A 127,242-nucleotide genomic window follows, 5' to 3' on the forward strand; every position below is an offset into this window, starting at 1 on the left:
GAGGGGTGGGGGCATGGGGCCTGGCTGTCCCTCAGGGCCCCCATGACAGCACGGACCCTGAGGACCTGGGGGCACGGGCACGACCCCCCTGACACACTGCCTGTGCTCCCAGCAGACACCTGCATCTACGCGGAGCTGAGCACTAGGACACGTGAGTGGGATCAGGAGCAGGAGCTCCCACAGGCCCTGCCTGGCTCTCCCTTGCCCTAGGGCTTGCATGGCCAGGGCCGCTGGGGGCACAGAGCCTGGCCTGAGCTTAGGGGAGGGGCTTTGCTGGGGGTGGACAAAGACTGTGCCCTGGTGAGGGGCTGGGTGTGGGCCCTTTCACCCTGCCAACATTGGCTGCTCTCCCTGCAGCTCCCAAGTCCCAAGTCTGGCTCCCTCCAACCCCCGAGGAAGGTAAGAGGCTGCTGGGGTGCACCTGGTGGGGGGCTTACAGCTGTGCCCAGGGCCCCAGATGCTGTGTGCGTTAGGGTGGGCACACAGCATGTGGGTGCGGGGGGACCCTGCCCGTGCACACCTCGCACGCCATATGGGTGGGGGGGGTCTGTGCACCATGGGGTGGGGGGCAGGTCTCTGCCACAGCTCCTGCTGGCTCCTAACCCTTGTCTGCCTCTCTGCAGAGGTCACCTACGCAGATCTGGCTCTTTAGGGACTGTAGCCAGCTGCGGGGAGGCGCCAGGCGGTGCTCCCTGCCGTCCCCAGCGAGAGCAGAGATCTGCCTGGGCGCACAGCGGGGCTGGGAGTGCCAACCGGACCCCGCCAGCCCATCGCTGCCTGCAGCTCCTCCTGGCTCAGCACCCAGCCTGGCCCAGGGCACTGGGACCCCAGCTGGACTGCAGGCGCCCTGCACACCCCACCCCTGCCCAACAGCACCGACAAGACAAGCCCCTCGTGTCCTGACCCATGTCTTGGGGAGCTCCCAGGGCTGTGGGAGGTGGCATGTGCTGCATCGTCTCCAAGGGGCACCAGGTGAAGCCAAGCCCCGGCCCTTCCTCCCGGCGAGCACAGGGGCCATCCCAGCACCGTCTCTGGTGCTGGTCACTCTAGGGCTTTCCTGCAACCTCCAGCAAGTACTCTCTGCCAGCTCTGGATGGGCACTTGTCTGCATTAAATAGCTGGAAGTGCACGAGCCAGCTCCGTGTCTGCTGCTGCAAGCCCAGCGGGGCTTGGGCCTGGCTGGGGTCCTGCCTCACGCTGGCACCTGAGTGTGCATCTTGTTTGGAGCTCCTGGGAGCCATTCCCCTGCCCAGCCCCCAGTTCCCCCCAGCAGGGACCCCCTCATTGCCCCTCCCTGCTGTGCCCAGCCCAGGCGTGCAGGTCAGGGCCAGGCCCAGATGCACACAGCTGGGGAGCAGCTGCCCAGCCCTGCCCCTGCCACCAGCCTCTGCCCAGGGAGTCCCACACACTGCACTGGCAGCAGGGAAATGCCTTGGTCCCCAGCCTGGCCCAGGATGGGTCCTGCTCCGGGGTGGTGGCAGTAGCATGGGTCTTGCCTTGCACCAGTCACAGCCGCTGTTCCCACAGACCCGCAGCAGCATGATACCAGCTCCAGCCTGGGCGGGCTGGGAGATGTGGGGGAGGGAGGCAGCAAGCTGGTTGCCTTGACTTGACTGAAGGCTGCCCATGCACACCGTGTTTACACACGTGTTTTGTGCTCATAGTTCTCTGCTCAGTTTCATCCCCACGTGTTTCACGTAGGCTCTGGGCACTGGCCAGGGCTGGTTTTCCTGGGGACTGGGCAGAGGTTGGTGGCTGGGCTCTGTGTCCGTGTGCATGGGCTTCCCCTCCCCGTCAGCCAAGGCTCCTTGCCTTGTCCTGCTGCTGGCACTTTGTGGCCCAGGGGGGCTGGAGGCTCGGCAAAGCCTAAATCTGGGGCCACACCAGGGCCTTCGGCTGAAGCTACATGGCTGCAGCCGAGCCTGAACCCATCCTGGAGCAAAAAACAGGGGTTTGGGTAGCGGCAGCCTGGATCCACCCTGTTCAGCTCCCCTTTGCTGCCCAGATGCACCTTCCAGCTTCAGTTAGTGGGGACACGCGATGGTGCCAGGACGACGCCAGCCAGCTCCAGGTGACTCCCTTCTTACCACAAAGCAAAATATCTGTTAAAAGCAGCCGCTCAGCCCTGGTCGGAGACAGAGCTGCTTGCCCCTGGCCTGGCCTGGCCTGACCGTGGCAAAGGCAGGCGGCTGTGTTGGGCACGGGAGTCTCGCGCCGTTACAGAGACCCACAAAAGCTCGTGCACACAGAAACAACGAGGATTCGCGGGACTAACAGCTGATGCTGGAAGGCAAGGGAGCCCCCGGGCTGCACAGGCTGGGCTGGGCCTGGTGGTGGCGGGGATGCGGGTGCATGGAGCTGCACGTCCTGGCTGCTCCTGCCGCAGCGTGGGTCACCGTTGTGGTGGGCCAGTAGGGGGCGCTCCTGCTTTAAGCCGCCCACCTCCCTGTGCTCGACTGCCGTCCAGGCCCCGAGTGCCTCCCTGGGGTGCCTCCCATCCAGCCGACCCCTTCCCTGGAGCACACCCGCTAGCCTGGGGTCCCGCTGCCACCATCCAAGGCTCTGGACTCACTTCTGGCTCTGCGCGCCTTGGAGAACGCAGGCCTGATCGTCCAATGGGTACTAGATCCAATACAAGCACTTGGGGCACTTCCCCAAGTCAGGGGCTATTTAGGAAGCCTCCCTTAGTCCACAGACCTAAGGGGCCTCCTTGGCATAATTTAGACCCACCCTCAATAAGTCTCCCACACCGGTCACAAGGAGAACTTTATTGAATCTCAGAAGAATCCCATAGAGCAAACTAGAATGGCTGCGGTAGCCCTTTTGATCTCACATCTGAGTTACTGAAACTAAATATCTAATCTGATCTCGAGTAGCTTACTCACTCTCATCGTCCAGAGGTGGTTGGAGTTTCCTCTGGAGGCAGGGCACTCTTGGAGCATGCGGTGATGAGGAGAGAGCCCGGTTCAGATTCACCTGGGTGACCGCATGGCTAATGGCTGCCTTCTTCCTGGCCTGGGCCCTTAAATAACCTCTCTGACCTCAGCAGCCCGGTCCAGTCGAAGCTGCCAATACTGGGCACAAGCCGACCAATCTCCCAAGCATCCCTGGCTACCTGGGCCCGCGCACAGGGCCGGGCCTTTCCCCCCTGCCCAGGTGACCAGAGCATTTGTCATGTAGACCAGAGAGGGAGATCCCCGCCCTGAAGGATTCAACCCCAGCCTCTCAGGCTGGCAGGGACAGATCTCTGGAGAGGGGCACCGACGGTGGCATTTCTGGCACAACCGTCTCGCCCAGGCCTTGCTGCAGCACCCCACACACCGCATACACACCTGCACGTGCTCACGCGTGTGCCTGGACATGGACACCCATGTGCTGTGCATGTCCGCCCAGGCTCCCCTAAGGGTTGGGGTCCTCACGCTCTGCCCCCCCCCCCCACAGGGGTTGTGGGGGGGCAGCACCTCGGGCCCCTTTAAGATACGGTGGCTCCTTCTCCGAGGAGCCAATGGGGCGCGGATCTCATTGCCTTCTGCTCTGCCGGGCCAATAGGGTCGGGCGGAGGCGGTGACATCATGGGGGGTGGGATTTTTGCATTAGGGTTGGGAGTCGCTCATGTGGGGGAGGGGGGAATGAGGCTGGTCTACCAAAGCTGTTCCCGGAGCGGGCTGCGAGTTTGCGACCGCCCGTCTTGCCCGTTCCCTGCCCCAGCCGCGGCACTGCAGCTCTTCTGCCTGCTCTCCTGGGCTTGAGGAGTCGCTGTCCTTTCCCTCCTTCACCCCTGGTATCCAGACACAGCGTGCCCCCTTCTCCCCAGCTGCATCCCAGACCCTTGGTGGTCTTCAGTGCCTGCCTCTTGGACCCTCCAGTTTCTCCGCCTGTTTTAACTGGAGACCTGCCTGCAGGTCTCCAGGCAAGGCCAGACCAGCTCCGGGCAGGCCGGGGCAGTGCTATCGCCTCCTTCCTTCCACCTCGTGCTCCTCATCGCCGCCTCCTCCCAGCCCAGGTGGCACCAGGGTTTTTCCCCCAACGATAGTGCACTGCTGGCTCATCGTGTCTGCCGTCCTTGTTGGCAGTGCAGATCACTTGAATGGTGGTGTCCCAAACAGCACAAGGGACGCACCCCCCTGCCCTGAGGGCACAGCCCTGGTGTGACCGGGTTAGGCGACCAGGGCACTGAGCTGCAGGGGAAGGGCAGCGGTGAATGGGAGCCAGGGGCATTGTGCGGCCGGGTTCTCCAGCGAATTAAGACCACACTGGCTTCTCACAACTAGTTCTTGGTCCGCGCTGCCTGTTCCGCATTGTCAGTTGTTTCCCCATCCTTCCTGCATGACTCATGCCTAAGTCCCTTCCTGTTGACTACACTTGCCCTTCCCCGCTGTCCCTCACTTCTCCAGGCTCTGGGAGGGCTGGCGGAGGAGCTGCAGGCCATGCCTCCACTGCTGGAGGAGCTTGTGGTTGCAGGGAACCTGGGAGCTCAGGACTGGAAGCTAGCACAGACACTTGGAGGTGAGCATCTCATGTCCATGGACATTCCTCGGGTGGAGACAGCAAGGGAACGGGCCAAGAGGAGGAACCCACCCGCCCTGCTGAGCCGGCCAAAGCGGCTGGTTGCTGGCAACAGAAGACTTGCAGCCATAGCCAGGCCTGCGCGGGGATCACTGAGGCTTTGAAAAATGTCTTTGCTGTTGGAGCAGGGGGCAGTGGACCAGATGCCCAGGGGAGAGGGGGACTCTCCAGCACTGGAGGCATCAAGGAGAGGTTGGGCAGACAGTGGGCCGGGAAGCTCTAGGTGCAGCGATGCCTCTGCTCTACTATGGAGATTGGCAGGCTTCTGGGCTGTGCTGGTTTCCCCCACACACGCTTTCTGCTCTATGTGTCAGGGGGTTTTCAAGCCTCCCCCAGAGGTGCTGGGTGCTGGCTGCAGCCCAGACTGGGGCTGGGGACTGGGCTGGGCCAATGCTCCTGCTCAACCAACCCCACAGGGTCCTAGCTGGAGGCTCTTGCTCCTGTGCTCAGGCTCAGATCAATACTGCATTTGGGGTTAGGAAGGTATTTTCCCCTCTGGTCAGATTGGTATGGATCGTGGGATTTTGCCTTCCTCCATACCAGGGCCATGGTCTCTACCCAGGACCTCCTGAGCATCTGCTGACAGCATTTCACAAAGCAGGATGTTGGCAGCGGTGATCCCTCTGCAGCAGGGTCGGGGACATGTCTGTGTTGTGCCAGGGCTGATGACCGTCTTACATAGAGTTTAGATGATCATAGAATCACAGAAGTTGGGTCGGAAGGGACCTTGTAGATCTTCAGGCCCGACCCCCTACCTGGGCAGGAGGAAAACTGGGCTCAAGTGACCCCAGCCAGGTAGGCATCGAGCCACTTCTTAAAGACCCCCAGGGTAGGAGCCAGCACCACTTCCCTTGGAAGTTGGTTCCAGATCCTAGCCGCCCTAACTGTGAAGTAGTTCCTACAGATGTCTAATCTAAACCTACTCTCCAACAACTTTTGGCCGTTACTCCTTGTTATTCCGGGGGGCGCTGGGGGAAACAAGGTCTCCCCCAAACCCTTCTGGTCCCCACTAGTGAGTTCATAGATGGTCACAAGGTCCCCCCTAAGCCTTCTCTTGTAAAGGCTGAATGGGTTCAGGTCCCATAGCCTCTCATTGTAGGGTCTGCCCTGCTGTCCCCGCATCATGCGGGTGGCCCTCCTCTGGACCCTCTCAATGTTGTCCACATCCCTCTGGAAGTGTGGTGCCCAGAACTGGACACAGTACTCCAGCTGTGGCCTGACCAGTGTCACATAGAGGGGGAGGATCACCTCCTTGGCCCACTTGAGATGCACCTGTGGATGCACGATAGAGTCGGTTAGCCCTGCCGACCGTGACCTCGCATTGTCGGCCCATGTTCATCTTGGAGTCAACAATGACTCCAAGATCCCTTTCTGGCTCCGTGCTCTCAAGAAGGGAGTTTCCCATCTTATAAGTGTGCTGCCGGTTACTACTGCCCAAGTGCAGCACCCTGCACTTGTCTGTATTGAACGCATCCTTTTTTGTTAACCCACCCTTGCAACCTATCCATGTCTTGCTGCAGTCTTTCCCTCCCTGCTAACGTGCCCACCTCACCCCAAATTTTGGTATCATCAGCAAATTTGAACAGGTTGCTTTTCACCCCGTCGTCCAAATCACTGATGAAGAAATTGAACAGTGCGGACCCAAGGACCGAGCCCTAGGGGACTCCGCTGCCCACTTCCCCCCAGGTCGAATATGACCTGTCCACCACCACCCTCTGAGTACGACCCTTCAGCCAATTAGCAATCCATCTGATTGTGTAGGCATCGATGCCACGGTTGCCTTCTTTTTTAATGAGGATGGGGTGGGAGACAGTGTCAAAGGCCTTCCTAAAGTCCAGAAAGACTACATCCACGGCGACACCTGCATCCAATGCTTTTGTGACCTGATCGTAAAAGGCAATCAGGCTGGTCTGACATGACCTGCCCCTAATGAAACCGTGCTGGTTGCCCTTGAGCATCATCCCCGATGCCGGCCCATCACAGATGTGCTCCTTGATGATCTTCTCCAAGAGTTTCCCCAGGATTGAGGTAAGACTGACAGGCCTATAGTTGCCCGGGTCCTCCTTCCTCCCTTTCTTAAAGATGGGGACCACATTGGCTATCTTCCAATCATCCAGCACCTGGCCCAAGCACCACGAGCGCTCGTAAAGCCGTGCCAAGGGCCCTGCAATAACCCCTGCTAGCTCCCTCAGTACCCTGGGGTGGAGAGCATCTGGACCTGCTGACTTGAACACGTCCAGCCCCTCCAGAAGCAGTCTAACCCGGTCCTCCTCAACCTTAGGCCTGGAGGTGTTCCCCTCGAATCCGTCTTGAATCACGGTGGGGGAGTCCCAGTCCCTGCACAAGAAAACGGGGCTGAAGAATTTGTTAAAGATGTCTGCCTTCTTCTTTGGCGCGACCACCAGCTTGCCCAGCGTATCTTGCAGGGGCCCCACATTTCCCGGTTCCTTCTTCATCCTCCCTATATATTTGAAAAAGGACTTTTTATTATCTTTGATCTTGGATGCTAGTCCTAGCTCTATGTCCGCCTTAGTTTTCCTAACAGCTCCCCTACAGACCCAAGCAGTGGAGGTGTACTCCTCTTTGGCGATCGCACTGCCCTTCCACCAGGTGTAAGCCACCTTTTTGGCAACCAGACATTCCTGGACATCCTTGGTGAGCCAGGGAGGCTTTCAGGCGCTCTTGCCCCCCTTGCTTCTTGTTGGGATCATCACCCCTTGGGCCCTGAGTATCGTGTCCTTAAGGAACAACCACTCATCTTGGGCACTGAGTTCCCCTGCCCTCGAACCCCAGCGCCTCTCCCACCAATCTTCTCAACTCGTTGAAGTTGGCCCTCTTGAAGTCTAGGGCTACCGCCTTGCTGCAGGCCCTTGACATGCTGCGCTGGATGGTGAATTCCAGCAAGCGATGATCGCTATCACCCAGGTGGCCATGGACCTGGAGCCCCCTCACCAGATCATGACGGTTTGTCAGTGCTGGTTTGGACTGGAAGTGGCCTCTGGAGCTCCCTTCCAGCTCTTTTCTATGAGTTTATGAAAGGCGGCTCCACGAGCCTGGGCTGGCTCCGTGCTGGGGCTCTTGTTCAGTCTGAGCATCGTGCTAGCTTGTTTCTGGGCATCGAGGCTCGGGGCCCTGAGCTTCATGGAGGAACAGAGCGCCCAGATGTTGGCACTGCCTGAATGGGTTCCCCGGAAGCCTTGTTGCTGGTGTCACTGGCAATGCCTTGATTTGAGGATGATCTCTACCACCGCTCATTGATGGGTCTGAGGTGGCTTAAGAGTCCAATCCTTGAGCCGTGGACCCATCTACAGAAGTCTCAGGTCCTTCCGCAGGGGATAGTTTGCCATAGGCCTGGATGCCTCTCCTTTTCCTTCCTCCATTCTCTCTTCTCTGCTTCGAGGGCAAGACGCTTTCCCTTGAAATGGGCAGGCTGTGGCACCCGGCTCTTGGCATCAGCATCCATGTTTTAGAGGTCTGCCTCCGACATCTTGTAGCACGTCCTCTGGCTGCCACAAGATCTCGGATCACAGCTCAGCTTGTTTTAGGGGCCCAAGAGTCAGGCATCCACACAATGCCTGGTCCAGCAACACTGGTGCATGAGGGTCCCTGACTCAGTGCTGGTAGCACTGCCTTCAGCAAGGATGCTGCCATTTGTGCAGCAATCTTCCCACTTGATGTGGAGGATTTTTTGGAAGCATCGATGATGATGCCTCTCCAGGCTTTTGAAGTGATGATGGTCAGGGGGATGACGAGTGCATTGCAGACCTGATCTTGGTGTGTTTCCAGAGATTGTGATGAATAAAGACACACCAAAACAATGTCCCAGAGAAGGCACTTGTGCACCAGACCCTGTGCTGGATCTCCTCCTCAAGATTCACTCGCTGAGAGGTGGCTGCCAAGGGAGGGGAGGTGCTTGACTACCTCCTGGGTGTTTCCTTCAACAGTTTTTTGGGGAGGGGGCTCACATTCATGGCCGGGTGCAGGCTGATAGAGCACTTCAGGCTTCTCAGTGCTGAGACACACCAAAGTTTGGTAACTTCTCCAAAGAGATCTAGTGCAGCCCGGAGGCTTTCCTCAGTGGGTTCAAGGCTGGCGCAGTTAGCATATTGAAGACCAAGAATGGTTAATTTTAATACTTTGGTCTTGAAGTGAAAACATCAGAGATGGAAGAGCCCTTCATCTGTTTAGTATGCAATAGGATTTAAGGCTGGGGATGGGGACTGAGCTGCACCAGTATTCCTGCTGGGACCGAAGCCGGAGGTTCCTGGCTAGCAGGTCGTGTCCCTCCGTTCAAGGTCAGACTGATCACCATATTTGGGGCCAGGAAATAATTTTACACCATGATCAGATTGCTTTGGACTGGGGAGTTTTGCTTTCCTCCATACCAAGGCTGTGGCCCTCTATCTAGGATCTCTTAAGCGTATATTGACATAATTTCATAGCAGCCATTCCCTTGCTTTCCCCCCGGCAGGCTCAGGTGTGAAGCGCGTGTTGTATCAGAGGTCTTACGCAGAGTTTAGACTGGTTTGCGCAGAGCTGATCCAGCCTCAGGCAGGGGTTGGACTGGATGTGACTTCTGGAGCTCCTTGCCAGCCCCACGTCTCAGTGGGGTCAGCTCTGGATGGAAGGTGTCCTTCCTGGGACCCCGGATGGCTGTCAACACAGTGGAGAACAGAGTGGGGTGATGCTTTGCTGTTTATCCCCCCTAGGCAGTGGAGCAATGTCCCGGTAGCCCCTGCCCACCCCCACCACTGTGCTGCTTCTCTTGCACACACAGTCTACGTCGCACGCTGGCAGCCCTGTCCACAGGCCCGCACCGTGCTGCACCCAGAGGTTCCCCTTGCTGAGTGCTTCTGGGGTTCCCAGGCGGTGCAGCTGTCTTGCAGCCTCTGGGCAGGGCTGGGGGCCCCCGTCCTGGCCTTTCCATCCAGTGCTCATGGCAGCGCGCTCCAGTACTCCTGCTAGAAGCACCTGATCTGCCTTCTCAAGCTATTGCTGTCTCTTCCTCACGGGTATGGGTGCAGCTCTGGAGCAGCAAATCCTGCCCGGGGAGGCAAGCCACTGCCTCATGACAGGATCTTAGTCCCCTTCATTGCCTGGCACCAGCTGATCTGTGTCCTTGGCACCATCACTTTTATTTGACATATAGAAAGTTGTTTCCATGGATGCATGTGAGATGAGGCTGACTGGGGCAGCGCCCGTGGCCGAGTTGGCGGCAATGCTTCTGCGTCTTCCCACGGCCCCATGCGGCGTGCTCGGGTTGCAGGGCTGGATTGGTTCCAGCTGCAGCAGGTCTGGCAGGCAGCGCATCCCTGTGGAAGGGCAGGTTTTCCTCTTCGGAGCCAGTCCTGGGTAAGACGGGCCTGGCTTTGCCAGGCAAAACCCTTTGGGAAAGGGCAGGTGACAGCTGTGGTGAAATCAGTGGTTGAAAGCACCAGCTTCTCTTGAAAGATTTGATTGCCAAGCCCCTTTGGGAATCTGCCTTTAATTCAGGCCCCCTCCCTCAAATAAAGGGGTGCTGTGTGCAATCACTTTCCCTGCTGTGAACGGCCCTCCCCAGGAAGGCTGGTTATTTCTACTCCACTTGTGAATGCTTTTATTACATAAAAAGCCATTTTTCAAGAACAGTTCCTCTCGTTTCTGTGCACGCAGGGAAATTCCTGTTTGTGTTGGAACAGGGCTGGTTTCATACCTGTTCGCACACAGTCTGAAGGAATCGCAGAATCACAGACAATGAGGGTGGCAGGGAGCTCAGGAGGTCACATCTAGTCCAGTCCCTGCTCCAAGCAGGACCAGCCCCAGCTACAGCGTCCCAGCCAAGGCTTTGTCTACCCGGGTCTTCAACACCTCCAAGGAGGGAGACTGCACCACCTCTGGGGAGCCTGTTCCAGCGCTTCACCATAGATCTCTTAAACACACCATGAGACAGTTTTTCCTCATATCCAACCTCAACTTCCCTTGCTGCAGCTTGAGCCCATTGCTCCTTCTGTCATCTGCCCCCACTGAGACCAGCCCAGCTCCATCCTCTTTGCAGCCCCCCGGCAGGGAGGTGAAGGCTGCTGTTCAATCCCCCTCGGTCGTCTCTTCTGCAGACTCAAACCTCTCCTCACCAGTCCTGTCCCCCAGCCCCCACCCATTTTCATTGCTCTCCACCGGACTCTCTCCAATGTGTCCACATCCTTTCTGTAGAGGGAAGCACAAAACTGGACAATCATGGGCTTCCTTCTGCAGCTGCGGCTGAAGGACCCACCCCCATATTTGGGGTCAGGAAGTAATTTCCCCTCTGGTCAGACTGGTCTGGACTGGGGGGGGGTCCTTTCTCTGCAGTTGGGGCGCATTCTCTGCCTCGGCTCTCTAGCATCTATTAACATCCTTTGCAGTAGCAGGACGTTGGTAGCCCGCGGCCCCCCTGCTTTCCCTGCAGCAGGGTCAGGGGTGACATCTGCGTAGTTTTACTGCAGCTTTTGGCATTGGGTTTGTCCAGGCTGGTTTGGACAGGGCTGACCCTGCCTCAGGCAGGGGGTGGACTAGATGTGACCCCGCAGGTCCCTTCCAGCCCCGCGGCTCTGGGACTGTAGGAAGATCAGTCCGCAGAGCAGGACCGCACACTGTGCTGGACCTAAGCGGGTGTTTTTATTACTCACAGACCACACAACTTTAACAAAGATGTTGGTACTATATTTTATTTTATTTTGAACCTATCAGTTTATTCTTTCCCCTGGCTTCACTAGGTGTGTAATATTCCCCTGGGAAATCACAGGCTTGTGTATTTGTTCTGAGACTCTCCAGGCTGTCCCTGGTTTATTTTCCTATGTGAGAACAAACAGCTTTTGGTGGCCATGGAGCAACTTGGATTGGAAAAGATCCAGAGGGGAGTTTTGTAACCCTTCTCTCTTCTGTCTGCATTTGCTCGTGGCGGTTTCTTGCGTGGCCCAGCCTTGTAAATCAGTGCCAGGGTAGGTTGAAATGCTTGTTCCTCCCTACAGTCATCTCCTTTTGTTTGGTTATGGAAGAACAAACACTTCCCCCCCCTGTTTCTTTGTCAGCTGGAAGTTTTGAAGCAACTCGGGACTTGAAACCAGTGGTTCCCAACCTGCTCAGACTCCAGGTGCCTTTCATTAGGCTCACGGCACCCCGTTTTTGGAAAATGCCGGATCTCTGTTTTTGGACCACAGGAGAATAATAGTGCTTTGCCTGTTGCAAAGAACTTGGGCAGCTCCCAGCAGGCCAGAAATGTTTTAACGCTACAGATTCTTGTATGAAATCTCTGGGTTTATCTTGTGAATCCTGGTTTTCCACCGACACCCTGATTAAGAACCACTGCTTTAAACACCGACAAAGCAGAAGGGGGAGAAGCAGCTGAGAGCAATGCTTCACTGTTGGCACTTGTTCTAAAATTGACTCCATCGCAGCCAGCCCTGCTTAGAGACGCTCTTTTACAGCTTCTGTGACTGCTGCTGCCCCTCTGCCTGAGGAGACAGAAGCACACGTGCACATTCAAAATGTCAAGTTCCTTCTTGAATTCAGGCAGTAGTTCCCTACTGGTTAGGTAGTAAGGGGGGGGGGGGGTGCTATAGCACCCCGTTCAGCAGTTATGCATGCAGAAGAGACACGTGGCATGCATAACTGAGTACATAACAGTAGTACTGAGCATGCACTGTATGACATGTCATATAGATGCATCTTGCAACCTGCATCATACATAAAACAAACTGCACTCCAAACCCTGTGGCACCAACCATTGTGCTTCCCTGTTCCAAGTGAAATATTTGTTTTACCCTTTTTGGAAAAAGGCCAAAAGCTAAAAATGACTTGAAAGCAATTCAGGCAAAGCTGGAACAAAGCCAGGCTTGCTTAAAACCTCCTTTGAATGGAAAAGTCTCTTCAACCCTTTTTCTATGTGTATTTCAACAGGGCTGAGAACTGCCACTCAGGTTAATGAAGTGCAAATTGCTTTTAGATGTAAATAAAAAAAACAAAGTGAGGCTTCAGGGTTAATAAAGAGTAATCATTTTCTATTAACTGCCACTGGCTAATTACCCCTCAGCCAGAAAACCCCCAAGCCTATATCAATAGCATTTAGGGAGTTATCACATCATTAATAAGCTCCCCCCCACTTCAATAGTTCAATTGCTGCTCAATCCTTTCAATCTCAGAGGTGGTGGGTTTAAGAAATCTTTATGTATAGGCAGCTGTGGGTTATTTTTTATCTTAGTCCATAACTTAGTTAAGCCTTCTGACTGCTGTTTAGTGTTTTTTCCTACTTTTTTATTCTTTATTAAGGTCACGGTTTTCCAGGCCACTTGCCCGGTAAGTAGAGCCGGGTGTGGAGCTGGGCTTTGCAGGGGTAATAGTCAGAAGCTGAAACACAAAGCCAGGGTCCGGAGCCAGGAATCAGAAGCCTGGTTACCAAGTCCAAAGGATAAAACACAGGGTGAAGTCCAGGCGAAGCCAAGCCAGGCTCAGGAGTCAGGAAACAGATCTGCAGGGAGAATCCTGGGGTCAAAATGCAGAAGCAAGCCGAAGGCAGGGTCAGGGAAGCCAGACGTGCAGTCAGGACAGGAGCTGCTCAGAGACGGGAGCTGGCCTGGATTAGTACTAACTGGGTCCACGCACCTCACAAGGGCTGCAGGGCAGGCGCCTGACGCTTCAAGCTGGATACTTTAGACTCATCTTCCTTTCCGTCCCTGGGCGCAGACCCTCCACATGTATGAAGGCACTGGTGCCGCTCGCTCCAGGCTGGGCTGCTGCGGGGAGTTACCCCAGGGTGCTGCAGACAGACGGTCAGTGCATCCCAGGGTAGCAGGCTCCAGGGTGCTCAGTCTGTGCCTCAGCACCCGGGGACGAGGGGACCCGTAACAGATCCCCAGCGTACCTGCTTGAGATGGGGGGGTGAGGTACACACCAGGTGGTCACTGCACTGCTCTCATGGACCATGGTAGCCAGTGAGATGATTTTTCCTTTTCTTTCTAATTCCATCTTTATTCTCCTCTTCCTAGATTCAGCCATACTCAGCTCAGATGAGAGCTGGTTTTTAGAGACCCCAAGGCTAAAAAAGGCAATTGGTTTGAGTCACATCATAGCTTTTTGTGCTGCATTAAGTCCAGACCTCACAGAAAGCCAAACTCAATAGAACCACAGACAGCGAGGGCTGGAAGGGACCTCAGGAGTCATCTAGTGCAGCCCCCCGGTCCGAGCAGGACCAGCCCCAACTAGATCACCCCAGCCAAGGCTTTGTCTAGCTGGGTCTTCAACACCTCCAAGGATGGAGACTGCACCACCTCTCTGGGTACCCCATTCCAGTGCTTCACTACCTTCCTCATGAGAGAGTTTTTCCTAATATCCAACCTCAACTTCCCTTGCTGCAGCTTGAGCCCATTGCTCCTTGTCCTGTCATCTGCCCCCGCTGAGACCAGCCCAGCCCCATCCTCTTTGCAGCCCCCCTGCAGGGAGGTGAAGGCTGTTATTCAATCCCCTCGGTCTTCTCTTCTACAGACTCAATCAGCCCATTTTCCTCCTCCTCTCCTCACCAGTCCTGTCCCCCAGCCCCACAACCATTTTCCTTCCCCTCTGCTGCACTCTCTCCAATGTGTCCACCTCCTTTCTGCAGTGGGGGGCCCACAGCTGGACACAGGAGTCCAGATGTGGCCACACCAGTGCTTTCTTTTTTGTAAGTGTATGATGATACAGTGATCACTAAACAAGGAAAAATTTTACATCCCAGTGTTGCAGCCAGCTGATGGTCTCTGGTGTGGTATTGTGCGGATCCAACAGAGTTGCATTACGTGCAGGGAGAGGCATTCAGCGGGGATGTGGTTCACAGTTTGAAAAGGTGCTGCAGTCGCAGTTGAGGGAGCTGGTCCAGCCCCATCGATGTAACAGAAATCCACATCTGCACCATCCTGTCCGGATCTGGTTTAGAGAAAACCAAAGATGTCTAGGGGAATCAAAGTCACCTGGTCTCATGGGGGATTTGTAGTAATAATTTCTGTACTGGAGGGTGAATTGCCCTCTTGCATCCAGGCATCTTGGATGTTAATTGAGTCTTTCTCAAGTTGAACTGCCGTTCTCCAAGGAGGATGTCTAGATTTTCATCTCGGACATGGTGTGTTTAAGAGATCTTTGTGCACAGGCAACTGCAGGTTATTTTTTACTTTGGTCCATATTTTATTTCAGGCATTTTTTTCTTCTAAATGGGGGTGGGTGTATGTTACTGAGAATAGGGAGCCATAGAAGAGGGGTGGATCGGTTTGTTCCTGTAATTATTTGCACTGCGCGGTTGAGTTGTATGTCAACATTATCAGTGTGATCACTGTTTAACCAGACCGGAGCGCTGTATGCCAGCAAGGAGTAGGTCACCGCTAAAGCTGTTCTTCTCAGTGCATCGGCATCCTCTCCCCAAGAAGTCCCAGTAAGTTTCTGCAGCAAATTATTATCGGTTTTTAACATAGCAGCTGTCATAGCTAAGTGATATAGGGCAGTGTCCTACCTAGGATGTTTCCTAAATTCTTAGGAGTACCATTATAATGCAGGAGCTGGTTTCTGAAACAAGGATGGGGTAGTAATTAGCTTGTTTATTGTACAAGTGAAATGTAGAAACTTCTGTTTTCCCAGGGTTTGGGCACAGATGCTATTGTTTAAAGTAGGTATCTAAAGTCTTCCGATCAGATGTGAGTATTGTAATGAGACGTATGGATCCCAGAGGCAAAACTGTCAGCAGCAGAAAGGAGGAACAGGACGTGAGGGGAAGGAGGCAGGGAAAACGAGAGAGTTAGAGAGGCTGCCGGAGAACAGCAGGCCTGTAACCGCTCTGCAAGGAACTGCTGTAATATATATAATAATATATTATAGTGTAATAAGACACTGCCTATATTAAGTAGGGAGCTGCTCCTTGATTACCCAGACAGGGTCACGTGAAACATGGTGGCAGCAGAAAGTCTGTGAGGACGCTCCAGACGAGAGAGACACCTGGGCCCGCCAGTGATTCAAGCAGGTTGTGAGAAGCATGGAGGGACTGAAGTCCCCGGGACAGCCGGATTTCAACACAAAGAGCCTGGCACGGGCACAGAAACAATGGAAGCAAGAATTCAGTCTGTATACAGAGCTAACCATGGCTGATAAAGAAGAGAAAATGAAGGTAAAGCTATTTTATGATCTAGTGGGTGGAAAAGGCCGTGAAGTAAGTGCGACGCTGATGCCAGGGAACCCAGACAGACCCGGACAGTTAATAGAAGCGTTTGATGCATCCTGTGACCCCAGGAAAAATGAGACTCTAGAGAGAGATCAGTTTTTCACCCAAATCAAGAGGAGGAGGAAGGAATAGAGGCCTATATCACAGCACTGAAAACTCTGGCATCCTCATGTAATTTGGGAGACATAAAAGACATAAAACCAGGGATAGGATTGTGTTTGGCACACGGGATTCTGCCCTGAGGGAGAGACTACTAAGAGAGGTAGATCTAACCCTGGAAAAGTGTCACCAAATTGCAAGGGCAGCAGAATTGTCTAAACAAAGGATGAAAACGATATCAACAGCCGCGTGCACAGAGCAGGGTCACAGGCTCAACCTAAAGGGCTCTGGACAGCAGGAACCCGACAGGCCAGCTGCAAACGCCGACCGTGCATGTACCTGTGAGAAGCTACCTGAAAGGCGGAAGGACAAATGCCCAGTTGATAGAAAAGTGTGCAAAAATGTGGAAAACACAATCATTTCAGGGGTCAGTGTTGTAGCCACCCAAATAGAAAAAAACAACAGTCCACGCAGTGATGAGAGATCAGAGGACTACAGGTGAGGAGGAAGCGTTCAGTGTAAATTTGACAGATTCACAGGATACGCACATTACAGAAAACAAGTGGGCAACAACTCAGCCATATTTGCACCAACGATGCTAGAGCAAAACCTACAAGAGTCCAGGTGGATTGTGGAGCCGTTTCTTTTGCAATGTCCTTCCTGTGAATCAAAATGCGGATTTCCCCTAGCCGTGCTGGAGCCACTGAAGAAAGGATTGACAAACCTGCAGAAAACAGGCAGCATCGCACCAGTTGAAAAAAGCACTAGTAGTAGTAAGGAAGCCATCAGGCAAACTCAGACTCTGCATTGATCCAAAACCACTTAGCAGGACACTCAGAAGAAGCCATTACCCACTGCCAACGATTGAGGATGTACTGCCTGACCTGTCTAGGGCAAAAGTGTTCACAGTTTGCAATGTCAAGAATGGATTTTGGCATGTGGAACTAGATGAATCATCCAGCCACCTGACAACCTTTAGTACGCCCTTTGGCCGGTATCGCTGGTTAAGGATGCCCATGGGGATCAGTCCAGCTCTGGACGTTTTCCAGTGGAAGCTGAACCAGGAGCTGGAAGGTCTTCCAGGTATCGAGATTGTGGCTGATGATATTCTGGTCATAGGACAAGGGGATGATAAGGAAGAGGCAATCCATGACCATGGTGCCAAATTGCAACGACTCCTGAACAGATGCCAGGAGAGGAACATTAAACTGAACGCCGACAAGATACAGCTGAGAAGAACAGAAGTACCCTAATTGGACATCTGCTGACTTTGGAGGGACTACAGCCAGACCCAGAGAAGGTGAGAGCCATTATGGAGATGCCCAGGCCACAGGAAGTCATAGATTCATAGATTCATAGATGTTAGGGTGGGAAGGGACCTCAATAGATCATTGAGTCTGACCCCCTGCATAAGCAGGAAAGAGTGCTGGGTCTAGATGACCCCAGCTAGATACTCATCTAACCTCCTCTTGAAGACCCCCAGGGTAGGGGAGAGAACCACCTCCCTTGGGAGCCCGTTCCAGACCTTGGCCACTCGAACTGTGAAGAAGTTCTTCCTAATGTCCAGTCTAAATCTGCTCTCTGCTAGCTTGTGGGCATTATTTCTTGTAACCCCTGGAGGCGCCTTGGTGAATAAATCCTCACCAATTCCCTTCTGTGCCCCCGTGATGAACTTATAGGCAGCCACAAGGTCGCCTCTCAACCTTCTCTTCCGGAGGCTGAAAAGGTCCAGGTTCTCTAGTCTCTCCTCGTAAGCCTTGGTCTGCAGGCCCTTGACCATACGAGTTGCCCTTCTCTGGACCCTCTCCAGGTTATCCGCATCCCTCTTGAAGTGTGGCGCCCAGAATTGCACGCAGTACTCCAACTGCGGTCTGACCAGCGCCCGATAGAGGGGAAGTATCACCTCCCTGGACCTATTCGTCATGCATCTGCTGATGCACGATAAAGTGCCATTGGCTTTTCTGATGGCTTCGTCACACTGCCGGCTCATGTTCATCTTGGAGTCCACTAGGACTCCAAGATCCCTTTCCACCTCTGTGCCACCCAGCAGGTCATTCCCTAGGCTGTAGGTGTGCTGGACATTTTTCCTCCCTAGGTGCAGCACTTTGCATTTCTCCTTGTTGAACTGCATCCTGTTGTTTTCTGCCCACTTGATTAACCTGTCCAGGTCTGCCTGCAGCTGTTCCCTGCCCTCCGGCGTGTCCACTTCTCTCCATAGCTTTGTGTCATCTGCAAACTTGGACAGAGTACACTTCACTCCCTCGTCCAAGTCGCTGATGAAGACATTGAAGAGTATCGGTCCAAGGACCAAGCCCTGCGGGACCCCACTGCCCACACCCTTCCAGGTTGAGACCGACCCATCCACCACGACTCTTTGGGTGCGACCCTCTAGCCAATTCGCCACCCACCGGACTGTGTAGTCATCCAAGTCACAGCCTCTTAATTTGTTCACCAGTATGGGGTGGGATACCGTATCGAAGGCCTTCCTGAAGTCTAAGTATATGACATCCACCCCTCCTCCTGTGTCCAGGCGTTTCGTAACCTGGTCATAGAAGGAGACTAGGTTGGTCAGGCACGATCTGCCTGCCACGAACCCGTGCTGGTTTCCCCTCAGCATAATTTGTCCTGCCGGGCTCTCGCAAATGTGAGCCTTGATAATTTTTTCAAAGACTTTGCCAAGGATGGAGGTGAGACTGACTGGCCTATAGTTGCCCGGGTCCTCCTTCCTCCCCTTCTTGAAAATGGGGACCACATTGGCCCTTTTCCAGTCCTCCGGGACTTGGCCCGTGCGCCACGAGCGCTCAAATATTCCCGCCAGTGGCTCTGCAATGACGTCGGCCAGTGCCTTCAGCACCCTCGGATGGAGCTCATCCGGGCCTGCCGACTTAAAGGCATCCAGTTCTTCCAAGTGACTCTACACCGCCTCAGGGTCTACGCAAGGAAGTCTGGCGCCTTGCTGCTGCCTCTCTACAACCCCAGTGAGAGACTTGTCGTGCCCCTCACTTAGGAGCACTGAAGCAAAGAACTCGTTGAGGAGTTCAGCCTTGTCCCCCCGTCCGTCACCAATTGTTTCTGCCCATTTAGCAGTGGTCCTATTCCTCCCTGGGCCTTCCTTTTACTCCCAATATATCTAAAAAACAATTTCTTGTTGTCTTTTACTTGGGTTGCCATCCTCAGCTCCATGGTAGCTTTGGCCTGCCTAACTGCCTCCCTACAAGCACGAGCAGAGGAGGTATACTCATCTTTAGTGATCTCACCCTGTTTCCACTTTTTATGTGCTTCCCTTTTGTCCCTTAGGCTGCCCTGGATTTCTCTGGTCAGCCAGGGAAGCCTCCTGGCCCCTTTCCCTCTTTTGCCTCGCTCGGGGATCGTCTTGCTTTGTGCCCAAAGGATCGTTTCCTTTAGGCACAGCCACCCTTCTTGGGCTTCCATCCCTTCAAAACTCCTACTCTGCAGTGCGTCCTTGACTAATCACCTGAGTGCATTGAGATCAGCTTTCCTAAAGTCTAGCACTTTCACCCTACTAGTTACCTTACCCACTCGACGTCTTATGGTGAATTCTATTATTAGGTGATCACTGTCTCCCAAATGGCAAACGAGTCCAGCACCTTATTAGGGTGGTTCACTATCTGTCCAAATTTTGTGCACACTTGTCTAACGCTTGTGAGCCACTCAGGTTGCTAACACCCAATGATGCAGCCTGGGAGTGGCCACAGACCCAAGAGGAGGCATTCAAAAGAATTAAAAAAACTCATCAGTGAGGCCCCAACCCTGAAGTACTGCAACACAACGGAGCAACTCGTACCACAGCAGGCTGCGTCAGAGGCGGTCTGGGAGCAGTACTGATGCAGAACCAGCAGCTGTAGCTTTTGCTAGTAGAGCAATGACTGAAACCAAAATGAGATACGCACAGGTGGAAACGGAGTTACTAGCGGTGTTGTTTGGACTGTAACAAGTCCATCAGTTCACCTTTGGACAGAGAGTAGATGTGCAATCAGATCACAAACCATTAGAGATCATAATGAAAAAACCCTTGCTTAGTGCTCCTAAGAGACTTCAACGCACGCTGCTGAGACTCCAGGCCTATGGTGTGAGTATAAAGTACTACCCAGGGAAGTCTCCGCAAGTGGCAGGCGTGCTACGTAGAGCACACCTTCCCAAGGGCAGCACAGACAGATGTGTAGAACAGGAGATAGAGTCCATTCATATGGTACGAGACTTGCCCATCTCCAAAAGCAGTCTCAAAGCAATACAACAGAGTAGGGAAGGGGATGGTGCCACAAGCAATTAAACGAACCATCCTAGAGGGTTGGCCACAGCACAAGGCACAAGCACCCCCAGAAGCTGCCGCATACTACCAATGGCGGGATGAAGGATGTACGCAGGATGGTATTCTGCTCAAGAGAGACGGGGCAGTGATCCCAGCAGCTCTGCAGTGAGACAGCATGAGCTGACACCATGCTTCACACGTGGGAATAGAGTCATGCTGAGGAGAGCACGGGAGCGCATCGACTGGCCAGGCACGAACACCCAATTGAGAGCATACACGGAGCAGCGTGAGGTGTGCAAGGAAGGTGGTGACAACGAGACATTGAACCCTCATGACGTCCCCTCTCGGCCCTGGGAGAAGGTAGGGACTGACTTGTTCGGCGTCAGTGACAGAAACTATATGGTTGCTGTAGGCTACTATTCCAGTTTTGGGAGGTGGATCACCTTGAGGACACGCAGGCAGGGACGGTGATCAGGAAGCTGAAGGCCCGTTGTACGTGGCATGGCACACCTGACACTCGGTTCTCAGACAAAGGCCCACAACACACCGCAGGAGAAGTCAAACCGCTCTGCACTAGATGGGACGTCCAGCACAAGACATCCTCCCCCGGGTACCCACAAAGCAGCGGGAAGGCTGAATTGGCGGTAAAGACCGCCAGGAGACTCTGATTGAAGGCAAACAAGACTGCACGGGATCCCTACCTGGCTCTATGGGACCATCGCAACACACCGTCCTCAGGTATGGACCGTAGCCCAGCCCGAGGATTAATGGGCCAGAGAACTGAGACCTGACTCCCCTTGACAGACTGATGCTGCAACCCCAGGGGGAAGGGGCGACAGGACGTGGATGCAGATAGAAAAGCAACAGTCTCAGCAAGTATCACGGTACAGCAAAGGAGCCAGGGACCTGAGACCACTGTGCAGAGGGGAAAGGTCTGGGTTCAGCCAGTACATCCACATGTGAAAGAACGGCAAAAGACCACTGTCGAGGGTGCAGTAGGAGATGGGTCCTGCGAAGTGGGCACAGTCACTGGACAGCGACTGAGACGCACCCGGAAGCAGCTGCGGAGAGCTGGCAGAGAGGAAATACAAGTGACCCCAGGATCGGGACCAAGGCAACTGTGACACCTAGTCAGTCATCAGTGAGCCTCAGGTAGGGGAGAAACACACCATGGACTCCACAAAGGAGAGGCACACAAGCGGAGTCCAGCCCGCACAGCGAGGACATGGACAGAGCAGAAGCAGGCGTCGCCCCCAGGGAAATCAACTGAGCAAGAAGCGGGCGGCTGGTACAGCGACCAGCACGCCTGGGCACTACGAGCCCTAAAGAGCACAGCAGGCCCGCGGTAAAGGCTCGCTCTCCACTGTGGGCTGTGTGCTAGCAACCTCTGCCCCAACCAGGGGAATAAGTTAATTGTCCGTTTTGAACGGTTGAAAGGAAAAATGTAAGGATAGGCATGGATCTCAGAGGCAAAACCTGCAGCAGCGAAAAGGAGGAGCAGGACATGAGGGAGAAGAGACAGGAAAAAGGAGAGAGTTAGGGAGGCTGAGGGAGAACAGCAGGCCCTGTAACCACTCTGTAAGAAACCGCTGTAATAAAGACACTCTTTATTAAGTAGGGAGCTGTTCCTTGATTACCCAGACAGGGTCACATGAAATATGCATTATTTCTGCTCTGGGGAAACAAAATTGTTGTTTATTCACCAATGCCGAATAGCGGGGAGGAATCACTGCCCTCGATCTGCTGGCATTGCTCCTCCCAATGCAGCCCAGGATGCCGGTTGCCTTCTTGGCACCAAGGGCACACTGCTGGCTCCTGTCCAGCTTCTTGTCCCCTGTCCCCCCAGGTCCTTTTCTGTAGAGCTGCTGCCCACCCAGTCACCCCCAGCCTGTACGGGTGCATGGGATCGCTCCCTCCTCAGTGCAGGACTTTGCTCTTGTCCTTGTTGAACCTCATGAGATTTCTTTTGTCCCAATCCTCCAATGTGTTGAGGTCCAACGCCTACCCTCCGATGTATCTACTACTCTCCCCAGCTTGGTGTCATCTGCAAACTTGGTGAGGGTGCATGCCACCTCATCTTCCAGGTTGGTGATGAAGACATTGAGCTATGTCCCACGTGCTGTACCTGGGAATTATTCAAATGAACATTTTGCCTTGGGCATATTTTGCCATCTAAGTTTAGTGTGTAGGCATCTTTGCCGTGGCTATTTTGGTGCATGTGATATCCCAGTTGCCTTTTTTGAGTCTGAGTGAGTTAAAAGGAGCCATGCTGGTGGCCAAAGACCTCAGGACATGCTGGTGTAGTGCCTCCTTCATGCTGGGTGAGAAGTTTTGTCCGGTTCTGGTTGCATCAGAGAACAGCAAATGGTCGATCAGGGAAATCCAGGAGCGGGAGCCAGCCAGGGCCAGGAGGTGTTTCTCCTTGGGCAGGACTACAGCCTCCAAATTCGGCCTCTCGGTGCCCTCCACCCTCTGTCCTACTACTGCTCTGCATAATGTGTCCTGTTTAATCCTGCTTTGGCCTCTTCTCTCTTGCTGCAGAGAGGAGGACGTGGACCAGTGGCTTGAAGTTACAGCAAAGCACATTTAGATTGGAGATCAGGAAAAACTTCTTCACTGTCAGAGCAGGGAGGCATTGGACCTAGGCACCAGGGAAGCCGGGGGCTCTCCACTTCTCCACGATGCTATGATTTCAGGCCCAGCCTCATGTATTTAATCCAGCTCCTTGGCTTTCCTAAACCAATAGCTGAAGGGCAGTGAATTCATTTATCCTTAAAAACCTTCTCAAGCAGAAGTGTCTGTGCACTGGGCCCTGGCCTGGGGCTGTCGGCTGCATGTCCACCCACGTTCACCCCAGCAGGAAGCAGCCGTGCTGTGTGTCTGCACCCTCAGTCCCTGCTCACACCTTAGCCTTTTGTCTCTTCTGCAAATTGCAGAGGTGCTGGGACTGTCAATGCCTTTCAGCCTCCAGCTCCCAGCGCCCGAGTCCCTTCCTGTCAGCTGGCAGCTCTGCATGTTTTCAGTCAGCTGTGCAATCATTTCCTTTGCCCTTTGCACGACCAACTCAGTCTGCCCACGATGCTGCTGTTTCCCCTGTGCCCGGCGCAGTGGCAGGCTTGGGAAGACGCTGCTGCCCGTGGCCCCTCTCCCCTGAGACTGACTGTGGTGCCCCGTGGCCCCCACCACCTCCCTGACCTTGCCGGGTTCCTTGGGAAGAGCTGCTCTGGCTGACCGTGTGCTGGGGCCGTGATCCCCCTTTCTGTGAGCTGGGAGTCTGTGGGGTTCCTGCCTGGGGTCTCCTGACTGCTGCTGCTGGGCAGGCCAGGCCAATAGACGCGGACACACACGACGGGAGCGGGTGTCCCTGGCCAGGGTAAGCCTATTGCTGAGTCCCCACCAAACCATGGGGGCAGCACAGACACATGCAGCTTGAGTGTCCCCCTGCCCCAGTTCGGGGTGGGGGGGGCAGCATGGCAGATCCAGGGGTGATAGGACAGGGTGATCCAACAACCCCTATTCACCCTGGAACCAGGAGTGGAGACAGCCCTGATGCCCTCCCCGCTGCTCCACGGCCTCAGCAGGGTCCCCCGCCTGGGCAGGGGCACCGGGAATGCTGCATTTCCCACCGTCTCTCCCCTGCAGGGCACGTCCACATGGCAGCACGCAGGGCGGGATGTTGGCTGAAAAGCAGACTCTGCCAGGCATGGCTCAAGGGGTCGTGGCAGCTCCCAGCCCCCCGCCGGTTCCACGCAGGTGAGAGCGGGCCGTGGCGTGCATCCTGGCGGGGAGCTGAGGCCACGCAGCTGGTCCAGGTCCCAGCAGGAGGTGAAGGGGGAGGTGACTGGCGCATGCAGGGACCTGCTCTGGGCAGCACGTGCAGCGCCTTGCACAGGGTCAGCCTGGGGGTGCGCGGCTCAGGGGCAGTGGGGCTGCAGTGTCCCCATTTGGCTGCTGTGCAATGGCCGGTGCTAGGTGCCCACAACCGCCCTGCCCTCTTGCCCGCAGGGGGCTGCAGCAGTCCCGTGGCGCCGGCAGAGACCCTGTTCACCACACGTGCGGACGGGGCGGTGCGGCTGCGCCTGGACCCCGAGGGTCCCGGGGCCTTGGCCCCCATCACCGTGCACCAGCTGTTCCAGGCGGCGGTGGAGCGCCACGGGGACCGGCCCGCCCTGGCCTACAAGCGGGGGCAGACGTGGGAGAGCCTCAGCTACCGGCAGTACCAGCAGCAGTGCCGGGCCGCCGCCAAGGGCTTCCTGAAGGTAAGTGGGCGCTGGGGGCTGTTACCCCAAAACCTTGGGTCAGGGAACCAGTGGGTTGAAAGAGAAAATACTTTAGACAGGAGTTTCCCCTCTACTCATGTAGGTTTATGCAGCCAACAGCCACGCTCTTCAAACTAAAACGTGCTAGTTTCCTTGTCAGTAAGTCTTGCTCCCTGTGAGTTGAGAAGACCCTCAGGGCATATCACCCTAGTTCAGCAGTCTGGCAACCCTTTCCTCCCAAACTATTTTATACTTTTTGTTTCCTGCATTTTCATTGTTTTTGCTACTGCTTGGACACGGCTGGCTATGTACACACTGTTTCTGTGCTCCATTTCTTACTCCTGGGCATTTTCCTGAAACCTTATCTGCATGCACATGCCCACACCTGCATGCCTCTTATCACCTGCCTTTCCTCTATCACACACCCTCCTCTGTGTGCACCCTCCTCCCCACTGCCATGGACCATGTGGATGCTTTAACATAATACGTAGCTGCTTGCTCTGCTTTCACCAGGCAATGACATCTGCATGTCTGCCGGCTGCGTGTCCGCCCCCGTTCACCCCAGCCTGGGTGTGCAGCAGGGTCCTGACACCGAGCGCAGCCTCCCCAACACCTCCAATGCACGGGGACCAGCAGCTCAGGCCTGTGTACAGAGGTTACCCCAAGAGGAGCAGGGTCCAGAGGCAGAGGATATAAGGCAGCAATCAAGTTTCAGAGCAGACACTGGAGCAAGCCAGCCGCTGTGCCCCCCCAGGCAGTCACATCCCTGTCTGCTCAGCAGTGCAGCCTACGGCATCCACTTCCTCCTTCCCTGGGGATCCCAGCAGGTGCTGGTCCCTTCCACTCTGTCGTCTGCCTTGTCCAGACGTGACTTGGACCCCTTCTCCTGTCTCACCTGCTCACGGAGGCTGTCGAACTCCTGCTCCTGTGCCCGCCCTGCTCCCTTCTGTCCTGAGTCTGAATGGGTCAGAGCAGAGCTCCCTGCTGTGGGCAGAGTCCAGTCCTGCCCAGTCCAGCTCTCCTGTAGCAGTGACTAGGCCTGGGCCCTTCCCTGAGGTGTTCAGCAGCCCCCGCCTTGATGAGGTCCCTCATTATGATGGACAGAAATGCTGCACCCAGCCTGGGTGGGGGTCTTGCAGTGCCCAGGCAGCTGGACAAAGGGTGATCTCCGGAGGTCTCCTCCAGCCCGGCTTTTCTAGGACTCTGCAATTGCTCGGGCTCTCAGAGAGCAGACAAGACAGCAAAGCAGGCAGCTAGGACAGCGAGAAGGGCTTCTGTGAGCACGTGGGTAACAAAAGACAAAGCCGGCAGCCGTGGGGCCACAGCGTACGCTTGTAAGAGGAGAGCGAAGGTGGAAAAACTGCTCAGCAGCTCCACCGGCCCGGGCTTTGCAAGAAATAGAAGCCGCCACCAGAGAGCTAATAAACATGATGTAGACAAAGAGGGGACAGATGGAGGGTCGGGATTGCAAGGAGCATGTCTGGCAGCTTTCAATGGCTCTGAATGAATTGAATGCAGCAGGGCTGATGTCCTTTATCGCAGGGCAGGGAGGAAGCTGTCAGGGGGGGATCGCCAAGCCCCTGGCAGTATTTACCAGGCCTGGGAGATGGGTGAGGCACCCAAGGCCTGGAGAAGGGCCAACATAGTGCCCCTCTTTAGAAGAGGCAAAAAGGGGGATTCAGGGAGCTGCAAGCCCTGTCAGCTGTCGTGTCCACGGGCGCAGCACCAGTCACTACGCTCTTCTGTGCTCTGAGCCGTTTGGTGACTCCAATGACAGCAGAGTGGACGCTTGGAGTCTTCCATCTGCTGTGAACTTTCTTTTTGGCTCGTTCTCTTTCTCCTCGTCTCAGGTGACGCATTGCCAGCCAGGGAGTACAGGCCATCCTTTAGTGCTGGCTTTACACATCCTGTTACTTCACCACAGCTGTTGTTTAAAGTTGGGTAGAGTTTCTTGGCAAGAGCTGGTCGTTCCTGTACTGGACATGTATCCCCTGCAGTGGGTAACGCAAGGAGCAGAGCCTGCCAGGGACTCATTGTTCAGTGGGGTTTTCTGCACCAGTGCCAGCAGATAAGCCATGGCTGGGGCTGTCCTGTTCCTTTGGAAAAGCCTGTATGTATTTACAGAATAAATCCACCACCAGCCCTCAGAGGTGATGGGTCATGCTTGAAACCATAGGTAAAGGACCATAGAATTAACTTCTTCAGGAGACTGGCCTAAAGCTTTGCTGTGGTTTAACAAAACCATTACTTTTCTCATGTCAGGCTGCCAGACTACATGGTATTTATTCCAGGCAATCTATTTTTCTTTTTACACCCTGATTTCTCTGGCCCGTGATGCCAACCTGTGCATACACCATCGCTGAATAGACCGCATTGCTTCAGATTTGTTTGGGGACTGCCCAGAAGGGCTCTTCTTCCCCTTTCTCCAGGCGCTGCTTGAGGCCAGCGTGGCTGGGTCTATCGGGCTCCAGGTGGGGCGTACATCACGCTGCTTTGCTTGTATTTGCGTTCTTGCCTCGGCTAGAGCTGCCCACTGCCCTCCTGTGCGATGGTCGCAAGCCCAGCGCAGTCCCAGCCTGGCCCTGTGTTGTTTGTCCTGCCTGACGCTGGACCCTCTCTGACTTCCCCACAAGCCTCTTAAAATGTGGAGCCCAGAGCAGCTGCAGTGCCCTCAATGAGGCCTAACCAAAGGGAAGCCCTCTACCCCCAACCTAGGACTTTGTCAGATGGGGCCCTCGCATAAAGAGAGAGTTTGTCCATTCATGTCGTCTCAAGAGAGTCACTCTGTTGGAAAGCTGGACAGGCGTGTAACTAGGATTCAGTTCAGACAACGGACATACAGAAACATACTCCCGCCTGGGAGGATGGGTACAGACCAGACCCCAGGATGTCTGAGCTCTTGTTCAGTCCGTCCACCAGCTCGGGTCCATGAGTCCTCATTTCCCTCAGGTTTACAAACATAACCTCCCCTACAAGCGCGAGCAGAGGAGGTCTACTCCTCTTTGGTAATCTCTCCATGCTTCCACTTTTTATGTGCCCCCCTTTTGGCCCTTAGGCTGCCCTGGATCTCTCTGGTCAGCCAAGGAAGCCTCCTGGCCCCTTTCCCTCTTTTTCCTCGCATCGGGATCATCTCCCTCTGTGCCCGAAGGATCATTTCCTTAAGGCACAGCCACCCTTCCTGGGCTCCCATCTCTTCAAAACTCCTACTCTGCAGTGCGTCCTTGACTAATCGCCTGAGTTCATTGAGATCAGCTTTCCTAAAGTCTAACACTTTCACCCTACTAGTTACCTTACCCACTCGACGTCTTATGGTGAATTATATTATTTGGGATCACTGTCCCACAGGTGACCACCGATCTGTAGGTCCCCTACCATGTCATCCCCCATTGCCAATACCAGGTCCAGTAAGACATTCCCCCTAGTGGGACCATGCACCTCCTGTGTCAGGTGGAGGTCCTGTACACAGGTTAGAAACCTATGTGAATGGTGGGACTTTGCTGTCTGCGTCTCCCAGCAGATGTCTGGGTAGTTTAGGTCCCCCATGACTACCGCCTCCCTAGTGTTTATGGTCTCTGAGAGCTGCCTCAGGAGCCCCGAATTTATTTCTTCCCCTTGATGTGGGGGTCTGTAGCAGACCCCTACCACCAAATCCCTTTCTCCTTGCCCCCCATGTAACCTAACCCACAATCCTTCTACTTCCTCATCCTTCGATTCCGTCTTAATGAGGGTCGATGTGTATTGCTCATTGACATAGAGCGCAACCCCTCCCCCTTTCTTCCTCGCCCTGTCCTTTCTGTACAGCCTATAACCCTCAATGTGCACCTCCCAGTCGTGGGAGGAATCCCACCAGGTTTCTGTTAGCCCCACTAAGTCATAGGTGTTTTGTGCAAGCAGGAGCGCTAGTTCATCCTGCTTGTTCCCCATGCTCCTAGCATTAGTATATAGGCACTTGAGCCCTGTTACTGGTGCCTTTGCTGCCGCCCCGCTCCAAGTCCCAAGGAGCCCCTTATTGCTTACCTGCTTATTGCTTACCTGTGCTGTAGTGCTGGCCGCCGCATGGCTTGTAGGTTCCCGATGTTCTCCTTCTTCAGGCTGGGCTGTCCTTGTGGGTGCCACATGGTTTGGTGGTCCACAGCTTCCCCCGCCTTCATCTTCCCCTCCCCCCGATGAGCCTAGTTTAAAGCCCACCGGAGGACATCCGCCAACCTAGAAGAGAACACACGCTTACCTTTGGGGGACAGGTGAAGACCATCCCAGCTGAGCATGTCCCTCGTCGTGATGTGCGGGTCATTGTCCAGGAAGCCGAAGCCTGCCTCGAGACACCACTGCCGAAGCCGCCAGTTCGTCTCTCTGATGCAGTTCTCCTGCCGTCTTCCTCGTCCGGTCACTGGTAGGATGGAAGAGAAAACCACCTGTGCACTGAACTCCTTCAGCACGCCGCCCAGAGCACTGTAGTCCGCCATCAGGTGATCGGGGGTTCTCCTGGCTGCATCATTAGTACCCACATGGACTAGGACCATTGGTAGTAATCGGTGGGCTTAATCATGGCCTGGATTACTTCCGTCACGTCCCGAATCTTTGCCCCAGGGAGGCAGTAGACCTCTCGTGCTGAGGGGTCCTGGCGACAGGTGGGCCCTTCCGTACCTCTCAGGATGGAGTCGCCTATGACGAGCACTCATCGCCTCCTCCCCTGGGTCCGCTTGGATCTCTTGATCTGTTCGGGGTGTGAAGAATATGGTGTTTCTTCCTGCCCAAGGATTTCCTCCTCCCCTTCCATCTCCTGCAGGGTCGCCAGGGCCTCGTACCTGTTCTCCAGTTGGACTAGAGGAACTGGTACCGGTTCGCTGTGAGCTGCTCCGGTCCTGGCTGTGACCGTCTGCCACTCTGCTGTGGAGGGCATTCCCCGGGTTGCTTCTTCCTTCGGTGCCTGGGCCTGCAGGGAAAGGAAATAACTGTCAATTTTCATCCTCCGCCTCCCTGATCCCCCTCAGCCTGCTAACCTCCTCCCGGAGCTCCCTCACCTGCGCCTCCAGAGCCCTATGATGGGCACCTGCCAGACAGGTGTGGGGGCCTCCAATCTCTGCCCCCTGACCCTGCTGGGGATCCCCCGCAGGCCAGGAGGTAGGGGGACATCAGCTCCCCCATGGGCTCAGTCTGGGTGGAGGCCTCAGACCAGCCCCGGGTAGGCTTGGCCCCCTGGGCAGAGGCCCTAGCACCACTCCTCGTAGACACCATTCTAAGCTGCTGTTTGTAGGTCTGTGTGGTGTCTACGCCCTACCCCTACAGGAGTCTCACTCCTGGCCCTTTCTGCCCGCCCGCCAGCATGAATGCCTGCGCAAATGTCGGTGCGCTTTGTTCACGCTGCACGGCTCAGGAGCGCGGCTCCCTACTGGCTCAGCTATAAGGGACCTGGGAGGAATAGGACCCCTGCTAAATGGGCAGAAACAATTGGTGATGGACAAGGGGGACAAGGCTGAACTCCTCAACGAGTTCTTTGCTTCAGTGTTCCTAAGCGAGGGGCACGACAAGTCTCTCACTGGGGTTGTAGAGAGGCAGCAGCAAGGCGCCAGACTGCCATGTGTAGATCCTGAGATGGTGCAGAGTCACTTGGAAGAACTGGATGCCTTTAAATCGGCAGGCCCGGATGAGCTCCATCCGAGGGTGCTGAAGGCACTGGCCGACGTCATTGCAGAGCCACTGGCGAGAATATTCGAACACTTGTGGCGCACGGGCCAAGTCCCAGAGGACTGGAAAAGGGCCAACGTGGTCCCCATTTTCAAAAAGGGGAGGAAGGAGGACCCGGGCAACTATAGGCCAGTCAGTCTCACCTCCATCCTTGGCAAAGTCTTTGAAAAAATTATCAAGGCTCACATTTGCGAGAGCCCGGCAGGACAAATTATGCTGAGGGGAAACCAGCATGGGTTCGTGGCGGGCAGATCGTGCCCGACCAATCTAGTCTCTTTCTATGACCAGGTTACGAAACGCCTGGACACAGGAGGAGGGGTGGATGTCATATACTTAGACTTCAGGAAGGCCTTCAATACGGTATCCCACCCCATACTGGTGAACAAGTTAAGAGGCTGTGATGTGGATGACTGCACAGTCCGGTGGGTGGCGAATTGGCTAGAGGGTCGCACCCAAAGAGTCGTGGTAGATGGGTCGGTCTCCACCTGGAAGGGTGTGGGCAGTGGGGTCCTGCAGGGTTCGGTCCTTGGACCGATACTCTTTAATGTCTTCATCAGCGACTTGGACGAGGGAGTCAAATGTACTCTGTCCAAGTTTGCAGATGACACAAAGCTGTGGGGAGAAGTGGACACGCCGGAGGGCAGGGAACAGCTGCAGGCAGACCTAGATAGGCTGGACAAGTGGGCAGAAAACAACAGGATGCAGTTCAACAAGGAGAAATGCAAAGTGCTGCAGCTAGGGAGGAAAAATGTCCAGCACACCTACAGCCTAGGGAATGACCTGCTGGGTGGCACAGAAGTGGAAAGGGATCTTGGAGTCCTAGTGGACTCCAAGATGAACATGAGTCGGCAGTGTGACGAAGCCATCAGAAAAGCCAATGGCACTTTATCGTGCATCAGCAGATGCATGACGAATAGGTCCAAGGAGGTGATACTTCCCCTCTATCGGGCGCTGGTCAGACCGCAGTTGGAGTACTGCATGCAATTCTGGGCACCGCACTTCAAGAGGGATGTGGATAACCTGGAGAGGGTCCAGAGAAGGGCCACTCGTATGGTCAAGGGCCTGCAGACCAAGCCCTATGAGGAGAGACTAGGGCACCTGGACCTCTTCAGCCTCCGCAAGAGAAGGTTGAGAGGCGACCTTGTGGCTGCCTATAAGTTCATCACAGGGGCACAGAAGGGAATTGGTGAGGTTTTATTCACCAAGGCGTCCCCGGGGGTCACAAGAAATAATGGCCACAAGCTAGCAGAGAGCAGATTTAGATTGGACATTAGGAAGAATTTCTTCACAGTTCGAGTGGCCAAGGGCTGGAACGGGCTCCCAAGGGAGGTGGTGCTCTCCCCTACCCTGGGGGTCTTCAAGAGGAGGTTAGATGAGCATCTAGCTGGGGTCATCTAGACCCAGCACTCTTTCCTGCCTATGCAGGGGGTCGGACTCGATGATCTATTGAGGTCCCTTCCGACCCTAGGATCTATAAATATATTATCATTAATGACATGCATCTATCTACAACCTGATTGGAAATATGTTATTGAAAGGGCCTGAACATGAAGACCCACTTCCTCAGCTAAGTGAAGACTTTATAATAAATACTTAACAGTTGTTTAGCTAGGATGGCCTCAGATGTCATCAGTTAGGCTTGGACTCTTGACAAGGAGAGCTAGTCCTTATCCTAATAGGTTTCAGTTGCTTGGCTTGCGTTAGGATGGTCACACACTTAAGGCAGTGTTTTCTTGTTTCCATCAGCAAAACCACTGCATCTGGCCTTGCGAGCCTCTCTGCAACACTATCCAAAGTTTGTTCCAACCTTTATGTCTGAAGAATGTCTATACAATTGGAGGCACTTATGCTAAGGCCTCTAATGTGTTTCCTGCATGAACTAGGACCAAGTAGAGTGGCACTAACACCTCCCATGTCTCAGACCTAATAGTCCTATTGAAGAAGCCCAGAACTGCTTTTCTTTCTGCAGCTGGATCACACTGCAGACTCATACTGAGTGTCTGATCCACCAAAACCCCCAGACTCTCAGCCGTGCTGCCCCTGGCCAGTTATTTCCCTTTAGGTATCTGTGCTTTTGATTATTCTTCCTCAGGTGCAGCACCTGCATTTGTCAACCTTGAGCTCATTTCGTCTAGTCTACATTTCTCCAGTTTGCTCCGCTTCAGGCTGCCGATGCAACTTGCTGCAGCCTCAGTCGTGGGCCCAGTGCTCCATCTGATTCTCCTGACTGGGCTGTGGCTCTTCCCAACTCTGACCTCAGACTTCCCCTGGAACGAGGCACCAGCACGCTGACCCCTGGTTTCTGATCTCAGCCCGCTTCCCAGATTGCGCTTCTTGGATTTCTCCTCTCGGCGCTGCGAGGCTTGATCCCCATGCCGCGTCCTCAGCCCTCCGGCCCAGACCCCAGCCTGACGTGCTGGTAATCTGTGCTCTCACCTTGCAGACCCCCTAGCTGCTCCTCGGGGCTGCTCCACGTCCCAGCTGAACCCTTGCAGGGTCTTTGTCAAAAGACTTTCTGAAGTCCAAGTCCACGATGTCTGCTCCACTCCCTTAATCCCCCAACACAGTTACTTTGTGCATCCAGGAGATCAAGCTGATTTGGCACCATCTATTCCTAGCAAATCTGCTGCCTGCTCATGCTCAGCCTTTCCTCCTCCAGACAGACATCTTGGACATCTTCATCATCTGCTCCAGGAACTTCCCCAGCGCTGAAATCAGGCTGAACAGGGCCTCTTTTTTCCCTTTCCTAAAGAGGCATTACGTTGGCCTGTTTCCAGTCCTCAACAACCTCACTCATCTCGCATCGCTTCATGAATGTTATTGCCAAAGGCTCCAAGATGCCCTCTGCCGGGTCCCTCCGTACCGCCGGGTGAAATTCATCCGGCTCGGCTGACTTGAATTCATTCAAGTGCATCAAAAGCTCCGTGACATTCTCTCGTTATTGTGGCCTCCAGCCTTTCCCTTCCCTATCTGTACCCTTGTAATTGCTGTCTGGTTGAAGCTTTGTTGTATGGTGAAGTCTGAAGCACACAAGTCTGTAGCACAGTTGGTCTTTCTTTCCTGACCAACCCATTTCTAAAACTCCTTCCTGTTGTCCTCACCTTCCCTCGCCAGTGTTAACCTCTGCTTTTTTACCTTTATTTCCCCGGTTTTTGCCCCTGCAAGCTCCTGCTGTTTCCTGGTCTGCTTCTTTGGTGACTTGTCCACTCTTCCCCTGCCTGGATGCTTTTTCCTTTTGCTTTTGAGGCATCCTAGAAACTCCTTGGGCAGCACATCAGTCTCCTGCCATTTTCCTTGTGTTTTTAATTATATCAGATTAGCTTGTCTTTGAACTTCCAATACATACATTATTTTAAATTTGTTTAATAATATTAATAATATCCATTAATAACCACGTCTGCCCTAACAGTGAGAAAGCAAAAACTTATACTTGGGTTTAGATTTTAAAGGCTTTGTTTATTAACCTGCAGAATATTGTATGGATTGTGAGGATGTGCCAATTGTCATGGCTGAAGTCATCATTCAGTGATGCGGCGCCTCTACCAATGCTAATTTGACAAAGAAAACGCGTTGTAACATAGGTAGACCAGCAAAACCAGTGTTTGTTATTAGAGACTAACAGGTAAAAAAATGAACTTACAAACCATGTCACAGCATGAGTGATGTTGTCCCAGCCGCCTGCGGAGGGTTCGGGATTGAGAGTACGGTCGGGGGTAGAAAGGTAAGAAAGATTTATTGACTTAACAAAAACACAGCTACACATAGTAACAAGACAAACAATGACAGACAAAAGTGATTTGCGTCGGCAACTTATCGGCAGTCCCCTCTGATGCCTGATACACAGCAAGCTTCTCTTCCTCAAAGTTCAGCAAAGTCAGGCATCCCTGAACGACACTGTCCAAAGGGGTACCGGAAAGGACCCTGGAATGCAGTCCTTGGGCTCTTCGAGGTCCACGGGCCCACAGATCCAGGCAACAGCTAACTAATCCTTTTACAGAGCTGTCTCTTCCTTCTGAATGGTTTCCAGATATTCCAGCTCATTTAAAGTTTCTGAATGATACTGATAATGAACGACCACTCAGATCCCTTTTACTTCAACTGTCCTTAGACTGACCAATTAGCAGTACAAGCCTTGCATTCCTGTGAAAAGGTAATTTTAACTACGCCACAGGGCCTTACTACTTCAAGGCTTTGCTAAATTTACTAGGCCTTACTTTCTACAAGGCCTCACTACATCTTAAACTTTATTTAGGCTCTTAGCAACAACATACAGCTTAATATCTAAACAAATATAGAAAAACACTTCATCTAATCTTCATAGGGTCTTCAGCAAGCACCTTTATCACACAGACATAATTTCAGCTGTCACAGATGTGACCTGCAACATGCAGCATAGATATAAAACTCAGTCAAAAGCCAGGTACCAACCTTCACATACATTTGCCCATCCAAATAAGGTAGATTTCACTTTTCAGCACAGAGTAAAAAAAAACATAAAATAAAGGCATTTAGTCAGAGTTAGGGTAAGCTTTTTGTTGTTTTTTTTTAAACAGGAGAGAGAAGTTTCTTTCCTCTGTAAATACATTCAAGCAGGTTTGGGGACTTTTAACTCAAGGCTTTGATGAATTGCACTGTTACTCTATGGTACAGCAAAAAACCCAAAACAAAGCAAACATAAAAACCCCCAAGAAATGTGTGGGTTAACAAAAGCTAAAGCTTTTCATGAAGAACCAGCAGCTGTTTACCTGATCTGAATAGGAAACTCAAGTCGGTTTGGCACCTTAAAGCATAAACCCAATTAAATAGTGTATAGAGAATTGGCACCAATATTAAAGCCTAGCAATTTAAAACAGCAATGGAAACTCACAGTGGTTTAAAAAAAAAGTTAACTCTTCTTGGGTTTTTTTTGCTTCACCCGGGTTTAAGGACAGGGCTTTATAGAAGTCCTTTCTGGACTTTGTTTCTCTAGGCTAAGACATCCCTGTCTTGAGTTAAAGGTTAAACTGACTGCAGTTATGCATTGCTAGCATGGCTCCAAACGTGTCATAACAAACCTCGCCGGAGAGTCCAAGCATAGAGAAAGCCCCACCGTCCCGTCACCTTCACGGGGCTCTTAGTAACACTGGCACAACAACACACAACCTCGGATTGGTACGGACTGGCAGGGTTTGCCTTCCTCTGCAGCGGGGGAATGGCCTCGGCCTGGCATCTCGTAAGTGTATATTAGCAATCTTATACAGCAACCAGGTGTTGACAGCCACGGCCCCCCAGTTTTACCTGTGGCAGGGTCAGGTGTGACATCTGGTGCTGTGTCAGGGGTGACTGTGTAGTTTCGCTAAGCAATTAGATTATGGATTTGTATAGGATGGCTTGGACAGGGCTGATCCTGCCTTAGGCAGCGATTGGACTAGATGTGACCTCTGCAGGTCTCTTCCAGCCCCACATCTCTGTGATGCAATGAAAAGAGTGATATATTAGTCCTAAATGTTTCTGAACTTAACGTGTCTACTCTGCATCCAATGTGTACCCACATGAAGTAAACTCAAGCACTTACTGGAGCTTTAAACAATAAAATAAATGAGTAGCATCCAAATTAGCAAATCCAGTTAAAGGTTAATCAGAAATTATGAGTTGCTGGCATAGCTCCAAGTGTGTCATAAGGAGCTTCACCAGTGAGGCCCGGCATAGGAGCAGGCTGTTGACCTGTGTCATGTTTTACTGATGGAGCACAGGGACTGACGCCTGGTGTAACACGGCGGATTATCTTTCCTCCGTGTATTTGAACTGGTTTTATGGACACAGGTGGAGCTGTCCCCCGAGCACTGAACATTTTTGAGCATTTGAATTTGCTTCTTGGTTGATTTTGGGTGGTTTGGGTGACAGCTGGAGCTTTTTTGCCATCTCAGCTTTTTCATAGATTGTAAAGGCTGGAAGGGACCTCGGAAGGTCAATGGGTCCAGCCCCCTGCACCAAGCAGGAAAGACAACTGGGGTCAGGTGACCCCAGCAAGGTGACCGTCCAGTCTCCACTGTCCTGTTACCTGTTCACGGACTACATTTACTTGTTTCATAGTTTCATAGTTGGTCGGGTCGGAAGGGACCTGAGCAGATCATCAAATCCGACCCCCTGCCGTGGCAAGAAAAAGTACTGGGGTCAAACAACCCCAGCAAGGTGTTCATCTAGCCTCCTCTTAAAGCCTTCCAGGGTAGGAGCCAGCACCACTTCTCTTGGACGCTGGTTCCAGATCCTAGCCGCCCTGACAGTGAAGTAGCGCCTCCTGATGTCTAGTCTGAATCTACCCTCTGCCAGCTTGTGACCGTTATTTCTAGGCACTCCTGGTAGTGCTCGGGGGAACAGGGACTCCCCCAGTGCCTGCTGGCCCCCTCTGACTAGTTTGTAACAGGCCACTACATCTCCCCTCAGCCTTCTCTTGTGGAGGCTGAACAGGTTCAGGTCCCGTCGCCTCTCCTCGTAGGGCCTGCCCTGCTGCCCCTGACCATGCGGGTGGCCTCCTCTGGACCCTCTCCATGCTGTCCACATCCCTCCTGAAGTGCGGAGCCCACAACTGGACGCAGTACTCCAGCTGCGGCCTGACCAGAGTCGTGTAGAGGGGGAGGATCACCACCTTGGACCTGCTCAAGATGCATCTGTGGATGCACAACAAGGTGCGGTTGGCCTTCCTGACCGCGTCCCCACACTGTGGGCCCATGTTCATTTTGGCATCAATGATGACTCCAAGATCCTTTTCTGCCTCTGCGCTGACGAGAAGGGAGTTCCCAGCCTGTAGGTGTGCTGCTGGCTCTTCCTCCCCAGGTGCAGCACCTTGCACTTGTCAGTATTGAACCCCATCCTGTTCTCATCTGCCCACCCCTGTAGCCTGTCCAGGTCTGATTGCAGCCTGTCCCTCCCTTCTAGTGTGCCCACTTCACCCTACATCTTAGTGTCATCAGCAAATTTGAATAGGGTGCTTTCCACCCCCTCGTCCAAGTCACTGCCCACATCCCTCCAGGTCAAAAATGACCCGTCCACCACCACACTCTGGGTGCGGCCCTCCAGCCAGTTAGTGACCCATCTGACTGTGTTGGCATTGACACCACAGTCTCCTAGTTTTTTAATGAGAATGGGGTGAGAGACCGTGTCGAAGGCTTTCCTGAAGTCCAGAAAGACTACGTCCAAGGTGACACCTGCGTCCAAGGATTTTGTGACCTGGTCATAGAAGGCCCCAGGTTGGTCTGACAGGACCTGCCTCGAATGAACCCGTGTTGGTTGCCCCTAAGCATAACCTCCTCTGCCGGCCCCTCGCGGACATGCGCCAGGATAATTCTCTCAAAAAGCTTACCCAGGACCGAGGTAAGACTAACAGGCCTATAGTTTCCTGGGTCCTCCTTCCTCCCTTTTTGAAAATGGGGACCACATTGGCCCTTTTCCAGTCCTCTGGCACCACACCAGAGCACCACGAGTGCTCGTAAAGCCGTGCCAGGGGTCCTGCAATGACCTCGGCTAGTTGCCTCAGCACTCTGGGGTGGTGGTCGTAAGAACCTGCTGATTTCAATACGTCCAGTCCCTCCAGAAGTTCCCTGACTAGATCCTTACTGACCCTGGGCCTGGGTGCACCTCTCCTGGGGCCTGAGGGGGTCCCAGTGGACAGGCTGATCTGGTCCATGCTCAGGAAAATGGAGACAAAGAAATCATTAAATAAGTTAACCTTGTCATCTGGTGCGACAACCACATTTCCTAGAGTGTCCTGCAGAGGCCCCACATTACCAGTACCTTCTTTTTGCCCCCTATGTATTTAAAAAAGGACTTCTTGTTGTCCTTGATCCGGGTCGCTTGTCCCAGTCCCATCTCCACCTTGGCCTTCCTAACCGCCCCCCTGCAGCCCTGAGCACCCGCGGTGTAGTCCTCCCTGGGGATGGCCCCTCCCTGCCATCGGGTGTACGCATTCCCTCTTAGCTAGGAGACGTTCCCGTATGCTTTTGGTGAGCCAAGGGGGATTTTGCGCCCTCTTTCCCCCTTTGATCCGTGTTGGGATTACCTCCCTTTGGGCTTGGAGGATCGTCTCCTTCAGGAACGACCGCTCTTCTTGGACACCCGACTCCCCTCCCCTCCGGGACCTCAGTGCCTCCCTGACTATTCTTCTTACCTCATTGAAGTCTGCCCTCCTGAAGTCCAGGGCTGCTGCCTTGCTGCAAGCCTTTGTCACCTTGCCCTGGATGGTGAATCCCAGCAGGCGATGATCGCTGTCGCCCAGGTGGTCGAGCACCTGCAGACCCCTCACCAGGTCGTCGCCTGTGGCCAGGACCAGGTCCAACAAGGTGTCTCCCCTGGTGGGGCTGTGCACCCTTGGGTCAGATGGAGGTCCTGTATCTCAGCTAGGAACCTGCGTGAGCAGTCAGACCTGGCTGACTGCTCCTCCCAGCAGATGTCTGGAAAGTTCAGGTCACCCATGATGACCAAGTCTTTTGACCTAACTACCTCCGTGAGCCGACTTAAGAATTCCTGGTCTAGCTCTTCCCCTTGGTTGGGTGGTCTGTAGTAGACCCCCACCGTTAAGTCCCTTTCCCCCCGACTCCCTTGTATTCTGACCCACAGCACTTCAGTGTGTCCCTCATCTCATCTGACCTTGTGCTACTTGTTGAGGATGTGTATTCCTCCTTAATGTAGAGGCCACACCTCCACCTTTCCTCCCTGTCCTGTCCCTCCTGTACAGTCTATAGCCCTTGATATTCACCGCCCAGTCATGCGTTGGGTCCCACCATGTTTTGGTGAGTCCCGCTATGTCTGGCTTGGTGTCAGCTAGCAGGAGGGCGAGTTCCTCCTGCTTGTTCCCCATACTACGAGCATTTGTGTATGGGCATTTGAGGCCTCCTGAAGATGTGTGCACTGCCCCCCTAGTCTCAGTACTGCTGGGGCCCTAGTTGCTTACCTGGGTATTCATTCTGCTCGTCGGGGTCCAGGCTGGGCTGTCCTTGTGGGTGTCTCTGTTTTTTGGTTCAAGGCTTCCTCTGCCCTCATCTTCCCTGCCCCCAATAAGCCTAGTTTAAAGCCCACCAGAGGAGATCCACCAACCTAGAAGAGAACACACGCTTACCTCTGGGGAAAGGTGAAGTCCATCCCACCCGAACATGTCTCTGGTCGTCATGTGTGGGTCGTTGTCTAGGAAGCCAAGTTTTGTGTGGTGCCTTCACCCTACCCTTGCAGGAGTTTCCCTCTTGGCCCTTTCTGCCCACCCGCTGATGCAAACGCCGGTGCAAATGCCAGCATGCTCTTACAGAGCATGCCTGTTTGCTCACTCTGTTCACACGGTGTGGTATGGTGCGGCGTGGTTCAGGAGCATGGCTCCCTACCGGCTCAGCTAAAAGGGATCCGGGGGGCTTCCCCTCCAGATCTGGCTCAGCTGTGCCAGGTCCCTTTGCCCCACTTACCTTCAGGGGATCAGCTGTTGCTGCCCCTGCTGCTGGCTCTGCTGCTGCATCCACCTCTGCCTCCGCCTCGGGTCCAGTAAGGGGGCACACATGTGTGCGGGACACACGTGTGCCTAGATCCCTCCTCGCCTCCCTGCTCCTGGCTCCCAAGTGCCGGGACTGCATTTGTTCTGCCAAATCTTCTGGTGGTTCATGTTCGCACCCTGGCCTCTTGCTCCTCAGTTACAGAAGGGGTCTGACTGCTAACTTAATTCAGGTCCTGTTTTAAACATCATAGATTCATAGATTAATAGATGTTAGGGTCGGAAGGGACCTCAATAGATCATCGAGTCCGACCCCCTGCATAAGCAGGAAAGAGTGCTGGGTCTAGATGACCCCAGCTAGATGCTCATCTAACCTCCTCTTGAAGACCCCCAGGGTAGGGGAGAGCACCACCTCTCTTGGGAGCCCGTTCCAGCCCTTGGCCACTCGAACTGTGAAGAAGTTCTTCCTAATGTCTAATCTAAATCTGCTCTCTGCTAGCTTGTGGCCATTATTTCTTGTAACCCCCGGGGGCGCCTTGGTGAATAAAACCTCATCAATTCCCTTCTGTGCCCCCGTGATGAACTTAAAGGCAGCCACAAGGTCACCTCTCAACCTTCTCTTGCGGAGGCTGAAAAGATCCAGTTTCTCTAGTCTCTCCTCGTAGGGCTTGGTCTGCAGGCCCTTGACCATATGAGTGGCCCTTCTCTGGACCCTCTCCAGGTTATCCTCATCCTTCTTGAAGTGTGGCGCCCAGAATTGCACGCAGTACTCCAACTGCGGTCTTACCAGCGCCCGATAGAGGGGAAGTATCACCTCCTTGGACCTATTTGTCATGCATCTGCTGATGCACGATAAAGTGCCATTGGCTTTTCTGATGGCTTCGTCACACTGCCGGCTCATGTTCATCTTAGAGTCCACTAGGACTCCAAGATCCCTTTCCACCTCTGTGCCACCCAGCAGGTCATTCCCTAGGCTGTAGGTGTGCGGGACATTTTTCCTCCCTAGGTGCAGCACTTTGCATTTCTCCTTGTTGAACTGCATCCTGTTGTTTTCTGCCCACTTGTCCAACCTATCCAGGTCTGCCTGCAGCTGTTCCCTGCCCTCCGGTGTGTCCACTTCTCCCCACAGCTTTGTGTCATCTGCAAACTTGGACAGAGTACACTTCACTCCCTCGTCCAAGTCACTGATGAAGACATTAAAGAGTATCGGTCCAAGGACCGAGCCCTGCGGGACCCCACTGCCCACACCCTTCCAGGTCGAGACCGACCCATCCACCACGACTCTCTGGGTGCGACCCTCCAGCCAATTCACCACCCACCGGACTGTGTAGTCATCCAAGTCACAGCCTCTTAACTTGTTCACCAGTCTGGGGTGGGATACCGTATCGAAGGCCTTCCTGAAGTCTAAGTATACGACATCCACCCCTCCTCCTGTGTCCAGGCATTTCGTAACCTGGTCATAAAAAGAGACTAGATTGGTCAGGCACGATCTGCCTACCACAAACCCGTGCTGGTTTCCCCTCAGCATAATTTGCCCTGCCGGGCTCTCACAAATGTGAGCCTTGATAATTTTTTCAAAGACTTTACCAAGGATGGAGGTGAGACTGACTGGCCTATAGTTGCCTGGGTCCTCCTTCCTCCCCTTTTTGAAAATGGGGACCACGTTAACCCTTTTCCAGTCCTCCGGGACTTGGCCCATGCTCCATGAGCGTTCGAATATTCCCGCCAGTGGCTCTGCAATGACGTCGGCCAGTGCCTTCAGCACCCTCGGATGGAGCTCATCCGGGCCTGCCGACTTAAAGGCATCCAGTTCTTCCAAGTGACTCTACACCATCTCAGGGTCTACGCATGGCAGTCTGGTGCCTTGCTGCTGCCTCTCTACAACCCCAGTGAGAGACTTGTCGTGCCCCTCACTTAGGAGCACTGAAGCAAAGAACTCGTTGAGGAGTTCAGCCTTGTCCCCCCGTCTGTCACCAATTGTTTCTGCCCATTTAGCAGGGGTCCTATTCCTCCCTGGGCCTTCCTTTTACTCCCTATATATCTAAAAAACAATTTCTTCTTGTCTTTTACTTGGGTTGCCATCCTCAGCTCCATGGTAGCTTTGGCCCGCCTAACTGCCTCCCTACAAGCACGAGCAGAGGAGGTATATTCATCTTTAGTGATCTCACCCTGTTTCTACTTTTTATGTGCTCCCCTTTTGGCCCTTAGGCTGCCCTGGATTTCTCTGGTCAGCCATGGAAGCCTCCTGGCCCCTTTCCCTTTTTTGCCTCGCTTGGGGATCGTCTTGCTTTGTGCCCAAAGGATCGTTTCCTTAAGGCACAGCCACCCTTCTTGGGCACCCATCCCTTCAAAACTCCTACTCTGCAGTGCTTCCTTGACTAATCGCCTGAGTGCATTGAGATCAGCTTTCCTAAAGTCTAGCACTTTCACCCTACTAGTTACCTTACCCACTCAACGTCTTATGTTGAATTCTATTATTAGGTGATCACTGTCTCCCAAATGGCTACCGATCTGGAGGTCCCCTATCATGTCATCCCCTGTTGCCAATATCAGATCCAGTATGGCATTCCCCCTAGTGGGACCGTGCACCTCCTGTGTCAGGTGGAGGTCCTGTACACAGGTTAGAAACCTGCGTGAGCGGTGGGACTTTGCTGTCTGCGTCTCCCAGCAGATGTCCGGGTAGTTTAGGTCCCCCATGACTACCGCCTCTTTAGCTTTTATGGTCTCCGAGAGTTGCCTCAGGAGCCCCGCATCTATTTCTTCCCCTTGGTGTGGGGGTCTGTAGCAGACCCCTACCACCAAATCCCTTTCTCCTTGCCCCCCATGTAGCCTAACCCACCATCCTTCTACTTCCTCAGCCTCAGATTCTGTCTTGATGAGGGTTGATGTATATTGCTCACTGACATAAAGTGCAACCCCCCCCCCTTTCTTCCCCGACCTGTCCTTTCTGTACAATCTATAGCCCTCAATATGTACCGCCCAGTCATGGAATGAATCCCACCAGGTCTCTGTTAGCCCCACTAAGTCATAGGTGTTTAGTGCAAACAGGAGCGCTAGTTCATCCTGCTTGTTCCCCATGCTCCTAGCATTAGTATATAGGCACTTGAGCCCTGCGACTGGTGCCTTTGCTGCCCCCCCCCGCTCCGAGTCCCAAGGTGCCCATTGTTTCTTACCTTCTTGTTTCTTACCTGTTCTGTTGTGCTGGTCTCCCCATGGCTTTCAGGTTTCCAATGTTCTCCTTCTTCAGGCTGGGCTGTCCTTGTGGGTGCCACATGGTTTGGTGGTCCACAGCTTCCCCTGCCCTCGTACTCCCCTCCCCCCGACAAGCCTAGTTTAAAGCCCGCCAGAGGAGATCCGCCAAGCTAGTAGAAAACACACGCTTACCTTTGGGGGACAGGTGAAGCCCATCCCAGCTGAGCATGTCCCTCGTTGTGACGTGCGGGTCATTGTCCAGGAAGCCGAAGCCTGCCTCGAGACACCACTGCCGAAGCCGCCAGTTGGTCTCTCAGATGCAGTTCTCATGCCGTCTTCCGCGTCCGGTCACTGGTAGGATGGAAGAGAAAACCACCTGTGCACCGAACTCCTTCAGCACGCCGCCCAGAGCACTGTAGTCCGCCATCAGGTGATTGGGGGTTCTCCTGGCTGCATCATTAGTACCCACATGGACTAGGACCATGGGGTAGTAATCGGTGGGCTTGATCCTGGCCTGGATTACCTCCGTCACATCCCGAATCTTTGCTCCAGGGAGGCAGCATACCTCTCGTGCTGAGGGGTCCTGGCGACAGATGGGTCCTTCCGTACCTCTCAGGATGGAGTCACCTATGACAAGCACTCATCGCCTCCTCCTCTGGGTCCTCGTGTATCTCTTGATCTGTTTGGATCCTTCCTTCTTTGCTTCCTATTATTGCTTCCTTTACTCTGGGTCCATCTGCCAGATTTTGACTTTTCCCACCTAAAAACTCCTCCCCATACCTTCTGCCCCCAGCCTCACAGGACCGGTCAGTGCAGGTCCAGCTGCTGCACTAAGGACTTAGCTGCCTCTGTATCTGATGAGGCTTTTTCCCATGTTCTCCTCTGCTTGCTCAGTGCGCAGCATCCCTATGCATCAATGCTGACAGGTGATCTGTTAGATGGTGATAACGGGCTCAGCTTCCCTAGGGCAGGTTCTTCTCATTCTCTCCACTCAAAGGGATGGATATGATTGTGGGTGGTACAGGGTTCATCATCTCCTGCTGCTTAGCCTTTGTATGGGTCCCGTGCAACTGGGCATCTCCAGCCGCCTTATAGTCTCAGTGCAAGGGATGCTGTTCCTCTGAGTCACAAAGGAGCTGAGGAGGGCACCCCTGAGTGCACTCTGCCAGAATCACGTGCTTAAATTTTCACTGAAACCCCCTAAAAGGCTGGTTTGTGTGGAAGCAGCTTTCCCATCTCAGTCCCTGGGACCTGGTCTGGAGGTCTTGGAGAAGTGTCGCTGGTCAAGCCTTTGCTTACATCACAGCCACCAGAGCCTAAGGGTATCTGCTTCATGTGGATGGATACAAGCAGGCTTGGTCCACCTGCTTGCAGAGGGCTGGGGTACAAGTTGTGCTGGATGCACCCAAGGACATCAAAACATTACCTCCAAGGGGTGTGTGATCAAGCAATGGGCAATTGAGTAACCCTGCCAGCTCCTAAACTGAGAGGTGCACAGATTCCCACTGTGCCCGTTCCCACGGGCACGGTGTCTGCACAGAGCTGCAGCCTCACGGCACCAGCTCCCAGCCTTCCCTGGGGAGTGTGACAGAAATGCCACTGTCGGTGCCCCTCTCCAGAGACCTGTCTCAGCCAGCCTGGGAGGCTGGTGTTGAATCCCTCAGGGCGGGGATCTCCCACCTGGTCTACATGACAAAAGCCTGGTGCCTGGGAGGCGATGCTCTGGTCACCTGGGCAGGGGGGAAAGACCCGGCCCTGCGCGGGCCCAGGTAGCCAGGGATGCGGGGGAGATTGGTCGGCTTGTGGCCAGTATTGGCAGCTTCGATTGGACCGGGCTGCTGAGGTCAGAGAGGTTATTTAAGGGCTCGGTCCAAGAAGAAGGGGGGCAGCCATTAGCCATTAGCCATGCGGTCATCCAGGTGAACCTGAGCCTGGCTCTCTCCTCATCACCGCATGCTCCAAGAGTGCCCTGCCTCCAGAGGAAACTCCAACCTCCTCTGGACGATGCGAGTGAGTAAGCTACCAAAGATCCGATTAGATATTTAGTTTCAGTAACTCAGATGCGTTTAAACGGCTACCTCAGCCACCCTGGTTTGCTCAATGGGATTCCTTTGATATTCCTGTAAGATTTCTATGATACTGCTCTACCTTTTACCCTGTTTCCGCCCTACCCCCTGTAATCAATAAAGTTCTCCTTTGTGACCGGTGTGGGAGACTTATTGAGGGGTGGGTCTAAATTATGCCAAGGAGGCCCCTTAGGTCTGTGGACTAAGGGAGACTTTCCTAACCAGCCCCTGACTTGGGGAAGTGCCCCAAGTGCTTGTATTGGGTCTAGGACCCATTGGACAATCAGGCCTGTGTTCTCCAAGGCGCGCAGAGCCAGAAGTGAGTCCAGAGCCTGGGATGGTGGCAGTGGGACCCCAGGCTAGCGGGTGTGCTCCAGGGAAGGGGTCGGCCGGACGGGAGGCACCCCAGGGAGGTACTCGGAGCCTGGAAGGTGGGCGGGCGTGGGGAGGTGGGCGGCTCAACGCAGGAGCACCCCCTACTGGCCCGCCACAGGGAGCGCACCCAGGACTGGTCCTGTCCTCTGTGTGACTGGTCTCTTCCAAAGCTTTGACCTTGTCCCTCTCCCCTATATGTCAACAAGAGGCATTTCAGAGGGGTGACATGACAGCACCTTCAGATACCTGAAGGGCTGCCATAAAGAAGAGAGAGACACCTCTTTTCTCTTGCTGCAGAAAGGAGGATGCGAAGCAAAGGCTTGAAGTAGATTTAGATTGGAGATCAGGACAAACATCTTCACTGTTAGAGCAGGGGGGCAGTGGGGCAGACATCGGGGGAGGAGGACATTCTCCAGCATTGGAGGTGTCCAGGAGAGGTGGGACAGCCCCTGTCGGGGGATGCTCTAGGCACAGCGATGCCTGTGCTCTGCTTTGGGGATTTCCAGGCTTCTGGGCTCTGCTGGTTGCCCCCTGGGGCTGGGAAGGGATTTTCCTTTCACTCCAGTTGCCAGGATTTGTTTTATTTATTGATTGATTGATTTAAAAATCTTCTGCAGCAGCTGGGGCTGGGTTGGGCTGTGCCAATGCTCCTGCTGGGACCTGAACCTGAAGGCTGCTGGCTAGAGGGTCTTGTTCCTCCATTTAGCGTCCAAAAGGAATTTCTCCCCACCCCCGTCAGCTTGGCACAGACTTGGGGGGTTGCCTTCCTCTGCTGCGAGGGCACGGGCTCCGTCTGGGGTGTCTGTTAACCCCCTTTCCACCAGCAGGATGTTGGTTGCGTCAGCCCCGCCGCGTTCCCTGTGGCAGGGTGGGGTGCAGGGGGTTGAACTAGATGTGCCATCACAAGGTCCTTTCCAATCCGACTTCTCCATGACTCTGTGCTTCTAACTAAGCTATGATGTCTGACACCTGCTGCTGCCCCTGCCTCGTGCCAGGGATTGTTGCTCCCTCTGCAATGGGTCCAACTGGGTCAGAGAGGGTGAGGCCAGAGATGCCAGGGCTCCCATAGTCAGGCCGTGGTGGCTGAGGACAGGCCCCTCATGCATGGTGACCCAACAGGAGACTCTGATCACAGAAGCCAACACTGGGCACTGCCTGGCAAAGGTGCAGCTGCAGCAGGCACCAGCAAGGGTGGCAGGGCTTGTGGTGCTGGAGAGGGGTCTTCTCCACTCACACAGATGCTCAGCTCACTGGCTGCTCCACGGGGGCCTCTATGGCTCTGCCCTTCTCCCAGCCCCATGGTGGGGTCAGCCTCACATGAAGATCCCTGGCACTGCTGTCAAGGCATTTCTGTGGTGGCTCCCTGGACGCCAGATCAGCCCACAGCCAGGCACCAAGTCAACCCCATTCATTCCTATGGGAAGTTCACCTGGTGCCCCGTGGAAACCTTTCTGTGGACAAGGGCAGGGAGTTGGGAGGGACGCACCAAAGCCAGAGCTGAGCCCCTCTCTGCTGTCCCCAGCTGGGCCTGGAGCGCTTCCACGGCGTTGCAATCCTGGGCTCCAACGGCCCTGAGTGGGTCATCGCTGACATCGGGGCCATCATGGCTGGGTAAGGGGGTGCCTTCATGCTGCAGGATGGGATGGGGGCCCACGCGGGTGCCAGCACTGCCTGGTGGGGGGACTCGGGCCTGGCCCTGGTGTGGGTGCAGGTTGTGGCCGGCTGAGGGGGCGCCTTGGCCAGGTTGCTGAGTGGCTCTGGAGCAGGTGGGACTGGAGCAGGTGTGGCTGGGCTGATGGGGCATCTCCTCGGGGCCCCTGGCCTCACGCTGCTGCTCTTCCCCACCCCAGGGGCCTGGCGGTCGGGATCTACAGCACCAGCTCCCCCGAGGCCTGCGGCTATGTCGCCGCCAGCTGCGCGGCCAACGTGGTGGTGGTGGAGGACAACGCGCAGCTCAGCAAGATCCTGCAGGTGACGGCAGCATCCCCTCCCAAGAGCGTTCCTGCCTCCCTGGACCCCTAATCCCACAGGGATGCACCTCCCTGCCCTTCTCACCCCAAGGGGTTCATGTCTCTCCTGCTCCCCATGCACAGTGCTCCCCGGCTCCTGGACCCCAGCCCCAGCCCTGCTGGACTCATCTCCCTGGCGTCCTCACTGTCCTGTTCCCAGTGATGCCCTGTCCCCTGCCCCTCCCCTCAGCCCCATGGCACAGCGATTCCTGCCCTGGGCTGCCAGCTCCCCCCACTCTTGCACCTATGATCATTGCAGAGTGTGAAGCACTGGGATGGGGATGCCGTGGGGCAGTGGAGGGGGCGCTCCTCTGCCTGAGGCTGCCACATTGATCCCCGTGTCCCCACAGGTGCAGAAGCAACTGCCCCACCTCAAGGCTATCGTCCAGTACCGCGACCGGCTGGAGGAGAAGAGACCCAACGTGTACATGGTATGGGCCTGTCATGGTGGTCAGCAGTGGGGGAGCTGCACATCCCCACCTCCCATGCACCTGTGTTGCTGTATGGCCCCCACCCAGCACCCCGCACCACCCCCAGCACCTGTGCCCCCCACAGCACAGACCACCTGCACACCCCTCCAGTCCCACAGCCTTGCCCTGCTCAGCACAGCCTGCCTGGGAGTGGGTCTGGCTCATCCCCTGTTAGCCACATTGCAGTCAGCTTGGGTGGACCAGAGCTCTCCCCCTGCACCCGTGCCAGCCCCCTTCTCCTAGCACCAGGGAGATCAGGTGCTCTGTGCTATTGCTCCCACACCACCCTGGCCTTGATCCTGGCTGACCCGCTCCCTGGCAATGGCACGAGCTGGCAGGGGGAACGTCCTCCTTGGCACCCTTCTCCACGCCTTGTTCCCAATCCTGGCTGACACACTGACCCGTTCCCTGGCAGTGGGAGGAGTTCATGGAGCTGGGGAGGACCGTGCCAGACACGCAGCTGGACTCCATCATCCGCTCCCAGTGCGTGAACCACTGCTGCACCCTCATCTACACCTCGGGCACCACGGGCACACCCAAGGGCGTCATGCTCAGCCACGACAACGTGAGTGCCCCACATTGCTGTCCCCAACCCCCACAGCACAAGGACCCTAGCTGCCCCCCACTCCCTGCTGCCATGGCAGGACAGGAGAGTTGGGGGCCTCCAGGGCCCACAGCCCCCATAGATGAGGTCGGGGCCATGGTCTGGGAACTGTGCCGGGCTAGTGGTGAGCAAAACCCCGACTGCTGCAGGTGACGTGGGTATCCAAGGGGACAAAGGACATACTGAGGCTCCCGGATCATGGGGTAATCATCAACTACCTGCCCCTGAGCCACGTGGCTGCACAGATCCTGGACCTCTGGATGCCCATGTACATGGGGAGCACCACCTCCTTTGCCCAGCCTGATGCACTGAAGGTAATGGGGCCAGATGGGAAGAAGCACAGCCACTCCCTACCCAGGCAGAGCTGCAGGGCTCTGTCCAAGCTGAGTTGTTGGGTCTCAGCAGGGAGGGGACAGGGACAGGGGGTGGGGGGTTGCTGCTTGCTGGCCAGTCCCCCCCCACCCCCACATCACTTTTTGTCTGCCCCACCTGTGTGCTACCAAAGTCTCCCCCCTTCCATCGAAGCCGTGAGCCGATGGCCTGGTCCCAGGGCTGGGCTTCCCCCACCCCAGGTAAGAAGAAGGCGCCGTGTGAGCTGTTCCAGACAAACCAGCTCTGCCCTAGTGGCTGCAGCATCCCAGACAGACAGGGGAACGGTCAGACAGACAAGCAGCTTTTAGAGGCAGGGGATGGTCAAAGGGACACAGGGCAGCCCTGACTATCCATCAAGCTCAAGGTTCCTAGATGTTTTTTTACTGATGGCTCCATTTTTTTTACAGACTTTACAGATAGGGGGTTTTTTGCCCTATTTTTACTGAGTGTCTGTAAATTTACAAGCAGTTGGTAACCCTGGGGAGGGGGTCCCCAGGGGAGGGGCACCAGCTTTACCAGTGGGTGTGTGGGCTGCCAGGGCCCCCCAGCTGGGACCCCTTTCCTTTGACCCTGCTTGCTGTGTGGGCCCAGGGCTCCCTGCTCACCACGCTGAAGGAGGTGCGCCCCACGGTCTTTGCGGGTGTGCCCCGTGTGTGGGAGAAGATAGAGGAGAAGCTCAAAGCTGCCTTCAACCAGTCATCCCTGGGCAAGAGGAAGCTGGTGGAGTGGGCACGGCGCATCGGCCTGCAGGCCAGCTACAGCCGCCTGGATGGGTGGGTAGGGGTAGCCAGGGGCTCGGGGTGGGTAGCACCATCCAGGATGAGTGGGGAGGGCAGCACAGGGGGTACAGGGCAGACAGACTGTGAGTGTCAGGTCACTGGGGGCTTGGGTCACCCAGCAGCCGTGTGAATAGCTGACACTGGGGCTGTCACAGATGTGGCCTAGGATGCCTGGCATATGCCTGACCCTTCCAGCCTCCTTCCCACCCCCCTCCCCCCCGCATTAGGTTAACAGGGGACCCTGCTCCTCAAGCTGGGTCTGTCAGCAGAGGGGGGGGCACATGGCTGCAGCTGGTGGGACGCGGTGATTCCCATTGAGACAAATGCAGGTGACTGCCACTACCAGCGGGGACTGGCCCAGGTCCCCAGAGCCTTGCAGATATGCCAAGCATGCCTGAAATCCCTGCCCAGATGGATGCCCCAGTCCCAGCCCCACTGTCTGCCTCGCCACAGCCCTCCTCCTCCTCCCCACAGGGACGGCTCGGTGCCCTGGGGCTTTGCCATGGCTGACCGCCTGCTGTTCAGGAAGGTGCGCGAGGAGCTGGGGCTGCAGCGCTGCACCCTGTTTCTTGCCGGGGCAGCGCCCATCTCCAAAGACACGCTGGAGTTCTTCATGAGCCTCCACCTGCCCATCTTTGAGATGTTTGGCTTAAGCGAGGGCAGCGGGCCGCACAGCACTTGCACAAATGAGACCTTTCGCATCTACAGGTGGGGCAGGGTATGTGGTGGGGAGGGCAGAGCAACACACTCCAGGCACTGGGACAGATGTGCAACCCCAGTGTGCAGGGACCTGGCGGGGACTGAGCACCTGGCACAGATGGGGGGACAGCAGGGGCTGAGGCACAAAGGTATGGGTGGGGAAGCGGGGACCTGCTCCCAGCTGGGGTGCAGGGGAGGGGAGTTCAGGATGAAGCACCTCAGGGGCTGCACAGTCACCTTCAGGCAGGTGTCTGTCCCTGGGGGAGCCAGCTTAGCCTTCCCACCCCCAAAGCTCCCATTGCCACTGAGGGTGTGGGCACTGCCTCCAGCTGCGGGAAGGAGCTGCCAGGCTGCAGGTCCCGCATCGAGCAGCCGGACGCGGGGGGCACCGGCGAGCTGTGCTGCTGGGGCCGCCACGTCTTCATGGGCTACCTGGGCATGGAGGCTGCAACACGGGAGGCGCTGGACGAGGAGGGCTGGCTGCACACGGGGGACCTTGCATGCCATGACCCCGACGGCTTCCTCTACATTGTGGGCAGGATCAAAGGTAAGGGATGGGGATATGTGGGGGCAGGGGTGCTGGGTTGGTGCAGGTCTGGGGGTTCTGGGGGGATGGATACACAGGTGAGGCAAGTGCCCAGGAAAGGGGTCACAAGCCCATGGCTCTGGGGGCGTGTTTGTGGTCTGGGTGCTGGAAGGCCACGTGCAGAAGACACCAGAGGGAAGCTATCGCCTTGCTGCATCCTGTCAGTGGCATCTGTCCTCATCGCCTTTGCCACCAGCCTTTCCCTACCACATGCCACCCATGCTAGGCCTCCTTGCCCCAGTGACCCTGTGCTGGTTGCAGAGCTGGTGATCACGGCAGGCGGGAAGAACATCACCCCGGTGCCCATCGAGGACGCATTGAAGAAGGAGGTGCCGATCGTCAGCAACGCAGTGCTGGTTGGTGATGGCAGGAAGTTTCTGTCCATGCTGCTCACCCTGAAGGTGAGGGACCATCCCTCTGAGCCCCCTGGTTCAGTGCAGTCTCACATGTCCTGGGTCATACTCGTGACTGTCTGCAGCTTTCATGCCTTTTTTCAGGCTGTGAAGCCATGGCCCCTGTGTCCCCATCCTCTGCACCTCCTGGGGAAACTCTGGGTACTGTGACCTAGGCAAACAGGGCTGGGAGGGGGCTCTCAGCCTAGTGCATCCAGGCCCAGAGTTCACAAGCAGACGTGTCCATAGGGACCAGAGTTGGGGCCAGGAAGGATTTTTCTGCCTGGTCAGATTGGTACGCACCGGGGGATGTTGCCTTTCTCTGTAGTGGGGGCACGACCTCTCTCCAGGACCTCTTGAGCATCTGCTGACAGCATTTCACAGCAGCAGGATGTTGGTTGCCACAATTCACCTGCGGCAGGGTTGGGTGTTAGGTCTGTGCTGTGCCTGGGCTGAGAGTACGTAGTCTAGATGATGGATGGTCTGGGCTGGTTTGGACAGGACTGCTGCTGCCTCAGGAACAGGGTGGACTGGGTGTGAGCTCTGCAGGTCCCTGCCAGCCCCACGACTGGGATTCTTCGTGAGTCTGTCTCTCCTGGTCAACCCCGGGCCATGTAGACCCTCAGCTCATGCTCAGTGTCTGGATCAAGGGACCTGTAGCCCTTCCCTGCCCATCCTACCCTGGTGCGTGGGGAGCAAGCACCAGGCTGCATTTTCCCTTTTCCACCTGACATCCCACACATCTCCTGCTTTTGAGTCCTCAAGCCCTGAGTCCCATTGGCCTCCCTCACCAAGAGCCAAACTCTCCTGGTGTTGGCTGCCCCCAAGCACCATCTGTAAACCTCGCTGCTCACCTCCCTCCTGCATTTTAGATTAAACATCCTCAGGCTTCCCAATGCGATGAGCTATCCCTGATCTTCCTTGTCCTTCACCCTCCACTCCCTGAGATGGGAAGAATCCCATGGGAGAGCACATGGGCCAGGGGATGGCCAAGGGCGGGTGCTATCGGGAAGGCTTTAGGCTGAGCGACCCTGGAGGCACTCCCAGACAGACAGCTCTTCTCCAGCAACAGGACCTACTTCAGTGAGGCAGAAATGCCTTGTGAGCTCAGGCTGGCCCACCCCAGAGAGCCTTGAGCTGCAAACGTGAAGAGTCTGGGAGAGACCCAGCAGACTTCCGCACAGAAGTTAATGTGTAATGAGGGCAAGCAAGTAAGTGAGGAGGTGGCCAGGGAAAGTAGGGACCCTGTCAGCCTCAGGACAGTGTCCAGGGCTTTGATCCCAGCAAGCAAAACCCCTTCAGCTTTCTAGGCCTGCCACATGACTAGCCCACCTTTACCCAGATTACCGGTAACCTTGTGTGACCAGAAACAGGTCAGCAGCCCAACTTTGTATTTGCTTTCACTTCAAAACAGAAACAAACATTTATCCTGAGGTCCCTCTGGCTCCATGTGACATCGCAGTGGAGATCCTCACCTGCCGGGGCTCACGAGGCTCCGGGGGGACGAGGGTGGTGTGCAGATGGGCCACGGGTCATCTTGGATTTGCTGAGTTCCCCCCAGCCCCTGCCCTGTATCCAGAGATGACTGGTCCTGATAGTCTGCTTGGTTTTATTCACGTTTCTTTGTTGCACTGAAATTTTGAGGACTGGGCTGAACCAGATCTCTGGCGGATTTGAAAGGTGTCAGTTTGTTGGGATTTATATTCTTGGGAAAGTAAAAAAGGAGGGTTCATCTCCATTGTGCAATGCCATCCTGTTTCTTCTTTACCTTAGTATATGGTCTTCAACAAGGCCGTTTTGTTTTTACAAATGATCTAAGCCTATCATATCTATTACAGCAAGACAGCATGGCATATGCTTGGTTACATGAATCACTACTGCTCGGAGTTTAAGAAAAGCAATGATATAGTAAATCTGGATTACTTCATGCATAGGGTTCACTTACAATGTCTCCTTTCAGGCCTGGCGCTTTCTTTAATGACATCTCATGACTGGTTGAGTTAGACATATTGATGCCTCCTGTCCTTTGCTGACCAAGCTGGTGGTCACCTGCAAAGCTTCATGCTATGGTCAGTCAGAAATGGGCTGTGGAGCTTTCTGCTTGGCCACACTTGTGCAGCTTGGTCTACACCACTTAAAAATGTCCAAGGCTGGCAGCATGCCTGTTCCTCACTGCCTCCCTCCACCCATCACCCCAAGGAGCGCCTCGGGGATAACGTCCCCATCCCATCACTTGCTTCCCTGCGGCTCTTGGAGGTCCCACCGATGAGGCAGCAGCAGGTTCTGTGTCTGCAGAGAAGGACTCTCCAGCACACGAACCCAGCTCTCCCCTGCCTGCTCCCGTGTCTGACGGTTCTCCCTCCCCCAGTGCCAGGTGGATCCAGTGTCGGGGGCGCCCCTGGACGAGCTGAGCCCCGAGGCCGTGCAGTTCTGCCGGGAGCTGGGCAGCCAGGCCACGCGGGTGTCGGAGGTGCTGAGCACGCGGGACCCGGCCGTGTACCAGGCCATCCAACAGGGCATGGAGCGGGTGAACCAGCGCGCCCTGTCCCGCGCCCATCGCGTGCAGAAGTGGGCCTTGCTGCCCAGGGACTTCTCCATCGCCGGTGGGGAGCTAGGTGAGTGCCGAGCACCAGGCCCCTGGGACCAGGGCGGGAGCCCGAGAGGAGCTGGGCTGGGGCTGGAGCCCGGCTTTCCCCCACCCCAGCCGCCCCAGCCTCCAGCCGCTCCAGACCCTGAGTGGGAGCCTCCGTGCAGCGCCCGGGAGCGGGAGCGGGAGCGGGGTTGGGGCCGGGGCGGGTGCGAGGGCCCCTGAACTGGGCTGACCGGGAGCTTCCTACACGGGTGACCCGGCAAGGCTCCGGCATAGCCCGGCTGAGCTGCCCGCGGCGGCGGGGAAGGAGCAGGCGGGCGCTGATGCTCTCCCCGCCGGCGGCAGGTCCCACGGCCAAGCTGAAGCGGCGGGTGGTGCTGAGCGCCCACGAGGACACGATCCGCGGCTGCTACCGGGACTAGCGGCCGCGGCTCCGGACCTTGGGCCGGGCCGCGAGAGCAGAGACAATAAACGGCGGGACGAGCCGCGCCTCCGGTCTGGCTCCGGGCGCGGGGGGCGCGGGGCGGGAGCGGCACCGCGGGCTCTGTGCTCCCCGCCCCGGCCGGGCCCCCCCGGCCCCTGCCCCCGCCGCCCCGGGCTCCCCTGCCGCCGCCCTCGTCTTCCGCCGCCCCTCGCCCTGCCACCAGCCGCAGTGTCCCCCCCACGGCCGTGCCCTGCCTGCCCGGCCGCGCGCCCATCATCGTCCTCGCCCACCTCCGCCCGCGGGGCTGGGTCGGGGAGGGCGACGCGCTGCCCCAGCCCCGTGCACGGAGCTCCTGCTCGGGCTGCAGGGGCGCCGGACACGGGCGGCACCGCCTCCCCACCAGCGCCGCTGCCGCGCACGGCCAGTGGAGCCGGGGCCGAGCCGGCCGCAGCCGCAGGTGCAGGTGCAGCCCAGGCAGCCCGAGACAGGTGGGCACCGGGGCCCCGCAGCCTCTGGCCGAGCCCTGTGCCATGTGTGGTGTGCCCAGAGCCCAGCCCCAAGCCCGCTCGGTGCCCGCTCTCCCGTGGCTCCTGCCTGGGGGCCTGGCAGGGGCTGAGCCATGTGGGGCACGGCCTTGTCCAGAGGGCCCACGCAGGCACCTGGGGCCAGTCGACACGGCCATTGGCCCGTGTGGCAGAGGGGGGTGCTGGGTGCAGCGTAGAAGGGGAACTTGTCCCTGGCAGCCCGGCTCCCCTGCCAGACACGGGGCAAGGGCTGGGTGGGGATGGGGGAGCTTCCCCGGGGCGGCAGGAGGCAGTGGGCCCTGTGCCGGGTGCAGCCCAGCACTGCAGCTGCCCAGAGCCGCACGGCCTGGGAGCCCCGTGAGGGCAAGGGTCGGAAAAAGACCTGGACTATGGTGAAGACCTGGGCTGCAGGCACAGCCCCAGCAGACAGGCCAAAAATGGCAGCTGCGTACGGGACCTCTCCTCCTCCTTGGCGTGATGCCCCAGCGGGCTGCTCTGGGGTGCGGGAGCGGTGTCCCTGGGACGACTCCTGCACCCCAGGGAGGTCCCGTTCCTACCGGGCTGTGGTGTCCAGGTAGGTGTCAGAGATTGTCCAGATCATCTTGTTGGTCAGGACTGAGTCCCGTCACGCAAAGGCAGATTAAGATTTATTGGGGCCCAGGCCCTGACCCTCAGCAGTGGGATGCACTGCCCCCCAGGCCCGGAGCAGGACCCATGGCCGCTTCTGCTCACACTTACATGGTGGAGACGGAGTCCGGGGCTGATTGCGCAGTATCCCGCACAGCATCGCCCCACAGCTGAGCAGCACTGGGGGTGTGGAGCCACTGCACGTTGGGGGCCTGCATCATGGTCTAGCTCCGGGGGTGGCCCCTCGCCCTGCCACAGCTCAGTCCAGCTGCAGCGGCACCCAGCAAACATGCAGGATTGCAGCTGGGCTGGGCTGGGACTCGCCTGCACTAGACCTGGCTGCATCTTTGGTAGGTTGGAGCCACACACTGTGCCCTGCTGCTGGTGGCTCGGGCCACTCCCAGGGCTCCGGTGTGATTGTTCCCTGTACCCCACTCAGTACCCTGCAGCGACAGCCCGCCTTGTCTCATGCCTGGCCCAGTCTGGCAGCCAGTTTCATCCACACCGAGCTGCCTTCCCTGCCCTCCATGCCAAACCTCCAGGCATCCGGGGAGTCCCGTGCATTATCCACCTATGCTGTCTGTCAGGGCCTGGGATACATGGGTCTTTGTGCCACAAGCCTTGGTTTCCCCAAAGAAAGTGCCCTCCCCTACCCCGTGACCCTACCCTATGTACCCGCACCCTGGGGTCATGTATCCACTTCCCTGTCCCCGATAAGCCTCCAGTGCTGTCCTGCACTGCTGCTGCCTGCCCTGCCATCAGTCTGCGTTTGTGCGGTAAGTGCCCTTCAACTTTGCACTTCAAACCATAGGAGGGCATGGGAGAAGGCTCTCCAGGAGGTCACCTCTGGTCCCCTCTGCTCCAGCAGGTTCATCACTATCCAAACTGCACTAGAAAGTTTGTTTAACCTGTCTTTAAACAATGCATGAGTAGCTCTCCTGCGCAGCTGAGAGGCAGAGCCCAAAACACTAGGGACAGCCTGAGCTGCCGAAGGACAGCCAGGGGGATGAGGGCACTGTCCATGTCTTGCTGCTGCAAGGATCCCCTGAGAGACCCCAGGAAGAGGTCCGTGCCTGTCCTCCTCCCCTCATGCTCATAAAGAGCAAGGCCCTGAACCCTGGACCTGAGTCGAGGGGCAAGATCCCCAGCCGGGAGCCTCCGAGTGCACATCCCAGCAGGAGCCTTGGCACAGCCCAGTCCACATCCCCATCCTGGGCTGCAGCCAGCACCCAGCGCCTCTCGGGGAGGTGAAGAAACTGTCACAGCTGTAACAGTCCTACATGGTGACCAGCAAAGCCCAGCGCCCTCCGCTCTGCCCTCAGCCAATGCAGCTTTGCCCTTGGCAGCCTCCAGCTGCAGTCAGGACTCCCCTGGCCGTCACCTCACCCCTGCCAAGTCTCCATAGCTCATCCATCCTGTGTCATAAGCAAGGGGGTTCTAGAGCACTGCCCGGTTCTGCTGCAGCTCAGCCCCATCCTCTCCGAGCTTCCCCTGCCCTGCATTGCAGAGCTCTTCCTGGGTCTCCAAGTGGTGCAGGTGTGGGGGCTCCTGGGCTTCCCGGTGGACTCCTGCACTGCTGGCTGCTCACTGTGGCCCTTCCTCCTCTGGGTATTTACAGACTGACTGTTAGAATGAGAGAAACACAGAAAACAAGGGTGGGAAGGGACCTCATGAGGTCATATCTAATCCTACTGGGTCAGTCTGGGCAGCTGGAGTCTGCCTTCCCTTTGCTGCTTGCTTGTGGAGCCATGAAGCCACAGAGCTGTGCCCACGGAGCTTGCCCACAGAGCCGTGCAGCTGGCCATGGGAAGGCAGCACAGGGTGCAGCAGTGGTGGGGAAGGCAGCATCGGGGGGGGGGGGTGGGACTCGCACCTGGCAGCTGCCACTGCACCACCACCACCACTGCCAAGCCTCGCTCTGCCTTCCCATGGCTAGCCACATGGCTTCGCAGTCCAGCTCTGTGGACACAGCTCCACCGCCACACAGCTCTGCAGGCAAGCGGCACAGGGCAGCGGTGCCCCTCTGCAGGTCACACACAAGCTGGCTGGCCAGGGGGGAGGCCACCACCACACCACCTCTGCTGCTGTCGCACCCCGTGCCACTTGCCTGTGGAGCCGCAGAGCTGTGTCCGCAGAGCCATGCAGCCAGCTGCAGGAAAGCAGTGCAGGGCACAGCAGTGGTGGTGTGGTGGCAGCCACTGCTTGCAAGACCCCTCCTTCCCCCCAGCTGACCAGATGGCTGGCTTGTGTTGGCCCTCAGAGGGGCACTGTTGTCCTGCGCCGCTTGCCTGTGAAGCCACCACCACCTCACTGCCACGGCCACTCCCCACGCTGCTTTCCTGCACCCTCCGCACAGCTCTGTGTGCAAGCTTTGCAGCCACACAGCTTCACAGGCAAGCGGCGCTGCACGGGGTAGAGCAGTGGTGGAAGGCTGGTGGCAGTGGCAGCCACTGTGTGCGAGCTCCCTCCCCCTCCTCCAGCCTGTGTGCGGCTTGCAGAGGGGCACCGCTGCCTTCATCCCTCTGGCCTTGCTCCTGGGAGTGGGCACAGACACACACTCCCCACCATTCTCAATCTGCACCCCGCAGGCCCTTCCCTTCCCTTCCCCACACACACACTTACCTCATCTCAAACTGACCACTCCTCAAGTTTCTTACAACTTTTTAGATAAAGTACACTAGTTCTATTCCGTTTTCAGTTTCCTTTACTTCTAAGGAAACTACTTGCTGTACCTGGTTCCTCCACCACACAAACCACAGCACTCACTTTTTCCAGTACCTTATAAGGAACCCTGTACAATTTAACTGCTTAGTTCCAGGAAGCCCTGAAGTTACACCAAGAGCCTGAACCTAACTCAGTTTGCCTGTTACAGGATCCTGTCAGCTGTGCTCAGCTGGAGCTGACTTCCTGGGAACCTGGTGCTGAGCCAGTAACCCTTCCATGCATGGGAAGCTCCTCCCCATGTTGGTTAGTCCACCAATTGTGTATTCCCCCATAGTAACACTGTCCTTATCGTCCCGCCCCCTCCCCCCTCCCGGCTCCTGCACTCTCTGGCTTCCCTGGTGCCTGCCCCGGCATGGCTCAAGCTCAGCCCTTGTCCTGTGGCTCGTTCCTGGGCTTTGGCAACTCAGTCCCCACCCCTAGTCTGTGTTGTGGGCTCTGTCCCTGGACTTCCCTCTGCACCCCATCACTGGACTCCTGGCTTCTGCCCCACACCTGGTCCCAGCCATCCCTCCATGGCCTAGCCATTAGGCCAGACCACCCTAACAAATTTAACAAATTCTTTGCCTTCATTTATCTGAGCAGGGTGTGGCAGAAATGCCACCATCTGTGTCTCTCTCCAGAAACCTGTCCGGGTCAGCTTGGGACACTGGGGTCGAATTCCTGAGGGCGGGGGGATTTTTCTCCCTGCCTACATGACAAAAGCCTGGTGCCGAGGTGTGGTCCCTCTGGTCACCTGAGTGGGGGGAGGGAAAAGCCCCTGCTCATCTGCTCAGGTGACCAGTGATGCTGTTTAAATTGGTTGGCTAGTTGCCAACACTGCTGGCTTCTATTGGACTGGACTGCTGAGGTCAGAAAGGCGATATAAGGGCCTGGTCCAAGGAGAAGGAGGAGAGAAGCCATTTTTCCAGCATGGCACAAGCATCAGGACACAGGGAGAGAGTCTGATCCATCTGAAATGCTTTCTCTCTGGAAATCTCCGAGCCAGATCTCTACCATTTTCTGGATGATACTCATAAGTGTTTCTAGAGAGCTAGTCAGCTCCCAGTGATGCATTTGCGTATCAAACGGCTACCTCAGCCAGACTGTTTTGCTCAACGGTAATCTCTTGATAGTGCTCTACCTCTTACCCTATTCTCACCCTACCCTTTGTAACCAGTACAGTTCTCCTTTGGCACTGGCATAGGAGACTTATTGAGGGGTGGGTTTAGTTATGCCTAGGCGGCCCCTTGGGTCTGAGGACTGAGGGAGACTATCCTTTTTGGCCCCTGACTTGGGGAGGAGCCCCAAGTGCTTGTATTGGGTCGAGTACCCGTAGGACTATTAGGCCTGTGTTTCCCTGAGGACACAGAACCTAGAAGGTCCCCCTTTGGGGTGGTGGTGGCACGGTACCCCTGGACTCTGCAGTGGGGCTCAAAAGGGGATCTGCCAGGGCTTAGGCGTCCCTGGGGAGTCACTTGGAGTCCAGCAGGTGGACGGGTGTAGTGAGGTGGGAGGGTCAATGCAGGAGCTCCCCCTACTGGCCTGCCACACAGGGACTGGGTCATCTCCCCTACCAGGATTCAGGACAGACTCAGGAGAGACTCTGCCAAGCCTAGGGTTAGGGAGCACCAAGTCAGGGAACTTCTGGTGGGGCTGGACATGTTCAAATCAGCAGGTCCAGATGCTCTCCACCCCAGGGTGTTGAGGGAATTGGCAGGGGTCATTGCAGGGCCCCTGGCATGGCTTTACAAGCACTCATAGTCAATGTTCCCTCGAAGAAGAAGCGGTCCGTGAGCGTGCTGCCTCGCTCCATAAGCGCACCACCTCAGTCCAGTGTGGGACACTTACCAAAGAGGGCTGGGGACCAGAGGCCAGGGGCTGGGGCCAGGGGCCGGAGGCTGGAGCTGGGGGCTGGGGCTGGATGCTGGGGGCCAGAGGCTGGGGCCAAGGGCCGGGGGCTGGAGCTGGGAGCCACAGGGGCTGGAGCCAGGCCTGATGCTATTTGCCTCCTTACTCCCTAAGGTGATGCGGGGGAGCGGACCAGTGTCTCAGAGCCAGTAGAGCCTCACTTGGGCCAGACAGTGGCTCCTCCCCAAAGTGAGGCAAGGCAGGGATGGAGGGCGGGTCATGGGGTTGGCACGGGCTCCACCGGCTCTGGGGATGTGCTCCACACCCTGGCCCTGAGGTGGGGGAGTGGAGCACTTTCCCGGAGCCAGCAGAGCCCGCACCAGGCTCCCATCCCAGCCTCGCCTGGTGCACGGCCTTGAAAAGGCTGTGCGTGGCCACACTTCTAGTTGTGTGTGGCCACGCATGCACACACCTTAGAGGGAACCTTGCTTGTGGTGCTCTGGCCAGGTGCCAGACGACTGAAAGAAGGCCAATGTGGTCCCCATTTTCAAAAGAGGGAGGACCCAGGCAACTATAGGCCCATTAGTCTTATTTCAGTCCTGAGGAAGCTCTTTGAGAAAATTTTCCAGGAGCACATCTGTGAGGGACCAGCAAGGCGGGGGGGGGGGGTGATGCTCAAGGGCAACTAGCATGGGTTCATTGGGGCAGGTCCTGTCAGACCAACCTGATTGCCTTCCACAATCAGGTAACAAAATCATTGGACACAGGTGTCGTGGTGGATGTAGTCTTTCTGGACTTTAGAAAGGCCTTTGACACTGCCTCCCACCCCATTCTTGTTAAAAAGCTAGATGATTGTGGCATTTATGCCTACACAGTCAAATGGGTCACAAATTGGCTAGAGGGCCTGTCGCAAAGCACTTAGGTGCCCTGCTCCTAAAGAGGGGAAACTGTTGGGAGCAAGCCCTGGCAGGGAATAAGGAGCCTAGCTGTTGGTTGCCAGGGCAACCAGAGGAGGTCAGCTGACCAGACGGGGCAGGGCCTGGCTCCCTTATGAGCCCCAGAGAAGGAAGCAGCTTTGTGGTGAGCCCCAGGGAAAGGGGCAGCGCTTGAGAAGGCCCAGAGAGAGGGCAGCATTGTGGAAGAGGCCCCGAGAGGGGGCAGCATTACTGTGAAGGTCCTGAGAAGGGGCAACATTGTGGAGAAGGTCCCAAGAGAGGGAAGCTTTGTGGAGAAGGTCCCAAGAGAGGGAAGCATTGTGGAGAAGCCCCAGAGAGAGGGGCAGCGTTACTGAGAAGCTCCAGAGGGGAGGCAGCGTTACTGAGAAGCTCCCAAGAGGGGGCAGAGTTACTGAGAAGGCCCAAAGAAGAGGGCACATAGTGAGATAGGGCCAGGGAGAGCCCTAGCACCGGAAAGGGTGCAGATCAAAAGAGGTAGGGCCCAAAGAGGACAAAGGGCCAGATTATAATAAGGCTAGGACATAACAACGTCTATTCCATTGGCAAGGCGTGGGCTGCAGTGTAGGGAAGGAAACGGAGCTGCAGATAGCGCCCTCTGGCCTCGGGGCAGTCCAAGGACAGCCTCCTGCTAATTAACATCAATTAACCAATTAACAGCAAGGCATGGCAGGCGAGAAAGTGGGCATTTGCCCCAGGAACAGGTGTGTGGGCCATGTTTAGATCGGCCCAGAGCAGATACCTGTTACAATGGTGCATTGGCCGGGAAAGTTCCGTACGGCAGCATGCATCATAGGACTCTGGTTTGGCCGTATGAGGAAAAGAATCCTTGGGTCCAGAAAGAGAGAGAAGGGAGAGCGGATGCCTAGCCCAGGTCCAGAGTCACAACCACAGGTTGTAGTTGGGCTACAGCAAGCGATACAAGGCCTACGGAAGCAAGCCGCTAGACAACAGGCTCTGTTAGCCAACGCGATGGAAGGCATCCACATACTACCAGTGGTCCAGGTGGGGATGTGTGGCAGCCTATCACCCCCAAATGGACAGACTCATGGAACATTTTAATCAGACTCTGAAACAGATGTTAAAGAAGTTTGTGGCTGAGAGCCCTCAGGATTGGGATAAAATGATACCACCTTTGTTGTTTGCGGTAAGAGAGGTGCCCCAAGCCTCAACTGGGTTTTCACCCTTTGAGCTATTATACAGCTGGCAACCCCAGGGAATACTCAATCTGATTAAAGAAGGTTGGGAGGAACAGCAGGATAAAGGCCAGAACTTGATCCAGTATGTGATACAACTGTGAGAGTGCCTTGAAGCCGCTCGGAGTGAGGTCGTAGGAAATCTCAGAGAGGCCCAGCAACGTCAGGTGAGATCTTACAACCGGGGCACCCGGGAGAGGAAGTTTAAGGTGGGGGACTGCATGTTGGTTTTATTACCGGACCGGGAGAGTAAGCTACTTGCCCGGTGGCAGGGACCCTATGAAGTTATACGCCAAGTGGGGCCCTTGGATTATGAGGTGTATCAGACAGACAAACAAAAGAAGAAGCAGGTATACCACATCAATCTGCTGAAGAAGTAGCTCCTGAAGACCAGGAGAAAACAGCATTCACCACCCCATGGGAGCTCTTCCAGTTCCGACTCATGCAGTTCAGATTACATGGAGCCGCAGCTACGTTTCAGCATCTAATGAACAGAGTTTTGGCCCCCCATATGGGTTATGCTGCAGCATACATAGATGATATTATTATCTATACTGAAGAATGGGCCTAACACCTCAAAGCGCTAAGGGCAGTGGTACAAGACTTGAGACGGGCCAGGCTGACAGCCAATCCAAAAAAATGTACCATAGGGAAAGAAGAAACTCAGTACCTGGGGTTCCTAGTAGGAAGTGGAAAAGTGAGACCATTATTAAGCAAGGTGGAGGCTTTGCAGAGGTACCAAGCTCCCTAATCTAAAAAACAAGTGAGGGCATTTTTGAGGCTAGCCAACTATTATAGAAGGTTTGTACCCCACTTCGCAGATTTAGTGGTGCCATTGACAGAGATGACAAAGGTAGGGGCTCCTGCCAAGGTAAGATGGATGTTGAAAAGGCATTCCAAGTGGTGAAGGAAGCATTGTGCTTGCAATCCATGCTATATACCCCAGATTTTAATAAACCCTTCCTGGTGCAGACTGATGCATCAGAAGCAGCAGTTGGAGCGGTGTTGATCCACACAGAAGGGGAAGAAGAGTGCCCTATAGCATACATAAGTAGGAAGTTACACCCACCTGAGCGGAATTACACTACAATAGAAAGTGTTTGGCGATCAAGTGGGCAGTGGAAACCCTCCACTGTGGCACCGGTGGAAACCCTGCTTACCATGTGTGTAGATGGGGTGGCACAGCTGGACCCCAAGGGCCCCGGGGCCTTGCTACCCATCACCATGCACCAGCTGTTCCAGGCGGTGGTGGAGCACCATGGGGACTGGCCCACCCTGGCCTACAAGTGGGTGCAGATGTGGGAGAGCCTCAGCTACCGGCAGTACCAGCAGCAGTGCTGAGCTGCCACCAAGGGCTTCCTGAAAGTGAGCAGGAGCTGTGGGCATGGGGCTGAGGGGCGCTGGGCCAGAGTGGGGTCAGGTGTGGTTGGGTCCTGCCCTGGGTTTGTGCATGTGGACCTGAGCCCCTCTCTAGTGTCCCCAACTGGGCCTGGAGCGCTTCTATGGCATCACGATCCTGGGCTCCAACAGCCCCGAGTGGGTCATCGCTGACATAAGGGCCATCATGGCCGGGTAAGGGGGTGCCTTCATGCTGCAGGGTGGGATGGGGGCCCGCATAGGTGCCAGCACTGCCTGGTGGGGGGACACATGCCTGGCCCTGGTGTGGGTGCAGGTTGTGGCCGGCTGAGGGGGCACCTTGGGCAGGTCACTGAGTGGCTCTGGAACAGGTGGGACTGGAGCGGGTGCAGCTGGGCTGATGGGGCATCTCCTCAGGGCCCCTGGCTTCATGCTGCTGGTTTTCCCCACCCCAGGGGTCTGGCAGTCAGGCTCTACAGCACCAGCTTCCCTGAGGCCTGCGGCTACATCACCGCTGACTGCACCACCAACGTGGTGGTGGTGGAGGACAAAGTTCAGCTCATCAAGATCCTGCAGGTGACGGCAGCATCCCCTCCCAAGGGGGTTCCTGCCTCCCTGCCCCACTAATGACAGAGCCCTGCCCTTCCCATCCCTGCCCTTCTCACTCCAAGGGGTTCATGTCCTGTGCTCCCCATGCACAGTCCTTCCCGACCTCCTGGATCCCAGCCCCCCGCCCCCAGCCATGCCAGGCTCTTCTCCCTGGTGTCCTCTCTGTCCCATTCCCAATGGTGCCCTTTCCCCTGCTCCTCCCCTCAGCCCTGTGGCACAGCTATGCCTGCCCTGGACTGCCAGCTTCTCTTGGTGTCACCCTTACAACCATTTCAGGATCTTATCTACCCCCACATGCCTTCTCTCCCCTAGAGAGCCTAGGCAGGCAGACCCCATGGGGCACCTGGTGCTGAGATGGGGGTGTAGTGGGGGGGGGCTCTCCTCCCCCTGAGGAAGCCACATTGATCATCCCTGCAGGTGCACAAGCAGCCGCTTCACCTCTAAGCCATTGTCCAGTACCACAACTGGTTGGAGGAGAAGAGACCCAACAAGTACATGGTACAGGCCTGTAATGGTGGTTGTGGTGGGAGGCACCCCCACCTCCCATGGACCTGGGTTCCTGTGTGTCCCCTGCCCAGCACCCTGCACCACCCCCAGCACCTATTCCCCCCACACCACAGACCAGCCCCCACACCCTCCAGTATCTGTGCTACCCATAGCACAGATGAGTCCCATTCTACCACTAACCAGCTAATCATAGATTCATAGATGTTAGGGTCGGAAGGGACCTCAATAGATCATCGAGTCCGACCCCCTGCATAAGCAGGAAAGAGTGCTGGGTCTAGATGACCCCAGCTACATGCTCATCTAACCTCCTCTTGAAGACCCCCAGGGTAGGGGAGAGCACCACCTCCCTTGGGAGCCCGTTCCAGACCGTGGCCACTCGAACTGTGAAGAAGTTCTTCCTAATGTCCAATCTAAATCTGCTCTCTGCTAGCTTGTGGCCATTATTTCTTGTAACCCCCTGGGGTGCCTTGGTGAATAAATACTCACCAATTCCCTTCTGTGCCCCCGTGATGAACTTAAAGGCAGCCACAAGGTCGCCTCTCAACCTTCTCTTGCGGAGGCTGAAAAGGTCCAGTTTCTCTAGTCTCTCCTCGTAGGGCTTGGTCTGCAGGCCCTTGACCATATGAGTGGCCCTTCTCTGGACCCTCTCCAGGTTATCCGCATCCTTCTTGAAGTGTGGCGCCCAGAATTGCACGCAGTACTCCAACTGTGGTCTGACCAGCGCCCGATAGAGGGGAGCATCACCTCCTTGGACCTATTTGTCATGCATCTGCTGATGCACGATAAAGTGCCATTGGCTTTTCCGATGGCTTCGTCACGCTGCCGGCTCATGTTCATCTTGGAGTCCACTAGGACTCCAAGATCCCTTTCCACCTCTGTGCCCCCCAGCAGGTCATTCCCTAGGCTGTAGGTGTGCTGAACATTTCTCCTCCCTAGGTGCAGCACTTTGCATTTCTCCTTGTTGAACTGCATCCTGTTGTTTTCTGCCCACTTGTCCAACCTATCCAGGTCTGCTTGTAGCTGTTCCCTGCCCTCTGGCGTGTCCACATCTCCCCATAGCTTTGTGTCATCTGCAAACTTGGACAGAGTACACTTCACTCCCTCGTCCAAGTCACTGATGAAGACATTAAAGAGTATCGGTCCAAGGACCAAGACCTGCGGGACCCCACTGCCCACACCCTTCCAGGTCGAAGCCGACCCATCCACCATGACTCTCTGGGTGCGACCCTCTAGCCAATTCGCCACCCACCGGACTGTGTAGTCATCCAAGTCACAGCCTCTTAACTTGTTCACCAGTATGGGGTGGGATACTGTATCGAAGGCCTTCCTGAAGTCTAAGTATACGACATCCACCCCTCCTCCTGTGTCCAGGCGTTTCGTAACCTGGTCATAGAAAGAGACTAGATTGGTCAGGCACGATCTGCCCGCCACGAACCCGTGCTGGTTTCCCCTCAGCATAATTTGGCCTGCCGGGCTCTCACAAATGTGAACCTTGATAATTTTTTCAAAGACTTTACCAAGGATGGAGGTGAGACTGACTGGCCTATAGTTGCCCGGGTCCTCCTTCCTCCCCTTTTTGAAAATGGGGACCACGTTAGCCCTTTTCCAGTCCTCCGGGACTTGGCCCGTGCTCCACGAGCGTTCGAATATTCCTGCCAGTGGCTCTGCAATGATGTCGGCCAGTGCCTTCAGCACCCTCGGATGGAGCTCGTCCGGGCCTGCCAACTTAAAGGCATCCAGTTCTTCCAAGTGACTCTGCACCACCTCAGGATCTACACATGGAAGTCTGGCACCTTGCTGCTGCCTTTCTACAACCCCAGTGAGAGACTTGTTGTGTCCCTCACTTAGGAGAACAGGCTTTGTGGCCTCCTGCTTTAGCCGCACTCCAGCAGGATTGCGTGCATCCCTGGACAGTGGACAGGACTGAGGACAGCTGGTTTCACTGGTGGGTTCCTCCTTCTCTCTGTCTCTGGCTTTACCTCCCAGTGCACCTTTACCTCTTGCTTTCCTTTCTTCTGCACATAATGTGCTTTCCTGCAAACAAAGACACACGATTCTTTCAATCTAATTCTGGCTGACTGCATAGCAGCTGCAGCACCTGGTATTCACACCTTCAGCTATTGCTAGGTCTGTGGTCTGCCCATATCAGTGTGGTCTGCCAGTCTCTGACCAGGTCTGGGGCCTGCATTGTCCTGCCTTTGCCTTCCTCTCCTGGGACAGGAAGAATCCCAAGGAAGATGACTCGAGTGTTGGATCTTGAAGAGTCTTCCCTGGTTGGGCTTGACTTGACTTGGCTTGTTCTTTGTCCGGAGTATTGCTGTAGACCCCAGGGACACTTCTCAAGCCCCACTGCTGCTGGTTCACCAGAAACATGATGGGGCAGTAAGCATTGAGGAGTATAGGTTGTACAGGTGTGGCAGAGTGGGGAAAAATGGTGGGGGGTAGCACTCTATATTAAGGAGTGGTATACGTCTTCCACCATCAAGGCAGGGGTGGAAGAGGGGAACACAGAGGCATTGTGGTTCAGGATCCAGGGGGGGCAGGGGGGGGCCAGGGGAAAAGGACTTGGTTGTGGGGGTCTACTACAGGCCTCCTCAACAGGATCAAGAGTTAGATGATGTATTCTCTGGGCAGCTAGCAGACACCACACAGACGAGGGAGGTGGTGGTCATGGGAGATCTAAACTACCCAGATATCTGCTGGGAGGAGCAGACAGCCAAAACAAGCCGCTCATGGAGGTTCTTACACTGTGTGCAGGACCTCCACCTAACCCAGGTGGTGTCTAGTCCCACCAGGGGTAGCGCCTTGCTTGGCCTGGTTTTAGCAACAGGGGATGATCTTGTGGGGGACATGCGAGTTCATGGTAGCCTGGGAGATAGTGACCATCACTTGGTCAAATTCACTATCCAGTGAAGGGTGGGTAAAGTAACTAGTGGGTCTAAGGTGTTGGACTTCAGAAGGGCCAACTTTAGCAAGCTTAGAAGGCTAATTAGTGAGGGGATGCAACTGAAGAACATAGAGCAAATGGGGGTCCAGGAGGGCTGGAGGTATCTCAAGAGAGTGATCCTTGGGTCTCAAAAGGAGTCTATCCCATTATGTAGGAAGGCAGGTAAGGGGGGAAAAAAGCCACCTTGGCTGAACAGGGAACTCCAGGAGAGTCTGGGAGCAAAGAAAGAGATGTATAGGCAATGGAAGCAGGAAGCAGCCACCAAGGAGGAATATATCTCCCTGGCGCACTATTGCAGGGAATCAGTTAGGCCAAGGCAGGGCTTGAGCTCAGGCTGTCTTCAACAATCAAGGACAATAAAAAGTCCTTCTTCAGGTATATAGCGGGCAAAAGGAAAGCTCAGAGCAACATAGGGCCCCTGCAGGACAGATCAGGACAGCTGGTGCTTGACATGGAGAAAAAAGCAGAGCTCTTCAATGAGTTCTTTGCTTCAGTATTTCTAAGTACCGACCAAGCCAATTCCCCTACCTCAATCATTGACGGAGGTCCACATGGCACCAGTCCGCCTACGGTTAGTTCTGAAATAGTTAAGAAGCTCCTGGAGGAGCTGGATGGGTACAAGTCAGCAGGCCTGGACGACCTCCATCCACGGCTGCTGAAAGAATTGGCCAGTGTCATAGCTGAGCCACTGGCACAGCTGTTCAAACACTTGTGGTGCTCCGGCCAGGTCCCTGAGGACTGGAGAAGGGCCAATGTGGTGCCCATTTTCAAGAAAGGGAGAAGGGATGAGCTGGGTAACTTCAGGCCAGTCAGTCTTACCTCTATTCCTGGGGAAATGCTGGAGAAAATAATCAAAGAACACATTTGTGCAGGCCCGGCAGGGGAAACAATGCTGAGGGGAAACCAGCATGGGTTTGTCACAGGTAGATCCTGCCTGACAAACCTTGTAGCTTTCTATGACCAGGTCACACACTGCCTGGATGCAGGAGCCAAGGCTGATGTCATCTTCCTGGACCTTAGGAAAGCCTTCGACACAGTTTCGCACCCTGTCCTCATTGGGAACCTAGTGGATTGCGGAGTGGATGCCTACACAGTCAGGTGTGTGGCCAACTGGCTTAGGGACCGCACCAGAGAGTGGTGGTGGATGCTTCCTTCTCGGCCTGGAGGGAGGTGGGCAGTGGGGTCCCGCAGGGTTCAGTCCTCAGACCAATATTATTCAATATCTTCATCAGTGATTTGGATGAGGGCGTGGAGAGCACCCTTTCCAAGTTCACTGATGATACCAAGTTATGGGGCAAAGTTAGTACACCGGAGGGTAGGGAGCAGATTCAGGCCAACCTGGACAGGTTGGAGCAATGGGCAGAGAGAAATAGGATGCAATTTAATAAAGATAAATGTAAGGTACTCCACCTGGGAAGGAGGAACCCCCAGCACACCTGTAGGTTAGGGAGTGTCCTTCTCAGTAGCTCAGAGGCAGAGAGGGATCTTGGAGTCGTAATTGACTCCAAGATGAACATGAGCTGGCAGTGTAACGAGGCCATCAACAAGGCCAATCGCACCTTGTCGTGCATTAGCAGGTGCATGACTAATAGATCAAAGGAGGTGATGCTCCCCCTCTATGCGGCACTGGTCAGGCCACAGTTGGAGTACTGTGTCCAGTTTTGGGCGCCACACTTCAAGAGGGATGCGAGGAATCTGGAGAGGGTCCAGAGGAGGCCACTCGCATGATTAGTGGCGTTCATGATAGACCCTACGGGGGGAGGTTGAGAGAGCTGAATCTCTTCAGCCTTCACAAGAGACAGCTGAGGGGAGATCTTGTGGCTGCCTATGAATTTAGTAGGGGAGGTCAACAGGGAATAGGAGAAGAGCTGTTTACTAAGGAGCCCCAGGGAGTGATTAGGAATAACGGGTGTAAACTAGTTGAAAGTGGATTTAGGTTAGATATTAGGAAGAAATTTTTCACAGTAAGGGTGGCCAGCATCTGGGATGGGCTTCCAAGAGAGGTGGTGCTATCACCTAGCTTGGAGGTCTTCAAGAGAAGGCTAGATAGTCACCTGGCTGGGGTCGTCTGACCTCGGTCCTCTTTCCTGCCAGGGCCAGGGGGTCAGACACGATGATCCATTGCAGTCCCTTGCGACTCTGCAATCTATGAATCTATGAAAGGAAAAGAAACCAAACAGAAATAAAGAGCCTGTATTCACTGTCAGTCTGACTGACTGGGGCTATGCCAGGGCACACCTCTCCAAAAAACCTGCCTCTTCCTACAGACACGCTTGTTTGAACCCTCCAGCCACAGGCTAACGCATGCATACACAGCACTAGGTACTATCCCTTTCTCTTGCCTATCACTGCATTCCCATTTCAGTCCCCCTTCCATGTTCCTTGACTACAGTGGGGACCCGTAGGAGGCGCACAGGGGTGCACGTGCACCCCCTGAGAGTGCTGGCGCACCCCCTGACTGACCATGCTCACCACTTAGGCAATGGGCAAGGGGGGCAGGCGGGAGTGCTGATGCCCCCCTGCAAGCACTGGCCGGGGAATGGGAGCACCGTGACTGCTTTGCAGTTAGCTGCGGGAGGACACCCCACCCCACCCCCGTCGGTGAGATAAGCAGCAGGGAACCTCCCCCCTGGTCAGCAAGATTGGCCACAGGGGGACTCCCCATCTGGTCACTGGGGGGGCATGTGCCCCCTTGACTAAGGTGGCACCAGTCACCCATGCTTGACTATCTGTCAACCTCCAGGTCAGTCAAGAAGCACTGGTTTGATTCAGAAGTACCTAACACTTTGACAGCCCCATTGCTCCCAGGTATCTGCCACATCCTTGTGACATTGCCAGCATGGGTCTGACTCTCAAATGGTCTGAGGCAGCCACCAAGGCTCAGGCTGCCTCCTCTATGCCAGCATGAGAAACAGGCAGTAGTTTCTTGCCCACTCCCATCACATGCCTGTCAGCCTCAGGGCAGTGTCCTGGGCTTCGCTGCCAGCAGACAGGAAAGCCTTCTGCTTTCTGGGGCTGCTGCTTGCCCATTCCACCTATTCCCCTTAATTAGTGCCTTATCCTTATGAAGCTCCATCTCCCATGGGTGTTGGCACCACTCCAGGTCTGTTCCCATCCCAGTTCCTCCTGTCCACCTGCTACCATATTCTCCATTCTTTCGGGATCCTTCCTCAGCCCTTCTCAGCCGAGGTCTCCTCAGGTGCCCTGTCTCCCACTCCCTCCTTTCTGGCTAGCTGCCCCACCCCTGGTCCTTGTCATCCGGCAGTTGGGTCCTTCTCCCTGAGCTCCACCAGGCCACACTTCCAAGTCACACCTGGGGACCGGAGCCCCTCCAGGATGTTGTTCCTCACCCCATTGCCCTCATTTCCCTGCTGTTCTTGGTGGCGCAACTGGTGATACAGCAGCAGTTCCTGTGTCTGCAGAGAAGAAAAAAACTATCACACAAATGTGCTTGTACCTGTGTGTGCTGGCTGCAGGAGTTGTGTGGCTCCTGGGGTGGTTGGCTGCCTGATGGTTAAAGCCCAGTTCAGCCCTGCCCCCCCACTTAGGCTATGCTGAGCTCAGGCCAGAAACAGACATTAGGGAATGAAGCAGAGCAGCTCTGCTGGGATACAGCTGAGCTGCTTCATTGGGCAAGATGGGCATTGCCCATTGTCTCACCTGTGGATCTTGTGGGACAACCGGCACCCTGTTCCCTGCTTCCACATTTACCCCTGCAACCTCTGGGGTTCCCAGATTTCACTGTGCTGGGGGAGCGACTCTTCCAGGGGGTACCTGTGATGAGACAGTAGGGGGCACTACTATGCTGAACTACCCTCCTCACTGTGCCCGGCCAAAACCACACTTCAGGTGTCTCCCCTGGGGCACTTATGTTCAGCTGACCCCCTTCCTGGAGTACACCCACAAGCCTGGGATAAACACTGTGTGATGGGCTATCTGGTAGTGATTTGGTCCAAGGGTTTTGAAAGTGTAAAAAATGATTGGAGGGCTTGGGATTCCCTTTCCTCACCAATCAGGCCCCAGAGACTTCCCCTCCATGTCCCTTGATTGCCCCCTTGGGTCACCTGGAGGGGGATAAAAGGGGCAGCGCAGCTGACTCAAGGAAGACCAGCAAGTGACCACAAGGAAGGAAATTCAAAGAGCTGGCAAGAGCTGGGCCAGTGGGGCAGGAGCAGTTGCCCTAGAAGAGCCTGAAGGGAGTGGGACCTGCAGGCAGCAGTTGGACCCTCAGCAGCGTGACATGTGGCCGGCAGAAGAGTCTCCCTGCTGGGCTCCAGGATCCCCTATGAGAGGCTGCAGCCAGCAGGAGAGGCTCCCCAGCTCCAGCAAGAAGCTGAGTAGTGACCCAAGAGGTTCCCAGCTCTGCTTCCAGTGAGAGACAGGGCAGCTCAATGTGAGTCAGGGTCTCCTGGAAGGTCAAAACCCCTAGCACCTTGGAGCAGTCCTAGTGCTAGTGGCTATGTGGTAGAGTTTCTGCCTGCCATGTGAGAAGTCCTAGCTGGGTCAAGTAGGGTTGCATGAAGTAACAGGAAAAAGCTGTTGTTACACTGGAAGGGGGTCATTTTGTTTTTCCCCTCTCCAGGTACCTATGCCTTATATCTCTTATCATTTGATGTTTTGTATTTTGTGCATTTTATATTTCACCAACCAGTATAGTTTGTTGTGCTGTTTGTGTTTTATACTTTGTAAACCTGCCTTTTGTCAACTGAATGAATATGTCTACAAATGTAACTGCCTTACCCTTATTGAATCCCACCCTCTCTGGGCATTGTAGTGCCCCCTATGCCTCCTGGTTTATACATGTTATATTCCCATTACTGTTTTTCTCATTAAAAGGTATATGGTTAAGTCCCCATTGGTGATCTGGCTCTGCTCTGTAGGAGAAGGAGCACCTGCTCTGACCCCTTCAATTGGAGAGGGTATATGTCTTGGAGTACCGCCCAGGTTACATTTTGGGGGCTCGTCTAGGCTTTCCGCATAGTGGGTGGTGGAATATTATTCAAGCACTGTGTATCCCTGTAGAGAGAGAGAGAGCCACCAGGAGACATGTCCGATGCTGACCAGTCTGCCATACCCTCCGGGAGTGATTCATAGATTCATAGATGTTAGGGTCGGAAGGGACCTCAATAGATCATCAAGTCCGACCCCCTGCATAGGCAGGAAAGAGTGCTGGGTCTAGATGACCCCAGCTAGATGCTTATCTAACCTCCTCTTGAAGACCCCCAGGGTAGGGGAGAGCACCACCTCTCTTGGGAGCCCGTTCCAGACCTTGGCCACTCGAACTGTGAAGAAGTTCTTCCTAATGTCCAGTCTAAATCTGCTCTCTGCTAGCTTGTGGCCGTTATTTCTTGTAACCCCTGGGGGCGCCTTGGTGAATAAAACCTCACCAATTCCCTTCTGTGCCCCTGTGATGAACTTATACGCAGCCACAAGGTCACCTCTCAACCTTCTCTTGCGGAGGCAGAAGAGGTCCAGGTGCCCCAGTCTCTCCTCATAGGGCTTGGTCTGCAAGCCCTTAACCATATGAGTGGCCCTTCTCTGGACCCTCTCCAGGTTATCCACATCCCTCTTGAAGTGCGGCGCCCAAAATTGCATGCAGTACTCCAACTGCGGTCTGACCAGTGCCCGATAGAGGGGAAGGATCACCTCCTTGGACCTATTCGTCATGCATCTGCTGATGCACGATAAAGTGCCATTAGCTTTTCTGATGGCTTCGTCACACTGCCGGCTCATGTTCATCTTGGAGTCCACTAGGACTCCAAGATCCCTTTCCGCTTCCGTGCCACCCAGCAGGTCATTCCCTAGGCTGTAGGTGTGCTGGACATTTTTCCTCCCTAGGTGCAGCACTTTGCATTTCTCCTTGTTGAACTGCATCCTGTTGTTTTCTGCCCACTTGTCCAACCTGTCCAGGTCTGCTTGCAGCTGTTCCCTGCCCTCCGGCATTGTTTTTAGGCCACTTCATCTTTGCTGTCCTGGTTCTGTCCCTGCACCTTCTCGCTTTTCCCAGGCAGCCCATCAGGGACTGACCAGTCCCTCTGATTGCAGGCATTTCCCTTGATGCTCAGGCAGCTACAAATGTCTTGTGTAGCCATGTCAATCCCCTGCGGTTGGTCTTCTCTATCCATGGTGCTGGAGAGCTCTGTGCTGAGCTCCCAGCACCATGTCCTCCTGGCTCTGGTCCTCTGGGCCACCTGCCCATGGGTCACCTGTAGCTTCCCTGCAGCAGTTAAGTCACAGCAAGGAGAGCACCGTGTCTCAAGCTTTCCCTGTCTCAGTGCCACGAAGTCTGGGTGGTGTCTGATGGCAAGCCCAGATGAGGCCGGCCAGGCTGGGCTTATTGTCTGGTCATTTCCACTGCTTGGCGAGGGCTTTGACTGACCACTCTGCCCCAGCAACTGAACTGGCTGTTCCACTGAGGTGGCAGGGAGTGCAGCTCCCCATTTGGTGCCAGGTGTGGCCACAGCCTGAGCCAGCCACCTGCAGCTCTAAGCCGTGGGCTGTGGGTAGCCTCCTGTCTCCTGCACTCTTTGGCTTTCCTGGGGCTTGGCCCCGGCATGGCTCATGCTCAGCTCTTGCCCTGTGGCTCATTCCTGGGCTTTTCTAACTCAGCCTCTGACTCCCAGGGCCTGCCCCTGACCTGCGGGGTGTCTGCTCTGTCCCTGGGCTTCCCTATCCCCCTCACCATTGGACTCCTGGTTTCTGCCCCAGCCCCTGACTCCAGCCATCCCTCCATGGCCTAGGCATTAGACCAGAATGCTTCTGACTTGGTGCCTTGCACATGGCTGCCTCCTCCCAGGTTTCCAACCAGTTCCCATTCGTGTGATTCCTCCATTCTGGTGTGAACTGGGTGCAGGACCAAGGCCCTCATCTGTGCCCAGGAGCTCATCCTGTGCTCATATTAAGGACCCACTGGGTGTTGTTTCTGCCACTGTGCTCTAATTGCAGTCGTTGTCGGGGGAGTTTCTACTCCTTTCTAGGAGCATTGGCTGCATTGCAGATGCTCTTGTTCCCTGTGTGAAGACTGCCTCACCTACTTCTTCCTGCCGTGGCAGTCTGCGGGGCCCCTTCAGAGCATCACTGCCCTTCTTGTCCCTCTGTCTTTCCAGGTGCACCCAGGATCACTGCTGTCTTCTTGCTGGCCCTAAGCACAAGCATCAATCTCCTTGCTGCTGCGGGCCATAGCACATCCTTGCAGAACAAACTGTGCTTCCCAGCAGGCTATACTCCTCAATGCTGATATTCCAGGTACAGAGCAGTCTTGCCAGGTTTCTGTAACACCCACAACATCAGTTTTACAGAGGACATCCAGTTCCCCTTGCTTGTGCTTCCCTGCTCCTTGTGCTTGCACCCACATGCAGGAGACACTTTATATCCTACCCTGCCAGGTTCCCTCTCATGTCTCTGCCCCATTGCAGTTCCCCAGCTATTCTCCAGAGTATGGCCTCTCCTCTCAGTGCCTAGCACTTGGTGCCCAATGCATCTGCAGCACCCAGCACCTCCCATATTCCCACAGGGTCCTGTGCCCCAATACCACATGCCTGTTGAGCTTTCTTTGTCCTTTCCCGGAGGGTCTAGTTTAAAGCCCCCTCACCAGCTCAGCTGGTGATACCCTGATCTGCTCTTCCCAGTCTTGTGAGGCAGATCCCATCTCTGGACAGCAGTCCTCTGTCCCAGAGCATTGGCCCCTCGTCCACCCATGCAGAGCCTTCCCGGCATTGCCATCCTCTGGGCCTTGCCTTCACCTTCATGGTGCAGAGTCCTTGCTGGGTCTTTACCTTCCCTGAGAAGGACAGGTGAGATCAGCCCCTATGCACCTGGCCCATTTGTTGACTGTAGGATTCTTTTACCAGAGACCCCAAAGGACTGACATGGCCCCTCTTTCAATTAGGTATCAAGTGAAGTTTTATAGTTATTCCTGTCATGACCCAAGGGTATGATTTTGTGTGTGCTTCGGCACTGCAGAATTATTCCCGCCACATGGAGCTTTCTTTGCACGGTGCAATTCTCAGTTGCAAAGAGAAAACCCCCGTGCAAAGGGGCTCCCACCACCCGTATGTAAATTTGTTTCCCACTATTGGCTGTTTCTAAATTATTCCCACGTGGCGGCTAGTGATTGGCTTGCTAGCTGTATAAGAGGCTTGAGCATTGTCTGCCCAAATTGGAGAAGGAGGACTTCACATCCATCTCGTGAAGAACTCTAAGCATGCTGTGGAGCTTAACAAATTCCGCGTGTGCCTTAAAGGAGGATACAGGGGCCTGATCAACCTCTAGCCTCTCCCCGTTGCCGCACGATCCCTCAGCGTACCCTACCCTGCACGCTTGTGGAAAGTCACCTTTCAGACTCTCATTTTGGTCGGTCCACGGAGCCTAGCAAACTCCATGAGTGGTATCCAGAGCTCTGTTTGTGTTTGTTTAGCGGAGCCTAGCAAACTCCGCTCGTGTGTCTTCGGTGGAGCCTAGCAAACTCCACGTGTGTGGGGTTTTTTTGTAACTGCAACTCAAGAAAGTTTTCCTGCCTGCACCGTGACCACCTACGGTGTAAGTAAAACAATCTTTAATCAACCTCTACGCGTCAGTGCCTAATTCTAGTTTGCCGTGCCGACCTTTTCCCTGGCCCACGTGCCCAGGCTGCTGGCCACAGCCCCTTGGCCCCGACAATTCCTATCCTTTACTACAAGTTTCCATCCCAGAATATTACCTGGCAAGTGGTTCTTTCAGATGTTACAACGGTGACCTTTGAGGGTACCAGGCCTTGGGTCCTTCACTGGGTGCAGGGGTTTTTGTTTCTGGCTCCCCACTGTTCGAGCAGGGATCCAGCAGCTGCATCTGTCCTCCCAGGGTCACAACATGCTAACACACACGTGTTCTGGCCTCAGATCCTCTGTTGGCCTCAGATCCCCTGCTGTGTGTGTGGGATGTTAGTTTCTGGATTCCTCGTTGTTCAAACACAAACACACACTGTCTCTTTGTTTGTCCACTACTTTTGTAACTTTCTCACCTCAAATTGTCCAATCCTCAGGTTTCTTGCCTCATCTTTTTAGACAAGGTACTCCAATTCTATTCCATTTTTGGTTTCCTTTCCTTCTAGGGAAACTACTGTACCTGGTTAGCCCGCCATACCAATCACAGCACTCACTTTTCCCAATGTCTTATAAGGCACTCTGGACAATTAAATTGCTTAGTTCTGAGAAGACCTAAAGTTGTACTAAAAGCTTAAACAAAAGTCAGTTTTGTCTGCTACACCATTCTCCTCCTACCCAGAGCCTGGTGGTCTCTGGTCTGCTCAGGGACATTCCCAGCAGCAGTGTTTGTGCCTCCTGGACAGGCAGGAAGTGGGGTAGCCTGAGAGTAGGGGCTGGACAGGGCACAGGGCTGGGGCAGGCCAGGAGGTTTGCACAGACAGGCAGCAGTCTGAGACCTGCCCCATTCACAACCAGAGGGGCAGCTTGACTGCCGCGCACATTTGTGCTCCCCCAGCTGCCTGGCTAAGAGAGGGTCCCACACCTGGGCAAGGGCACCCCCCCAGCACTGTTCCTGTGGCACCAGAGAGATCAGGTGGTTCCTGCCACACTTCTCCACATCACCGCCTGATTTTGGCTGACCCATTCCCTGAGAGTGGGAGGAGTTAATGGAGCTCGGCATGACTGTGCCAGACTCACAGCTGGACTGGGTCATCCACTACAAGTGTGCAAATCATTGCTGCACCCTGATCTACACCTTGGGCACCATGGGCACACCCAAAGGCATCATGCTCAGTCATGACAACATGAGTGGCTCTGGCAGCCCAGACCCAGCATGGCAGGGATGCCCTGCAGGGAGGCTTTAAGGGGGTGGGAACAGAGTGATGGTGGTCAGTGGTGGCACCAGTGCCCCCAGAACCTCTACTGGACCTAGTCCCCAGTGGCTGTGTGACTTTTCCTCTGTGTGTGTGTGGGGGGGGTGTCCCCTAAACCCCTCCCAAACACCAAACCCTCCCCCCACATGTGCTGCCCCTGTGGGGCTGGGGCACACCTCTGGGTGCCAGAGGGACTGGGGTGGGATGGGAGCTGGTTGTGCCCTGAAAGCAAGCCCATGCACTGCTTGGATGCAGTGCCCCAGCCAGCCTGGGTTCTGGCCACACCATGTGGCACGTTGGCCACACAGCATTTCAGCCCTTGTGGATGAGGCAGGGGCTGTGGTCTGGGCCTGGTGTTGGGCTGGTGCTGAGCGATGCTCTGATCACTGCAGGTGACTTTGGAGGTCAGAATGTTTAAGGAGGTTTTGAGGTTTCAGGATCAAGAGGTCTTCCTCAGCTACCTGCCCCTGAGCCACATTGCTGGACAGATCATTGACCTCTGGCTGTCCATGTATTTGGGGGACACCACCTGGTTTGCGCAGCCCAATGCCCTCAAGGTAACAGGCACCAGCCTGGGGGTGGTGGTGGGAGGGTGCATGGGGCAGTGGGCACAATGACAGGAGCCCATGTCAAACCTCGCAGCCGGCCCCTGCCCAGGCAAAGCCCCAGAGCCAAGTGCTCCAGTCTCAGCAGCAACTCCAGGGAGGTGACACACTGCTGACTGGGATGTCTCTGCTCCCACTGCTGTGTCATTCTCACTCACCCTGGCCTGGGGGTGCCCACCCTACTTGGCATGCTGCCAGGACCCCCCTTTCCAGCAAAAGTACAAGTGGAGGGCCGGGTGCTGGGGCTGGGCTTCTCCCCCTGGAACTGAAGGTGCCACATGGGATGTCCCAGACAAACGAGCTCAGCCATGTTGGCTGCAGCATCCCAAAACCACAGGCTGACCCATGAGGTTGGAGTCACTAGTTTTGTGATCTGGGCAAGACAGGGGCACCCAGACCAGCTCCTCCTGCAGCCATGGCCAGTGTCCAGAGCAGTGAATGCAGGGTGGGGAACAAGCCAGCTGAAGCCTTCCTGGGAGAAATTCCTTCCTAGCCCCTGCAGGCACACACAGGAGCCCTGAAGCCTGGGATGGCCAGACGCACCCCAGACAGTGCTTTCCCTTCCAACCCTGCTGTGAGGACGGCACCTAGTCCAACCTCTGCCACAATCTGATAATTGATCCCGGACAAAGCCATCCCTAGGGGGGCACGCCCTGGGCCCCGCACTTTGGGGGGGCCCCATGGAGCTGGGAAGAGTGGCCACGGTGACTGCATCGCCACCACTGGCTTTGCATCCAGCCACTTCCTAACCCCCTCCCCTGATACAGTGGGTGCCACTGCCAATGGCAGCGGCTGCTTCTTCACATGCAGGGTGCATGGGATCAGGGTGGAGGCAGGGGTGAGGGTGGGGCCCTGCATGGGCTGATTTGCCCCGGGCCATGAACCCTGCTCAGGTCAGCTCTGCTCCCAGATCAGCTCTGTCTCTCCCATTGCCCCTTCCATAACTGTGCAATACTCTTCAGTGACTTGCCCAGACCTGCTGCGTTCAGACACCCATTCCACAGTGTCACTCGTCTAATGACTAGAAACCTTCCAGTCTCTGGGTTCAATTTGTTCCTGAACAGTTTGTGCTCATTTCCCTTTCAGTTCATGTTGCTCTTTCACTACCCAGCTCTTCTCTTCCCTGATCTTCAAGTAGTTAAGAGTCACCCACATTCTCCAAACATCAAGAGGGGGATGGTGGTCCCTCTGTTTCTCTCCTTGTTCCCTGGTCGGTTGTGCACCTGAAAAGCTTTGTTCTGCTTGATTTCTTTTCTTGGAAAGGCACAAGTCAGCAAAGCCTCTGGCCATCCTAGCTTTACTTCCTCTCAGACCTCTCAACCTCTGCAAGGCCTTTCTCTGTCTCTGTCTGTCTTTCCTGGTCAACCCAGTTGTCTGTTCTCCATGGACCCTTGACTGCAGGGCCCAAAGCTACACACAGCACTCCAGGTGAGGCCTCATGATTGCCGAGCAGAGCAGAAGAATCACCTCCCTTGATCTGCAAGTGACACTCCTGTTCCTACCACCCCAGCTGTTGTTGGCATTAATTTGCAAGATAAGCACACTTTTGGGTCATATTCAGCTAATGGTGCGCTGTGACCCTCAGGTCCTTCCCTGCAGCACAGCAGTCTGGTCCATTGTTCCCCAGGCTGTATGTGTGCATGTCATTATCATAGAATCATAGAATCACAGAAGTCGGGTCGGAAGGGACCTTGTAGATCTCAAGTCCGACCCCCTGTCTGGCCAGGAGGGAAACTGGGCTCAAGTGACCCCAGCTGGGTAGGCATCGAGCCACTTCTTAAAGACCCCCTGGGTAGGAGCCAGCACCACTTCCCTTGGAAGTTGGTTCCAGATCCTAGCTGCTCTGACTGTGAAGTAGTTCCTACGGATGTCTAATCTAAACCTACTCTCCAACAACTTGTGGCCGTTATTCCTTCTTATCCTGGGGGGCGCTAGGAAACAAGGTCTCCCCCAAACCCTCCTGGTCCCCCCTAGTGAGTTTATAGACAGTCACTAGGTTCTCCCTCAGCCTTCTCTTGTGAAGGCTGAACAGGTTCAGGTCCCGTAGCCTCTCATTGTAGGGTCTGCCCTGCTGTCCCCGGATCATGCGGGTGGCCTCCTCTGGACCCTCTCAATGTTGTCCACATCCCTCTTGAAGGGGGTGCCCAGAGCTGGACACAGTACTACAGCTGCGGCCTGACCAGTGTTGCGTAGAGGGGGAGGATCACCTCCTTGGCCCTACTCGAGATGCATCTGTGGATGCACAATAGGGTCCGGTTAGCCCTGCCGACCGTGACCTCGCATTGTCGGCCCATGTTCTTCTTGGCATCAATGATGACTCCAAGATCCCTTTTTGCCTCCGTGCTCTCAAGAAGGGAGTTTCCCATCTTATAAGGGTGCTGATGGTTACTACTGCCCAAGTAGTAGACCTGGACCTGGACAGGCTCAACAAGGGGCGGATGAGAATCTGACGGTGTTCAACGCTGATAAATGCAAGGTTCTCCACCTTGGGAAAAAAAACCCGCAGCATCCTTATAGGCTCGGCAGTGCTATGTTGGTTAGCACTATGGAAGAAAGAGACTTGGGGGTCATCATTGACCACAAGATGAACATGAGCCTGCAGTGCAATGCTGCAGCTAATAAAGCGACCAAAACGCTGGCTTGCATCCATAGATGCTTCTCAAGCAAATCCCGGGACATGATTCTCCCCCTGTACTCGGCCTTAGTGAGACTGCAGCTGGAGTACTGCGTCCAGTTTTGGGCTCCACAATTCAAAAAGGATGTGGAGAAGCTTGAGAGAGTCCAGAGAAGAGCCACGCGCATGATCAGAGGTCAGGGAAGCAGACCCTACGATGACAGGCTGAGAGCCCTGGGGCTCTTTAGCCTGGAAAAGCGCAGGCTCAGGGGTGATCTGATGGCCACCTACAAGTTTATCAGGGGTGACCACCAGTATCTGGGGGAACATCTGTTCACCAGAGCGCCCCAAGGGATGACGAGGTCAAATGGTCACAAACTACTACAAGATCGTTTCAGGCTGGACATAAGGAAGAATTTCTTTACTGTCCGAGCCCCCAAGGTCTGGAACAGCCTGCCACCGGAGGTTATTCAAGCGCCTTCACTGAACACCTTCAAGATGAAACTGGATGCTTATCTTGCTGGGATCCTATGACCCCAGCTGACTTCCTGCCCTTTGGGCAGGGGGCTGGACTCGATGATCTTCCGAGGTCCCTTCCAGCCCTAATGTCTATGAAATCTATGAGATCTATGAAATCATCCCCGATGCCGGCCCATCACAGATGTGCTCCTTCATGATCTTCTCAAAGAGTTTCCCCAGGATTGAGGTAAGACTGACGGGCCTATAGTTGCCCGGGTCCTCTCTCCTCCCTTTTTTAAAGATGGGGACCACATTGGCTATCTTCCAATCATCTGGCACCTGGCCCAAGCACCACGAGCGCTTGTAAAGCCATGCCAAGGGCCCTGCAATTGTAGCAGAAAGCCCCCGTTTCCTCTTGCCTGCATTTGCTCTCCCCTCTTTGGATATGTTTCTCTTTTTCTACCTTTTCTTCCTTCCTCTCTCTTTCACTTTAAGATAAGGAATTGTATTTTAAAATTTGTATGTGTGCATTTTGTATCTCCCCTTGTAGTTTGGTATTTTTATCTATTTGTGTGCCATGGCATTTGTAGCTTATATTTTATACTCCTCACCTTTCAGCTTTCAACTAAATGTGTTTTAGTAAGTTATACATTGTAACATTGTTAACAAAGGCAGGAATCAAACTGCCCTTCCCTGTATCAGGCTGGCCTCTGAAAGAATGAGTGAATCAGTGATTGAATGTGTAACATGGAAGCAGGCAGCAATTATCACCTGGAAGCTGAACTCAATAGAAGACAGCGTAACAACCAGGAAATCTCTATACCTCACTGATCAAGGGCTAGAAGCCCTGGACTGACTTAATCAACACCAGAGACCAACTTTTGGGCTGAATATCTCCAGATCGACCACTCCCAGAGCCCTATTCTAAATTCATCAATGGATTCCCAAACCAGCACGTACATGCGGACGACCCCTGGGGCTGTCAGATGCCGTCCAGTAGCCACCGAGGTGGGGGGGGAAGTCCCACGAGGGTCAATGACCCCTGGATTGGGCAAACCAGAAAACTGGGGAGTCACCAAAGTCTGCCAAGGACAGATAAAAGGCAGTGAAAAGTGACCCTCAGTGGCACCCTCTTGATCTCCAACTCGACCAGACCTGGCCAGCCAGAAGGACCAACCGGCGACCCCCTTCTGGAAGATAACACCACGCTGAAAGAAGCCTCAACGACAGACTCCAGCACTTGTAGGATAGGTATACCTGACTCTGTAGCCTGCTACTGTGTGTGTGTGTATGTGTGTGCATGTGTGCATGTGTGTGTGTGGACCAGCCCCAAGGTTTGTGATTACAGTGTTTCAATCCGCCTAATAAACTGGAATTTTAAGGATCCCGAGTTGGACATTTGTAGCCAACACAATAACCCCTGCTAGCTTCCTCAACACTCTGGGGTGGAGAGCATCTGGACCTGTTGATATGAACACATCCAGCCCCTCCAGAAGCACTCTAACCCAGTCCTCCTCAACCTTAGGTCTGGAGGCGTTCCCCTTGAGTCCATCTTGAAACATGGTGGGGGAGTCCCGGTCCCTGCACAAGAAAACGGGGCTGAAGAATTTCTTAGAGAGGTCTGCCTTCTTCTCTGGCGCAACCACCAGCTTGCCCAGCATATCTTGCAGGGGCCCCACATTTCCCGGTTCCTTCTTCATCCTCCCTATATATTTGAAAAAAGGACTTTTTATTATCTTTGATCTTGGATGCTAGTCCTAGCTCTATGTCTGCCTTAGCTTTCCTAACAACCCCCCTACAGGCCCAAGCAGTGGAGGTATACTCTTCTTTGGAGATAGCTCCCCCCTTCCACCAGATATATGCCGCCTTTCTGGCAACCAGGCATTTCCGGACATCCTTGGTGAGCCAGGGAGGCTTTTGGGCACTCTTGCCCCCCTTGCTTCTTGTTGGGATCGTCACCTCTTGGGCCCTGAGTATTGTCTCCTTAAGGAACAACCCCTCATCTTGGGCACTGAGTTCCCCAGTGCCTCTCCCACCAATCTCCTCAACTCGTTGAAGTTGGCCCTCTTGAAGTCTAGGGCTACCGCCTTGCTGCAGGCCCTTGACATGCTGCGCTGGATGGTGAATTCCAGCAAGCGATGATCGCTATCACCCAGGTGGTCAAGGACCTGAAGCCCCCTTACCAGATCATCGCCTGTGGCCAGCACCAGGTCCAACAGGGCATTTCCTCTGGTGGGACTGCACCTCCTGGGTTAAGTGGAGGTCCTGTATCTCGGCCAGGAACCTCCTGGATCGGTCCGACCTGGCTGACTGCTCCTCCCAGCAGATGTCCGGGTAATTTAGATCACCCATGACAACTACATCCCTTGCCTTAAGTGCCTTTGCAAGCTGGCCCGAAAATTCCCGGTCCAGCTCCTCCCCTTGGTTGGGGGGTCCGTAGTAGACCCCCACCGTTAAATCCCTCTCCCCACGGCCCCCTTGTGTCTTGACCCACAGCACTTCAGCTTGCCCCTCCTCTGACCCCATTTTGCTGGCAGAAGATGTGTATTGCTCTTTGACATTATTCTGTCCCTGGTGCAGGACTTGGCACTTGTTCTTGTGCAATGTCATCTGTTTGGTTTTTGGACCATTTCTCCAGCCTGTGTGGGTCACTCTGTATCCCAGCTCTGCCCTCTGGACTGTCTGCACTGGCATCTGGCTTCGTGTCCACTGTAAATTATGCTATATGTGCCCTCAACTCCATCCTCCAAATTGATAAGGAAGATGTTGAACAATACCAGAGCCAGGCCAGACCCTGTGGAGCCCACTCAATGCCTCCTCCCAGCTAGACATTCATTGCATTCACCACATCACTGATGTGCAATGCCAGCCACAACCTTTTTTCTCACTTCCTTTTCCTTAGCAGCTTGTCCCCTCCAGCACCTGTGATCCAGCCAGGACTTCCATCCCACCACGTTTCTGGGGTCCCTTGAGCAGTTCTAGCTCCTCCTTCTTGGTGCCCAGCCCCTGCTGTGAAGCATTTTCCCAGAACATAGTCCTTCATACTCGGCCTAGTCACCTCTTAGTGGCTGTGATAAATTTGATTCTTATTCGACTTTTCCAGGCTGCTGCTGACTTACATGCAAGCGTATTGATTCCTGACTATTGATTATTGACTCCAAGATGAACATGAGCCGCCAATACCAGACCACAGCCAGCAAGGCCAGCCAGACCTTGTCATGCATCCAAAGGTGCATCTCAAGCCAGTCCAGAGAGGTGATCCTCCCCCTCTATACGAGTTTGGTCAGGCCACAGTTGGAGTACTGTGTCCAGTACTGGGTGCTGCGCTTCAAGAGGGATGTGGCCAGCCTGGAGAGGGTTCAGAGGAGGGCCACCCGCATGATTAGAGGGCAGCAAGGAAGGCACTATGTGGAGAGACTGATGGACCTGAACCTGTTCAGCCTCAGCAAGAGGAGGCTGAGTGGGGTCCTGGTGGCTGCCTACAAGCTCATCAGGAAGATCAACAACAAATAGGCAGAGCCCTTTTCTCCCCAGCACCACCTGGGGTGACGAGGAACAGTGGTCATAAGCTGATATCAGGAGAATAGGTTTAGGTTAGAGATCAGAAAGCAATATTTTACAGTTAGGGTGGCCAAAATCTGGAACCAACTTCCCAGGAAATGGTCCTCACCCCTACCATGGGCAAATTCAAGAGGAGGTTGGATGATCACCTGTCTGGGGTCTTGTGAACCCAGCATTCATTCCTGCCTGTGGCAGGGAGTCAGGCTAGATGATCTGTTCAGGTCCCTCCTGACCCGAGCTACTATGAAACTATGAAACTATGCTGCCAGCCTAAGCTCCATTTCCACTTTGGCTGTCCTCACTGCTTTCCTGCAAGCTCAAGCCAAGCAGGTATACTCCTCCTTGGTGGCAGCTCCCTGCTTCCACAGTCTGTAGGCCTCTTTTTTTCCCTCCAGGATCTCCTGGATTTCCCTGCTCCACCAAGAGGGTTTCTTTGCTTTTTTTCCCCATTTTATATGTACTGGGATGGTCCTTTTCTGAGCCTACAGGAGTAGTCCCTTGAAAAATGCCCACCCTTCCTGGACTCCCATCTCTCCAAGGCTTTTACCAGTCAGTCCCTCCCTAACTAATCTCCTGAGCTTGTTGAAGTTGGCCTTCCTGAAGTCTAGCACTTCTGCCCTGATAGTTATCTTCCCCACCTTTCTTCAAATAGTGAACCCAATCAATAGGTGGTCACTATCCCCTAGGTTACCTTGCACCTGCAGATCCCCCACGAAGTCGTCCCCTGTGGCCAGTACTAAATCTAGTAAGGCATTTTCCCTAGTAGGAATGCGTACCTCCTATGATAGGTGAAGGTCCTGTAAGGAGGTTAGAAACCTTCATTAATGGGCAGACCCTGGCTGCCTGTTTCTCCCAGCAGATGTCTGGGCAGTTAAAGTCACCCATGATCAAGGTTCCCTCTAAGGTGCATGCATGCATGGCCATGCACAAGTAAAAGGCTGGTCCTGTACAAACATTTTTAGGCTGCGCTCCCACTGGGATAGGAGCTGGGCTGCAGCATGGGACATTTAAAGAAGGTAAGCTCCTCCCCAAGGCAAGGCAGAGGCAGGGGTGGGAGCCTGGCATGGGCTCCGCTAGCTCCAGGAAACTGCTGTACTCCCCCACTTTGCCTTGGGGAGTGAGGAGGCTGGGGAGTGGAGCACTTCCACGGAGATGGCAGAGCCCACGAAGCAGTTCCTTGGAGCCAGCGGATCCTGCGCCAGCCCTCAGCCCCAGCCTCCAACCCTGCCTTGCCTCACCTCAGGCAGGAGCTGCTGCCTGCCCCGAGTGAGGCTCTGCCAGTTCTGGGGAACTACTCCATGGGCTCTGCCAGCTCTGGGGAAGTGCTCTACTCCCTGGCCCTGATGCCACGTGCCTCCTCGCTCCCCAAGGTGAAGCGGGGGAGTGGAGCAGTGTCTCGGAGGTGGTGCAGCCCATGCTAGGCCCCAGCCACCAGTTCCCCCAGGCCTCTAGCCCCAGACCCCCAGCCCCTAGCCCCCAGGCCCTCAGGCCCCCAGCCCCCCAGCCCCAAGACCCCCACCCTGAAGCCCCCCCAGTTCCCAGGCCCCATCCCCCGCTGCCTGCCCTGGGTGAGGAGCGAGGAGCTTACCTTCAATAAGTGTCCCACACCGCACCGAAGCGGTGCGCTCATGGACTGAAGCAGTGCACTCATGGAATGCTACTCCTCAGAGGGAACATTGCCCATGATGACCAGGTCTTTTGTGCGCTCTGCCTCTGAGAGCTGTCTTGAGACTTCCAGGTTGAACTCATTCCCTTGGTGTGAGGGTCTGTAGTAGAGCCCCACTACCAAGTCCCTATCATCCCAACCCCCCTGTAACCTCAACTGTGTCCTTGACTTCAGGAAATCTGATTTTGATAAGCTTAGGAGGCTTGTCAGTGAGGCCCTAAGGGACAATGACCCCAAGGGGAGGGGAGTTCAGGGAGAATGGTTGCTCCTCAAAGAAGCAATCCTAGATACACAAGGTAAGGCTATTCCGTCTCAGAGGAAAGGCAGCAAAAGGGCACAGCATCCCACTTGTCTCAGCACGAAGCTAGCAGACCTCCTGCATCTAAAAAGAAAGACCTACAAAGGATGGAGGATGGGATTCACCTCCAAGGAGGAATATTCCACACTGGTCTGGACCTTCAGGGATCGAAACAGGAAAGCCAAGGCTGAGACAGAACTCCAACTGGCTACTAGGATCAAGGATAATAAAAAACCCTTTTTGAGATATTTGGGTAGCCAGAGGACAAGCAAGGGCAACATTGGACCCCTGCTAAACCAGATGGGACAACTGACGACTGATGCCCAGGAAAAAGCCAACCTATTAAATGGTACTTTGCATTGGTCTTTCACCAGTCCCATGGGATGCCTCTTCCCATCACGGGACAGGGAGGCCTGAGTGAGGGAGATCCCCTGCCCTCCATCAATGCTGACCTCATGAAGGAACACCTTGAGAGGCTGGATACCTTAAAGTCACCCAGCCCTGACAATCTACACCCCAGGGTACTCAAGGAGTTGGCAGGCATCATAGGTCAGCCCCTGGCATGGATCTTTGAGAACTCCTGGCGCTCTGGTGAAGTGCCCAAATATTGGAAGAAGGCCAATGTGGTGCCTATCTTCAAGAAAGGGAGGAAAGTGGCTCCGGCAAATTACAGGCCCATCAGCCTGACCTCTATCCTGAGGAAGGTCTTAGAAAAGATTATGAAAGAAGCCATTCTTAATGAACTGGCCGATGGCAACATCCTGACGGATAGCCAGCATGGGTTTGTTGTGGGTAGGTCTTGCTTGACCAATCTCATTTCCTTTTATGACCAGGTGACCTATCACCTGGACAAGGGAGAAGAGATTGATGTCTTATATCTTGACTTTAAAAAAGCCTTTCATCTGGTATCCCAAGATCACCTCTTGGCAAAACTGGCCAACTGAAGCCTTGGGTCCACCATGATCCACTGGCTGGGGAATTGGCTCCGTGATCAAACCCAGAGGGTGGTGGTTGATGGAAGTCTATCATCATGGTGCCCTGTAACCAGTGGGGTCCCCCAAGGCTCTGTCCTTGGACCTGTATTGTTCAACATCTTTATTAATGATGTGGACATTGGAGTCAGAAGCGGCTTGGCCAAGTTTGCTAATGATTCCAAACTCTGGGGTAAAGTGTCCACACCTGAGGACAGGAGGGTGATCCAGGCTGACCTTGACAGGCTCAGGAAATGGGTGGATAAGAACCTGATGGTGTTTAACACTGAAAAATGCAAGGTTCTCCACCTTGGGAGGAAAAATCTGCAGCATCCTTATAGGCTCAGCAGTGCTACGCTGGCTAGCACTATAGATGAAAGGGACTTGGGAGTCATGATTGACCACAAGATTAACATGAGCCTTCAATGTGATGCTGTGGCTAGTAATGTGAGCAAAATGCTGGCTTGCTTCCATAGATGCTTCTCAAGCAAATCCCAGGACGTCATTCTCCCTTGTACTCAGTCTTAGTGAGGCCGCAGCTGGAGTACTGCGTCCAGTTCTTGGCTCCACAATTCAAAAAGGATGTGGAGAAGCTTGAGAGAGTGCAGAGGAGAGCCACGCGCATGATCAGAGGTCAGGAAAACAGACCTTACATCGAGGGGCTGAGACTCTTCAGCCTGGAAAAGCTCAGGCTCAGAGGTGATCTGGTGGCCACCTATAAGTTTATCAGGGGTGCTCACCAGTACCTGGGGGAATATTTGTTCACCAGAGCGCCCCAAGGGATAACAAGGTTGAACGGTTATAAACTACTGCAAGACCATTTCAGGCTGGACATAAGGAAGAATTTCTTTACTGTCCCAGCCCCCAAGGTCTGGAATAGCCTGCCATCGGAGGTGGTTCAAGCACCTACATTGAATGCCTTCAAGAGAAAATTGGATGCTTATCTTGCTGGGATCCTATGACCCCAGCTGACTTCCTGCCCCTGGGGCAGGGGGCTGGACTCAATGATCTTCTCAGGTCCCTTCCAGCCCTAATGTCTATGTCTATGAAAACCTGACCCATAGTACCTCAACTTGCCCTTCTTTCTGGCCCAAATTAACTATGGAAGATGTATAGTGCTCCTTAACATAGAGAGCAACAACCCTCCCCCACTTCCTTTTTCTCCACTCTGTCCTGTCTGTACAGCCTGTAGCCCTTAATGTACACTGCCCAGTCATGGATAGGTTCCCACCAAGTTTCTGTTAGCCCAACCAGGTTGAATTCTTTATTTGCAAGCAGAAGTGCAAGTTCCTTCTGCTTGTTCCCCATGCTCCTACCATTAGTGTAGCCCAAGCACCATAGGCTCCCTGAACTCAACCTTTTGCTATGGGTTGGAGGCCTGGGCTGCCTCATGCAGCATCAGGCTTGGTCCACTCCCGGACCCTCCATACAGTGCCTCCTGGACCGAGCTCACAGCCTTGTTCCAGGGGTTGAGGACCTGAGCCACCCAAATGCTCCAAAGGTCCTACACCATGCACCAGCCTGTGCATTGTATCTCTGACTGGATGCCAGAGGTTGCAGACCTGAGCCACCTCATGCAGCTCCCAGGGTCTAGACACCATGCTTCGTGCTGCACAACGAGAGCCTAGCTGCTGGAGCCATCTGCCAGTCCCCACTGATGGAAGGCTTCAGGGGCTTTTCTGGGATACTGCTTTGCCCTGCTGATCAGCTCTCCTCAGCTCTTCTAAGCCCCTCTCTTCTCCGCCCTGGATGTGTTCTCTCATGCTGGGCACACAGCTCCTTTTATACACTCCAGAACTACACCCTTGAAGTCTTCTGGACCTGAGTGTTGCAGTATTCAATCAGGTCTGGGGTGGGAGGGAACTCCTCTCCCCCTCCCCAAAGGAAAGGGGAGTGACTTAACTGCTCTTGCTACCTCCTGATTGGTGGATGGGCTCCACCAACCAAAACAGCAATATTTCAAGCCTGGAACTCAACCCAAGCTCCAAAAGGCAAGCCTGCTACATTAGTATAGAGGCATCTAAGCCCCCCAGTTGGTGCCCTTGCTGCTTCCCCATTCTGCTGCTTAGCAGGGCCCTTGGTACTCACCGGGAGTGTTCCATCACCTGGCTTGAGGTTCATCATTCCTGGCTTCTCCCTGTTGTTAATGGCCCCATCCCCCAACAAACCTAGTTTAAAGCCCTGTGTAGGAGATCAGCCAACCTATAAGAGAACAGACTATTACCTCTTGGAGAGAGATGTAGCATGTCTCATCTGAACAAGGTCTTATCCTGGAGGCCTCAAGGCCACTCCACCTGCTTTCTCTAACTAACAACTTGTCCTTATGAAGCTCTAGGTATGTTCCCATGCCCACTTCCTCCTGTCCACCTGCTACCATATTCTCCATTCTCTCAGGAGCCTTCCTCTGCCCTTCTCAGCCCAGGTCTCCTCAGGTCCCCTGTCTCCCCCACCATAGGCAGTGGAAGGCTGGGGCTAACAAGGCTAAACCCCCCAAACACGGGGCAGCGGTGGCAGTGGGTAGGGTCACAGGGCAGCCTGGGCATGGGCAGCTGCAGCAGGGGGGGGATTGGTGTGCACAGATACAGATACACAACCAGAGCTTGAAGCCAGTCTGTCATGGGGAAGTGGCATGGCGAGACAGATCAAGGCTGCTGAGGTAAGGGAGGGAGTGGGGCACAGGCAGGTTCAGGAGCTGGACTGAATGAGGCCCTGGAGCAAGTTGTGGGATGCTTGAAGCCTGGGTAGCTTGTTCAGAGGTGCGGGGTGGGACAGGGCTCTAACCACTATGTGCATGCAGGGGGAGCTTCTGGCGGGGGGCACATGCCCCCTGGATTTGTGAGCAAGGCAGAGGCTGTTTATGTATAATTAATGTGTGTGTGTGTGCATGTGTGCGCGCGTGTGTGTGTGTGTGTGTATTTCCTTCTCCACCCTTTCCCACTAATTTCTGATAGTAGGACTGGAGTTCACACAGAAACATTTTAACAGTCTTTTTCTCGAGTTCCATGTGTCTGTACATCAGAAGGTTCACCTTTTGCCTGCACAGTGACCGAAGACAAAAGGTGTGCACAAAGAGGGGTTGTTCCTTAAGGACACTGTGTCCGCCTGGCCTCAAACATCCGATCACGTGTGGCCTTGGCCCAAGTGGCCGGTGGTATTCGCCCTATGGTCTCCTGTAGGCTGTTGAGTAGGTGTTTACTCCCAGAGCTGCCTCCCCCAATCTCTCCTGCCACGACTTTGAGTGTTATACCAGTGGCGGGGCTGACCACTCGGGGTCCCTCTGTGGCGTGAAGTCCATCTGGCGGTCATCTGTGGGGCTCCACCTCCCCTACACCTTGGCCTCATGCCAACCCTCGGCGGAACACTGAGTCTTCCTGGCCGTATTCCCGATAGCGTTGTACTCTTGGCAATGGCAGCCTTGGTAGCTCTCTCTCATCCGGAGTACTAGCTCCCTGAGAGTGTCACGCTTAGTTAGCCTAGAGTTGCCTGCAATCTCTAACTCATGTCTAGTGACCAACCCCCTCCAGGGCACAACACTTGACCTGCACCCCCAAACAAAGGTGGAACGCAAAAGAGCTCTGCTGAAGCTATCTAGCCAGTGTCGCCTGGTCCTACTCCTCAACCCCTCCAATAGGGGGAAACACAAGGAACACACAAACAAACAAAACACTACTATGTTGAGAGGGACCCATGTGGTCCCCTTCCTGGTCTCTCCACCAGGGTACAGGGCACCTTGCTCCCTAAGAACCTGCAAGAGGCTAAACCCTATATGTGGCCGGGGTAGCCCGTGGCCTCTTGCCTGAGTCGTCTCCCCCTTTACTTGGCCCTCTGTGGGTTGTGACCCCGCTTCTCTTCCCTCTCATTAGGGATGTCTCTCTTCAAGTGCCTCACGGCACCTCTGTGGAAGCCTGGCCACTTCTTACTTCCAGGGTTAGCACCCCGACTCTTGTTACTTCTCTTTCCAGCCCCTCTCACTGCTCCCACCTGGTGCCTCTCAGAGGGAGAGTCTCTTCTGCCTCCCAAGTGCCCCCAACGATTCCACCTGCAAGGGTGTCAGGAGCCTCTTCTGGCTCCTAGCTCCTACTGGTGAGCTGTCCCCCACCAGCACAGGGAGCTCTTGCCGGCTCTCTCTCCCAGAGAGAATCCCGGGAAGCACCCAGTGTTGGTTCCTTCTCCACTTCTGCTCTCTCTCCCCCTCCACCTTCACCGGTGGTTCATTTTATTTCTGCCGGCTGGTGATTGTCTATGACATCACCATCCGGCTTTAGCTGTAAGAAGGCACGGCTGATGACCCGTATGGGTTTCTTCCCTTGTTCCAGCTGCACCACAGGTCCTGTTGCAGGTAAGTGTTTTCTTTGTGTTATTTTTGTGTTTACTTTCTTTTTTTTCATGGGATTCTCATCCCTGGGGGTTCCCATTTATAGTTTGGGCTGCTTTCCCCCATTCTCCCCTGAGACAGGCATGATTCTTGAAGCACAAAAGAAGTCCATTCCCATGCAGAGAAAAGATAATAGAAGGGCTGGGAAGCCCTCTTGGCTAAACAGGGAAATCACAGTCCTCTTAAGAAAGAAGAGTTTTATAGACAATGGAAGCTCAAGGCAGGCCACAAAGAGGACTATTCCACAATGGCCCACATTTGCAGGGAACAGGTAAGAAAGGCTAAAGCCATGACTGAACTTAGATTAGTAACGGAAATCAAGGACAACAAGAAGTCCTTCTTTAGCTACATAGAGAACAGGAGGAAAACAAATGGGAGTGTGGGGCCATTGCTCAACAACTCAGGAGAGTTGGTTTCCAGCACTTAGGAGAAAGCTGAACTCCTGAATGACTATTTCACCTCATTCTTTAACTGGACCAAGGGGGAAACAATGCCAGGTACAGTACAGGATGAGCATGGTATATAATCACCATAGTATATAATCACCTTCCTACTATTGCTTTAGCATTGGTGTATGACAAATTAAAAAATATATACATATACAAGTCAGTGGAACCAGATGATTTTCATCTGAGAGTCCTAAAGGAGTTGGCCGAAGTTATTGTGGAACCCCTGGCAAAACTCCTCCACAACTCATGGTGCTCTGTAGAAGTCCCTGAGGACTGGAAGAGAGCTAATGTTGTGCCCATCCACAAGAAGGATAGGAAAGAGGACCCAGGTAACTGTAGGCCAATCAGCCTAACTTCCATCCTAGGGAAAATCCTGGAAAAGTTCATTAAGGAGTCTATTTGTGATAAGCTTGCAGAAGGTAAGATTCTGAATGACAGCCAGCATGGCTTCACCACAGGCAGGTCTTGCCTTACCAACCTCATCTCATTCTATGACCAAGTAATTCACCACCAGGACACGAGAAAGCAGGTTGACATTGTATACCTAGACTTCAAAAAGGCCTTTGATTTAGTATCCCACGATGTCCTCATGAGAAAATTAGAGGATTGTGGGCTTAACTCTGTGAAAGTAAGGTGGGTAGGAAACTGGCTGCATGATAGGACCCAGAGAGTTGTACTGAATGGATATGTCATCCTGGTGAGAAGTGAGCAATGTTGTCCCATAGGGATCAGTGCTCGGTCCGGTACTTTTCAAAATCTTTATTAACAATTTGGATGTGGGGGTGAAGATCTTGCTTTCCAAGTTCACAGATGACACCAAGTTATGGGGAAGTGTGGTCATGCTTGAAGATAGGCTACAGATACAGGTGGACCTAGACAGGCTAGTAAGTTGGGCAGATCCAAATCTGATGAAGTTCAATGTTGAGAAATGTAAAGTGCTCCAACTTGGGACGAGCAACCCCCAACACACCTACAGGCTTGGTGGCACCAAACTGACCAGCACCATGAATGAAAGGGACCTGGCGGTAACAATAGACCACAGTATAAATATGACCTGGCAGTGCGATGCTGTAGCTAGCAGGGCAAATAATACTCTGGCATGCATCGATCAATGCATCTCCAGCAAAACTGAAGTGATTCTTCCACTCTACACAGCACTGGTGAGACCACAGCTGGAGAACTGCATCCAATTCTGGGCACCCCACTTTAACAAGGACTTGGACAAGCTTGAGAGAGTCCAATGAAGAGCCACCCATGTGATCAGAGTCTTGCACGGCAAGCCATACGAGGAAAGACTGAGAGATCTGTGACTCTTCAGCCTGAAGAAAAGACGGCTGAGGGGAGACCTGGTAGCAGCTTATCTCTACACTAGGGGAGTATGTCAAGGGCTCAGTGAGAAACTGTTCACCAGGGCACCCAAGGGGAAAACCAGGAGTAATGGCCACAAACTCCTGGAAGACCGATTCAGGATCAACATTAGCAAAAACTTCACAGTCAGGTTGTCCAGACTGTGGAATAAGCTTCCTCCAGAGGTGGTGCAATCACCTACCCTGGAAATCTTCAGGAGACTAGACAGTCACCTTACTGGCATCATCTGACCCCCAGTTCTCTTTCCTGCTTGGTGCAGGGGGCTGGACACAATGATCTTTCAAGGTCCCTTCCAGCCTTACAATCTATAAATCTATGAAAACTTCCACAGGGCACTCCTGACGCAGAACACGAACTGGTCAAAGTGGGTTGTCAGGGACCCCTGATGCTTAGTCAGGTATCCATACAGCGCCATATCCCTCATCATCAGCCTGACCCCTGTCATGCCTCCACAGAGCCTATTTACCTATTTCCACAACCCCTTGGTGTATGGACATAGCCACAGGGGGTAGTCGATGGTCTTTGATGCACCTTGGCAGATTTCCCTGGGGCAGCTGGGTTGAGTCCCTTGCACCCTCTGACTGGTAGTGCACGGCGAGCTACTCTAGCCCTGCTCCCTAATAAGACTCTGCTGGGCTCAGTCCAGAAAAAGACATTAGAGAACAAAATAGAGAAGCTGTGCTGGGATACAGCTGAGCTGTTTTATTGGGTGAGATGAGCATCATCTGTTGTCCTGCCCGTGGATCTTGTGAGACAACCGGTGACCTGTTCCCTGTTTCCAAGTGCACCCCTGTCAATCTCCAGGGTTCCCAGGGATTGTTCTGGGGGGGTGTCTCTGGCAGGGTGACCCCAATTTCTCCAAATCCACAGACCCGGCCTGGAGCTTCAGGGGGTACGTCTCTGGAGGCAGGGAAAGCTGGGATGCCCAGGTGCAGTACATGGTCAAAGGCTGGGGCTACCAATCAGCTCATTGGCCGTCTCAGCCGTAGGGCAGTATCAGAGTGTCTTCATAGATTTCATAGACTTCATAGACATTAATGGCTGGAAGGGACCTTGCAAGATCATCGAGTCCAGTCCCCTGCCATAAGGAGGAAGTTTAATAGTTTCATAGTTTCATAGTTGTTTGGGTCAGAAGGGACCTCAATAGATCATTGAGTCTGCCCCCCTTCCCTGGGAAGGAAAGAGCACTGGGGTCAGATGACCCCAGCCAGATGCTTGTCCAGTCTCCTCTTAAAGACCCCCAAGGTAGGGGAAAGCACCACCTCACTTGGAAGCCCATTCCATTTTCTGGCAACCCTTACCATAAAGAAGTTTTTCCTGATGTCCAACCTAAATCTGCTGTCTCTCAGTTCGTGGCCATTGTTCCTGGTTATTCCAAGGGGTGCCCTGGTAAACAGAGCATCTCCTATTCCTTGCTGCTCACCACCCTCCCCCCCCCCCAAAAAAAAATTTGAAAACAGCTACAAGATCCCCTCTCAGCCTTCTCTTGTGGAGGCTGAAGAGATACAGGTCCCTCAGTCTCTCCTCGTAGGGCCCTACCCGCAGGCTCCTAACCATATAAGTGGTCTCCTCTGGACCCTCTCAAGGTTGTCCACATCCCTCTTGAAGTGTGGCAAAACTGACTGCTGCAGGGCCTTGGGAAGGAGCAGGAAGGGACTGGATGCAGTACTCCTACTGCAGCCTGACCAGTGCCACATAGAGGGGAAGTATCACCTCTCTGGACCTGTTTGTGATGCACCTGCTAATGCATAGATTCATAGATTCCAGGGTTGGAAGGGATCTCATTGGCCATCTATTCCAAACCCCTGCCCTGGCAGGCAAGGAAAGGGTCACCCAACCTGGGATTATGTGATCCCAGCCAGGTGCCTGTCCAGTCTCCTCTTGAAGACCCCCAAGGGTGGGGCAAGCACCACCTCACTTGGAAGCCCCTCCCAGATCCTGGCAACCTTGACCATGAAGAACTTTTTTTCTAATGTCCAGCCTAAACCTTCTCTTTAGTAGCTTGTGGCCATTGTTCCTTGTTGTTCCAGGGGGTTCTCTGGTGAACAGAGCATCGCCTACCTCATGTTGCTCCCCCCTTATGAATTTGTACGCCACCACAAGGTCTCCTCTCAGCCTTCTCTTGGAAAGGCTGAAGAGGTTAAGGTCCCTTAGCTTTGCTTCATAAGGTGTTCCCTCAGGCCTCCAATCAGATGAGTGGCTCTTCTTTGGACCCTCTCCAGGTTGTCCGCATCCCGCTTGAACTGCTGTGTCCAGAACTGGACACAGTACTCCAGCTGCAGCCTGACCAGTGCCGCATAGAGGGGGAGAATCACCTCCTTGGACATGTTTGTGAAGCACCTACAGATTCACGACAAGGTGTGATTGGCTCTGCCGACTACTTCATCACATTGACAACTCATGTTCGTCCTGGCGTCAACAGTGACTCCAAGATCTCTTTCTGATTCAGTGATGCTGAGAAGGTCACACCCAGCCTGTAGGTATGAAGGCAGCTCTTTTTCCCTAGAAGCAGCACTTTGCACTCGTCCTTATTGAATTGCATCCTATTGCTCTCCACCCACTTCCCCAGACTGTCTAGGTCAGCCTGGATCTTGTTCCTCTCCAGGGTGTTAGCTTCACCCCATATTTTTGTGTCATCCATGAATTTGGACAGGGTGTTTCCCACCCCCTCGTCCAGAGCACTGATGAAGATGTTGAATAGCACCGGCCCCAGAACTGAGCCCTGAGGGAGCCCACTGCACACGTCTTTCCAGGTTGACACTGACCCATCCACCGCCACCCTCTGAGTGTGACCCCTGAGCCAGTTTCCTATCCATTCTACCGTATAATCATCCATGGCAAATCTCCTCAGTTTATTAATAAGGATAGTGTGGGATACCGTGTCAAAGCCTTCTTGAAGTCCAGATAGATAACATCCACCTCAACTCCTGCATCTAAACATTTGGTGGCCTTTTCATAAAAAGAAAGTAGGTCAGTCAGGCAGGACCTGCCTGCTATAAACCCATGTTGGTTGCCCCTCTACATCACGTTAGCCAGCGGGCTCCCACAGACATGTTCCTTAATAATTTTTTCTAGGATTTTCCCTGGTATATAGGTAAGGCTGACCAGTCTATAGTTCCCCAGATCCTCCTGCCTCCTCTTCTTAAAGATTGGGATGACATTGGCCCTCTTCCAATCCTCCAGGACCTGACCCAAGCACCATGAGTGCTCATATATCCTTGCTAGTGTTTCAGCTATGACCCCCACTAATTCCTTCATTACCCAATGGGTGGAGTCCCTCCAGTCCCAGTGATTTGAACACGTCCAGTCCCTCCAAGTGTCCCTTTACTGTGTTGGCACTGACTGTCAGTCAGCTGATGTTCCCCTTGCTAATGTCTGTGATACATACTGAGGGTTTGTCCAGGTTCCCATTTAAGAAGACAGAAGCAAAAAACTCATTGAAGAACTCTGTCTTGTCCCTGCTATCCATCACTAAGCCCCCCCTGCCTGTCCTGTAGGAGTCCTATGCTATCCTGTAACCTCTTTTTACTCCCAACATACCTAAAGAAGGACTCTTTATTGTCCTTAATCTGTGCCGCTAGCCTGAGTTCTAGAGCTGCCTTGGCCTTCCTGACTGACTCCCTTCAGGTGCAGGCCAAGGAAGTGTACTCCTCCTTGCTAGCAACCCCTGCTTCCACTTCCTGTATGCTATTTTTTTGCCCTTAAGGTATCCTGGATAACCCTGGTTAGCCAAAGGGGCTTCCTGGCCCCTTTCCCCCCTTTCCTCTGCCATGGGATTTTCTCACTCTGAGCCCAAATAATGTTATCCTTGAGAAATGACCACCCCTCCTGGGACCCAAAAGCATCTAGGCTCTTGGTTCCTAGTACCCTGCAAACCAATCCCCTGAGCCTATTAAAGTCAGCCTTTTGAAGTTTAGCACCTGTGCCCTGCTAGGTAGTGTCCACCCTTCTCTAGATAGTGAATTTTATCATTTGATGATCGCTATCCCCTAAGTTGCCTTGAATCTGCAGGACCCCCACCAGGTCATTCCCTGTGGCCAATCCCAAGTTGAGCAAGGCATTACCCCTGATGGGACTCCTTATCTCCTGTGTTAGGTGGAGGTCCTGAATGCAGGTTAAGAACCTGCATGAGTGGTTAGATCTGGCTGACTGTTCCTCCCAGCATATGTCTGGGTAGTTAAGATCCCCCATGACTACCATATCTCTAGACCGCACAGTCTCTTCGAGCTGCCTGGAAATTTCCCCATGTAGCTCATCCTCCTGGTGTGGCAGCCTTAGTAGACCCCCACCACCAGGTCGCTTTCCCCACAACTCCCTTGGATCCTAACCCACAGTCTCTGCTTGTCCATCCTCTGATTCCAATTTGATTAGGGAAGATGAGTACTGTTCTTTGACATAGAGAGCAACACCCCCTCCTTTTTTCCCTTCTTTATCTCTCTTGTACAACCTATAGCCCTCTATTCCTACCACCCAGTCATGAGTAGAGTCCCACCAGGTTTCCGTTACACCCACTAAGTCAAAGTTATTGCTCGCAAGCAAGAATTCTAGATCCTCTTGCTTGTTTCCCATGCTCCTGGCATTTGTATATATACTTTTAATTCCCCTGGTGGCTGCCCCTATACTCCTGTCTAATAGGTTCTTTGATACTTACCTGGGCTGATACTGTGGGTATCTCATAGTTCAGTATTCCATGGATCCCTTCATCGTTGTCCTCCGCTTCCCCCAATGAACCTAGTTTAAAGCCCACTGGAGCTCAGCCAACCTGAAAGAGAACACATGCTTACCCTTGGGGGAGTGCTGAAGCCCATCCCACCTGAGCATGTCTCTTGTTTGGAAGTATGGGTCATGATCCAAAAAGCCGAAGGCCATCTCATAACGCCACTTCCAAAGCAGCAAGTTGACCTCCCTGATGCAGGTCTCATGGCGTCGTCCATGTCTGCTCACTGGGAGGACAGATGAGAAGACCACCTGTTTCCCTGTCTCTTTCAGCTTAGCCCCTAGAGCCTTGTAGTCCTTCATGAGGTGATTTGGACTGTCCCCAGCTGCATCGTTAGTGCCCACATGGATTAGGACCATGGGGTAAGAATCGGTGGGCTGGATAAGGTTCAGGATCACTTCTGTCACATCCCAAATCCAAGCTCCGGGCAGACAGGAGACCTCACATCATGGGATCAGGTCGACAGATAGCATGATAGAGTGTGTTTAGCTTTACTGATTACTTTGTCATATTGACAGCTCATATTAATATTGGAGCCAACTATGACTTCAAGATCCCTTTCTGCTGCAGTGCTGGTGAGAAAATCATCCCCTAGCCTATAGGTGTATCGGTGATTCCTTCTCCCTAGATGCAGCACTTTGCACTTGTCTTTGTTGAACTCTAGTGAGAGGGCAGCAGGACAGACCCTACAAAGAGAGACTGAGCGACCTAAATCTGTTCGGCCTCAGCCAGAGGAGGCTGAGGGGGAACCTGGTGGCTGCCTACAAGTTCATCGGGGGGGGATCAACAGCAAATAGGCAGAGCCCTTTTCTCCCCAGCACCACCTGGGGTGACAAGGAACAGTGGTCATAAGCTGTTGGAGAATAGGTTTAGGTTAGAGATCAGAAGGCAATATTTTACAGTTAGGGTGGCCAAAATCTTGAACCAACTTCCCAGGAAGTGGTCCTCACCCCTACCTTGGGCAAATTCAAGAGGAGGTTAGATGATCACCTGTCTGGGGTCTTGTGAGCCCAGCATTCATTCCTGCCTGTGGCAGGGGGTCAGGCTAGATGATCTGTTCAGGTCCCTCCTGACCCGAGCTACTATGAAACTATGAAACTGCATCCTATTCTTTTCTGCCTACTTTACAGTCCCTTCCCACTAGTGTGTTAACTTTACCCCATAATTTCATGTCATCCACAAATTTGGACAGAGTGCTCTCCACACCCTCATTCAAGTTGCTGATGAAGACATTGAATAGCACAGGTCCAAGGACCAAGCCTTGAAGGACCCCACTGCCACATCTTTCCAGGTCAATACCAACCTGTCCAGCACCAGTCTCTGAGTGCAACCCTTAAGCCAATATGCCACCCTCCTGACCGTGTAATCATCTACGTCACTGCCACTTGGTTTGTTTATGAGAATAGGATGAAATACCATATTGAAGGGCTTCTTAAAATCCAAATAGATGACATCTACCTTGACTCCTGCATCTAAGGAAGAAGCACCCCAGGGAGTGCCCTCCACAGCAGAGTGGCAGACAGTCACATCCAGGACTAGAGCTGCTTGCAGTAAACCGGTACCAGTTCCTCCAGTCCGACTGGAGAACAGGTATGAGGCCCTGGCGACCCTGCAGAGATGGAAGGAGAGGAGGAAGCCTCTGGCCAGGAAGCAACACCACATTCTCCACACTCCAAACAGGTCAAGAGAACCAAGCAGACCCAGAGGAGGAGGCGTTGAGTGATCGTCATAGGTGACTCCATCCTGAGAGGTACGGAAGGGCCCATTTGTCGCCAGGACCCCTCAACACGAGAGGTATACTGCCTGCCCGGAGCAAAGATTCGGGATGTGATGGGAATAAACCAGGACATGATTCAGCCCACCGATTACTACCCCATGGTCCTTGTCCATGTGCTCTGGGCGGTGTGCTGAGGGAGATCGGTGCACAGGTGGTATTCTCTTCTATCCTACCAGTGAGCGGACATGGAAGACAACATGAGAACTGCATTAGAGAGATCAACTGGCAGCTTCGGCAGTGGTGTCTCGAGGCAGGCTTTGGCTTCCTTGACAATGACCTGCACATCACGACGAGGGACATGCTCAGTTGGGATGGGCTTCACCTGTCCCACAAAGGTAAGCGAGTGTTCTCTTCTAGGTTGGCGGATGTCCTCCGGTGGGCTTTAAACTAGGCTCATTGGGGGGAGGGGAAGATGAGGGTGGGGGAAGCCGTGGACCACCAAACCATGTGGCACCCACAAGGACAGCCCAGCCTGAAGAAGGAGAACATCGGGAACCTGCAATCCATGGGGCAGCCAGCAGTACAGCACAGGTAAACAATAAGCAGGTAAGCAATAAGGGGCCCTTTGGGAATCAGAGCTGGGGGGCAGCAAAGGTGCCAGTCGCAGGGCTCAAGTGCCTATGTACTAATGATAGGAGCATGGGGAGCAAGCAGGATGAACTAGCGCTCCTGCTTGCAGAAAACACCTACAACTTAGTAGGGCTAACAGAAACCTGGTGGGATTCATCCCACAACTGGACGGTACACATTGAGAGTTATAGGCTGTACAGAAAGGACAGGGTGGGGAAGAAAGGGGGAGGGGTTGCGCTCTATGTCAATGAGCAATATACATCAACCCTCATCAAGACAGAATCGAAGGATAAGGAAGTAGAAGGATTGTGGGTTAGGTTACATGGGGGGCAAGGAGAAAGGGATTTGGTGGTAGGGGTCTGCTACAGACCCCCACACCAAGGGGAAGAACTAGATTCGGGGCTCCTGAGGCAACTCTCAGAGACCATAAAAGCTAAGGAGGCAGTAGTCATGGGGGACTAAACTACCCAGACATCTGCTGGGAGATGTAGACAGCAAAGTCCCACCGTTCACGCAGGTTCCTATCCTGTGTACAGGACCTCCACCTGACACAGGAGGTACACGGTCCCACTAGGGGGAATGCCTTACTGGACCTGGTATTGGCAATGGGGGATGACATGGTAGGGGACCTACAGATCGGTAGCCATCTGGGGGACAGTGATCACCAAATAATAGAATTCTTCATAAGACGTCGAGTGGGTAAGGTAACTAGTAGGGTGAAAGTGTTAGACTTTAGGAAAGCTGATTTCAACGAACTCAGTTTTGCTGGAAAACCCTCACCCATTCTGGGGTAGGCTCAGTACCAGCAGGTTGCTCTGCTCCCCTCTGCACTGTCCCATTGGGAGGTGGTAGTCATGGGGGACCTAAACTACCCAGACATCTGCTGGGAGACGTAGACAGCAAAGTCCCACCGTTCACTCAGGTTCCCATCCGGTGTACAGGACCTCCATCTGACGCAGGAGGTACATGGTCCCACTAGGGAGAATGCCATACTGGACCTGGTATTGGCAACGGGTGATGACATGGTAGGGGACCTACAGATTGGTGGTCACCTGGGGGACAGTGATCACCAAATAATAGAATTCATCATAAGACGTTGAGTGGGTAAGGTAACTAGTAGGGTGAAAGTGCTAGACTTTAGGAAAGCTGATCTCATTGCACTCAGGTGATTAGTCAAGGACGCACTGCACAGTATGAGTTTTGAAGAGATGGGAGCCCAGGAAGGGTGGCTGTGCCTTAAGGAAATGATCCTTCGGGCACAGAGGGAGACGATCCCAATGTGAGGAAAAAGAGGGAAAGGGACCAGGAGGCTTCCTTGGCTGACCAGAGAAATCCAGAGCAGCCTACAGGCTAAAAGGGGAGCATATAAAAAGTGCCTATAAATTCATCACGGGGGCACAGAAGGGAATTGGTGAGGATTTACTCACCAAGGCACCCCCGGGGGTTACAAGAAATAATGGCCACAAGCTAGCAGAGAGCAGATTTAGACTGGACATTAGGAAGAACTTCTTCACAGTTAGAGTGGCCAAGGTCTGGACTGGGCTCCCAAGGGAGGTGGTGCTCTCCCCTACCCTGGGGGTCTTCAAGAGGAGGTTAGATGAGCATCTAGCTGGGGTCATCTAGACCCAGCACTCTTTCCTGCCTATGCAGGGGGTCGGACTCGATGATCTATTGAGGTCGGAATGGTCATAAAAAGAAACAAGGTTAGTCAGGCATGTCCTATTTTCTATGACCCATGCTTGTTGCCCTTCAGCATTATTTTTCCTGCTGGGCTCCCACAAATGTGATCCTTGATAATTTTTTTGAAGGTTTTCCTAAGGATAGAGGTGAGACTAACCAGTCTAAAGTTACCCAGATTCTTCTTCCTCCCATTCTTGAAAATAAGGACCACACTGGCCCTTTTCCAGTCCTCTGGGACCTGGCCAGAGTACCATGAGTGCTCAAACAGCCATGCCAGTGGCTCTGCTATGACACTGGCCAGTTCCTTCAGCACCCTTGGATGAAGATCATCCAGGCCTGCTGACTTGAACACATCCGTCCTCTCCAAGTTTCCCTTTACTAGGTCAATACTGACCATTGGTGGGCTGGTGCTCCTCCCGTGCCTATCTATAATGCAGCTGGGAGATTTGTCTAGATCCGTGTTCAGGAATACAGAGGCAAAAAACTCATTGAAGAGTTCAGCCTTGTCCCTCTTATCTGTCCCCAATTGCCCTAGCCTATCTTGTAGGGGTCCTATGTTACCCAGTGCCTTCTTTTTGATCCCTATATACCTGAAGAAGGACTTTTTGTTGTCTTTAATTGTTGTCACCAGCCTGAGTTCCGTTGCTACTTTGGCCTTTCTAAATAACTCCTTGCAAATGCAAGGCAAGGAGGTATACTCCTCCTTGGTAGCTACCCCCTGCTTCCACAGCCTGTATGCCTCTTTATTTGCCCCTAGGTTTTCCTGGATTTCCCTGTTCAGCCAAGAGGGTTTCTTGACCCTTGTGCCCCCTTTTTGTGAGTAATGGGATTGTCTTCTTCTGCACTCAAAGGATTGCTCCCTTGAGGAACAACCACCCTTCCTGGACTCCCATTTCACCAATGCTCTTGATCTTCAATGTCTCACTAACTAATCTTCTGAGCACATTCAAATTAGGCTTTCTGAAGTCTAGCACTTCTGCCCTGCTGGTTACTTTTCCCACCTTATGCCAGATAGTGAATTCAATCAATTGATGGTCACTATCCCCTAGGTTACTTTGTACCTACAGATCACCCTCCAGGTCATCCCCTGTGGCTATCACCAAGTCCAGCAAGATGTTCCCCTAGTGGGACCGTATGCTCATTGATACTAGGATCTCTTTGTTCTCTACATCCCAGCCCCCAATGAACCTTGCTTAAAGTCCTATGTAGGAGATCAGCCAACCTGTAAGATAACAGACTCTTAGCTTTTGAAGACAGATGAAAACCATCTTGTCCCAGGATGCCCCTTTCATGGAAGTGTGGATCGTGGTCGAAGAAGCCAAATCCCACGTGATGACATCAACTCTAGAGTGACAGGTTGACTTCTCTGATGCAGGCTTCTAGATACTGATGGTGACCACTGACCAGAAGGATGAAAGAGAAGACCACCTGCACCCCCAACTTCCTAAGCCTAGCCCCCAGAGCCCTGTAGTCACTCATGATACGGTCCGGACTACTCCTGGCCACATAATTTGTGCCCACATGGATGAAGACCCCACCTGGAGGGATGTGGCCAGTGGAGACCCCAGGGCTCAGTCCTCGGGCCCGCACTGTTCAATTTCTTTATCAGCGACTTGGACAATGGGGTGAAAAGCACCCTGTTCAAATTCACTGATGACACCAAGATTTGGGGCAAGGTGGGCACACTAGAAGGGAGAGACAGGATACAACTGAACCTGGACAGGTTACAGGGGTGGGCGAATGAGAATAGGATGGGATTCAATACTAACAAGTGCAAGGTGCTTCACCTGGGGAGGAAGAACGAGCAGCATACCTACATGCTGGAGAACTTCCTTCTTGTCAGTGCTAGGGCAGAAACAGATCTTGGCGCCATTATCGATTCCAAAATGAACACGGACCACCAATGTGAGGATGTGGTCAGTAAGGCTAACTGCACCTTGTCGTGCATCCATAGATGCATCACAAGCAGGTCCAAGGAGGTGATCCTCCCGCTCTATGCGACACTGGTCAGGCCGCAGTTGGAGTACTGCGTCCAGTTCTGGGTGCCGCACTTCAGGAGGGATGTGGACAGCATTGAGAGGGTCCAGAGGAGGCCACCCGCATAATCAGGGGACAGCAGGGCAGGCCCTACACGGAGAGGCGACGGGACCTGAACTTGTTCAGCCTTCACAAGAGAAGGCTGAGAGGGGACCTGGTGGCCATCTATAAACTTACTATGGGGGACCAGAGGGGAATGGGTGAGACCATGCTCCCCTGAGCACTTCCAGGAGTAACAAGGAATAACAGCCATAAGTTGTTTGATAGTAGGTTCAGGCTGGACATCAGGAGGTGCTACTTCACAGTCAGGGCAGCTAGGATCTGGAACCAACTTCCAAGGGAAGTGGTGCTAGCTCCTGCCTTGGGGGTCTTTAAGAGGAGGCTTGATAATTACCTAGCTGTAGCCATATGAGCTCAAACCTACCGGGGTCATATAAGCCCACTATTCATTCCTGCCCATGGCAGGGGGTCGGACTTGATGATCTACTTAGGTCCCTTCTGACCTGACCAACTATGAAACTATGAAACTATGGATAGTAGCTGGAGGGCCAGATAAGGTCAGGAATCCTCACAGTGATGTCCCAAATCTGGGCACTGGGCAGGCAGCATACCTCCCATGCCATGGCATCCTGGCAACAGATGGGTTCCTCTGTTCCTCTCAGGAGGGAGTTGCCCACCATGATGACTTGGCATCTCTTACTCCAGCTGCCCAGTTGTCCCTCAGCTGCTTCCCCTGCTCGCTGGCTTCCTGGTCAGAGGCTGGGTCAAATGATCCCAGCACGATAAACATCCAAGCAGCTTTTGATTGAGTCCAGAGTAGGTGCTTGCACCACCTCGGGGGGAGTCTGTTCCAGACCCTGGACACTCAGACTGTAAAGAAGTGTTTCCTCATGTCCAGTCTAAACCAGCCTTCCAGGACTTTGTGGTCATTAGAACTTGTTATCCCTTGGGGAGCCCTGGTCAACAACTATTTTCACAGATCCTGATGCACCCCCCTTATATACTTATAGGCTGCCACCAAGTCATAGTTTCATAGTTTCATAGTGCTTAGGGACAGAAGGGACCTAAACAGATTATCTGGTCCAACCCCCTGCCCTGGGCAGGAACAAGTGCTGGGGTCATAACACCCCAGCCAAATATCTGTCCAGCCTCCTCATAAAGACCCTCAAGGTAGGAGAGAGTACCGCCTCACATGGGAGTCCATTCCAGATCCTGACAGCCCTAACCATAAAATAATGTCTCCTGATGTCCAGCCTGAACCTTCTCTCTAACAATTTGTGGCCGTTATTCCTAGTAACCCCCTGTGGTTCCCGAGGGAACAGAGCCTCCTCCAATTCCCACTGGTCCCCCCAGTGAGTTTGTAAATGGCCACCAGATTCCCTCTCAGACTCCTCTTGTGGAGGCTGAATCACTTCAGGCCCTTTAGCCTCTCTTTGGGTGCCACTGCCCCTTGACCATGCAAGTGGCCCTCCTCTGGACCCTCTCAATGCTAGCCACTCTCCTCTTGAAGTGTGATGCCCAGAACTGATCCTGAGCCTTCTCTTCTCCAGGCTGAAGTGCCCCTTGTCCCTCAGCCTCTCCTCACAAGTCTTTCTCTCTTTGGATTCTCTCAAGCTTATCTACATCCCTCCTAAAGTGGGGGGCCCAAAACTGGATGCAGTACTCCAGCTGCAGCCTAACTAAGGCCGAGTAAAGTGGGAGGATGACATCCCTGATTTCATTTGAGATGCATCAGTGGATGCACGCCAGAGTTTTCTTTGCTTTGCTTTGCTGGCCACAGCATCACATTGGTGGCTCATGTTCATCTTGTGGTTAATCAAGACTCCCAAGTCTCTTTCGGTCATGGAGCTAGTGAGCATAGCACAGCCAAGCCTATAAGTATGATGCTGTTTTTTTCTCCCAGTGTGGAACACCCTGAGATTCTCTATGTTGGATGCCATCAGGTTTTGATTCACCCACCTTGTGAGCATGTTCAGGTCCACCTGTATCCCCAACCTCTCTTCCAATTTGACCACCTTACCCCATAATTTAATGCCACCCGTGAACTTTGCCAGTCTGCATCTGATACCTGAGTCCAGATCATTAATGAAGATGTTGAAGAGTATTGGCCCAAGTACTGAGCCCTGAGGGACTCCACTGGTCACCTTGCACCAGGAGACCAAGTCACAGGCTTTCTTGAAATCCAGATATGTGACATCAACCTCACATCCCTTGTCCAGGCCATGCATCACCTGGTCATAGAAGGAGATGAGGTTGGTCAGGCAGCACCTTCCAGTAACAAAGCCATGTTGGCTGGCATTTAGAAGGTTGCCTTCTGTTAGTCTCTTGCTGATGCATCCCTTGATGATTTTCTCTAAGATCTTTGTCCATGTCCCAGCTGGGGCTACCAATCAGCTGTCTCCCTGTCTGTCCTGCACCGCCTCCTATTCCCCTAGAGCCCCAGTCCTGGGACCTGCATGCTGGCCCTATCCAGACTTGCCCAAGGGTCAGTGAAGAACTACAGTCCCAGACAAGGCAGGGAGCACACTAGGGTCCAGCCCTTGCAGAGCACAGCTGCTTTCCATGGCCGGGGGCAAAGAGGGTTTTCCCCAGGGGAGGGGTGCTGACTTTGCCTGTGAGTGCATGTCTGGGATGCCAGCAGTCCCCATCTAGCACTCCTTTTCCTTGGTCCTGCTTGCTGTGTGGGCCCAGGGCTCCCTGCTTCCCACGCTGAAGGAGGTGCACCCCATGTTCTTGTTCATTGTGCCTGGCATGTAGGAAAAGATAAAGGAGAAGCTCAAAGCTGCTTTCAGCCAGTCACTCCTGGGCAAGAGGATGCTGGTGGAGTGGGCACAGGACATCAGGCTGCAGGCCAGCTGCATCCACCTGGATAGGTGGGTAGGAGCAGCCACGGGGCGGGTGCCACCATCAAGGTGAGTAGGAAAGGGAGCACAGGGGGTATGGGGCAGACAGGCCATGTGTCAGGTTGCAGGGACATGACATGAAACTTAGGGGGCTGGTGGCGGCTGAGGCAGAGAATATCCAGTGTGGATGATGCCAGGACAGGGCCCAGGACAGCTCTGCCTCTGAAAAACCGCACCTTAACAAGTAGGCTTTCCCAGCCCCACTGTGTGCCTGACCTCAGCCCTCCTCCTCCTCCTCGCAGGGATGGCTCAGTGCCCTGGGGCTTTGCCCTGGCCAAGTGCCTGGAGTTCAGGAAGGTGTACGAGGAGCTGGGACTACACTGTGCTGCTGACTGGGGCAGCGCCCACTGCCAAGGACATGCTGGAGTTCTTCATGAGCCACCACCTGCCCATCCTCGAGATGTTCAGACTGAGCGAGAGCACCGGGTTGCCCAGCAGCACCACCCATCAGTCCTTTCACATCTGCAGGTGGGACAGGGCCAGGAGGGAATGGGGGGATGGGCCAGGAGCCTCTGGGGCAGGTGCTTGGACAAAGGTGCAAGCTTGGGTGTGCAGGAGGCCAGGTGGGTGATCACCTAGCACAGGTTGGGGGACAGGAGGGGCTGAGACACAAGGTATGGAAGGTGGGGACCTGCTCCAAGCTGGTGGCACAGGGGTGGGGAGTCCAGGACAGAGCACCTCAAGGGCTGCACAGTCACCCCCAGGTATCCACGGGGAGAGTGGTCTGGCCCTGCCCCCCAACTCCTTTAGCCTCCACTCCCACTGAGCATGTGGGCCCTGCCTCCAGCTGCGGGAATGAGCTGCCAGGCTCCAGGTCCCGCATTGAGCAGACAGACATGGAGGGAACTGGTGAGCTGTCCTGCTGGGGCTGCCACATCTTCATGGGATACCTGGGCCTGGAGGTCTGGCTGCAGGAGGCTGCTGGCTGAGGAGAGCTGTCTGTACACGGGGGGGCCTTGCACATTGCAACCCTGATCGCTTCCTCTACATTGTGGGCAGGATCAAGGGTAAGGACTGGAGTGAAGGGCAGGTGTTCTGGTGTGGTGCAGGCCTGGGAGGCTGGAAGGCCTGGTGCAGAGGGATGGCAAGGGAAGCATCATCCTGCTGTTTCCTGTTACTGCCCCCTCCACCCTCACTGCCTTTGTCCTGGGGCTTCCTGCTACCATGGGTCTTCTCCTCCTGCTCCCTCCTGCCCCAGTGATGCTGTGCCAGTTGCAGAGCTGCTGATCACGGAAGACGGGAAGAACATCGCCCTGGTGCCCATGGAGGAGTCAGTGAAGAAGGAGGTGCTGATTGTCAGCAACACAGTGCTGGTCAGTGATGGCAGGAGGTTCCTGTCCATGCTTCTCACCCTGAAGGTGGGGACACCTCTGGGCCCTGCCTGCCCCCAGCATCCCAGCAGGATAGATCCCTCAGGGAGGGTCATGGGGGTCCTGGGGCATGGACTCCAACTCCAAGATATGTGCATTCTGCTCCCACATTCCTACTTTCCCCACACTGGCTGCCCACCTGCCCTTACATGTGATGGCTTCCTCTCCCACAGTGCAAGGTGGATCCACAGTTGGGGGCAACTCTGGACGAACTGAGCCCCAAGGCCGTGCAGCTCTGCTGGGAGCTGGGCAGCCAGGCCACACAGGTATCAGAGGCGCTGAGCACATGGGACCCCATGTGGACTCCAAGATGAACATGAGTCGGCAGTGTAACAAAGTCATCAGAAAAGCTAATGGCACTTTATCATGCATCAGCAGATGCATGACGAATAGGTCCAAGGAGGTGATACTTCCCCTGTATCGTGTGCTGGTCAGACCGCAGTTGGAGTACTGCGTGCAGTTTTGGGCGCCGCACTTCAAAAGGGATGTGGATAACTTGGAGAGGGTCCAGAGAAGGGCCACTCATATGATTAAGGGCTTGCAGGTCAAGCCCTATGAGGAGAGACTAGAGAACCTGGACCTCTTCAGCCTCCGCAAGAGAAGGTTGAGAGGCGACCTTGTGGCTGCCTATAAGGTCATCACAGGGGCACAGAAGGGAATTTGTGAGGTTTTATTCACCAAGGCACCTCCAGGGGTTACAAGAAATAATGGCCACAAGCTAGCAGAGAGCAGATTTAGACTGGACATGAGGAAGAACTTCTTCACAATTCGAGTGGCCAAGGTCTGGAACGGGCTCCCAAGGGAGGTGGTGCTCTCCCCTAGCCCGGAGGTCTTCAAGAGGAGGTTAGATGAGCATCTAGCTGGGGTCATCTAGACCCAACACTCTTTCCTGCCTATGCAGGGGGTCAGACTCGATGATCTATTGAGGTCCCTTCCGACCCTAACATCTATGAATCTATGAATCGCAGAACTTGAGGACACCAAATAGTCCCCACCAGCTCAAGCTGAGTGGAGCTGCTCCCAGAGTTAGGGGAGGAACCGTGGCTGCTGGGCGTGAGATGCCACAGAGGACTTGGCGGGGCAGGAGTAAACGGTGCGGGAGTCAATGGTAAGCAGAGCCCCATCCCTTATGCTATCAGTAAGCCAAAGGGCTTTGAGCACAGGAGGCTGCAGCGTGAGCTGCTCATGGCCGGGTGGGTGGAAGGGTTGTGGGCACTTGGGCAACAGCTGGACACTTGGTTCTGTACAGGAGGTGCCCTGTGGCCCCTCTCCTCACCCCCCTGTCCTGCCCCACCTGTGCCTCCCCCTCAGCCTACCCAAGCACCCCTGCCCTTGCCAAAGCACCCCCTGCACCTCTCCATGATTGGTGTCCCTGACTGCCCCAGGCCCACCCTCACTCCTGCCCATGCCCTGCGCCCCCACCAGCCCCACAGTGCCCCTACCCCCACCGCAGGCTCTCCCTGTCCCTGCAACCAGCCCCAGCTCCCCAGAGTTCCTCCTTGCCCAGGCATCCTCTCGGCCATGCCCTGCCCCGGCCTCACCCTGCTGCTCCACTCCACCTTGAACCCATGCCTAGCCGAGGCTGCGTGCACACTCATGTTAACTGCAGCATTGTCCTGCCATTGTCTTCACCCCCAGGGCTGGGCTGGTATTAGCTGGGTCGGGGGAGGGCAATGCCCTAGCCCACAGCCCCTGCCCAGCCCCATGCACAGAGCTCCTCCTTGGGCTGTGAGTGACACCCTTACACGAGGCAGTACTGAGCCTCCCCAGTGCTGCTGCCCAGGCACAGCCCAGTGCACAGCTTGGGGCAGAGCCGGCCGGAGCAGGAAATGGAGTTGCAGCAGGTGCAAGTGCAGCCCAGGCAGCCGGAGACAGGTAGACACATGGGACCCTGCCTCTGCCCAGGGCTGGCCGAGCTCTGTGCCATGTGCTCAGAGCCCAGCCCCAGGGCAACTCAGTGGCCTGCTCTCCCCCCAGTGCCTCACTCTGCCCTCTCCCCCCTGGCAGGGCACTGAGCCATGTGGGGAACGGCCCTGCACAGAGTGCCCGCAGAGGGTCTACTGCCCGTCGATGCTGCAATTTGCTTGTGGGATGGAGGGGGGCACTGGGGGCAGCACTGATGGGGTACCTATCAGTGGCAGCCCAGCTCCCCCAGCATCAAGACCCAAGGGCTAGGTAGGGCTGGGGGAGCCTCCCTGGGGTGGAAGGAGGCAGCGGGTTGTGTGCTGCCCAGAGCCGCCTGATCTGGGAGCCCTGTGAGGGCATGAGTGGGCACTGGAAACCACACTGTGGTGGAGACCCAGGCTCAGGGCATGGCCCCAGCAGTGGGGTCGGCAATGGCAGTTCTGGATGGGACCTCCCCACCCCACCCCTTGGTGGAGGGCCCCCAGCAGGTTTGCCTCCAGTTTGGGAGTGGTGTCTCTAGGAATCCTTCTGCACCCCCAAGGAGATCCCAGTCCTACTGGGCCGTGGTGTCCCAGGGGCCAATCATCTTGTTGGTGGGTTCCCTGTCACAGCAGAATCAGAGCTCTGTCATGCAGAGGCAGATTACAATTTATTGGGGCCCGGGCCCCACCCCACAGCTCAAGCCCCCAACCTGCACCCTGTCCCTCAACAGCAGGTTTTGTCCCTAGCCGGCACAGCAGGAGCAGTGACCAGAGTGGGACCCCAAGGCCCAGGGCAGGACCCACAGCCACCCCCTCCCACACTTCCACATTGGAGACAGAGCCCTGGGCCAGTCATGCAGGACCCCACACAACATCACCCCGCAGCCAGGCAGCACTGGGGGTGTGGAGTCGCTGCCTGCCAGCCAGGGGCAACGTGGTCTGAACTCCAGGGGTTGCCCCTTGCCCTACTGCAGCTCAGTCTGGCTGTAGCAGCACCCAGCAAATGTTCAGGATCATGGCTGGGCTGGGTTGGGACCTGGCTGGGCTGGGGCTGTCCCACCGCCAGCAGGTCCCAGCCATGACCCGCGCCCTACCGCCAGCAGAGCTGGCTGCTGCCAGCGCTCCAGTGTGGCTGTGCCCCCAGCCCCACCTAGTATGCAACAGCCGCAGCTTGCTATGTCACATGCCTGGCCTGGCTCAGCCACCGGTTTCATCCACACTGAGTTGCCCTTCCCCTCTCTCTCACCCCCATCCCCCATTGGTGCACACACTCCAGGCATCCAGGGACCCCAGCCCAGCTGGCCCATGCATTAATCCACCTATGCTGTCAGGGCCTGGGATACATGGGCTTTTGTGCCACAAGCTGCCGTTTTCCCAAAGAACATGCTGGCCCCAGCCCCACGGCCCTACTCTGTGTGCCCTGAACCCTGGGGTTTCATGTCCACTTCCCCATCCCCTATAACTCCCAGGTCCTTTCCCGCACTGTTACTGCCTGCCCAGTTCCCAGTCTGCGTTGGTGTTGTAAGTGCCCTGGACTTTGCACTTAAAACCATAGGACAGTAGGGGAGAAGAGCCCTGAGGAGGTCACCTCTGGTCCCCCCTGCTACAGCAGGATCGTCCCTATCCAAACTGTTCTAGAAAGTTTGTCTAACCTATCTTTAAAACTGCATGAGCAGGTCTCCTGTGCAGCTGCGAGGCACAGAGCCCAAAACACTAAGAACAGCCTGAGTTGCCAAAGGACAAGCAGGGGCACAAAGGCACTGTCAGTGTCCTGCTTTTGCAAGGATCCCCTGAGAGACCTCAGGAACAGAACCATGCCACTCCTCACCCTCTTGCACCCATAGAGAGCAAGGCGAGAAACTCACAGCCATGGGGTGATATTCCTGAGATTGCACAGTCTGGCCCTAAGCCAAGGGGCAAGATTCCCAGCCAGGAGCTTTCAAGTGCACATCCTAGCAGGAGCCTTGCCCTTGGCACAGCCCAGTCCCCATCCCCAGCCTGGGCTGCAGCCAGCACCCAGCGCCTCTGGCAGAAGTGAAGTAGCCATCACAGCTATAACAGTCTCACATAGTGACCAGCACAGCCCAGCGCCCTCTGCTCTGGTCTCAGCAAATGCAGCTTTGCCCATGGCATCCTCCAGCTGCAGTCAGGATCCCCCTGCCCATCACCTCACCCCTGCCAAGCCCATAGCTCATCCATCTTGTGTCATGTGCAAGGCAGTGGTGGAGCTCTGTCTGGTTCTGCTGCCACTCAACACCATCCTCTCCGAGCTTCCCCTCCCCTGAGCTGCAGAGCTCTTCCCGGGGACTCCAAGTGATGCACATGTGAGGGCTCCTGGGCTTCACAGTGGACCCCTGGCACTGTTGGCTGCTCACTATGGCCCTTCCTCCTCTGGGTATTTACAGACTGACTGTTAGAACCGGAGAATCACAGAAAACAAGGGTGGGAAGGACCTCAGGAGGTCACATCTAGTCCAACCCCCTGCTCAAAGCAGAACCAACCCCAACTACAACATCCCAGCCGGGGCTTTGTCTAGCCAGGTCTTCAAAAGCTCCAAAGATGGAGAGTCCACCACCTCTCTGGGTAACCTGTCCCAGTGCTTCACCACTCTCCTAGTGAGAAAATTTTCCCTAATATCCAACCTAAACCTCCCTTGCTGCAACTTGAGCCCATTGCTCCTTGTTCTGCCATCTGCCCCCACTGAGACCAGTCCAGCTCCATCCTCTTTAGAGCCACCCTGCAGGCAGTTAGTGACTGCTGCACCTTTGCTTGACTCATGTCTAGCCCACTTCATCTTTCTTTTGTCATCTCCTCCACTAACTCCCCAGCAGTACAGTCAGGCTGCTGGCTTTGGAGACCCCTGTGTCCTCCTTTGTCTCTCCTGGAGAGGTGCCTCATGTTCCCCCTCTCCAGTCCCCTGGGACCTCACCTGTCATCCATGCCTTTGCAAATAGTGTTCTGGCTTGAAGATAGATAGATAGATAGATAGATAGATAGATAGATAGATAGATAGATAGATAGATAGCATAAGATTTTCTTCACACAACTTAAACCACATTTAAAGCCCATGCACCCATTACAATTAGCACACCCATCTGCAGTCCTTTCCCTAACCCAATCTCAGTCTCTTAGTCCTAGCCCTGACTTGGGGGTTTATATTCTCAGTTCATTCGCTGTCATTGTTGCTGTTCTTTCCGCTGTTTCTGACACTGCTGCTGTCATCATTGCTGTCTTCAGGTCTGGCTGTGTTGCTGTCCGCTTCGTTATCTGTGTCCACTCCTCATCTTGGGGGGCCTTTGAATAGTCTGTGCCAAGTGTCTCTTTTCCAGGTGGAGTTGGCTGCATCTTCTCTGTCCTCTCCCACCAATTTCCAGGAATAGAAGGAGTTCACACAGAAACATTTTAACATAGTCTGTCTCCTTGAGGTCCGTGTGTCTGTAAATTAGGAAGTTCCTGTACTTCCACAGGGTGCTCCTGACACAGGACGTGAACTGGTTGAAGTGGGTTGTGAGGGACCCCCTGATGTTTAGTCAGGTGTCTGTACATCGCCGCCTCCCTCACCATCAGCCTGACTCCTGACACCTCTTCACGGAGCCCGTTTACCTTTTTCCACACCTCCTTGGTGTGTGGACAAAGTCATAGGAGGTGGTTTCATAGTTGCATAGTTGATCAGGTCGGAAGGTACCTGAGCAGATCATCAAGTCATAGAATCATAGAATCATAGAAGTCGGGTCGGAAGGGACCTTGTAAATCTTCAAGTCCGACCCCCTGCCTGGGCAGGAGGAAAACTGGGCTCAAGTCACCCCAGCCAGGTAGGCATCAAGCCACTTCTTAAAGACCCACAGGGTAGGGGCCAGCACCACTTCCCTTGGAAGTCGGTTCCAGATCCTAGCTGCCCTGACTGTGAAGTAGTTCTTACGGATGTCTAATCTAAACCTACTCTCCAACAACTTGTGACCGTTATTCCTTGTTATCCCGGGGGGCGCTAGGGGGAACGGGTTCTCCCCCAAGCCCTTCTGGTCCCCCCTAGTGAGTTTATGGACGGTCACAAGGTCCCCCCTCAGCCTTCTCTTGTGAAGGCTGAACAGGTTCAGGTCCCGTAGCCTCTCGTTGTAGGGTCTCCCTGCTGTCCCCGGATCATGCGGGTGGCCTCCTCTGGACCCTCTCCATGTTGTCCACATCCCTCTTGAAGGGGGTGGCCAGAGCTGGACACAGTACTCCAGCTGCAGCCTGACCAGTGTTGTGTAGAAGGGGAGGATCACCTCCTTGGCCCTACTTGAGATGCATCTGTGGATGCACATTAGGGTCCGGTTAGCCCTGCCGACCGTGACCTCGCATTGTCGACCCATGTTCATCTTGGAGTCAACGATGACTCCAAGATCCCTTTCTGCCTCCATGCTCTCAAGAAGGGAGTTTCCCATCTTATAAGTGTGCTGCCGGTTACTACTGCCCAAGTGCAGCACCCTGCGCTTGTCAGTATTGAAACTCATCCTGTTTTTGTTAGCCCACCCCTGCAAACTATCCAGGTCTTGCTGCAGTCTTTCCCTCCCTACTAGCGTGCCCACCTCATCCCAAGTCCGACCCCCTGCCATGGCATAAAGAGTACTGGGGTCAAACGACCCTGCCTAGGTGTTCATCCAGCCTCTTCTTGAAGACCCCCAGGGTAGGAGCCAGCACCACTTCCCTTAGAAGTTGGTTCCAGATCATAGCTGCCCTGACAGTGAAGTAGTGCCTCCTGATATCCAGCCTGAATCTGCTCTCTGTCGGCTTATGGCTGTTATTCCTTGTTACTCCCGGTAGCGCTCCCAGGAACAGGGACTCTCCCATTGCCTGCTGGGCCCCCTTGGCCAATTTCTAGATGGCCACCAGGTCACCCCTCAGCCTTCGCTTGTGGAGGCTGAACAGGTTCAGGTCCCATCGCCTCTCCTCATAGGGCTTGCCCTGCTGCCCCCAATCATGTAAGTGGCCTCCTCTGGACCCTCTCCATGCTGTCCACATCCCTCCTAAAGTGCAGCACCCAGAACTGGATGCAGTACTCCAACTGTGGCCTGACCAGTGCCACACAGAGGAGGAGGATCACTTCCTTGGACCTGCTTGTGATGCATCTGTGGATGCACGACAAGGTGCGGTTGGCCTTCCTGACCGCGTCCTCACACTGTCGGCCCATGTTCATCTTGGAGTCAATAATAACTCCAAGATCCTTTTCTGCCTCTGTGCTGATGAGAAGGGAGTTCCCCATCCTGTAGGTGTGCTGCTGGTTCTTCCCCCCAGGTGCAGCACCTTGCACTTGTCAGTGTTGAACACATCCTGTTCTCATCTGTCCACCTCTATAACCTGTCCAGCTCTGATTGGAGCTTGCCTCCCCCCCCCCCCCCGCATGCCCACCTCCTCCAACATCTTAGTGTTATCTGTGAATTTGAACAAGGTTCTTTTAACTCCTCATCCAAGTCGCTGATGAAGATGTTGAACAATGTAGGCCCAAGGACCGAGCCTTGGGGGACCCCACTGCCCACATCCCTCCAGGTCGAAAATTACCCTTCCACCACCACTCTCTGGGTACAGCCCTCCGGCCAACTAGTGACCCATCTGACCATGTAGGGATCGACACCACAGTCGCCTAATTTTTTAATGAGAATGGGGTGCAAGGCAGTGTCGAAGGCTTTTCTAAAGTCCAGAAAGACTATGTCCACCACAATGCCTGCATCCAAGGATCTAGTGACCTGATCATAGAAGGCCACCAGGTTGGTCTAACAGGACCTGCCTCTGATGAACCCATGTTGGTTGCCCCTAAGCATACACTCCCCTGCTTGCCCCTTGCAGATGTGCTCCTGGATAATTTTCTTGAAGAGCTTCCCCAGGACTGAGGTAAGACAAACAGGCCTATAGTTTCCTGGGTCCTCCCTCTTCCCTTTTTTGAAAATGGGGACCACATTGGCCCTCTTCCAGTCCTCTGGCACCTCTCCAGAGCATCATGAGTGCTCATAAAGCTGTGCCAGGGGACCTGCAATGACTTCTTCAGCACTCTAGGGTGGAGAGCATCAGGACCTGTTGATTTGGACCTGTCCAGTCCCACCAGGAGGTCACTGACTAGGTCCACTCAGACCCTGGGCCTGGCTGTGCCTCCCCTGGGACCATCAGGGATCATGATGGGGGGGGGGTGACCTGGTCCCTGCTCAGAAAAATGGTGGCAAAGAAGTTAAATAAGTTAGCTTTGATGTCTGGTGTGACCACCAGACTTCCTAGTGTGTCCTCCAGAGGCCCTACATTACCCAAAACCTTCTTTTTACCCCCTATGTATTTAAAAAAGGACTTCTTACTGTCCTTGATCCAGGTTGCTAGTCCCAGTTCCATCTTCGCCTTGCCCTTCCTAACAGCCCCCCTACAACTGGTTGATGGTCTCTGTGGCATCTTGGCAGATTTCCCTGGGGCAGTGGGGTTGAGTCTCTTGCACGTCTCTGTGTCTCCACGCATTGACTGGGAATGTGCAGTGAGCTATTAGCCAGTTCAAATCTCTGTGGTTCTTTTGTAGGTCCTTGTGGAAGATCCGGTCCCAGACAACCTAGCAGTCATCTTCAGGGTGCAGCTCCATGGTCAATAGCCTAGCTCTAGCTTGGACCACCTACTATATCTTCCTGTGTTTAGTCATAGTCACTGGGCCTTCATTCAGTAGCCCATACTCGGTCTGGAACTGGTTCAGGACCTTGTAGAACCAGGGGTGATCCATGGTCCACAGTCTCCCTTTCATTGGCTCTTACAACACCCCCTGCCCCCACCATCTCAGGAAGTGACCTGCAAAATACTTGATGAGCCAAGCTGTTTTGGTCTCTGCACTTGTCTCCAGCTTGCAGATCTGGCTTATGTACTATGACCACAAAAACAGGTGGATGGTTGGCATTCCCCTGCCCTGGTCCATTTCTTCTTGTACAGGGTCTTCCGTGCCTTTTGTCTGCTCTGGATCCCCAAAAGAAGACACACATGGCTCCCTGGATTCTGTAGGTGACATGTTTGGAGGGTGGGGGGGGAAGACTAGTGTGGTGTACAGAAGCACTGGTAGCAGCACTGCCTTCATAAGTATCATGTTCCCCCCCCATGGTGCATGAAAGGCCTTCAATACGGTATCCCACCCCATACTGGTGAACAAGTTAAGAGGCTGTGACTTGGATGACTACACAGTCCGGTGGGTGGCGAATTGGCTAGAGGGTCACACCCAGAGAGTCGTGGTGGATGGGTCGGTATCGACCTGGAAGGGTGTGGGCAGTGGGGTCCCGCAGGGCTTGGTCCCTGGACTGATACTCCTCAATGTCTTCATCAGCGACTTGGACGAGGGAGTGAAATGTACTCTGTCCAAGTTTGCAGATGACACAAAACTGTGGGGAGAAGTGGACACGCCGGAGGGCAGGGAACAGCTGCAGGCAGACCTGGATAGGTTGCACAAGTGGGCAGAAAACAACAGAATGCAGTTCAACAAGGAGAAATGCAAAGTGCTGCACCTAGGGAGGAAAAATGTCCAGCACACCTACAGCCTAGGGAATGACCTGCTGGGTGGCACGGAAGTGGAAAGGGACCTTGGAGTCCTATTGGACTCCAAGATGAACATGAGCCAGCAGTGTGACGAAGCCATCAGAAAAGCCAATGGCACTTTATTGTGCATCAGCAGATGCATGACGAATAGGTCCAAGGAGGTGATACTTCCCCTCTATCGGGCACTGGTCAGACCGCAGTTGGAGTACTGTGTGCAGTTCTGGGCACCTCACTTCAAGAGGGATGCGGATAACCTGGAGAGGGTCCAGAGAAGGGCCACTTGTATGGTTAAGGGCTTGCAGACCAAGCCCTACGAGGAGAGACTAGAGAACCTGGACCTTTTCAGCCTCCGCAAGAGAAGGTTGAGAGGCGACCTTGTGGCTGCCTATAAGTTCATCACGGGGGCACAGAAGGGAATTGGTGAGGATTTATTCACCAAGGTGCCCCCAGGGGTTACAAGAAACAATGGCCACAAGCTAGCAAAGAGCAGATTTAGAGTGGACATTAGGAAGAACTTCTTCACAGTTCGAGTGGCCAAGGTCTGGAACGGGCTTCCAAGGGAGGTGGTGCTCTCCCCTGCCCTGGGGGTCTTCAAGAGGAGGTTAGATGAGTATCTAGCTGGGGTCATCTAGACCCAGCACTCTTTCCTGCCTATGCAGGGGGTCGGACTCGATGATCTATTGAGGTCCCTTCTGACCCTAACATCTATGAATCTATGGAGAGGTGGTGCACATGCCACAGACCTAACCTCTGCTTCACCTTGGCCTCCTTCTCCCAGGCCCTCCTTCTGCTTACTTTAGGGTCAAACTCCACCCCAAGTATCTTGACCCCCTCATGGGGAAGGTCACCCCGGTGAAATTCCCCCTGGGGCCTTGAACTTCCTTTCTGGCATCCACCAGGCTGTGATCCTCGACCAGCCATTGCAGTTGCCTGAAGGATCTTTCCATGCCTTCCTTTCAAGCACTGCTGGCTCTGTCACCCTCACTGATGATGCAGTTGAAGTCCCCTGTGATCATTACCTGCTGGATGCTTGGCATTGTTATGGCCATGTTTTCTAGGAATGCACACCTTGACTTTCTGTGGGCTGGCATATACATGGACAGTGTGACGAAAACCCCCTCTCTCTGTCTCCCTCGAAAGGAACATTCCAACTCCACTCTGACTTTCTCTCTGCCTGATTTTGGTCAACCTGGTCACCTAGGCAACTGGGCTGTAAAAATTCCTGAGGGGAAGGGAGCTTGCTTGCTTTCTTTTCCTGTGGCAGTCTTTTTGGGGGACACAGAAGCTAGGACCTCCAGAGAGAGACTGAAAGAGTCTCTCTGGACAATTTTACTGTAAATAGATTTGGAAATTTAGCTAGTAGATTAGGATTAAGTAATTTTAGATGAAGATTAAAAAGGGTCCCCAAACCCAAATTTGATGAAAGGCTCAATTTATTCTGTATTGCTCCATATATTTTGTTTTTTTCCTAAACTTCCTTTGTTCTATCCCTCCCCCATTCTCTCCCCTTCTAATCAGTAAAAAGCTATCTTGTTCAGCATGCCTGGCTGTGAATACCTGAGGGGGGAGGAAGCTTGGTGGTTTATTAATTAATTCAGTCCTGAGTTTATCCTGGGAGGCTCCAGGCTACAAGGAGCCCCCAAAATACTACTAGCAGGCAGAGCATCCCCACAGATTGCAGGTTCTGTGTACCCCAGGCTGCACACAGCCCCAACAGAGACCAGCCCACAGGTGGTGGCAGCATTACTCCAGGCTTGCAGGTGTTCTCCAGGAAGGGGGATGGCCAGACATAGGCACCCCAGGAGAGTGTCCCAAAGCATGGTTTTGGGTCAGCACACTGAGGTGGGTGGCTTGACGGAGTAGCAACCCCTAATGGGCCACCACATATGGTGGCAGTGTTGGGATCCCACAGACTGCTGTCTGGAAGGCATAATATGGGGGAAGGAAGTATAGTCACTGAAAACCCTTGAGCAGATGGGTCTTTGATTTGGCATTGGGTCAACTGGAAAGTGTAGCTAGAAAGACCAGCAATTACACCAACCTGACTGTGGACAAACTGGTGGAGAAATTGACTGAGAGAGGCCTCCAAATACCACAAGGGCAAAAGAAAAAGGACCTGATTAAAGCCTTGCAGGACAGTGATCACATCAAGGACCTTCTTGCCTCAGTTCCAAGTGTGAGGGGAGCCTCTTCCAATGGGCCTCCAGGAGGCAGCCCCAAGGAGCTCAGGAAGCAATCTCACCTCTGGACCTGAGAGCTGGAGTTGGAAATACACCTGCTAGCAGCCAAAGAGGCACAGTGCCATCATAAGATTGAGATGTACAAGAGGGAGCAAGCAGCTCAGTGCCAGCATGTCGCCAAACAGCACAAACGGGAGCAAGCGGATAAAGAAGTACAGCACAAGCAAGAGCATGAACTCAAGGAACTCGGATTGCAGTGAAGAAATGGAGATGGGGACAGTCAGTGCTCTTGGATTATCTAGAGCACATTTCAACAGGACCCTGACTATCCAAGTTCCTGTCCAAATTCCCTCTCCGTCTTTCTCTTCCTCAATCATCCCCATGAATTCACAGCCAGAACTGAATGTCCTCATCCCCTATTTCTGCAGTGTGAAACTGAAGTTTTACAGTGTTTTGTCTCCTCGACTTTCCAAGGGCATTTCCCCCAACAAATACCAAGTTAGCCAGCCTGGAATCCTCCTCCAGATCCTGCAGGCGACTCCAGAAATCTGACCTGGAGGCAGGGTTTATGAAGCCAATCTCCCAATCTGAAGTGGAGTCTTGGTAAATAATGTAAAACAGGTCTGCCTTGCTTACCTGCAGTAGCTCTTGCAGCACTCTCCTCGAGCAATCCTCTCTGATCATGTCACTGGGGACGTTCTTGGGGTGCTTCTGGCTGCCTGTTCTCCTGCTCAGCCCTCCTGCTGTTCTCCTGGCTTCAGCTTGTCCTGAGGCTGCCACCTGGATGAATCACCATAGCTCACCACCATCTCAATCTCTAGGTGTCCTTGGATACCTGGAAACCTAAAAAGTGATCGCTCTCCCCCTGCATGCATGCTGGGAAAAAGGACAATGGTCTTTGCCCAAAAGCAAGCTGGACACTACAACTCACACCGGCCTCAGGAAAACCACTGACTCAAAGATATCTTCCTCTAGAGTGAATTTGCTCAGGCCCAGCCATCTTCCCTTCCCTCCGGGTGACCCCAAGTGCTCTGCTGTACTCTTTCTGTACTGTGAGCGCAGCCCTTCCCCTTCTCTGCCAGCATCACTGTGTTCACTCTCTGCTCACAGTTCTTTAGTCTGTGAAGTCTATGCCAGACACCTCTCCACCAGATGAGGTGTGCCAATTCTTTCCCATCATTCTCTTCTGTCTTCCTGTATTACCAGTCCATTTCACTTAGTCCCAGAGTAGACCCTCTGAGGAGGGCAGTGGATGGGAGTATGAATATGGAGATGGGTGTGCAGGCATGTAGTTATGCGGTGCAAACTGTGTAATGGGTTTTTAGTGTGCTTTGAGCTGCCAAGTGAGCCACAGGGGACACTTGGCGGAGTGGTGGAGGTGGAGAGAGATAAGAATAAAAATGTTTGCAGCAAAAAAACAAAAGCAGATTCTTTAGTCTGTGAAGTCAGAGGCAACATTCTCACCACTGACAGCTCCCCTCGCTGGTCATCAGGGCCTGGGATTTCCCTCTTCTCTCATCTGCTTGCCTCATTTCTAGGCCCCCTTCATCTTTGCTCTCCTGGCTCTGTCCCTGCACCTTCTTGCTCTTCCCAGGCAGCTCATCAATGACTGACCAGTCCCACCTCTGACTGCAGGCATCTACCTTGATGCTGAGGCAGCTACGAAGGCCTTGTGTAGCCATTTCAGTCCCCTGCAGTTAGTCTTCTCTTTGCATAGTGCTGGTGAGCCTCTGTGTTGAGCCCCCCACACCGTGTCCTCCTGACTCTTGTCCTCCATGCTGTCTGCCCATGGGTCACCTGTAGCTTCCCTGCAGCAGTTGAGTTGCAGCAAGGACAGCAACATGTCTCAAGTCTTCCCTCTCTCAGTGCCACTAAGTCTGCAGTATTCGATGACAGACCCAGACAAGGCTGGCCAGGCTGAGCTCATTGCCTGGGCAACCCCACTGCTTGGCAAGGGCTCTAACTGACCACTCTGCCCCAGTGACTGAACCAGCAGCTCCACCGGGGTGGCAGGGAATGCAGCTCCCTATTTGGCCACAGACCATGCCAGCCTGCTGGCAGCTCTGAGCCATGAACTGTGGACAGCCTCCTGGCTCCTGCACTCTCTGGCTGTCCTGGTATCTGGTCCCAGCATAGCTTGAGCTCAGCCCTTGCCCTGTGGCTCATTCCTGGGCTTTGGAAACTCAGTCCCTGACTCCCAGGGCCTGCCCCTGGCCTGCGTTCTGGGGTCTGTCCCTGGACTTCCCTCTGACCTCATCACTGGACTCCTGGCTTCTGTCCCAGCCCTTGGCCCCAGCTTTCCCTGCATAGCCTAGACATTAGGCCAGATCACCTCTGACTTGGTTCCTTGCATGTGGTCACTTCCTGCCAGGTTTCCAACCACTTCCCACTCACACAGTTCCTCCATGCTGGTACAACCGGGGTGCAGGAGAGATTCCCCCCCTCTACCCTGGCTGTGCCCAGGAGCTCATCCTGTGCTCATGTTAAGGACCCACTGGGCATTGTCTGTGCAGCTGTGCTCTTCTTGCAGCCACTGTCAAGGGAGTTTCCACCCCTCACTAGAAGTGTTGGCCACATTGTGGATGTTCTTGTTCCCCGCATGAAGAATGCATTGTGGCAGGCCACCAGGGGGCGCTCCTGCATTTAGCCGCCCACCTCACTGCACCCGACCACCTTCCAGGCTCCCCCTCCCTGGGGTGCCTCATGTCCGGCCGACCCCTTCCCTACAGCACACCCGCTAGCCTGGGGTTCCCGCTGCCACCATCCAAGGCTCTGGACTCCCCCCTCCTTTATAAGCTCGGACACAGGGCCTCTCAGGGCTGTGGGTCCGGGCATGTCAGGTCAGGGAGTTCCCATGGGACACCAGAAGAAGAGGAAAAAAAAAAAAAGAAAACCTGAAACAAGTTATAACAATACCATACCGAAACCATAAAACCTGATGGGCAGTCTTACACTAGTGATCTCTTCACTAGCCCTGAGCCCAGAGGACCCACTACCCAGAGTCCTTTCATGACAAGGCATCCGCAATCAAATTCTGGCTTCCCTTGATGTGCTCAACAGTGAAGTTGAACTCTTGGAGCTGCCAGGCCCATCGCTGCAGCTTGGCGTTAGTGTTTTGCATGGTCTGCAACCACTGCAGTGGGGCATGGTCCGACAGGACGGTGAACTGCTGTCCCCATAAATAGGGCTTCAGCTTGTTCAGGGCCCAGATGATGGCCAAGCACAACCTCTCGATGGAGGACAGGTTCCACTCCCAAGGGATTAACTTCCGGCTGAGGTACACCACGGGGTGCCATGTCTCCTGGTGCTCCTGTAAGAGCATAGCTCCTAGTCCTACGTCGGAGGCATTCGTTGCCACGTAGAAGGGTTTATCATGAAGCGGTGCCTTCAGGATCGGTTGTTTGACCAGGGCAGCCTTGAGGGTGTCAAACGCTTCCTGGCACCCCTGCTTCCAGACCACCGGGTCCGGGCTGCCCTTCTTGGTCAGCTCGTGCAGCGGGGCAGTGGATGCCCCAAACCCTGGGACAAATCTTCGGTAGTAACCAGCCAGGCCAAGGAAGGCTCTGACTTGCTTCTTGGTCTGTGGAGGCGGCCAGTCTTTGATGGCCTTGATCTTGTCCCACAAGGGAGTAATATGACCTCCACCCACACGATGACCCAAGTAGACTACCACAGATAGTGCCCACTGGCACTTTTTGGCTTTCACAGTAAGACCAGCTTGCTTGATCTTACCTAACATAGTGGTCAGGTGAATCAGGTGCGACTCGAAATCCTGACTGAAGATGGTGATGTCATGGATGTAGGCCATGGCAAACTGCTCGCATCCTTGCAGCAGATTATTAATCAATATTTGGAAAGAGGCGGGAGAGTTGAGCATACCGAAAGGTAGAACTATGAACTCATATAGCCCCATAGGTGTGGTAAAGGCAGACCTGGCTATGGCATCTGGGTCCAGGGTCATCTGCCAAAATCCTTTAGACAGACTGAGAGTTAAGATAACCTTGGCTGGGCCCAGGCGATCCAGCAAAGTGTCCATCCTGGGCTTAGGGTATGCATCAGGGGTGGTAATGGCATTCAGCTTCCGGTAGTCCACACAGAACCGGATGGTCCCATCCTGCTTCTGGACGAGTACCACTGGGCTGGCCCAGGGGCTCACTGAAGGCCGGGTTACCCCCAACTCTTCCATCTCTGCGATCTCCCATTTTATTTCTTGCCACCACATGTGGCAGGCCAGTAGATTCATAGATGTTAAGGTCAGAAGGGACCTCAATAGATCATCGAGTCCGACCCCCTGCATAGGCAGGAAAGAGTGCTGGGTCTAGATGACCCCAGCTAGATACTCATCTAACCTCCTCTTGAAGACCCCCAGGGTAGGGGAGAGCACCACCTCCCTTGGGAGCCCGTTCCAGACCTTGGCCACTCGAACTGTGAAGAAGTTCTTCCTAAAGTCCGGTCTAAATCTGCTCTCTGCTAGCTTGTGGTCATTATTTCTTGTAACCCCCAGGGGTGCCTTGGTGAATAAAACCTCACCAATTCCCTTCTGCCCCCGTGATGAACTTATAGGCAGCCACAAGGTCGCCTCTCAACCTTCTCTTGCGGAGGCTGAAGAGGTCCAGGTGCCCTAGTCTCTCCTCATAGGGCTTGGTCTGCAAGCCCTTAACCATACAAGTGGCCCTTCTCTGGACCCTCTCCAGGTTATCCGCATCCCTCTTGAAGTGCGGTGCCCAGAATTGCATGCAGTACTCCAACTGCGGTCTGACCAGCACCCGAAACAGGGGAAGTATCTCCTCCTTGGATCTATTCGTCATGCATCTGCTGATGCACGATAAAGTGCCATTGGCTTTTCTGATGGCTTCCTCACACTGCCGGCTCATGTTCCTGTGTTGAGTCGCCCACCTCACTGTGCCTGACCAACTTCCAGGCTCCGAGTGCCTCCCGTCCCGCCAATCCCTTCCCTGGAGCACACCCACTAACCTGGGGTTCCCACTGCCACCATCCAAGGCTCTGGACTCAATTTTGGCTCTGCGCACCTTGGAGAACACAGGCCTGATCCTCCAAAGGGTACTAGACCCAATACAGGCACTTGGGGCACTTCCCAAGTCAGGGGCTTATTAGGGAAGCCTCCCTTAGTCCACAGACCTAAGGGGCCTCCTTGGCATAATTTAGACCCACCCCTCCATAAGTCTCCCACACCGGTCACAAGGAGAACTTCATTGATTACAGGGGGTAGGGCGGAAACAGGGTAAAGGGTAGAGCAGTATCATGGAAATATCAGAGGAATCCCATAGAGCAAACCGGGGTGGCTGAGGTAGCCTTTTGATCTCGCATCCGAGTTACTGAAGCTAAATATCTAGTCGGCTCTCAAGTAGCTTACGCTCACGCATCGTCCAGAGGTGGTTGGAGTTTTCCCCTGAAGGTAGGTCACTCTTGCAGCATGCGGTTATGAGAAGGGAGCCAGTTTCAGATTTACCTTGGTGACCGCATGGCTAATGGCTGCCCTTCTTCCCAGCCCGGGGCTTTAAATAACCTTCCTGGCCTCAGCAGCCTGGTCCAATCAAAGCTGCCAGTGCTGGCCACAAGCCAACCAATAAAAAAAAAAAAAAAGCATCACTGGCTACCTGGGCTGGTGAGCAGGGCTTTCTCCCTCCCCCCCCCCCCACTCCCCCTCCAGTGACCAGAGCATCCGCCTCCGAGGCACCAGGCTTTTGTCATGTAGACAGGGAGGGAGATCCCCACCCTAAGGGATTCAACACCAGCCTCTCACGCTGGCAGAGACAGATCTCTGGAGAGGGGCACCGACGGTGGCCTTTGTGCCACATGCCTCACCTGCTTCTTCCTGCCATGACAGTCTGTGAGGCCCCTCCAGAGCATCACTGCCCTTTTTGTCCCTCTGTCTGCCCAGGTGCATCCAGGGTCACTGCTGTCTTCTCGCTGGCCGGGAGCACAAGCCTGAATCTCCTTGCTGCAGCAGGTCCTTGCAGAGCAAGCTGCTTCCCAGCAGGTTGTGCGCCGCGGTGCTGATATTCCAGGTGCAGAGTGGTTCTGCCAGGTTTCTGTTACTGCCACTTGGATTTTTTTGCCAGAGACCCCCAAGTGTTGACACAGGTCCTTGTCCAATATGGTGTCAAGTAAACTTTATTAGTAAACCCTAGACAATATTACAGGTTTCCTCCCAATCATATGACCTGACAAGTGGCTTCAGCAGAGACCTTCGGGGGTACCAAGCCTTTGGTCCTTGGGTGTGTGTGAAGTTTGTTTCTAGCTTCCTTGCTGTTCAAGCAGGGTCACAGCAGCTGTCTGTCCTCCCAGAATCACTGCATGTTAACTAACCTCTCTCTTGGTTTGTTTGTCAGTGTGTCTGTCCTTGGGACTGGCTTTGCCCACAATTCCCGCCTGCCACGACTTCGATCTTTAATAATTTCTGGGGAGGAAGAGATTTTAAGTGCCGGTACCTGCAGAAAGAAACACGCTAGCTCGATCTGGGGTTAATGAGCCTGTTTCTTGCTTACAGCAGTTTCACTCTGTCCCTGAATGCCCTACCCGAGGGCCAATTACCAAGAGACACCCAGCAATTACTTAGGTTGGATACAGAGTGTAGGCTAGCAGTTAATTGACCATCTGCCACCACTTATCTTGTTAGCAGTCAATTAACTCCGGAACCGGGGATTCCGGCTAGCCGCGGTTTGAGCTCACAAACGGAGCATCTTTTCTCCGGAGCTCTCCACTAGCTCCGTTTTTCTCTCTCTTTCTCTGCCAATCTTGATCCCCTCCGGACCGCCGTCTGCCACCTCTTCGCTCCTGTGTCCCCGTGACTCACCAGTGGAACGGGTCCTTCAGGTAGGCAGCGATCTCGGTTTCTGGTCTGCAGAGAGGATAGCAATCCCTGCCCCTGTCAGAGTTTCTCCTGATCAACCTCTTTGGTCCGTCTTCCCTCTTAATCCGTGCCCGCAGGCAACTCTGGGCCATCTTCTCTCCCTCTTCTTCTTCCTTCTGGGTGCCTATTGGTTCCCTGGGGCCAGTTATTTCCTGTTTCCCCGCTCCTCAGCTGTTACTT

The 127,242-nt window shown here is 54.3% G+C and overlaps 2 protein-coding genes, 1 long non-coding RNA gene and 1 pseudogene across 7 annotated transcripts in view; 3 read left to right on the forward strand and 1 right to left on the reverse strand.

Moving 5' to 3' along the window:
- Window positions 1–1,129, forward strand: part of SIGLEC15 (sialic acid binding Ig like lectin 15) — a 4,521-nt gene extending 3,392 nt beyond the window's left edge. The window contains exons 6-8 of one of the 3 annotated variants that reach the window (XM_059725404.1): window positions 113–151; window positions 358–399; window positions 624–1,129. In XM_059725404.1, the coding sequence (XP_059581387.1) occupies window positions 113–151; window positions 358–399; window positions 624–652 (110 nt within the window). In that variant the 3' untranslated portion in view covers window positions 653–1,129. The remainder of the gene's footprint in view (window positions 1–112; window positions 152–357; window positions 400–623) is intronic. The other 2 variants (XM_059725406.1, XM_059725407.1) reach the window with 2 other exon arrangements.
- A 3,245-nt stretch (window positions 1,130–4,374) lies between these two features.
- LOC102563185 (long-chain-fatty-acid--CoA ligase ACSBG2) lies at window positions 4,375–54,135 on the forward strand. 3 transcript variants are annotated; one of them, XM_059725408.1, is made up of 14 exons: window positions 4,375–4,506; window positions 23,769–23,879; window positions 24,132–24,385; window positions 46,674–46,762; window positions 47,002–47,122; window positions 47,511–47,591; window positions 48,046–48,195; window positions 48,384–48,548; window positions 49,198–49,379; window positions 49,860–50,093; window positions 50,414–50,631; window positions 50,932–51,071; window positions 53,431–53,677; window positions 53,998–54,135. In XM_059725408.1, exons 1-14 carry the CDS (start codon window positions 4,428–4,430, stop codon window positions 54,072–54,074), a joined length of 2,148 nt encoding a protein of 715 aa, XP_059581391.1. In that variant the 5' UTR covers window positions 4,375–4,427; the 3' UTR covers window positions 54,075–54,135. The 3 variants fall into 3 exon arrangements, with proteins under 3 accessions (XP_059581391.1, XP_059581392.1, XP_059581393.1); XM_059725409.1 differs by lacking the exon at window positions 4,375–4,506 and adding an exon at window positions 14,859–14,977; XM_059725410.1 differs by lacking the exon at window positions 4,375–4,506 and adding an exon at window positions 23,207–23,499.
- A 1,095-nt stretch (window positions 54,136–55,230) lies between these two features.
- LOC109285435 (uncharacterized) lies at window positions 55,231–58,230 on the reverse strand. Its single transcript, XR_002093172.2, has 2 exons — window positions 57,850–58,230; window positions 55,231–56,850 (listed from the first exon to the last, which is right to left on the reverse strand). It is a non-coding gene; the product is annotated as an uncharacterized LOC109285435 (long non-coding RNA).
- Window positions 58,231–63,088: 4,858 nt separating this feature from the next.
- On the forward strand, window positions 63,089–108,915 carry LOC102562950 (long-chain-fatty-acid--CoA ligase ACSBG2-like; annotated as a pseudogene).
- Window positions 108,916–127,242: the final 18,327 nt, after the last annotated feature.

The sequence above is a fragment of the Alligator mississippiensis genome, chromosome 3 (assembly GCF_030867095.1).
Source record: "Alligator mississippiensis isolate rAllMis1 chromosome 3, rAllMis1, whole genome shotgun sequence".
Classification (NCBI taxonomy): Eukaryota; Metazoa; Chordata; order Crocodylia; family Alligatoridae; genus Alligator; species Alligator mississippiensis.

What these genes read in the sequence shown, in the direction of transcription:
- LOC102563185 (XM_059725408.1), top strand. Translation starts at nt 4,428, where the DNA reads ATGCCTCCACTGCTGGAGGAGCTTGTGGTTGCAGGGAACCTGGGAGCT. An exon ending in CCCCCGCCGGTTCCACGCAG is followed by an intron (nt 23,880 to 24,131) that starts GTGAGAGCGGGC and finishes TCTTGCCCGCAG; the next exon opens with GGGGCTGCAGCAGTCCCGTG. An exon ending in TCATGCTCAGCCACGACAAC is followed by an intron (nt 48,196 to 48,383) that starts GTGAGTGCCCCA and finishes CGACTGCTGCAG; the next exon opens with GTGACGTGGGTATCCAAGGG.